The sequence below is a fragment of the Macrobrachium rosenbergii genome, chromosome 7 (assembly GCF_040412425.1).
Source record: "Macrobrachium rosenbergii isolate ZJJX-2024 chromosome 7, ASM4041242v1, whole genome shotgun sequence".
NCBI classification, from domain to species: domain Eukaryota; kingdom Metazoa; phylum Arthropoda; class Malacostraca; order Decapoda; family Palaemonidae; genus Macrobrachium; species Macrobrachium rosenbergii.
In genome coordinates this window covers 16959681-17102500 of record NC_089747.1, presented here as the reverse complement: position 1 = coordinate 17102500, position 142820 = coordinate 16959681, and the positions used below count along the sequence as shown (strand labels likewise).

General features: G+C 38.7%; 6 protein-coding genes across 8 annotated transcripts in view; 3 read left to right on the top strand and 3 right to left on the bottom strand.

Moving 5' to 3' along the window:
- LOC136840204 (uncharacterized) overlaps positions 1-8536 on the top strand; it is a 19967-nt gene extending 11431 nt beyond the window's left edge. Inside the window, exons 4-8 of the mRNA XM_067106704.1 lie at positions 680-874; positions 1515-1629; positions 6440-6509; positions 7857-7993; positions 8426-8536. Coding sequence (XP_066962805.1) covers positions 681-874; positions 1515-1629; positions 6440-6509; positions 7857-7993; positions 8426-8431 — 522 coding nt within the window. The 5' untranslated portion in view covers position 680 and the 3' untranslated portion in view covers positions 8432-8536. The remainder of the gene's footprint in view (positions 1-679; positions 875-1514; positions 1630-6439; positions 6510-7856; positions 7994-8425) is intronic.
- Positions 8537-21253: 12717 nt separating this feature from the next.
- Positions 21254-65271, bottom strand: nbs (nibrin). Of its 2 annotated transcripts, XM_067106701.1 has the most exons (14): positions 62966-65271; positions 58843-58976; positions 54394-54554; positions 51060-51219; positions 49795-49917; positions 49015-49147; positions 48751-48879; positions 39282-39427; positions 38704-38984; positions 34922-35033; positions 31374-31940; positions 30402-30695; positions 29716-29985; positions 21254-21817 (listed from the first exon to the last, which is right to left on the bottom strand). In XM_067106701.1, the coding sequence occupies exons 1-14, from the start codon at positions 63039-63041 to the stop codon at positions 21596-21598; spliced, it is 2808 nt and encodes a 935-aa protein (XP_066962802.1). In that variant the 5' UTR covers positions 63042-65271; the 3' UTR covers positions 21254-21595. The 2 variants fall into 2 exon arrangements, with proteins under 2 accessions (XP_066962802.1, XP_066962803.1); XM_067106702.1 differs by lacking the exon at positions 54394-54554.
- A 133-nt stretch (positions 65272-65404) lies between these two features.
- Positions 65405-75257, bottom strand: LOC136840202 (uncharacterized). Its single transcript, XM_067106703.1, has 4 exons — positions 74897-75257; positions 68963-69228; positions 67285-67389; positions 65405-66721 (listed from the first exon to the last, which is right to left on the bottom strand). The coding sequence occupies exons 1-4, from the start codon at positions 75092-75094 to the stop codon at positions 66553-66555; spliced, it is 738 nt and encodes a 245-aa protein (XP_066962804.1). The 5' UTR covers positions 75095-75257; the 3' UTR covers positions 65405-66552.
- Positions 75258-84515: 9258 nt separating this feature from the next.
- Positions 84516-94299, bottom strand: LOC136840200 (uncharacterized). Its single transcript, XM_067106700.1, has 4 exons — positions 93896-94299; positions 87922-88190; positions 86981-87085; positions 84516-86447 (listed from the first exon to the last, which is right to left on the bottom strand). The coding sequence occupies exons 1-4, from the start codon at positions 94091-94093 to the stop codon at positions 86279-86281; spliced, it is 741 nt and encodes a 246-aa protein (XP_066962801.1). The 5' UTR covers positions 94094-94299; the 3' UTR covers positions 84516-86278.
- A 14932-nt stretch (positions 94300-109231) lies between these two features.
- LOC136840199 (uncharacterized) lies at positions 109232-120178 on the top strand. Its single transcript, XM_067106699.1, has 5 exons — positions 109232-109375; positions 113245-113540; positions 114834-115018; positions 118678-118788; positions 119123-120178. Exons 1-5 carry the CDS (start codon positions 109360-109362, stop codon positions 119298-119300), a joined length of 786 nt encoding a protein of 261 aa, XP_066962800.1. The 5' UTR covers positions 109232-109359; the 3' UTR covers positions 119301-120178.
- Positions 120179-122603: 2425 nt separating this feature from the next.
- Positions 122604-129732, top strand: LOC136840197 (uncharacterized). Of its 2 annotated transcripts, none has more exons than XM_067106697.1 (5): positions 122604-123230; positions 123359-123463; positions 123609-123725; positions 123866-124015; positions 124132-129732. In XM_067106697.1, the coding sequence occupies exons 1-5, from the start codon at positions 123218-123220 to the stop codon at positions 124866-124868; spliced, it is 1122 nt and encodes a 373-aa protein (XP_066962798.1). In that variant the 5' UTR covers positions 122604-123217; the 3' UTR covers positions 124869-129732. The 2 variants fall into 2 exon arrangements, with proteins under 2 accessions (XP_066962798.1, XP_066962797.1); XM_067106696.1 differs by having other exon boundaries at positions 122608-123230.
- The last annotated feature ends 13088 nt before the right edge of the window (positions 129733-142820 follow it).

Here is a 142820-nt window from a genome sequence, read left to right as displayed (position 1 = left end):
AAAGCTTTTATAAAATGTTACTCGAGCCTTTAACAATTACAATATTGTAGACCCTTTAGAACATTTATGAACTCTCGTTATAGAGAGTTTTCTCCCAACATAATAAAAAAAATAATAATGACAAAATTTATGGTGATTTTGTTGTCCAGCATGAAAATATTTCGATCAAAAGGCTGCTCATGTCTTATTATCAACTTGGTATTGATTATTTAACTGATAATAAGGATTGAACAGGTTTTCGAAAACTATAAATTATTCGGCATTGAAGGACAAAATCATATGTATTTATTGCATTACTTAGGACATTATGAGACGTTAGAATATTAATATTAAAATAATAATAATGTCTTGGACTTCTTGTTCGTACGGGTTTCTATATGGATTAATGCTTGATATCAGATCATCGTTTTCCCAAGTTATGCCAAAAGGAGAAATTTTAATTGTGTGAATATCATGCAATAATGCGCCATCCAAGAATAAAATTTTACGTAAAAACGACAAATCTGAAATAACTCGGCTAGTTTAGCAGAAAAATTCCTTAAGATTATGAACCAACCACATAATATAATGAACCCTTAAATATACCAAAACAATTAAAAATTACCACGTTTAGATCCGGAAGCTTCATAAAGTAAGCAACAAACTGTAAAATCAAGCTTTCTTTTTATGCAATCAATAGGATGGACTTCCAGCTGAACCGCACTTTGGTGATGAATATGGCGCAGTTCATAATCTGTCAGTTGAATGTCACCATGGGCATCAAACAGAAGTTTGACATTGACCTCATGCTGGACAACTTCCACATTGAAGGTCTCTATGATCTTGACGGGATCGTTGCTTTCATCTTCCCAGTTTATGGTGCAGGAAATTACAGGTGAGATAAATAGCGATTTTCTCGGCTATGGACAGTTTCAGCGTCGACTCAAATTTATGTTTCCAGTAAAATAAAAATGCAATATAGATACATAAAAAAAAAAACTTGTGTATAACAGTTATTCTGAATTTGAAGCTCTAGTTAATATTTATGAAGTTAAATGATAGAATGCATGTAAAATGATAAAAATTGACTAATAATGATGTTAACCAGTGAGCTTTCAGAAAGCTCATGCAGGTGGGCAAGAAACTGATAAAGCTCCGGTAGATCAAAGATACAAAACGATTGTATTGTGTTTGAATTTTGAAAGTAAATTTGTTATGAGCTTAATTTAATTACGTAAATAGTCTACCTACTCTAATAGTACTTACTTTCATTAAATGGATAACCCGGTAATTAAAAGATACAAGTAATATTTTAGGAGCTATGTTTCCTCAGCTATCTGTTTTTAGTTCAGTTTTCTTGTTCCTCGCTGTACAATTTCTTAGCTAATTTATACCATCAACCTACTAATGGTTGCTGTCCTGTTCATTTATGCAAAAAACATATTTTGTATATATAAGTCAGCACGTTAATTCAAAAATTGCAAGTGTGATCCAGTTTGGCGTAAGAAGTTACTGTTGATATTTCCTTCTTTTAGAATTGATGTCATAAATGGCGGAATCTACGGTGGAGGGAAACTGGGTCTCAACGTCTTCACAAAACGGCTGTCTCTCAGTAACTTCGACCTCGATGTCTTCTTCGATGCGCTAGATGTAAGTTTATGCGTTCTCCACTTTTTTATTATGTTAGATTATGCTTACTTCGATCGAGCATAGGCTCTTGCTCTTTGAACAACCCGCGTGTGTGACAACAATTTCACGCAGGATTACTCAGCACAACGACAGTTCTGTTCAACAGTATCGAAAGCTGATATCGATCTGATGCCTAAAGCTTTATCGTGTCTATCTAAGACCATTCGCATTCACCACGAATGATCATTTGCAGTATTTTATTAGATTAAGGGCAAAATCACGTATGGTGGCGAAATATGTTGTCATACCACCTCGTCGATTCACAATTACCCATCCTGTAGTTAAAGGCTCTTATAGACACACTCGGATAACTCACCACTGGGTTTGGGCCATCAGCACCTGGGGCTGGTTCTGGGCGGTAGTCGTTTAGTCATTCTCTGTGTCTGCGAGTCTTACTTGGTTAGTTCCCCTACGTTATTTGCGCTCTGGTTTCCATACAAGTTTTGGTATTTTTGTTTTTCTTGAGTTTCTAGTGCGTTTTCCCATCGGCCGTTGTGTTGCTGCTCCTGCCGGCCAGTGTAAGTACAGTATACAGCATTGCGAGTAGCTATATCGTATTGGTTTGGTGGCATGCGATTAATTTTTGAGGTGTAAGCTATAAGTATTTTATAGTTCTTGGACTTCATTTTGCCGTGTAAAGCGACAAGCTTTATTGTAGTAACTTAAGATAACGAGACACTTACATGCGTAGGGTAAGGCTCAACATGTGTTACATATTCGTTGTGATAATGGGCTGCGGGCTGGTTTCCCGCTACCAGACGTCATAATTACTTCATAATCTTGCACTTGGATCCAATGCATTGTAGTAACAAGCGTATCCAAAAAGCGCGAAGAATTCGAGACAAGTTAATATGGCATTTTGGCTATTAGAATTACGTGTAAGTAAGGCTCAACGTATGTAAATTCATAGATCCGTAAGGCTCTAGAAAAAAAGATTTTAAATAAAATCGTGAAAATCGGCCAACATATGAAAATAAAAAAAAAATAAAAAACTGAACCGAGCTGGCTCTCAACTTGCTCGTCGTCAGGACATTCTCAGCAAGAGCCTACGAACTTTTAGTCAATTAACCTTTTCGTGTGCTAGTAATGTATTTCTCGCTAGGTGACCATTATTGCAGTATTTTTCACACTTTTGATCATTAAAAGTACATGTGTATTATGCCATAACATAGCGAAAATTATGTAAACTACCACATGGATAAATGTGCAAATGTTTATTGTTCGTCAGTACGGTACATTATTATTTGCCTTTTATTACTGATTTTCTTGTGCGTATATATTTTATATGGTCTTATAAAGTTTTTTTTTTTTTTATTTATGTATTAACCACCTTTGGAGTGGGGAAATGTAGCCTAACTTTAGTGTGATTAGGAGCCGGAACTCAACATTTAGACGAAGTAAATTACAAACTCTATTATTTTGGCAAGATATAGGTCGAATATTCGAGCTTATACAGTAATTTATGATGAGAAAAGGCACTGCAATTTGGTGGGGCAGAGATTCAATTTTTAGGTTAGACCCTACAAAAACCCAGCATTTTTGCCCACCCCCCTGGTATCCTACCTTACGATGTACGTTCGAACCAGGTTTCTGGCCCGCACTGTTCCTACGCCTCTTCGTCTGCCCTGTGCACTTAAATCTACAAGCATATTTTGTGAATACCCATATTTGACATCAAAATGGATTGCCATAATGTCTGACTACGTTTGGGTAATAAATGATTATGACAAGGTTCATTGCAATGTCGGTACATGTACCCCAGTGTCTGAAATGCACAAATAATTTTTTTTAACGTCCCATATTTGATTCAATTAATGTTTTTGTAAGTATTTCTTGGCATACATGTTTACTGCACTATTTCATTAATAGCATGTGTAAAAATAGTCATTTTATTATTAGAAACATGGGTGTTTCATTAGTAAAAAAAATGATAAAATCTCACTTTAAAGTGTTTCAGGCAATTCCATCGAATTGACAAGTTAGTTTCAGCCATAATATTTAAATTTATAATATACCGTTATACGGTACCAGTAGGAAAGTAAAACACATTTAACAATACCAGTATTAAAGGTTAAATAAATTTTAGAACAGATTTTGGGATGAAGCCATTGTTAGGTGAGCTAATTATTACCTATAACCCACCATTGACAATAGTCTAGGATTAGTGAAGTGCACAAGGTCAGTATTATTTGCCTTCAGTTGTATAATTAATTATATCAGTTACATACAGCACTTCTTATCGTATTTGCTGGTTTTTTTTTTTTATATAGAACGCCTTAAACAGGTTCGAAGGTGCAGCATTGACAAGGCACTACTGTGAATTTCTAAAAGCTCGCACAGCCTGTGATGGAAAATTATTCACACATAAGTATTTAAAAGAAACAGAAGAAATTGTTCACAACAGCATTGCCACGGCATAAATCAGAAATTCAAAACGGGAAATACGGATGAATTATGAAACTGTTGTTGAAGCAAGCTTAAAAATTAGCAAAATCAGGTGTAGCTTAAAAACTCACTCACGAATAAGCAGTTATAAATGGACGGGTTTGTATTAGGAAATTAATTCATTTAAAAAATCCTCACTTATTGTTTTGATAGAAAACATTCTTATGGATTAGTCAAGGCACTGCACTGATGATATCGTATTCAATTTGCTGAGAAATAATAATGGAACATGCCCATGTGCCAAAACGTTTAGGCTTCTACCATGATCTCTTAGCAGTACTTAGTAAAGTAGGCCAGGGAGAATAAAATAACAAAAGTCACCTTTACTAGTGAAAGGCCTGTTCTAATTTTGTAGTACACTTTCCAACAAACACCAAAGTACATTAGGAAAATCCACTGAGCCAGGTAGTATGAGTCACATTTCATGGAGAAAAGTGACAGTCGTTGCTTGTTGTAATGTAAAGGATGAATATATTAATAGATTTTATGAAGTATTTGCACCTTTGGAATTTATCAGCTATACAGTGTAACACTTGCCTGGTGTAATATCATCAGAGTTGGAAGAACTGACAAATCATTCTGGAAATTGAGTTAATTGGTTAGAGTACTTTAGCATCCAGAGAGATTGGTAAAAAGAATTCAAGGGTCACTTGGTCGACTCATTCAACATGTTATGAATATATGAAAATTTAGGGGTGGACAAAATTTTCCTTGCGTACAATTATCTTTGTGGTTGATTGTCTTGGCACTGAGTGAGTGTGTTCTGAGTTGCTGGTGCTGATTAGTCTTGTATGGGATTTTTTATATACTAGCCACATGATTTATTATGTGGTCCAGCTTCAAAGAAATATGTATGCATGTGAGATTAGACTACACCTTGACTTGTGACTCCCATAGAAACAGTGTTACATCATTAGCATTTCAAAAAGCATCAACATAAACAATAGTTGTAACCATTTTCTGTTATTTCCCATTCACTGTCATTGCAGTTTTAAACATCATCCACATATACTTTTACTTCCTTATGCATACTAAATAAACTTAGGATATGAAAACTGCCAGAAAATCTAGTATAACATATTTACGCTCACATAATGTGTTTTTTACTGCCCTAGAGCCTTCATTTTTTCGAAAACCATCAACCTCTCCTGTGACATTATATTTTAACGAGTGGTCTAGGTAAACAGGCAGATACTGTAATAATAAAACTGATAAAACTGCATTTGACAAAATTGTCACCATAACAGTAACTACAATCTCATCGACTGGACTGTATAGGATAGCTTGACTACACAAGTGAGTTGCATTCCATTATGAATAATCATGTCAAGTAGGTCAAATTGGTCCTAAATATGATTGTATATCCTTTATATCACATAAAGAAAAAGGATTAAGTAAATGTAGCCTATAATTCCCAATCCCTTCTTCCATTTGAGTTTTTAGAGGTTATGCATTAACACTGTCATGGCTTCATCTCAAATGAGAGCAAGATTGAGCAGTTATTTTGCTTTAACAATACTACTCACACCGTCATTCAACACTTAGCTGTCCCTTCACTTCAAGAGCTTATCTGTGCCCCTTCTGTGGTTCAACAGCCATACCACACGTGTCTACATTATCTTCACACCCCTTCAGGCACTTGCATAAAAAGACAGATACCGATTTGCTTCGAAAACCTCGGTGTAGTTGTTCAGAATGTATTTGAAGATTCATAAGACTTTCAAGTTGAATTTCTAGGGGACTGGCTCAAAGTGAGGTTGAAATACAAAAGGTTTGCCTCATGTTGATGGCTTTTACCGACTCGTAACAAGGAAACGGCCAAGCTTAGCTGCAGTAAGCCATGAATAATGTTCTGCGCAATGTTGCATTATGTTAAGTCTCACGACACATGTCTGGTTGCTGAGTGAGCATTTTTCAAAGAGTGCAATATTTAGAGATCATTCTCACGAATTTTTCTTTGCACAAAAGGCAGTAAATTTCTTAAGGGGTGAATACCTTTCAAATCATATCATACAGGTAGTGGTAAATGTACAATACTTCAGATTAAATCTCTCTCATAGCAATGTAGTAGTTCCCAGAGATGTTCTTCACATCAGTTATCAACAGAATTCTTGTATGCATGTTAATGCTTGAATTCTAAACATCTCGTTGTCTTTTACTTTTAAACATCGGTGCGTACTGTACCTCCTATAAATCTCATTTTTTAAAGTTTGTTACTTTCTTGTGTCATTCTTTAGTCTCCTTGTTATTGTATTACTGTTTAATTTTGTTTTAAGTAAATAAAAACTATAATGCTTCACATGGTGGCATTTCTTCATTTTTGCAGGTTGAACTTGATGCTGTGCTTGGAGGTGGGGACATGGCAGACCTAGTGAACAGTGTTATCAACACAATTGGTCAGTTTGTCTACTCGTATTTATTATCTACTTTCTTTTTTAATTTTATCTATTCAGTTTTGGAAGGGAAGAGAGTTTCAGTTCAGGATTACTGTATTTTAATTTGTTCTTTTGCTCTTGGTATAATTATTATGTGTATTAATTACTCACACAGTTATCCTCAGTGTACATTCCCATTATTTATAGTATTGCTCTAAACATCAGTTAAAATTATGGTGCTATATCAGAACCATCGGGAAATGCCAAAACTGTTAACAAGAAAACCAAATGAGTCAAGTTTTCGACACCAAGCACATTGTTACCATTGGTGGGCTTAATGGAGTCCATGACTGTAATTGTTCCAACGCCAATTTAAAGTACCCAAGGTAGTCACCTGGAAAAGGCTCATTAAAGAAAAATGATCCCAACTCGGGATTAAGTTGAGAAGGCTTAGTAGTAAATCAGGTCAGTTAAATGAATTTTGGACCCAACACAACTGTTAACCAACACATTTAATAGTTTGCAGTCAGCTGTCTATAAAGACAGCAAAACACATTATATATAGAGTGTCCTCAACTTAGGCGATTCAATCTCATGGCACTTTTTCAGTTCCGTTAACGGAGTTTTACAGCACCGTAACTTGATGTTGCATCAAGTTACGGCGCCGTAAGTGCCGTTGACAGCACTAACAGTAAGAATAGGCATGAAGTTAATGGTGCTTACGGCGCTGTAACTTGATGCAGCATCAAGTTTGGGCACCGTAAGTGCCATTGAAGCCCCAATAAGGGAGAAAAATTTATTTCCGGTGGAAATCAACTTACAGCACGGCGCTGGAACGGATCCCCCGCCGTAAGTCGAGGACGCACTTATACTCCTCAAATTTCTAATGACCTACACATAGATGTACAACACTTAAAAAATCTAGGAAAGCCCTAGATCCTCAGCATAAATAACTCACAACCATGATTGATTGTATACAATATCTGAAGAAAAAGTCCCGCATTTTATAAATTACCAGATGTACAGACAAAATAAATAATTTAAAAATGAACTGGTTAAGATTGAAACACGGGGGCTGAGTTGAATACAAAAAAATAAAACTGTGATTGGACTCTTAGTTATCTTTAGAGTGCACCATAAGAAGTTTACAGTCTTTATAAACAAAAAATAACCTAATGTGCAGTGCTATGTACTGTCTCTGGTTAATGTAATACACTTATTTGAAGTTATGTATTACAAAGTACATTTACATTACAGGCAAAATGTCGTCATTGAAGGCAGGCAAAAAGTTTTTTGACTGAAAATGACTTTGAAAGTTACTACCGGAAGCATCTGTTTATTCATTACTAAAGTAATTTGGTATTACAGCACCTCCCATGTTCGACGCCATCTGGGGAGTGATGAAGCCCATATTGACCAAAGCCATAGAAGATGGCATCAATGAGATCCTAAGCAAGATCCCTATTGGTGACCAATTTCTAGACGGACTTGAGTATGAATTTACAGTAAGTTAAATACGGTACTGTGTATGTTAATAAAGGGCAAAATTACTTGTAGATGTAAGATTAGTATGTGATAGCTGCATCATTTAAAACAAATTCAAAACACATGAAAATATCAAGTATACTGTATTAACAAGACTAATGAATCAAGAATAAAATCTGTAGAATCTTTCAGTAACAAATAACCAAGTATAAAATTGATGTAATCAATCCATACTTCTTGGCCAGTGAATCAAGTGAAGTTGTGAAGTTTAAAAATAATGAATACTGTCTTTAGGGGAAAAAAACTGTATATTGCTTATCTATATTGCAGAACTTCGTATTCTTGATTAGTCTTAATTTCTTCAGCAGATATTGCATTAATTGCATACCTGTATAGTATCACCTTTATTTTTCAAACCATGCCTTTTTAAGTTTATTTTTTTCTCTTCAAAGTACTGATGCTGTTAGAACCAAGACAACGAAACCAAAATTAGAACATCACCGATGGAAATGGGAATAGCAGCAGTTGGGCATTGAGTGCATAATAAACGTTCATAAAATTCAGTATTGTTTATTTTCATCAAATTGGAATCTTAGAAACTACTGAAAAAAAACAGCATGTCTTTAATTTTCATATGTTGTACACAAGCAGTACATGTATATATTTCTGTGAAGACTTGAGCATTTTATTTCATTAGACAAGGGTTTCATAATGTATACATAAGTACAGTACTATCAACTGCCATGGTAGCTGGCGGTTATTAAAGCTCAGTCAACCGGAATACACAAAAACGCTGACTTTGGCCCTTTATAACTCTGGAAATACTCAGTCGATAAGGATGAAACTTTGGCTTTAGAGGTTTCCCACTAAGGTCTCAAATTGTGCCAAATTTCATCTGTGAGGACAAAAAGGTCGAACTGGGTATTAACTGATTTATTTACCTGAGCTCATGTTGTTGTTTTAGATTTAGCTGGCCTTGTGCCAGCACGGGCTCTTGCTTCTAGAGCAGCCCGTAACTATATGTTGATGATGAATCTGTGAGATGGTAGGTTAATGAAAACTTTATTATGATACATGAAAGTGATTTTGGTGGGGGTGAAATTTTGAAATGAAAAGGTTTAACAGGCAAGGTTGCAGGTATACATGGCAGAGTGCGGACGGAAACGTAGTGCCCGACCTCCTATTGCCGTGGCCTACACTCTGAGCAATTTGTGTTTGTTGACAGTCAAACAAATGGCAGTTTTAAGAGACATAACATGCATACAATGATGAAATATGTATCGGCGGAAAGGCCAGGAAATTCTACATATGAATATTTACATGAGAATCTTGGCATGTTAATAAATGTGATGCATGAACGTGATTGATGCGAAATGAAGAGACGTCTGACTTCTTTACAAATAACCCCCCCCAGCAATAATAATTATGAAATACTGATTGGAAGACTTCTTGAAAATCAATCACGGAACCTCATTGGGAGCAGGAGCCGGCCCCGAGTCCTTGATACCTGCGGACGTGGGGTGGCTTCGACTGCTGAATCGCCTGGCGGTTTTGCCAAGCAGATGACTTCCTTAGTGTGGCCCTTGGGACGTACTCGACCACGTTTCGGGATGCCGATGAGTTCATCCGAGGCCTTGTTTTGTGGAGGAATTCTGGGACGCCTGCCGGTTTTCTCCTGAGTTCAGCTGTCCATCAGGAAAGCTGGCTTTAGTATGTCGACAGAAACCCAGTCTTCCCGCCCGTGGATGTTGACGCGGTAGGCCTTGGATGCCCTACTAGACGACACGGTATGGGCCTCTGTATGGTCTGGTCAATGGTGGGCGGTGGGTGTTGATCCTGATGAAGACTTGCGTGCAGGAATCCAGGCCTTTTGGGCTGTAGACATGGGTCCTGTCAGCGAAAGTCTTTCGGCAGGGCGCAAACCTCTTTGCTATTTCCCTCAGCCTTGGAAGGGGCGTATCTGCGACATCTGGCTCCGTGGGGAAGAACTCTCCGGTACGGCCAGTGTTTTGCCATAGACTTTCTCTGCGGGAGATTCATTGCCGTTTGCCCTTGGTGTGGTGCTGAGACCCAGCAAGACCCAGGGGAGCTGCGCCTTCCGATTGTTGTTGGTGCAACGTGCCATCAGAGCTGCCTTCAATGAACAGTGGGTCCTCTTCACCATGCTGTTGGATGCAGAGTTATATGCCGTCATACTGTGGGGCGTTGTCCCCACCAGGCGTGCCAGGGAGACCCAGAGCTCCGATAAGAATGCCAGGCCTCTGTCTGTAGTTATGTTGTTAGGCACACAGAAATGGCTTATCCAACTTGACAGGAGGGCTTCTGCGCAGGTGCTCATTGATGCTTCCGTCATCGGGGTTGCCTCCGGCCATCTTTTGGCACGGTCTTTGACCGTCAGGAGGTGTCTGGCGCCCCCTGATTGCGGCAGAGGCCCTACGACATCTACATGGATGTGCCTGAGATGCCGACGTGGTTGAGGGAAATCTTCGATGCCTGATTCCGTGTGCCGGGTGATTTTACTCGTCTGGCATGGTATGCAATTCTTCACCCACTCTCGAACATCCTTCCTGATCCTGTGCCACACGAACTTTTCTGTCATCAGGCGCATTGTTGTTCGTCCTGATGGATGGGACAGCCCGTGGATGATGTCGAACGTCTGCTTTCTCCTCGACGTGGGTATCAAGGGACGCGGGCAGCCAGTGCCGGTGTTCGCAGAGGAGTGTTCAACTGGACCCAGCTATTGGCACGTCTTCCCACCTCAGTGCGGTGAGTGCCGAGCGGTAGGCTGCTGTTTCCGGCTCCGCGGCTTGTTCCTTCGCCAGGTCCTCGTAGTCTATGCCCAGGTGGACTGAATTTATCTCAACTCTTCATAGGGTGTCGGCCACTGGGTTCTTCTTGCCAAGGACGTAGCTAATGGTGCAGCCGAACTCAGAGGTAGCGGCCAGGTGTTACTGCTGTCTCGACGACCATGCGTCTCCCGCCCTCGTGAATGCATGCACCAACAGCTTGGTAGATTGCCAGCAGCTCCCTGTCTAATGCACTGTGGCTGGTCTCTGGCGGCTTTAACTTGTGGCTGAAGAAGGCCAGAGGGTGAGGGGAACTGCCTACTACCTGCTCCAGCACGGCTCCGCTAGCGATGTTGCTGGCATTGGTGGTAAGTCTTGGGGGCGATGGGGTTGGGATGCATTAAGGTGGTGGCTCTGGCAAGGGCTGCCTTCGTCTGTTCAAACACCTGCTGCTGCGGAGCTGCCCACGTCAGAGCTTTCGGCTTCCCCTTCAGTACTCTGGTTAGGGGATACATGATGCGCGCAATGTCCAGTACGAAGCGACGGTAGTAGTTGACCATGCCAAGGAACTCCTGCAGGGACTTGATGGATTTTGGTGTTGGAAACTTCTTCACTGCATCCACTTTGGAGGCCATAGGGCGGACACCTGCCGGAGAGATCTCGCGGCCCAGGAAGTCTACCTTTTCCACTCCGAGGGATGATGGCTGTCTTTGGAACGACGTCGGGGTGCACTAGTACCTGAAAATAAGACTTGAGCAAATCCATTTTTGGAAATACTTTGGCCCCATGCAGGGCGCCTGTTAGGTCTTGCATGTTCGGTTTCCTTACCATGTGGAGGGGGGACGCTCACAGACTCGATGCCTCCCTGCAGATTCCCATCCATTCCATCTCAGCGAAGGCTCGTTTAGCGTCTTGGAGTTTTTTGAGTGGCAAGCGGCTGAATTTGGCATGTGTTGGCGGGCCTGTCGTGGTGATATGGTGATGGATGCAGTGCATGGCCTGGGCTCCCAGCAACTGACGCAGCTCTGGCTTGAAGACATCTGACAACTCCTGGAGGAGGGCGCTATATCTGTTCGAAGAGATGGAGCAGACAGCGGGCATCCCCGGCCCGGTGGAGAGAGGTCGGGAGCAGCAGGCTCCAGTGTCCAGCAGGTGTTTTCTGCCAATGTCTACCAGAAGTCCATGGTGTGTGAGGAAATCGGCACCTAGGAGAGGAAACTTGACATCCGCGATGACGAAGGGCCAATCATATTTACGGCCCAGGATGGATATTCTGCGGGTCAAAGTTCCGTAGCAGCGGATGGGGTTTCCATTTGAGGCCACCAGTGCGGTTGCAGCGCTGGACGTGCGGTCATGGTCCTCCCTTGACAGAGGAAACACCAATTGCATAGCCCAGTGTCTACCAGCATCCGTCATTTCGATATGGCGTCATGGATGAAGAATCCTACTGGCCAGGCTCTTTAAGGTTTCCGGCCACTGCTGTTATTTGTGGCCGCCTTTCTCGTTTTTTGTAAAAGAACAGAGGGCTCTGCAATTTCTGGCGGCGCTTCCGAACCTCCAATGGAAGTAACACCAGGCTGGCTTTGTCCATGTCCTCTGCTGCTACGGCAGCACCTTCTTCCTGTATGCTGTGTTTGTGTCCTCTGCCTCGGCTGCTTCTGTTACCAGGTTACAGGCTGCGGGTGTTGCGGCATGTTTGGAGGCCTTGGTGGCCTCGAGGAGTTTGTGTGCGACGTTCACTAGTTTGTCCATTGGTGAAATATTTCTCGTGACAAGCTGATCTCCTTCCTCCGACCGTCCACGTCGACCCCCGGCTGCATCAGGAGACCTTATAGTTCGTCCCAGGCGTCCCTGGGTGATGCATACCCCAGGGGCTGGGTCATCAGGTCGAGGGCACGTTGGGCTCTCTCTGGGATGGGCATGGAGTATGTGTCAATGAGCTTATCTCGCAGGTCTCTGTACTTGACTTTGCCCAGCTGCGAGTCCAACCATGGGGTGATTTTGTTGAAGACCACCTCTGGTAGTGCTGTCATGGTTACGTCCGCCTTGGTCTCCTCGTCAGTAGTTTTTGCCACTCGGAAATGAACATCTACCCACAGAAACCAGGATGTGGTGGTTTGTCGCGAGCGCAGAGGGAGTTTTATCGCCTGGCTTATTGCTGCCTTTGAAGGTGAGAGGGGGATTCAGAGGATTTGTGCATCCTCTGAATGACTTTCTACCTCAGAGTCTGATGTATTTAGTCCATTAATGGTGTTTGGGGCTCGTCAGAAGTCAAAACTATACGCTGTGTGGATCCATTAATGACCTCAGAGTACAGTCAACGTGAATCATAAATGGCGGGGCCAAACCGTTCAAGCACACCGGAACGTACCTGGAGGGATACGCCGTAATTAGTCCGTTAGTGGCGTGGGTATTCTCCGAGGAAGGAGCTTTCAGAGGCCTAGACTTTTGTCGCTGTGTGGTTCCATTAAAGGCTCTTCTGAAGGTAAAGCGTCTGTAGTGAGTCCGTTAATGGCGAAGCCAAAACCGTTGTGTTTACTGTCACTCCTTGGGTCACCAGTTGTGAGGACAAAAGGGTCAAACTGGTTATTAACGGATTTCTTTACCTGGGCTCAGGTATACATGGCAGAGTGCGGACGGAAACGTAGTGCCTGACCTCCCATTGCCGTGACCCACACTCTGAGCAATTTTTGTTTGTTGACAGTCAAACAAATGGCAATTTTAAGAGACATAACATACGTACAATGATAAAATATATATCGGTGGAAAGGCCAGGAAATTCTACATATGAATATTTACATGAGATTCTTGACATGTTAATGAGTGTGATGCATGAACATGATTAATGCGAAATGAAGAGACGTCTTACATCTTTACACATCTAAATCCGTTCAGCTGTTCGGGAGATCCAGATATCAATTTTGGGCATGCAGGGGATGTGTAGAGGTTGGGTGGGTGGGTGAGGGACCTAATAATGGAGCAATAATGGTAGAAGATACAGCTGTGATACTTAGTTTTTCTGGAAGCTCGTATTGTGAAGGGGTGTCTTTCGGGGTTTGTTTTTTAAAATAATAAAATTTTAAATTACAATATGCCATTCAAATACGCCAACAGAATTCAAATTTCCTGGTGCTCAGGTACGGACTGCTCACATTACAAGAGACATCGTTTTCTTAATGTGTGTGAATAGCTAGTTGAGTTACTGTCAATTATCGTAATTAAAAATTATTACACATTGAATTTACCTACACAGTTTTGGTTTTCGCGATTGTTGACCTACCCTTAATAAAGAGCCTTATAGTTAGAATGTTTTCACACTTGTGTATATATTGCAGAAAACAAGCCGAGTTGACCATAATCACGGAGAAGCCACATACATCTAAGAAAACTATAATGTACAGTATCTAAAACCTAAATACTGTAACCCCCATTCCTTTATTACCACTGGAATCATGGGCAAAAAAGTGATGAAATCACAAAAGGGGTGGTAAAGCCTAGCCACAAGAGACAGATATGGAGGTCAGAGGATACAAAGGAAGGGGTAGGGTGCAGGGCTTCACTACTCTGCAACCTGATAAGTTATGATGAAAGCAAAAAGTAGAAGTAGGAGTCTCTTCTCAATCAGTGTAGAAAGCAAGTGCCATTATAATACACACAATGCTAACCATACCTGAAAAGATAGACACTGGCACTTCTTCAAGCAATACAATTTGAAGAGACAGCAAATGTATCCACTCAAAAGTGCGTGATCATACCGTATAAACGGAACGCTTCTTTGTGGGTAACATTTTTTTTTTCTTCTTTTTTCTTCTTTGTCATCGAGAATGATACAGGCGAACTCATTCAGATTGTTGCTGTTGTGGAGACTAGAGTAATGTTCAACAAAAACCTGGGCTGGGTTAGTGTTGGGTAGTATTGGACTCAGGTGCTCTTGCATAATTTTCACATCAGCGGTGGTTCATCCAAACCGAAGCCTATTCAATATGTGCATTATACCGTAATGGCACTCGCTTTCTATACTGATTGAGAAAAGACTCCTATTCCTACTTTTCACTTTCATCATCATTTCTCAGGTTGTAGAGTAAAGCAAGCTCTTCCTTGGGCCAGTCGGTAGAGTTGTGGCCTTGCACTCGTTAGGCCCGAGTTCGACTCTCTGGCAGGCTAATGAAGTGTTAGAGGAATTTATTTCTGGTGATAGAAATTCATTTCTCACTATAATGTGGTTCGGATTCCACAATAAGCTGTAGGTCCTGTTGCTAAGTAACCAATTGGTTCTTAGCCATGTAAAATAAGTCTAATCCTTCGGGCCAGCCCTAGGAGAGCTGTTAATCAGCTCAGTGGTCTGGTAAAACTAAGGTATACTTAACTTTGTAGAGTAAAGCCCAATGCCTTATCCCCTCCTTTGTATCCCCTGACCTCCATGTCTATCTCCTGTGGCTGGGCCTTACTTCACCTTTTGTGATTTCATCTTGTTTTTGCCTGTGATAAACAGTATTTTGAAAAATATTCATATAACCTGACAGCTTTTTCACGTACTTTTCAAGAATGTTTGGCCCCTTGGTTGACTAAAACTGTTTTTTTATTATTCTCCTATAAATTATCCCTAACATACATTATATATACTAATTACATTACATCTTTAATACAGTAAAGCCCCTGTATTCACATTCTCACGATTCACGGACTCACCGATTCGCAGATTTCTGTATGGAACATACATATACATTATTCGCAGAAAATTCGCATATTCGCAGTGTTTTTCACTGAGAAAATATTCACTAATTACTGTATTTTCATATTTTCATGACTAAATGCACTTTTTGTGATAAAACTATTGAAATACTTGGGTATAAGTATTTTTAGAGGGTTTTTGTGTTTGAATGATCAAAATAGGCAGTTCTAAGTGTTTTTAGAGGAGTTTAAGTATTCGCAGATTTAAGCTATTCACAGTGGGGTGTGGTACGCATCCCCCGCGAATACAGGGGGTTTACTGCATCCTTTTTTTTTAAAGGATATCAAAGTTTAAACAAATCCTCATTCAACTTCTTTATTCTCTTCTACCTTTTCATAAATACTTTGCTGCAAAATTGAAGATTTAAAGCAGATTGCATTTTGACTAGATTTACAAGCCTGAAGTCTTTTATATAGGAGCATTGTACGTACTATACAGTATTAGTGACACAATCTGGTTCAGTCACTGAAGCTTGTTAACAGGTTAGTTTTGTGAAGCCAGTACAGTATATACCCTCACTTTTCCTTGACCCATAGGGACAAATGCAGAGATGGTTAGAGATTGGGTAATGATAAAAGACTTAAGGTTGTATATGAAGGGAAAATGCATGTATAGTACAGTATTCTTTTAACGGTACAATTTGCTCCTTGGAGAATGCAAACCATTTTTATATAAGAAATTGTTGGATCTAGTACTTCTTGTTCACGGATGGACAAACCAGTGCTGCTTATATGTTACTGTTCATACTCTGATAAATTGCTGTCATTGTAGGCACTAGTCTGACTTTCCAGTTGATGCTGGGTCCAAGGCAATGGCAAGTAGGGCCAAGTAATGTGTGGTCCCTGTTTCTGTTGCGACCATTACCAGCCAGTAGTCCAGGTACCTAGGAAGTCCTGATGCCATTCCAATGTGCTCATGCTGCCACTGGTTTTCAAGGCTACTTGGTGGTTATCAGGCTGAAATATAGAATTTAAACTGAAATACCTTCCAACCAAAACTAAGTGAATTTATTTTATCAAAGACCGGTGAACTGGTACATGAAATCATGCATCCATCAGGTCTAGGGGTGCTAAGAAATCTTGACAACACTATCTTAATCCTGATGAGGGATTGGTGCGCAATTTCATTCAGCAGGCTGGGGGTAATTACCACTCACCATCATCCTTTTGCCTTTGACCCCCAAAATAGGCAACTGTAGAACCTAGCCAACCCATCTAACACTTAAATATTGCAACAGTATATACATATACAGAATACTGGGGTGCTGATTTTAAGTAAGGGAAGTCAATAACCAACCCTCGAGACTTCTAAACATCCATGACTCTGCCCTTTATTATCTATTACAATCTCCAGAATTTCTCAAGACAAGCTTTAGATGCCTCGGGGGTAGAACTGTCCAGAGGTTTAAGCCAATGGACTGTAGGGGTTGGCTATTTCTTTGACAGGACTCGGGATAATTGTAGTCTTGTAATGTTCTTGGTCCTAGCAAAGCAGATTACCAAACTATTGGGCCTTCAATTATTTTGGTGCTAACAATTCAGAGCAAGGTAGAGGGTGGGCAGTGGGAGTCAGTTCTCACTGATGCAATTGGTGGAGAAATGAACTTCACAAAAGGCATACAGTGTCATTTTAAGATTGTTGGGAGTTCTATATATCATTTATTTTTGTTTGTATTTTTCATCACATGAATAAATCATATCCCCAGTTCTACTCTTGGACCATCTGACACCACAACACACATGATTGATTGCAACATTTTAGTTAAAGTGGCGATGATCCCCCCCCCCCGCCATAAGTTTCCTGAGGGCAGCAAAACTAAGGAATTACACAAATGAATTGTTACTTTAGAACCTTTTTAAACAAACTAGAAAGTATTACATCATGCATGGGGTTTTCATCCCTACCCATGTCATTACATCTGAACAGCTGGGAAGTTGATGTTTTTGAGACCAGTAGGGTAATAAAATGTGTTGGTAGACAATATAAAATAATGCAATATGGTAATCAACTTCTAGTTGAAGTGCATTCTCCTAAGGGAAGTTAGAAGTTCTTGAACATGTCAGCTCTCAGTGAAGTATAAGACGAGTGTACTTCACTTTGAAGACTGAAATTTTCAATGGGTATATCATTGCTCCCATGGTGATGACTTCTTAAAAAAAATTAAGGAAAACTTTCTGGTCAAGGAGTAGTGAAAGTAGAGAAAAGGAGACCTTAGGAAGAGCCTTTTCTCCAAGACCTGAAACAAGAATGGCCAGTAAATTCTAGCCAAAGCCCTCGGGGAAGACGTCATTGCAGCCAGAATTTTTAGAAAATAAATTTTGTCATTGTCATTGGTACTGATGTCAATGACCTTAGTTGTCTAGATGCCAGAGAACCTCAAATCATCAGTAAATCTATCCATGATGTAGAGATTAGTATATTCAAGGAGCTTTTAAATCATTTGCCAGAGATTGTGTTAGCGGATGTAGGAGAGATACCTCTGGACCTTCATTTTCAAACCATATTGCTTCATAGCTGGTTTAAGGTTCTGCCTCTCTTCCTTGTAATTGAGAGAAACAAACATATTTTTCTTAAGAGGTCACCCTAAAGTGCCATATGCTTTCTCTTAGAGTGAAATTAATTTCAAGCAATTTAAATATTCTATTCTACTTTGGAAGAATAAATTCAATAAGTTATGAAGCATTTTTGTTCATCCAAGATTACCTCAGATGAAGTACTACATTTGAAATTTATGGAGCACTTGGCACAGCAAAGCAACTGAATTCCAAGATGGCTCCATATCTGATGATGCCATCAAGTTTTGGGCCCTTTTCAGGCTATGCATCCATTTTTACTGCTGAACTAGTGGTATTTTGATGATGTGGAAGAAAACCTTGACTAGATGCAGACAGTTTTATTATTTTTAGCAAAATCAAGTATTGAACTGGATACCCTGGTTTTAGACATTTGGGATGGGTATATTTTGAGTCACAGAAGTCTGCAAGCAAAATTTTTGCTGTTGCCTGTAATTGTGGTTGCAGCAGGTAGGGGGTGGATGACTTTGCCAAGAGAGAGAATTGCTAAATAATACTCCAGGGGCAATTACTTAGCCATTTAGCATTACTTCCCTAGCATCAAGAAAACAGTTAAAGAGTACTACTAGTAGACATGGGATGGTCTGACTGGTGGTAACCAGAAAATGCTGGAAATCACCAGGCAGACTTCATCATGAAAGTATTGTTGTCACACAGGTGGATGTTAACTTTGTTGACTGAGGATTGGCTATACTCACCTGACAGTTTTTTAATGGCAGGGCAGGCCCAGCCAATTTGTGAAGACTGCTTAGTCCCTTTGACTGTGAGGCATCTGCTGGTCAAATGCCCCAGTCCTAGGGATTTAAGTGTGTGCTGCTTCTTAGTGCTTGGACAGGGATGGTGACTATCCTCTTTCTAAAAATTTTCTGGATGAAGTCATTGCAAGCCTAGTTGTATTTTTAAATGCATTGAAGAAAGTGGTCTTCAAAATTTAATGTATGTATTTCAAGCCTCATCATTCATATTACTTTCATTTTTTTTATTACACACAGTTTTACATACAGGTGTATAAGCATTTATTAAGCATGTATGGATGAATGAACGTTTTACGTCAAATTCTTATTTTTTTTTTTCCTAAATATATACTGTACTGTATTGTTTTTCTTCTTGGCACTGGTGGCCATGCTAACCTACATAAATCAATCGGTTTATTGGGTGCCGACTCTTTTGATGGAGACATTGGCCATTGAATTCTTATGCCAGGTGTGACAGCTTTCTGACAAAAATGATGCACTGCCCACACTGAGGAATGCTATTCTGGTTGCTGTAGATGTCAGCTTGTCCAAAAACTCCTTGACCACTCTCGCCTGAAACAGGAATGAATCCAGCAGATTGGATATTCTTTGGTACTTCATGACCAATTATGATTTGAGGTCTGTGAGCTAGTTAATTGCAGCTTCTTGCTTCTTCATTATCTCATTGGTCTAGATTCAAACCCTCATTGAAACATTGAACAGAAGCCTGGCCGAGTGCCATCACCACCCTTCAGCCCTCTTCAATGCCCTTCTTGACTATTTTTATTTTGCCTTTCACATAGAAATTTCTTTCTCTTGCATATCAATGCCAGTTCTATATTTGAATATCATTTTAATAACATCTGTATGTTTACTTGTATATTGATATTGAGAAATACATTTGTCCTCGAGAAAAGAAATTCCATTTTCATGGAGGTCAGCTCCATGATCTTTCTTTGATACCCAAATGTAATTTCAGTAAGTTTATGTCCTTTCCATATTATAAATTATTTCCCATTTTTTAGCCAATTGTGAAAGCTTTCTAACATTGTGTTGAGATCCCATGCTCTTGTGGTAGCAATGTACTGTATGTCCTTGGGATTATTTATTTATCTTTGAAGGAAGGCTATCACCTCCCATGCTTTGTCCAACAGATATGGAAATAATACAGGGGGCAAGGCTTGTAGTGCAAGAGTCAGTGGGTGACCAAATTATGTAATCAAGCCATTGTTGAATTTCTCCATGCCCATTGCTAGACTGCAACATCATCAAGAAAAATTAAAATTTTACAAGCACCTATATTTGCTGTAACTTCAACCTGAAACCCCATTAATCTGTCCCACCATATTCCCCTTTTACTTTTTCTAAAAACTAGAATTTCTCCAAGAAAACATGTTCTTAACTTTGTTACTATTTCATTAAATTTTTTTCCTTAATTAAAGGTAGACAATTTATCACAGTTGTCTTATCCAAGATAAGTACATAATAACTAATCTTATAAAAAGGGAAAGGTATTTGCATCCAGTCTTCCAGAATCAACTGACAGTATTGGATGAGTGTGAGAGAGGGTAAATCTCGGGGGAAGTTTCCCATTTGTTTGTTCCTTTGATACTATGAGGAAAGTTCTCATAGCCTTGTCTGAAACATAAAATGTGTGGCTTACCTGTATCAGGGGTAGTGATATTTTCTTCATAGACAAGCTTTTGGTTTGTCTTGACCAGAAATTGTAACCTGTCATGTGAAAGAAATTATTTGAGTAATTTTGTGATTGTTGGATTGGGCCAGCCCACACTCCAAAGATGTATCCATGCGACTTGTTATCTACAAGATCATTGGAAGTCAAATTGGCAAGTTGTCTCCAAGACCAGTAGGTGTACCTGCTTAGGGAGAGGGGTGGGCATTCTTATGCTCCCTCCTCCCCCACCCCCTCAGTTCCTGTTTTGGATGATAAGTCCCGGGAAGCTATTCTTGATGAAGTTTGTATGCTAAGAAAAATTAAAATTTCCTTAAATTTGTCACTTTTCTACGGCCCCCCTTCACATTATTAGACTGTATGCTGTATCGCAGTCTCTTCGTCATCTTCCTTGTCCTTTCACGAAATATTGGGTAGGCCATTGCCCTGATGAAGGGTAGGCAGCTCACCACTGGAGGGACAACTAGTCGACTTTGGTTCAGGTGTGTGCGTGTCGCTGCAGTGCGTCATAGCTTCAAGAGCTACTTCACCCCTCCCTGCATTTGACGTTGGTTGTCCAGCTTTTGCCAAAAGTTTGTACAGTATACATCTAAGAGACTTCATGTTTATACACCAAGGAAAAATTTTAATTCTCAAATTTTCAGTTTTTCATGCAAAATAAATGTGCACTGAGCCATTTTCCTGGTTTGTCCAAGAAGTGATTTGAGAGGTACAAGAACTACTGTAAACTTGTTATAATGGAGCTTTGGAAATAGTACCAGAACTAGATTATTTTTATTACTATAAATTATAAACTGTCGAACTACATGTTGCTTATGTCATTTGATTTTTCATCAGTTTCACTCCCAAGAATAAGGTATTTGAGTAGTATTTTTATTTAGATTTGTGTCTCATTCCTGTGAGGGTGTCATTGAACAATTTTTTTAATTGTAGAAAAAAAAAATTTTCAAATTAATAATGTATTTGCTGAGGTTAGGAATATAGACATGTGGTCACTATTATTTTGGCAATAAATCAAAATCATGTGTATAAAATTATCATCATAGTCAAATCAGTTCATAAAAACTGTACAATTAATTCACATGTATCTCACAGCTAAATTAATTACTTCTTCCGACGTGCGCGGCCTCTTGACCTAGGATCTTGAGCCATTTCAAAAAGGTTATCTAATTCTGCATTATTTTCCCCGTTTCGTTCAGCCAGAAGAGTTGTTACATCTGGGTTTTCCCTGAACCAGTTATCACGCGATGAAATTTCAGCTTTGTCATGAGGGACAAGACCTTTTCCACCGATGATCTTTGGAAGGGCTACAATGTCTGTTGAATTCTGCAATACATGAAATAGAGGTAAGCATTATAAAGTACTAATTCAAAACCTTTCTTTTTCAATCAAATTAAAAAAAAAAGCATACATTAGCACCAGGTAACGGTCACAATCATAAATGTCCTAATATTATTTTGTTTTCCAAATACAGTACCTTGATTATTATTACTAGTCTGGCACCCACATCAAAACCAACGTATTCTCGACAATTTCATTATGCTTAATAGTTTTGTTAAACAGTACTACATGAGAGGCTTAGGGTATGCCCAAATTGAAACTGGTTAAGTGCAGTCAACATCACTATGGCTGATTTCACTGCGAATTTGTTTTGCAGTCTGATCAACAATATACTTTTAAAGAAAAAATCATAAAAGTTACAAAAAGGACATTCAGTGCTACTGTAGCTGAAAATATCTAATCATCATCACTATGTTATTACCAGTGGTGAGTAAAGGCTCATATTTTAATTTAAATTTTCATTTCTTGAAATCTGTTACTCCTAAATGGCAAAAGTTAATTTTCAAAAACAAAGAAATTTTTCATAAACTCCTTACTGCTCTTATAATTAACCAACATTCGTGTTTTTCATTTGTCCCAAGACGTTGTAGTCTTGATAAACAACGAACATCCTTGTGCATGTACCAATGGACCCCTGGGTCCTCAACAATTAATTGCCTCTCTTTTCCTACGGTCTGGACCCATTACCTCTGTGAAATGAATGGGAAGCAGAACTCTAGGTAATGGGTTTATATGAAAAAATTAATGCCGTTCTCAAAAATTAAATTCTCATTACAAATTTGTAACCTATAATTAGCTCAGATCACATTTTAGGTGGACTGAATCAAGCTGTTATAAGGCCCCATAACTGGCTAAGCTCTTAAAGCTAGGCAACTGAACTCACACCCTAAGGAAGAAACTACTTTTAGCAGTAAAAGATATCCTCCTCAAGACTATTACTGTATTCCATTTGACTGTTTCTCAAATATAGCTGCGAATCCAACAGGAAACTTGAAAGGACTAAGCATTTTTGTGACAGGTAAAGTTGACTAACCCAAAATAAGTGTGCCTAAAGTATGCCATGAATAAGGAATGAGAGAGAGAAGGTGAAAAGGATGACATGCCTGCCCAGTCTCACACTTCAGTTTATTCATGTCCCAGCCTGATATCTACAAGAGCCTTGATCAGTAGTCTTAAAGGAATAATTTTCCACCACTCTTCAGCTTGAATAGATATTCCACTAAGGTGGTTTAAATCATCTTTCAAGGAAATTAAGCATCTTTGAGGTTTATGGAAGCTAGGAAGACCCCTTCCAAGATAGTGCTGGACAGAAGCTATGTTTTTTTAATACTTGTTCAATGGGCTGAGTTCAATATTGTGCCACCTTGCTGCCTTGGAAACCAAAAGAACTGAAGCCTAGCAAGTTCTACAACAGCTTCTTCACTGCTGTCTTAAATTCAAAATTTTTACAAGCTTTGACTATAAGATGTTGAAAACTGGGTGCGATGCCCGCAGGGGATTTTAACTTATTAACTTATCTCATCATCATGACATTTGTTACCATGGCTTTGCTCAGAATTCCTGGAAAGAAGCCCTCGTCTCAAAAATCAGAAGCCAATAACATCCTCATTAAACTGTTACCATGGCTCAGAACATCTGAAGACTCCCTCACTTGGGGAAGAGAAATCAGCAAGGGAGTAACATTTATACCTTTTCTTGGGCTGGAGAGTTGACATAACAATACCAGCTTCTTCCAGAATGAAAGGATGACTGCTATCCTCTTGAGATGTTTTTGATGGGGCAAAAAGGTAGGGTCTTCTAGTCAGCATTCCTGGTGTCTGTGATAGGGAGACTTGATCACTATCAGTCTTTTCCTCCTCATTGGCATTTGACATAATCTTGCAAGTGTAGATCAGCATCAGCATCCCTTGTTGTGGTCATCTAAAAGTTTTTTTTTTTTTTTCCTCCAATCTTTTCCAGGAACAATTGTGGCACAAGGCAAAGATCATAAAGAGTTCAGAATGTTAGACTGTGACAAAAAAGACAATGCAAGTCAAGACGCAACCAATCGCCTCACGACCTAAGAATGGGATATGGATTATAGGCTTCATGCTCATGACTTAGGGCCCCTTTGACCAATGCATGCTGAACGCATTTCAGCAATGGTAACAAACACCCAAGGAAAAGTCTGGTAATATTAGCTTTATCTGCTGTGCAGCTCACAGAATTAAAACCTTAATGCTTGAAGGTGGTTATCATATTGTGTTGAATATGATAAAACTTTCACAGCTTCTGGTCCTAAAGACAAAAATTTGCTTTGTGGTCATGGGCATGTGAAAGAGCTTCATTCTGCTGGGCCATGATGATGGGTCCGTTATCACAATTTTTTGTGTTCTTGTTTAACACCTGATTTTCTTGGCCAGGATGTCTGTTGCCTTAGTCCCTAAGGGCAGGAGTGTCATTATCAAATTTCTAACAAAAGAGAACACTGTCTCTTGGTCACTTCTGCATGATCCTGAGGACTGGCTGAGGAACAAAGCAAATATTTCCGGGAAAAGACTGCTCCTGATGCAGGTACCCCCTGTAACTGTGAGAGGCGAGGGATCCTTGGCAAAGGCAACCAAGCCTGTGAAGAACAAAACAAAAGTCCTGGGTCCTAGAATTTTCATGATTTGGCAGAAATGGTGGGTGCACCATGGGGAAATTGTAACTGGGGGTAGAAATGCGGACAACTACCGAGGACATGATCTCAAACTCAAGGTCATCATCCTTCAAGGCAGTAAATAACCATGCCCTTACTTACCCCTTACTGGACAGGCTAAAATATACATTAAGAGCACCACTAGACTGGGCAAACTGTAAAGTTGGCCCAATGAAAAAAAAAAAAAAAGTCAACAGGAGGAGGTAGATATGCAAAATGTACTAAAAAAAATTCTAAAAATGTTTCTGTACCTTCCATTTGAAGGTGAAAATGAATATTTGTAACCCTGAGCAGGGCCTCTTTTCCAAAACACTTATAAAAATTACGTTATTGTAAAATTACAATCACAGCTTACGTAATATCATAACAGATATAAACTACAATCAGTAACAATTTCCAAGTATAGTACAATAATTCTAAGATGAACTGGGATGGGGAACAGGAGTACCTTTTAGTGAACTTCACCATTTTTTTTCTCTAATACTACTTTGTATGTTAGTCAGCGAAATTACAAGTACAGTAAACCCCCGGTATTCATGGGGGATGCATACCCCACACACACACGAATAGCTAGAACCCCCAAATACTTAGAACCCTTCTAAAAATGCTTAGAGCTGCCTATTTTGATAGTTCAACCACAAAAAAAAAACACTAAAAATGCTTATACAGGTATTATCCTACTTATGATGGGGTTAGGTTCCAAAAAACCCATCGTTTGTTGGAAAAAACATATCTCGAATATAGCCTATCCTACACTATAAAGTATACTCTATACATAAATGTATAATGATTTTTAATATCAGCTAATTCTGGAGGTTCATGCAGAGTGACTTATGATAATTCAATACAAAGAGAAATTGAATAACAAACAAGAATTAGCTTAGCCTACACTACGTATATCATAGGTATGTACAGTAGCATAGCCTACATTATACTGTACTCTATATTCACATATCATATACAAATGTCAACATAAATATGCATCTTTTCCATGGATCTTTTAAAATGTCATGCCTTAATTCACTGTATCCAATAATATTGTATATATTCTTATATTGCTTTTGTATTATAAATTGCGGTCATAGTGTCGCGATCTGTTTTGGTTTGGAAATCGTTTATGCGGTGTTTATTTCGCCGCACTTAACTCAGTTCAGAACGCTTTTCTTGCTTCTAGTTAGCGTAAATGAATCTCTAGATTATTTATATAAGGCAAGGTTATTTTTCATTATACAAAGTTTTCAAGTCAAAATATAACTAAAATACGTCTCATTGTGAAATTAATTTATCCATTATTCTTGTCAATAGATGACGAATGACGATGGCTGTTTGGGGCGTTTGTTTTGTGTAAAAAAATTCAAGAGTCCGTTCGCTTTTTTCACTTGATTTCATCATAATACGAGCTTTACGTATTTATCGTTTATCGGTGTAAAAATAACAGTAATGTGTTCTTTCATGCCCAGTAGTTTTGAATAAAATAATTTCTCTCCAATTTTAATTACAATCGAGTTTCATCCATGTTGCCGATGCACGATAATTTACAGTATAGTGATTAGCAGCTTGAACATTGTTTTCTCAGCTTCAACTACAACTTGCAGCCTAAATTTAGCAGTATATTTCCTTGATGATCTTTTATCCATACGGAATATGGGTATAATGCAAAAATATATCAGTCCTCTTCAACTTAATGTCATTTGTGCTATAAGCTACGGTAATTGTTTATTACTGTATGATGGTTGAAATACAAGCAAAACGGCTCTTGCTATCCGATTTGGTCATAAGCAAAACAACAGTTTCTCGTTCGGTTGTTTATGGCTGTATGCATTTATGCAAGAGTATAACATTACTAACAATACTTTTATCATTCTCTTTTACTTTTTTAACTTGAAGATGGGATAAAGAGATGGAGGAAAAGAAGCTGGTCTATTGTAATTTGGTCTGTCTCGCTGCCTGATTGTATGCTGCTGCCTGCACCCATGCGAAATTTAGAAATATTTTATAAATATTGTCATATTGGTATTAATTGCTTACCCCACAGCAAAATCGAATTATTGTGAGCTGAGTATCATAACTCGAGCACTACCTGGATACCTGAGTATTTTAATAGTTTTATCATAAAAAGTGCACTAGTCATGAAAATTATATGAAAATACAGTAATTAGCGAATATTTCTCAGTGAAAAATACCGTGAATGGGCGAATTTTCCAAAAATAATGAGTATGCAGTAAACCTCCCGTACTTGTGTTCTCACGATTCACAGACTCACATATTCATGGATTTCTCTTTGGAACGTATCTACCAATTATTTGCGGAAAATTTGCCCATTCGCGGTATTTTTCACGAGAAATATTCACTAAATACTGTATTTTCATCTCATTTTCATGACTAAATGCACTTTTTGTGATAAAACTATTAAAATACTCAGGTAATCCTAGAGTTATGATAATTCACCTTACGATAATTTGATTTTGCAATGGGTAAGCAATTAATACCGATATGACGATATTATTTATAAATATTTTTGAATTTTGCGTGGGCGCAGGCAGCAGCGTAATCAGGCAGTGAGAGAAAACAAATTACAACAGACAACTTTTACTCCATCTCTTTATCCCATCTTCTAGTTAAAAAAGTAAAAGAAAATGATAAAAGTATTGTTAGTTAACGTTATACTCTTGCGCAAATGCGTACAGCCATAAACAACCGAACGAGAAACTGTTGTTTTGCTTTTAACCGAATCGGATCACAGCAGCCGTTTACCTGTATTTCAACCAACGTACGGTAATAAACAATTAGCGTCACCTACGCTAAGTAGAATAGGACTGATATATTTTTACATTATACCCTTTGTCGCTACAGATAAAAGATCTTCAAGGAAATATACTGCTAAATTTAAGCTGCAAGTTGTAGCTGAAGCTGAGAAAACAATGTTCAAGCTGCTAAATCACTATAATGTAAATTATTGTGCATCGGCAACATGGATGGAACTCGATCATAATCAAAATGGGAGAGAAAGTATTTTAATCAAAACTACTGGGCATGAAAGAACACATTACTATTATTTTTACGCCGATAAACGATAAATACGTAAAGCTCATATTATGATGAAATCAAGTGAAGATAGCGAACGGAATCTTGAATTTTTTTTTTACATAAAACAAACGCCCCAACGGCCATCATCAATCATCATCTGTTAACGAAAATAATGGATAAATTAATTTCACAACAAGACGTATTTTAGTTATATTTCAACTTAAAAACACTTCGTATAACGAAAAATAACCTTGCTCTTATAAATAAAGTATCTAGACTCTAGAGATTCATTTACGCTAACTAGAAGCAAGAAAAACGCTCTGAACTGAGTTAAATGTGGCGAAATAAACACAGCGTAAACATTTCCCAACCAAAACATTGATCGCTATGAACGCTATTTTTAATACAAAAGCAATATAAGAATATATGTACAATATTATTGGACACAGTGAATTAAGGCATAACATTTTAAAAGATCCATGAAAAAGATCCATATTCATTTTGTTGATGTTTGTATAATACGATATGTGAATATATAGTACAGTATAATGTAGGCTACGCTACCATGTATACGGGTATATATACAATATACCATAGTGTAGGCTAAGCTATTCTTGTTTGTTATTCATTTTCTCTTTGTACTGAATTATAAGTCACTTTGCATGAACCTCCAGAATTAGCTGATATTAATAATTGCTATACTGTGTATGTAAAGAGTATATTTAATAGTGTAGGCTAGGCTACCATATATGTATACAGTATATACATGGTACCGAATACCCTAGTGTAAGCTAGGCTATGTTCAAGATATGGTTGGGTATTTCTTAAATTTTTTTCCAACAAACGATGGTTTTTTTTGGAACCTAACCCCATCGTAAGTAGGATAATACCTGTATACGCATTTTTAGTTTGTTTTGTGTGTGTTTGAACTATCAAAATAGGCAGTTCTAAGTGTTTTTTAGAAGGTTTTTAAGTATTGAATACGGGGGGTTTACTTGGCATACTCTGGGATGGGAGGATCTTGACCAAAACTAACACTCAATGAAAGCACTTTAAGGGGAAAAGTCACACCTGACAGGGAGAATGGAGCCTCAGGCAAACTCATGGAGGCTTACATGTTGGGGACCAAGACATCCCAAGAGGCAGAGGCTATGTCCATAGATTTAACAAAGGCCATAAATTTGATCATGAAGGCAACAACTCTCTTACTCGAATACCCTACAGTAAATGCAACAGCAGGTCTCAGGAACTCAAAGGGAAGGTTGTAGGTGGGAGGCATGGGGAAATGTAGAGATGAAAGATAAGCAGGCAGGAAGACACCAGGAGAAGGTAGTGAAGAAAGAGGAAAATTCTTCCTAAAAGTGGCAGGCCTAAAACTCATGGAAAGGACTTGGGAGTTGACACATCACAACTGATGATGGTCAGACTTGACTTCTTTAATTGTGTACAGATAAGTGTAATTAAAGAAAAGTAACAAAAATTGTGATTTTGTTGTATACAGTAGATGTATAAACTTAGCCTAGCCTATTAGCTAGCCAGCATGTATGTATAATGTATGAATGTATAAACTTAGCCTAGCCTATTAGCTAGCCTGCATGTATGAACGTAAGTACTGCATGTGTTTATACGTGTGTATGTATTCTGTACCCCCTCTCTCTCTGGCTACTGCTAATTGGTGAAGAAAAGAAATGATGTACCACCCCATACCATGCTATAAGTACTAAAGTCAACTGGAAAAATGAACTGAAAAATTATGGAGAAATGATCATAAGAATAACAATGATCAGGGAGCTAAAAGAATTTTGGTGCCTGCTTGGTAGATACACTGGGAACATCTTGAAAATACACCAGAGCTGATGGTCCCAAATGCATACATTGCTACGATAGGTTTTCTTCTTAGGAGCAGGAGCATTCCTAAAAGGAAATGCTGAATGCAGCTTTGTTAATTGTAAATTGGTGGAATTGTGTTTAGTTACGCTGTGTGCATTTAGCTGTAGATGCTGAGAATGATTATTTTAACACTACTATAATTTTTTTTCTCCTCCAGGAACATGACTGAAGATAGCAACTGCTGAAGAAGGGGATGAAGCGACCCCAATATTTTGCATATATATATGCCTGCAAGGCATCGCAAAACAAACTTGAACAGGTAATCCATACATCTACAGTACTGTACCTTTCTAAATTTCTTGAAATTTTTAAGATTTCCACTTGAATGATTTTGATTACTGCTTGCAGGAGTGGTTTTGACTTCCTTCTGCCTAACAAGTGAGGCTACTTCAACAACAACAAGGGACCTTTCAAAACTGCCAGCAAGTTCTGCCACATCACCATGTCTGGGTTCATTCTTGGTCACAACATTCCCAACAACTGCCTCTGCTTTCACTGGCGATTTAGTAGCATTTGCTGCAGAATCATTGCCCTTCTTGCTAATCCAAGTATCGTTCTGTAAGCAAAGGATAAGATACAGTTTTAATAGCAGCATACAAGATGTTGGAGTAACAACAGTAAGCACAAAGGAAGAATAAATGCACAAAAATGTGAAAAATTCAGTTTTGAAATTAAAAATCACTACGTGAAATAATTGGTTGCATTTGATATCTTAAAATCATGACACAGTATACAAACAAAAATCCTAAGGGCAACAATAATGTTTTCCAAATACTGAAGAATGGGACTGTATTCATTGCAATAAACTAAATCCTGAACAAATTTAGTATAGCACTTAAAATTATCAATTGAACAATAAACCTGGTATCATCAATTTAACCTGGTATCATCAATTTAACAATTATAAACTTTGTATCAAAGTGAAAGTTCTAGCCTTAATACAAATGACATAATTCCTATTGACAAACTTACCAAAGATGTGTTAGCGGATCTGCCTCTTTCATTTACTGATGTACTGGCATTACTTGAAATAGCATGTACTGGAGGATGTTGTGAGGAGCTTGCATCTTTTACATTACTTGAAGTAGCACATACTGGAGGATATTTGGAGGAGCTTGCATCTTTTACATTAGCATCTCTATTATCTACAACCCTTAATGTTGATTCTTCTGTTTTCATAATTTTTCTTCGACGCTCAACTCGTGACGAAGTTGGTAAATCAAAAAGATCTGCCGCATCACTTGCACCTTCCTCTGGAAGCCTTTTCTGATTCACATACAATAAATAATAAATACATTTATTATGTATATTCTTGCCAAGTAAAAATGTAGTTTGTAAACCAGGATTAAACAAGTGTCTACAAAAATACATTAAGCTCATCATATTTAACTAGTTTCCATAATATAGTAATAAAGAGTCAAAAGGACAAAATATCATTATTCATTTACAACTTTCTTGCCAGTGCACACCAGGTACTTTACCTAATATATATGCATGCTGGTAAAAACTGTGCCTGAGTGATGTAAAATTGAAATTTTTTATCTGGATCCAATATGGTTTGAATAATCCCTACTGCTGGTCCAACAATGATTAAGAGTTTGGTTTGCATAATAATGGGCTTATGTGCAACTCTAATGAAATGTGAAACCTTCATAAGAAGGCATATTACAGTGTGCATATTTTTACTTCATCTTAAAATTAAAAATTATTGCTCTTACAATAGAAAATGGATGTGCAATAACCTACCATACTTAATCCCTCACAGTTTTTAAGAATTTATTTTCAAACTAAAATTTATAATTATTATTAGTTTAAGCAAAACACCTGGCCTCATGCTTGGTCACAATATCCCTGACAGCTGTTTCTTCTCTTCTTTTTTCTATTTTTAACTAAACCCAAGTGATATATAGTTACAATAGCAACACAAAAATATACAGGACTCACCTTTGCCTCTGCTCTTCGCTTGCTTCTGTCACTTGTGTTGGGAATTGCAAATAGATCATCATTACGTACTTCTTGTTTAACTGTAGGTTGCACAGAAACCCTTTCAGTTTTAACTTGTACGGTAGCGGTCTCGGCTCTACTTTTTTTCCCAAACCAATTAGATACATCTTCATCGGATAGATGTAATTCTTTTCTCTTCCTTTTCCCCATACAACAATCTGGTTCATCTTCTGGCTGGCTAGGTGGCTCTGTTTTAACCTCTCCATATGTCTGAGTTGAAATATCATCTTCAATGTGAGGTTCAGCATTTAAACTTGGGAGAGTGTAAGGTTCAAAAGGTATAGAGCGTCCAGCCAAAGGTTCTAAAGAGGAAATGCCACCCTCAAGAGTTGTGGGTAAATTCTCTTCAACATTTCCGACTGTTTTACCCTTGCTTTCCTTAGACGGACCATCGATTCCATTTATATTTGTCCTACACCCAGATTTATCATATTTCTGAGTGCTAACATGCTTTGGTTCAAACTTGGATACACCGCAGTCCTCTGAAATGAGTTCTTCCTCTTCATCCTGAAAAATAAATAAATTTTGCTTACTATCATACCTTTGGTCTCTCTTTATCTATCTGTCAAACTTCCTTAATGCTACCTTACTCCAACTTCACTTCTTATTTAAGAAAAGATCTTTAGGGCAAACCATAAGAAAGTCTACTAAATTCCTCACTTAGCACGTAATCTTAATTAACAGGGTCGCTTGAATTGTCAGCTTCATAGGTTAAAGAATCAGAGTACTGTAATTTCCTTTTTCATATTCCCAAGAACTGAAGTTTTCATAATAAAACTTTCATACAAACTCATCAGTCATAATTAGCCTTAATTTGCCATGCCAAATTCCCAAGATACATAACTTCTGAAGCCTTGCTTGCATACAAAGAACAGAAAACCACATTCTGAGTGACCCTCAGCAATGGGTCTAACCTCTGGTCATAGATGCTTCCATTAGTGTGGCACTAGCTGTGGTCCCTAGTATCTGTGCAGCCTTAATCCTGCCAAAGGTTCAAATCCTCAATCCATGCTATGCACAAGAGTTAAAAGCAAAACACATATATAGGTATTAAAACTTGCATAAATAACTGATTAACTGAGAGAAAATTTCATTACTGGACATGTTATGAACAAATGAATTTGTATAATCTACCGATTTACACCATTGTACCTATGACATTTCACAAAGGAATATTACCTTTTAAAAATGAATGCTAAGTAAGAAATCAAAGCACAAGAGGAAGGAGGAGAGAGAGAGAGAAAAAAATTTTTAATACTATATTGCTTGGTACACTAACCTAAGGATGTTATGCAAAATGAGTTTACTGACTTCAATTAACTGGTATTATCATTATTAAAACACCATTACAAACTATGGTAATTAGCATATTTATATTATCATGTTCTCTGGCCTGACTGAGCAGAGGTTATTAAAGAAGAATTTCCTTCACCTAATTACTAAATATCATTTAGCAGCATGGAAACAAGCTCAAGATTAACAAAAATAAATACTACTGTCATTAATTCACACTTCTCTGAAGGTGATTTTGAATGCCTTCAGTTGATGATGACCGGAAAAATTTCCATAATTACACTTTACCAGGAATCCTAAATTTAAAATAGAAACAAGTAAAAAATGCGCCAAAGTTTCTTCGGCACAATCGAGTTTTCTGTACAGCATACAATCAAGGCCACTGAAAATAGATCCATCTCTCAGCGGTCTCGATATAATGCAGTATGAGCCGCAGCCCATGAAACTTTAACCACATTCAGGTAGTGACCTGTCTTATGTCACTCTCAGATGCATAATCATGGAATCATGGCTAACTTTACCTTAAATAAAATGAAACCTACTGAGGCTAGAGGGCTGCAATTTGGTTTGTTTGATGATTTGAGGGTGGATGATCAACTTACCAATTTGCAGCCTTCTAGCCTCAGTAGTTTTTAAGATCTAAGGGTGGACAGAAAAAGTGGGGATGGACAGGCTAAACCATCTCAATAATTTTCTTTTCCAAAAACCTAAAAGTAAACCTAAAGTTAGAGACCATGGAAAAAAGCTAACCGAAGACAGAACTATTAGCATCACTCATTAACAGTTGTAACCTACTGCATGTGATCAACTTACCACAATTAAAGAGATGCAGCATATGCAAACCTAACCTTACACACAAGCATAACAGCATTGGCTTTTCTCAGTATGAATAAGAAGAGCAATTCTTCCAAAGTCAGGAGGACCACATGAGTCTAAAGAGAGCCAGCTAATATTTTAATAATAACTACCAGCTGTTAGAGTACGGGGTACTTAAATTTACCTCTGTACAGGAACCAAGGGAAATTCATTAATCACTTTATTACCCAACCACATAAGGAAAAACACACATTACTAGGAATAAAGCCATAAGAAAATACAAGGGAATCTTTGAACAAGACTACCAAAATACTGGGAACACGAGCAGTTAATACTGAGACAGCACAAGAAGAATGACTGTGGGCTGCATGAGACAAAAGGATCTGTCCACATATTAGTAGTGCTACTGGTTGACCACCACCGCTTTTAAAGTATAGTACTATTTTGTCTAATTTCAAGTAATGGGTTTGCTGTAAAAAAAACAACACAAGGCATCAAAGAATAATGAGCACCATTGGATGAAAAACTGACAACGCATGAAACTGTAATAAGAAAAAGAAAAATTATAAAGGAGGGAGGAGATGGAGTGGCTAGTCCAATAAATGTGTACAGTCTGTTAAGGGTCCATGAAGTCTGGACAGAATCATAGTCTTTTAAAAGAAGGAAAGAGACTCCTTCAAATATTTCAAACAGAAATTTTAATATAATTGGTGAAAAACTCTTTGACCTGAAGTGTAATACTTTCCAATAACTATTAGGTTATAAGAAAGGACTACAGTATACTGGAAGATATCAAAAGGCAAAAGTGACAGAATGACGTATACAAGAAAATATCAAAGGCAAAAGTGAAAGAATGAAGTAAAATTAAGAATGTGTACCAGCAGTGGATATGAGAAATTTGTTTAAGAGCAGCAGGAAGATAGTGATGACTCATTTTCTCTCAGTAATAAATCTCAAATACTTTTCCATCAAATGGAATTGTATCATAAGCTTGTGAAATCACAAGCTTACTCTTGGTCTGATTATGAATATTATGCATTCAGAAATCTAAATGTCACTGATTCCTATTCAAGTATTAAATGAAAGCATGAAAATACAATAATGTGATTCCCTTAATTTGTCTTTCAATCCTTAAGATTCTCTGAAAAACCTACAAAAGTACAATTTACAGAAACTAAATAAAACAAGTCAGTTTATAATGTACATCACAAATATAACTCCCTGTATATTATTACAGTCAATGGAGAGAAAAGCCAAAAATTAAGAGGACCCTTAATATGTCATTTTTGAAATTTAAAAAATAACTCCAAACCCTAAAATATAGGAATAATATAAAGAATCACTAATGTTTAAGGTAAGTAACTATCCTTAAAAATTACCAAATTTTCCAAGGGCTGAGTAGGTTCAGGTTCAGCTACAACAGGTTCTGTATTGGAAGAGCGACTGCTACGTTTAGATGGAGGTTCACACTCAGTAGTTTGGGTTCGGTTCCTTTTGAAAAAATGAAAATACAAAAATGTTAACAATAATTTTTCTAAAACAAAATTTTTTCAAACAAATCCTTCACTTAAAAGTGAATTTTTGCATACCATGTATATAATGTCCCAGATGAAGATTTTCCAAAGGTAGAAGAGCTGCTGATACTCATGCATTTAGTGCATGCACAGGCAAACACACAAAGCCTAGTTCTCAATCTGGTTCATATTTCATGTCAGAATTAAAATGTTTATATAATTTTCTAGTTTCCTTTATTCCATGAAAAATCCTTTACTTATACCCAAATGACAATTCAGAATGAACTGTGAAATATCAAATCTGCTTCGCACACTTCAGATTAATGGCACAAAGTTTTTATTCACCAGATATAGACCATGTCTGAGTGACAGAATCCTAAACAGTAGAGTAAGAAATTTAAATGTCCTAGGGAACCTGACCACCCTACTACATGGATTTGCATGGGAATAAAACTAGGAAGGGGTGTTTGTAGAACAGTACTTTATGTGGGCTAAACCTATCAATTGTCTATGACATAAAGGTTCATAACCCCAGAAGTCTATGTCGTCCAAGACACATAACTGGAGAATGAGGACAAATAAAATGATGATGAAGATGGCTCATACTGCCAGAAACACAGAAGCTTATACTGCCAGAAACAGAGACAACTTGGCCTGATGCTACCACACTGCCTTACAAATAGGCGCCTAGCCATTCATGGGTTACCTACTTTATAAAAAAAATTTGCAAGTGTCACTTGGCACCTTTAAAGACCTCTCATGACTACACTACTATCAAGGTAGGCTTAATAAAGAAAGATGTTAATATATCTCTTTCTTATTCACATAAACATTAAAAAGAGCCACTTCACCATCCATCACATTACCCTACGCTCTTAAAATTACTCTTCCTAGCCAAAATTTTCTTGTAAATGACTTCCCGTTCCTTTTCACCATGGAAAAGCAGATCATTGCTGCTTTGGACATGACTGTCTCCCAACATCATTTGCAAGGAGAAAATCTGTTGTCAATGTAAAACTCAGAGAAAGATCCCCATTGGGAATTTTCACATTCTGTTTAGGGCTTCCTCTTCAGCATGTTGATGTAGCTGATCTATTTCTGCTGAATAAAATACAGCTATGCCTTAGGATTGAAAGATGTGGATAATGCAGACCTATAGTCCTTAACATCTGACATTTAAAAATCATTTTGATGCCGAACAAACAAAAGAGTCCAACTTCTGGGGATCAGAGACACCACCTACATCAATACCTCTCTTACTGCATTTCGCTCAGCCTGGTACAGTTAGAACTTAAGACTGCCTACTTTGCCTATAAACTGCCTCTGCAACCTCCTCCAAAAATGTCATCTCCAGAATTTTTTTTATAAAATCTATGGACAAGAAGCTGCTGTAGGAGGGTAAATCTAATAGCCAGAAAAGCATTTCCTAGTGCAATTCCTGATAGGTCAATGAGGAGCCATCAGTTACATGTTGAGGTTCCTGAACAATAAAATCTAGTTGAGCACATTCTGAATATAGTAAACTAAGGAAATGCTTACACCTCCTTGTTGTCTCACAGGTTCATGAAGGTATTACCTATTACCTTCCATATGGCTGGATCTAGCAAGGCTGAGAAATGAACTGAGAACTTTTGTTGAGAGCAGGACAAACAAGAGGTTCGCTTAACCCTTTCGATGCAAGCCTGTTATCGCCACTAGTGACACGATCAGTGTCCTGCTAATCGTGTAACTGACTAATTTTTTCCACTTTATATATGTAATTCCATTCTTTATCTTCATTGCTATTACAATATTATTCTGTACTACTATCATGTTGTTATAATTTTTATTATAGTAGAGTGATAAATATAAAAATCTACATAATTCAAATACTGAATTAAGTAGATTTTACTGGGGATTCATTTCAGTGTGATACCTCTCAAAGCATGAAGTAAAGTAATGCCATATTTGTTATTCATTTTGAAAATCTTTATTACAAACCTTGAACGCTTGCTCTTGGCCAAAAATTTCACCTGGAAAAACCTCACAAAAAGAAAATAAAATAAAAAATAGACTTGCATTCTGTAGAAAATGTGTATTTTTTTTTTTCTCCAATAAAAGTTTCAGAGTAACGATTTTTTACAAACTGAAGCTTCAATGGTCTTCTATTTGCAAATTATATCACTTTTTCTTTGTTAACACACCACCTCTGGTGCTTGACAAATCTGCTTCCTCCTCTGTCATTTCCTCTAATCCTTGATCATCTCTGATAAAACCCAAAGTCAAAAAATTGTCTGACGTAGTTTGTCTATAACTACGATATAATAAACATAATCATATTCACTGGTGTCACTGTCAGAACTATCTGATAGTTCAGGTCTACTACTATCATTGCCATTTCCAAATAAAAGCCTCTGTACTACTACATCATCGAGAAAAACTTCCTCCACATATAGCATTTTGATGGTTACTGAAGTATCGAGGTCTAGCCTTTGTCATGAGATTATCCTGTAAGTTGGAAATCAAATGCTGCCATTTGTAACTAGAATATAGACAAGAGCTCCTTAAAATGATGAGGGAAACACATTATCAATTACGAGCTGCCTAACTTGAACCAAAAGAATGATGACTAAGGAGATCAGTCCCACGTCATGGACAAAACCTTCGGACTAATGAGGAGAGCAGTCTGGATTAGTAACCCATCTAGATGGAAGAAATTAGTCTCTTCAGCTTAGGCTATTAACATTGTGCTTCCCTGGAACAAATTACAACACAATCTCTACTCTGTGGATATGAAGATTTCTAATCATTATATGGCCCAAGGTTTCCAAGTTTGTACCTTCTTAATGTTTCAGGTACACCACTCTCATCATTTTTTGGACGTCTCGGCATCTTATAAGCCAATGTATGAGTTTGGACATCATGAAACACGAGTGGTTAAGTCCATGGAAGACCAATAAAGCTTTGTTTTTGCTAGCTACAGGAACCCAGATTTGGGTGACTTATTTATGGCTGCTTGCTGACCAAAATGACGGCAGTTCAGGAAGCTGACTCCAATGTTTGTTTTATTTTTTTTTTGGTGATTTCAATGCTCATCACAATGAGTGGTTTAGCTAAGTACCTGCCACAGATAATAATGGTGTTGCTGCTTTTCATAAATAAGAGAGATAAAATACTGAAAGCTACAGGAAACTACTATATAGCAACATGTTTAACCAACCAAATATAAAATTGTGAAAAATCAGCCTTTTCTCTAACCATTGTTCTTCAGCAATACCAGTTACCACAATTGCTAGTTTCCAAGCAGTTCAGATTTTCTTTCATAAAAAAAACATCAGAAACTGCAGAGTGACAAATAACTCCTATAGTCTGTACTGGTGAAAACCAACCCCGCTGATACTCTGAACTCGATACAGCTTAAGCTCTTGCTCACACCTCAAGGGTGAAAGTTTAAGGAATGATAGGCTTTTTAGCTGCAAGAAAGATACAAAACAGAGAAAAGTAGCAAATAACACCATAAAGTGTAAAGGACAACATGGTCCTTCAAGATGCATTACATTACTATACACAATAAAACTGTTAAAAGCATAGAGTTTATTCTTTATTTTCAAACCACAAACCTAAACAGAATTAGAAAAGTACTCCTCAATGCAATGACATTTTCTTACCTTTTAGTTGATTTAAATCTAAAATTTTCTTTGTCATCTGAACAGTTTTTGCCTGGACTAATACTATCAAGGGTCATCAGTGTTGAAGCATTGGTACTTGAGAATGAATTCAGGGACGTGGTAGTGAGACCAGCATTTGTTGGAGGTGCTGCTGTTGTCTGCAATGTTGCGGGTGTTTTCCGAGAAGAGGACATGCCACTTTCTGGTACAATACGAGTACCTGTCAAACTCATAGAGTTCTGGGTTGCATCCTGTGTCTCAGTTGCATAAATATGAGCGCCCTAAGAAAGATTAAATTTTTTTTAGTATTTTCAACTTTACATATAAATCTAATATAAAACATGTTTACATGCTCCCACCTAAACACCACCTCGAAGTTCAGTGAACATTTGAAAGCTCACACATGAAGTCAATCAAAATATTCACTGACTTTAAAAATGCTTCTTTTTAAAGCTCACTTCATATACTGGTCTCAAAAAAGCACATCAATAATGTAAGTCCAACTAAGATCAACAGCAATGTCCACATGAATTCAATTAATGCCAAACAGATCTCCTACAGTAATCTGTGACACTTACTTGTGACAAGGAGGAGGATCCATTTCTTTTCAAGATGTCAGCCACATCAAATGATGGATTGCAATGTGCTTCAGTGCTTCTGTACAGAATAGCCAGTCCAATATCAGACTCGGGTATCACACGTAATCCTTTCCCTTTGAGAATTTCTGTAAAATATAATGAATCGATAATTATGAGCTACTACTACAGTAGTGATAAACAGTCCACTTTCATTTCCATTCTCAAGTTAAATCTGAGCAAATTCTGTCTACACCATTATTATTATAAAGTACTTGAGACCACAAAGTAACACTTCTAGACTTCCACAGTTCCTCGTTGGGCGAGTCGGTAGAGTTGTCGACTAGCACTCTGCTAGGCCAAATTCACGTCTCTAGCGGGCCAATGAAGAATTAGAGGAATTTATTTCTGGTGATAGAAATTCATTTCTCCCTATATATAATGTGGTTAGGATTCCACAATAAGCTGTGGGTCCCATTACATGGTTCTTAGCCATGTAAAATAAATCTAATCCTTTGGGCCAGCCCTAGGAGAGCTGTTAATCAGCTCAGTGGTCTGGTTAAACTAAGGTATACTTATCTTTTTCTACACTTTCACGGGGCTTGCTTGATGGATTTGTTCTTGAATAAGAACTGAAATCTGAAACAATGTTAGGTTAAATAAGTTGGACAGCCAGTGGGAAGAGGCCACAAGCAATACATAAAAATTAGAAGGCAGAGAGCAATGTAGTTGGCAGTTACAAGAATGTTGCAAATAAAACCTATGATGTGGAGTAGAAAGCACACTGTAAGCTGTAAAGCCCTTTAGGTCTGCATCCACCCAAGTAGCATTATTTATATGTAGGGGATCCATGAAGGTTAAAAGCTACCTTAATCTGATTCAGACCCAAAGGAGACTCAAAGTGTTCAGGTGCTTGTCCTATTACACAACTTCCTTTTCTTCAAGAGATGAAAGTAAATAAATCTGATATTTAATAATGGATAAAAGCTCCAATAAGTAATCAAATTGACACTTTCCTCTCTAAAATTTACAGTGTACAGTATTTCTGATGTTCCTTACAGCTGGGGTATATGTGGCATAAAACAAAAACTGCATCACAAATTATTATTAATCCGTCAACTTATCAAATCCTTAAGGGTTCTTTGAACATCAAAGCTAACCCACAGCTAACAGCAATGCCATGTAATTTCTGGCCTTAGCTACAGATTTATCTGCACAATGCATCACTTCTAAAAAACAATAGCTATGACATGTTTATAAATTTGCTAAGTTAAGGGAGTGCTGTATTATCATAAAGTGGCTTAACAAGACCAGTGAGTCACACAGCTAGATTCCAATGATTTGTTCTTATAAAAGAAATAAAGATGGTAAAGGGTCAAGTTATAGGGGCATCTGATATACAAAGAAAATTAAATTTTGCTAAAAACACAATTATATTTTAATACTAACCCATCAATTTGCAATAGCTTAAATCTGTATTTCAGTGATTCTCAGATTCTAAGAAGAGGAAAAACAAGAAAACAAAAATAAGAACACTTCCACCTGATCAGGTATGCATTTAGGACACACAGAGCCCTTGGTGGTATTTAAGCCATTCCCTGTTGTCTGGACTTGCTACAAAATATGAACAATTGGGAGGTGGGTATTTCCTGTAAATTGATGTGTTTGTACTATGAAATTTTTATCTTTATTTTACTCCTTATTGCAAACCCATCAATTTACAACAACCTGAGTAGTTATTTAGGCAAGGCTTCTTCTAATGCTGAAGTTGGACTAAACAAAAGCACTGAACAACCTACTGACAGTAAGTGAACAGGAAGTAGAATCTTCATACTACAAGGGGTAATGATCATGACAAATATACCCAATCAGCAAGTGCTTATGTTCTTGAAGAAATGGGATATGAGATTGAGAAGGAGGCTATTTTGTATGTTAAATCCAAGATATAAATGATCAAATGATGATGGAGATCTCAGATGCAAAATAAATAATAGAATTAGCAGCATCCATAGATCATTAAAAAAGACAGAGAAGCGGTTACAGCCCGAATTTCATGACCTCCAAGTTTAACCTTGAATGTTTGAAACCCTAAAGTGTCTTCAAATATTTGTAAGATTACCTCTCTTATCAAGAGGGAACAACTACAAGTGCCAGGTCAATTAGTTAGTTATAAATGATTTGTTTAACCAGACCTCTGAGTGCCAGGTCAAAAAGGAGCCACCAACCATTATGATGTTCTTCAAGTGTTGAACCTTGTCCAGTACTGGCCTTATAAGGTTGTCCAAGAAAACCACTTCCCCATGGAACCCAGCCCAGAACCGAGGAATAAAAGTCTGATAACCTTGAGTCAAGAGAAAACAGGTCTACCAGGGAAGTGCCTCACAACCTCAACAATCTTCTGTACACCTCTACATGGTCTTCTTCTTCTTCTTTTAACGTGCTTTTTTCCCATTTTTACATGGTAGAGATCATTAAAACAGTACAACTTAGTCCTGCCTGCAGAAGGTATCAGCCACTAAAGTGAATGTCACACTTCACTCCTTATAGTTTACAACATAATCTCCACAGCCAAAAAAATAACAAACTGACAATGAAAAACGAGAATAAAAAATCATAAGGGAAGTGAAAAAAGTTAATGAGCTTTGACACTTAACAAGAAATATAATAAAAATGCACAAAAACCTGAACTAATACTACACCAAAAAGAATATAAGCTTTAAAAATAATTATAACACAAATACCTATATCTAGCAAAACCAATGAGATCAATAAATAGCAGTTGTTACAAGGCAACAGGTGTACTTACAGTAACCAGGAACTGCACCAGCAAGGCACTTGTAGTACTTTTGGATAGTGAAAAAACTCTTTAACAACAAAATATTTAAAGTAAACTGTGTACAAGTCAATATCAAAGCATGAATAAGGAAAGCTAACTGGGAAAAATGGATGAATCAAAGATTAGCTATAAAAGAAGGGAACATTTGAATGATAAATTCTAGCAAGGAAAAAGGATGTGAGTTTTAGATAAAAGAGACACAAAGGGATTGAATCATTGCCATCAGAGCCACCGAGAATTCCAGATGCATACTTGACCAGGTATAAGTGTTATTTCTCTTGGAGTATGGTTGACAAGTGCTGACACAGATAAGACTATTGTAAATTAATGGTTTTGTGATAAAAAAAACATCAACCTTACATTAAAGGTAAGCTAATGATGGAAAACATTTTTGTGAACAGTTATCAAATAAGGAACCTGGAAATAAAGAGACCAATGAAAAAATAGAAAAAAGTCTAGCTACTTCACCTCTCACTAAAAACACATACCAGGTAGCTGTAATTAACTGATCTTTCTAGATTTGATGCACTGAAAAATGACAATTTTATAATAAAATAAATTTTTATATATACTTACCCAGTAATTACATAGCTATTAGTTTCTTTTAACCGGCAGCTCAAAATTTTGAAATTGCGGCTCCATTAGTTTGTTATGGTTATGGCGACATGCCCCACCCACTTTCGGGTATAAGAGAAGGTACAACATAGCAAAGAGCTTCAATTTGTTTATGCCCTTATGTCCAACTGAGGGGAGGCGGGTGGGCTCCGATTATGTAATTACTGGGTAAGTATATATAAAACTTTATTTTATTATAAAAATGTCATTTTTATATAAGTAACTTACCCAGTAATTACATAGTTGATTCCCACATTGAATGGAGGTGGGAATGTTGGACATATCTACCCCAAAACATTATTAATAATAAGGAGTTTGAGAATAGAAATTTGCTAACATTGAATCAATGTTGTTAAACCTTACTTGATAACAGAGCTGCTACAGGTAGATACTGCCTCTGGTTGGCGTTCATCTTATCCAGTAGAGGCGAGGCGGTAAAGCCTTGAGGGCCTACTACTACAGTGGGTGCTTTGTAGCGATGGACTAAATTCCAAGGGCCAGCAAAGTACAACAAGATGCCCCTGCCCAGGGCGCACTACCACACAAAATAGCCAGAGTAAATAGTCACCATAACCACTTAAAAACACCAATACCCAACCATAACCAAAAGACTGGAGGGTACTCCAAGTACATAGTACCCCAAGGCTCTCCAAAACTCAGCACCCTAAGCAAGGCGAAGAGCTTAAAGCAAGGACATCGCTGTCCACGTTTCCTTCCCCAACACCACTCCAGTTGCGTAAAACGGACCCAAGGTACTGCACTGATTGTAAGTCATCTCGATATCCCTTAAATAATGTGATGCAAACACCGACTAACACTTCCAAGATGTCACTTGTACAATTGACGTAAGGGATAGATTGCACTTAAATGCCAAAGACGTGGCGACTGCTCTTATCTCATGGGATTTTACCTTTAAAGATGAGGGTGAGTCTTCGTTCACCATGGACTGTGTTTCAGAAATCAGATCCCTCAGAAAAAATGCCAGGACATTCTTAGACACGGGTCTAGAGGGATATTTCACAGAACACCTAAGATTTCTTGAAGTACCACGAATGTCCTTCGTTCAGTGAAGATAAAACTTAAGGGTCCTTACTGGACAGAGAGTTCTTTCTTCTTCAGACGGACCCACTATCTCGGATAAGTTCTTGATCGTAAAAGAACGAGGCCATGGATTCGATGGCGATTCGTTCTTAGCTAGAAAGTCTATTGAACGGGAGCAAGCTGCATTCCCCTGAGAAAATCCTATATTTCTGTCTAAAGCATGGATTTCACTGGACCTCTCAGCAGTGGCCAAGGTGACCAAAAAAAAATTTTCCTGGTTAGATCCCTTAAAGAGATAGATTGCATGGGCTCAAAACATGAACTGGAAAGCCACTTAAGGACCATGTCTAAGTTCCAGGACAGCACAGGTTTTCCTTTAGATTTTGAGGTGTCAAAGGACTTAATAAGGTCAGACAAATCCTGGTTTGACGATAAGTCCACTCCTTAATGGCGAAAAACTGAGCTAAGCATTGCTCTCTATCCTTTAATGGTAGAGATGGAAAATCCTTTAGCGGAGCGTAGGAGCAGAAGAAAGTCTGCTATCTCTGCTGCAGAGGTTTCAGAAGAGGACATGTTATTTTGTCTTCACCAGGACCTGAAGATGGACCATTTTGCCTGGTAGACATTATCTGAAGACTGTCTTCTACACTTTGCAATTGCATCTGCAGCCTCTTGGAAAGCCCTACTTTCGGGCAGTCGCCTAACAGTTTGAACCCTGTTAGGGCCAGAGAAGACAGGTTTTGGTGGAACTGATGGAAGTGAGGTTGCCTGAGAAGTTGCTGCTCCTGTGGCAGCAGCCTCGGGAAGTCCACAAGAAGTTCCAGAAGATCCGGGAACCACTCTTTTGTAGGCCAGAAGGGGGCTATCAAGATCATGGATAGGTTTTGATGAGACCACAATTTGTTGATGACTTGCCTCACTAACCCAAATGGGGGAAAGGGATACAGATCTTTGTTAGACCAATCCTAAAACATTGCATCACCCATGCCAAGGGATCTGGAACTGGTGAGCAGAAGAGAGGAATTCGGTGATGGTCCCTTGCTGCTTCGTACAGGGAGAAAGAGTGGGTTCCTCCTTGTTTCCTGATGTATACCAGTGCTGTCGTGTTGTCTGAATGCACTGCTACTGTCCTCCCCTGTATTTCTGAAGCGACGCACTGTAGGCCCAGAAATATCACCTGTAGTTCCTTCACGTTAATGTGCCAGGGATACATATCTTTGTTGGACCAATCCTAAAACATTGCATCGGTCGCCCATGCCAAGGGATCTGGAACTGGTGAGCAGAGGAGAGGAATTCGGTGATGGTCCCTTGCTGCTTCGTACAGGGAGAAAGAGTGGGTTCCTCCTTGTTTCCTGATGTATACCAGTGCCGTAGTGTTGTCTGAATGCACTGCTACTGTCCTCCCCTGTATTTCTAAAGCGAAGCACTGTAGGCCCAGAAATATCACCTGTAGTTCCTTCACATTAATGTGCCAGTTTTGCTATTCCTGGGACCACGTTCCTGACACTTCTTTTAATCCCAAAAGAGCTCCCCAACCTAGAAAAGAACTCTAGGCTGGGGTTCAGAGGATGAAGAGATTTCCCTTCTGATAGCCTCTTCCTGGAATTCCACCAAGGAAGATCCTCCTTGATCTCCATCATTATTGTGAATACAAACGAGTCCAGAAACTATTTCCTGTTCCAGCTGACCTCCCTTGGGCTACCAGTATGCCTCCTCACAGGTAGTGGGGTGTATGGCAGGGACTGGAGCCTAGGAGAATCAGCGGGATGAGCAGCCGCCTCCTCCATTGACACTGATACCTGTAACTGGGCCACTGTACTCACTATCAGATTTAAACGTTGCTCAAACTTATTCTCAAGGATGGCGCCAGACGCATGAGAGGTGGTGCTGTGAGCTCTATATGAAGAGGAGCTCTGGCATTATAGGACACTTGGACACTACTGAAGGTTTGGGCTCTATTAGGCGCTCAGGCACTTAACGGGAGCTATGGAAGCAGACAAAAAGAATGCTCATACACTGATACTCCGCCTGGCACCAAAACTGGCGATCCACCACTAGAAGTTCAGGAGACACCCAAGAGACAAAAGCACGAGGCTGTTCCATTAGAAATAAAGTGTGAGCTATACGCCTGCTCCCCAAGAAGTTCACAGGCCGCTATTTATTGGAAAAAACACCATCTGCGTTTTTCTACACTGGACTATCACTAGACAAAGGACATCTCTATGGACGTCTTTCCCACGGCTGTCCGTCGACACCTGCGGACAGTAGGTTTGACTGAGGGGCAGCTATCCGGGGGCATCAGACTCCCATGGACTGACAGTATGCCTCCTCCCAGGTGTAGGGGAGTCTGGCAGGGACTGGTTTAGGAGAGCTGATAGGGCCGGATAGCCACCACCTCCACTGCACATCCAGAAAGACGCCTTTCCAGGCTTTCTATCGATACCTGGGACTGGCAACAGGCTCGACTGAGGGGGCGAATACCCGTGTGTAACCCCCTGACCTCCCTTGGACTTCCAGTATGTCTCCTCCCCGGTTATATGGAAGTATGACAGGGATTTTGTCTAGGAGAATCAAGGGACGAGTAGACACCTCCTCCGCTGCATAACACTTCACTATCACAAGGTTAACATCTGTTAACCTAAAACAAGACTGGCAATGGCATGAGAAGGAAGTGAGGGAGCCAGGCATGGGAGCTAGTGGATAAAATGGGCAGGAAGGTTAGCAGTAGGAGAGAGATGGCTCAGATGGCGCCAGGATCCCAGTAACTGGCGCTGAGCGCCCGAGAGCGGACGCTGAGGTGCCAGAAAGTGAGCCCCAAGTGCCCGAAGCAGGCGCCTAGTGCCCAATAGCGGGTGCCTAGCACCCGACAGCGGCCGCCAAGTGCGCGAAGGCTTGCGCCGCCGAGCGTTCTGCAGTTGGCAGCCGTCAAGCCAGTAGAAAAAGATACGTCTTGTCCAAGGAGGAGAATAGGAGGGCCGATCTCCGAGACGTAGTGACGCCTTTTGAAGTAAAGGAGCATCAAAGGTCCCTCTTCTTAAGAATACCCATGGCATACAGACTGGCTAACTCCTGTGTACTATCGCGAATGCCTCTGTCAATACAGGAAAATACCCAAGTGATCCGATAAGATCTCTTGAGGTAACAAAGAACACTCTCTAAGTTTGCGTGCCAGAGCACCCACCGCCAAGTCAAGGAGCTCATCACTTCGAACACCTTAAAAATATTTTTAAGAGGGTGTGCATGTTCCGAGGCCGAGAACATAATTTTGGCTGATGAGAAAGCTGATCTCCTAGTTGAGTCGATAAGGCCGGAGAAGTCTCTTCGAGAGGAGGCAGAGACTCCCAGGGAAGGAGCTTCTCCAGTCGCATAAAACCTGTAGCTCGACCTGGACAATTTGGAAGGAGGGAAATAAAAACTGCTTTGCCTTGTTCCTTCTACTTCCTCTAGTGCTTTCCTTGCTGAAGAGGAAAGAACTAACTTCGGTAATTTCAAAATTGGTGAACAGGCGGCAATGGGCGCTCGGGAGGCACTGTAGAGACGGGAGCCAGTGACAAAACCTGTTGGTGAACAGGTGCCAGTGGGTGCTCAATCACAAACGGGGGTTTGGGCACTTCAATGCTAGTTGCTGGCCGCTCGGGCGCTGATTGTAGAGACGAAGGTGCTGGGTGCGCAACTCCTGATGCAGTATCTCCTTTATACAACGAAGAACATCTCTGTGCCACAAGGCGGCTCGGTGCCAATTTACGATCGTCGTTAGAAGCAGAAGAGAATTGTTCAGGGCTATCCCAATGACTACACAATGGGCGCACTGAATCCTTGCCCTTCTTGCAAGGAACAGGGGAAGAAACTTCAAACTCCACTGCACGCCGCTTCAGCAGGCGCGACTTGTCTGCATAGCACCACGTGCAGCTGGGACTCAAATCCTCAGAGCTGGAGGATATACAATGACCGGTCTGGGATTCATCAGCAGACTGAACCGAGGGGGCGACTGCTCGGGGGCAGACCCCACCGACCTCCCCTAGGTTGCCAGTTTGACTCTTCCCAGGTGCTGGGGAGTATGTCAGGAACCTTGGCCTAGGAGAATCGGCAGGCCGAACAGCCACCTCCTCCACTACCACTGCACTTGCACTGGGCGCCTACTAACTCGAAGCGAGTGTCGATTTTTGACTCCAGACTGACAGTGGTGTTGGGGTTGGAAGCGTGCGAGCCAGGTAAAGGAGAGGGTTGCACAGGTGGAGGAGATGGAATGGGATCGGAAGAAATTACAGGAGCAATTGCATCTGACTTAGTGGCTGAATCCTGACTAGCTAAAGCTTTACTAGATTCCCTACCCATATCTCTCTTCCTATCTCTAGCTAGTTTCTTGATATGTGCATCTAAAGTCTTCCACTTCTTAATATCCCAGTCATTACACCCCCCACAATGTAAATTTACTGACCATGTTTGTCCCCTACATGGAATACAAACAGTGTGCAAAGTCGTAAGATTCTTTAGTTAGTCTAGTATTGCAGCCTTTGCTGCAATACCTAATGCTAGTACTACTAGTGTCAGACATCCTGGAAAAGTCTAATACAAGTCCAAAAAACAGGCAAAGGGTTGTCAAACAATGATCAAAATTTGCCTAACACTATGTTAATTATGCCGAGAGGCTACGAAATTAAATACTTCACCAATTGAAGATAAGTCAAACAACCAGCAAAGTATAAATTAACAAAATTCGAGCTGCTGCTAACCACAGTCCTTCAACCACAGCCAGCAGAAACAAATTGAAGCTCTTTGTTATGTTGTACCTTCTCTTACACCCAAAAGTGGGCAGGGCATGTTGCCATAACCATAACAAACTAGCAGACCAGCAATTTCGAAATTTTCAGCTGCTGGTTAAAAGAAACTAATAGCTATGTAATTACTGAGTAAGTTACTTATATAAAATTATGATGTATATTTATTCAAGAATACTACATCTAAACTGTTATGACTTACCTTTGGACTTCCAGAATAATTTTGTTCTCGCTGGTTCTTGATTCTTTTCAGCAGGGAGCTGAACCAGAAGGTAATGTATAGAAGAGACTAACTTATAATTCTCTTCAGATAATAACACTGAGACTCCACCTGAAGGCAAGAAGATATTGTACTTTAACAAACACCAGTCTAAGATCGTGGAAAATATATAATCACAAGTGTAACATCAACCAAACAGTACTCTGTTGAGTATGGAATAGAAAATTCTCCAACACTTCCACATACCAGCTAGTTCAATTGCTGGACCCATACGTTTTAACTGCTTTGAAGAAGGAAACAAAATGTGCTTTCCCTTGAACAATTTCATTCTTTCTTCGTTGGGGGAGAAGCTTGCTAGGCTTTGGTTAATGCTCATTTCCTGCAAAACAAACAAACTCTGAATGTATCATACATAATCATGTGCCGAAGCATAATAGTTTTTTATCTTTCTTACTTTAAATATTTAAATTATTTTTTATTTATCTTACTTTAAATATTTTAAATTATTTTTTATTTATCTTTCTTACTTTAAACATTTAAAATTATTTTTTATACATAATGTTCAAAATATAAAAATAAACTTCTATGATTCTTTGAGAGTTACAGAAGATTTCCTTGACTCTGATAAGGCTCTACCAAAGAGTTTGTTTTCACATGAGACGTGAAAATTTGAACTAGATAAAGTTAAGGAAACTGAACAGTTAAGTAATAAGATTAAGTAGTAAGACCAAAGGGACCCGATGAAAAATGAAAGGCAAAGAGCAACACATGAGCAGTCAAAGAAATACTGTAAAACCTTTAGTACAGTGTACCTTGCCATAAATATGGAGATGCAGGACACCTTTTTTCAAAAATAATAGTAAAATACTAAAAAAATTACATTAACAGTACAAAGACAGAATGCATATGGTAGCATTAAAAATAAATTTTACTCAAAAATTAATCCAATTTTCCAATATTAACTACACCAAAACTGAGATAACATTTAATAAATGCAGTAGTTTAAACACATCATTTTCTGATTACCTGAAGTGGGGGCAAAAAATCAGATGCATCAGGATGTGGAGCCTTTTTCATTATAGCATCTGCCCATTTAGTGAAAAAATCAGGTGTTACTATATGAGCAGCAGCTGCCAAAGCGCACACAACCTGTAAAGTAAGTGATTCACAACTGTAGCTTTTATGTGAAATGGGAGAAAAAACCACAAGATGAAATTCATTTAGTGATATAGACCTAAGCATGAAAAATATGCTATTTGGTAACATGAAAATCATCTCAGCTAAAGTCAATTTGGTAACATGAAAATCATTTCAACTAAAGTCATTCACATTAATTACAAAGGAGACATTTAAGGAATAAAACTGATCCTATTAATATACTCTGAACAATGAGGCAGCATTTGGAAATCAAACAAAGAATAACCAAAATGAGAAAGAGAAAGCATGCGTCCTACAGGTTAGAGCATCTTTGATGCTGGGAAATGTTAATTTCTTATATTTAGCCTATAATTTTGTTTGTTGTTTTCATTTTGTTTGCAAACTTAAGCAATTATAAATTCATCGTCACCATCTGAGTTATCCATTTGAGGCAGGGCAAATGGAGAGAAGTGAGAGGTTTAGTGAGAGAACAAAAGTTCTACGAGGAAGTCATGACATAACTCTATCAGCTACTCAAAGGTGATAAACAAAACAACACTGTATATGACTCTTGCTTTTGACACAACAACAGTCACAAACTTATCCCCCTTCCCCCAATGATTACCTCAATCTATCTCCCTACAATGTAATATTTAAACTGTTAACAGCATTAACATCACTTTCCTCTGTCCTCACAGCACTGCAAACCAAACAGAAAGCTTTTTATTCAATGTATATACACATGTACTGTATATATTTGGGTAGGCTTTGGTTGAATAAGGATAATGCAAAGTATAGACTGTGGAAATGGGGACAACTGATACAGTAATGTAAGGATAATGCAAAGTATAGATTGTGGAAATGGGGACAACTGATACAGTAATGTAATATACTTCAGAAAAATACAGTTTTGTAAACAGCAGATCACTTAACATGTCTCATGGTAGGGGATACTTGAATACCAGCCTCAAAGTAACCTAAAGTGGGAAAGACCATGAAGTCTAGGGAAAAGGGTGATACAGTATTTTTAATTTTTCTAGATTATGCTTCCCAAAACTGGGACATGTCTTATATGCCATAATATAAGGTACAATTAAATAAGTGTAATAAAAAGGTATACAAGAAGTTTTCATAAACATCACAAGCAATTGTACCTTTATAGTCAGTGTGATATTGTTCATCACTAGATAAGAACAATTTTGCATCCATTCTCCAACTAAATGACCTCCTAATTTAAGTAAAGCTGTTTGAAGTTCCCCTTTACTTTCAGGCTGAAGAGCAGATGTTGTTACAATTAAATCTTGATGCTTTAGTCTGAAATGAAAACCACAGTATCAAATATAACCTGCAATATTTTTTCCTGAAAGAGGAATAAAATAGCAACTTTCAATAGCATTAAAAAATATTTACTTAATATAAAGTTATTAAAGCAAAATTAGAATTTTCCTTTCCTCCAAGAAAATAGGTCATGAATTTGTAACTAGAAAACATAAAGCAGTGCCTCTACACTGAATATGAATAAAGGACTGAACTGGTAACTCCAATATGCATTACTGCTCATGGTAGGCATACAACTTGATTGCCTCAGTAGGAATGAATGGCTGATGCAGTCCCTCTCCAAAACCACTGATTATCATATGGAGGCCTTGGTAGGCACATCCAGGAAAGATATACAGTGACTGGTAGCTGCATTAGGTTATAAGGTCCCCATTTAAGTGGAACCCCCTCCTACAGCGACAAGATAAGTCAGGAAAACTAAAGAGTGGGAACAGGGCAGATTCCACCAGAACAGATCCTAGAGCTAGAGGAAAAATCCATTCTCATCTTTAAAAATCTTCCTTCCCACACCTAATGCCAATGCAGTCAAGTCTTCCTGGTCCAGATAAGCAATACTGTCTCCCCTTGCAAAAGTTGTCACGAAAAGGAAGAAGTCCCAACTGGTGGAGAATTGAGAGTTCTTGTCACTGCCTGTTCCTGGGGTAGAAGGAACTGAGACAGCCCCTGACGGTTTCTTAGCTTTTAAGATCTGGTGCAAGCTCTTGAAAATCATGGACAGATGTTAAACATTACTTCTTAGTGCAAGTATTCTACTCATCCCTATGCTGTTTGACCACATCTTTCAGATATACAGTACAAATCCCTTAATTATCTGTTGCAGTTCTCAAGGATTGCACCAGAGACCAAGTATGAGATCCTTAATAAAAGGATTTCATGAAAACAATGACCAAGGCACAATCATGAGAACCCATCACTCATGCCTTGAGGAGACCCTAAAGAAAGTAAACACCTTTTGTAGGCTGGAGGAGAGGCAAACTGAGACCCATTTACATCCCTGATATGCCCACAAACTTCATCTGGAACGACTGGAGTGCATGTCCCCAAAACATGAATATACCATGAATAAGGAGTAGGAGAGAATGGCAGTAGTCCATTCTTTCTCATGAATCTCATGCTACGGGTGTAAGTTCATGGGTGTTCAATTTTGTTTATGCTACTCTCATGGACCTTCTTGATAGTGCTATCTTACCTGTGGTTGATCCTATTAGTTCACAGATATCTGTTAGTACTGAGGTAAGTTCCTCCCGCTACAATGATCCCAGGTAGTGGTGTGACTACCGAAGTGAGCTTCAAATCCTTTTAAAGCCCTAAGCCATCATGGCATGAGATCCCACTCAAGACTTTCTCTTCTGCTGGTTGCCTCTATTAAACACAACTATTAAAACATGTTTAGCTGTTTCTGTCACTCATTCAGCTCTGAAATGAAATAACCATCTGTGCCTGTTCATGTGTTTCTGTGGTGACAGGGCAAAAGCTTGGGAGAAAGTGAATCTTGCAGCCCAAGATGGAGATCACAAGGTGAAGTCAGTGGACTTTGTGAATAGTGTTAAGAGATATGAACTTAACCTTGCTTCATAGACAACACCTGATGGTGTGCCCATCCTCATCTGAATGGAGCAGCAAAGTGGTCTCAGAAATGTCACTAGAAATAAATATTGTGAAGAGAAAGCCTAACAAGATTGACAGCCAAAAAGTCAAACACAACATGTAAGGTTAGGTGAGCAAACAAAGACCCTACGCAAATACTACAAAAATGAAGCTCTCTGAACAACTTGTGTAATAAAAAATTTGCAATATGTAAATGTGTGATAATATAGTACAGTATATAATTTACCTGGAAACATTCACTTCCAAATCATCAAGGTTAAAACCTGTTTGTTTCACCACAACCCATCACTTACATACAGTCCACAATCATATCTTCAATGCTCCAAACACTGCTGTCTTTTTTCTACATGGTAAAGCTGGTCCTACCTTGACTTAGGTAACTAGGACTAGTTTTATAGTTGGTGTTGTTTCTTAAATGCCATAAGAAGTTTTAAGTCTCAGCCCTAAAGGGCTACATTGCTGACTTTCTTTTAGGTCTGTGAGCTTCACGGACTTGATCTAAGTTCTCTATTGGAACTTGTAAGACTTGTCTATTGTTTTGAGGAGGGACCTCAAAGTTTTTGAAACCTCCCAACTTGGACCTTTCTCTGGCACTGAAAAGCCCAGTCAAGCTCAAATATGAGCCTATGCAAGAGGTCTCACTACTAATCTCACACTGAGCACAGCATTTCTCGTCTTTTGAGTCTCTGAGCCAGGTCAATAACATTTACGCTTCCATAACCTTTCCAATGTACACGTTGCCATTCCTTATCTTGCTTTCTACACCAAAAACAACAAGAATGTGTGTCCAATAAAAGTAGCTAACCTTTACCTTAAGAGAACCACAGATTCCAAAAGCAATTCCCCAGGGAAAGCAGTTAACCTTTACCTTAAGAGAACCACAGATTAGAGAAGCAATTCTCCAACTGTTTCAAAATGACTGAACTAGTCTTTGTCACAACCTAGTTCTTTTTCAGTTACCTAATAAAATTATGCCATACCAGAGACTTTACAATGATGACTTCTCATCTACCTCGTGACAACTGCATTTTCACAACCCTCTGATAATGTCTGACATCCCATTAGAATAAGTTGATTCAATAAAAGTGAAGCTCAAATTATCATTCACATTCATTATTCAATGAACATTCTTGAATTCAGCAATGCAACTATCTATTCCTAATTGCATTCAGCAATTACTACTTAAGAAAGACAGCCAATTCTTAAAAGTAATTGTGGCAAGTGGCAGAAGGTGAATGACAGGTATTCTTCCACTAACCCCACATATTCACCACTTGAATAACTTGTTACCAAGTTCAACGACTGTTCCAACCCGTGCGAAGGATCCTCCTTCATAAAAGGTGTTGGTTTGTATTCCATCAGAACAAACAAATTTTATAGGAATCTGTGTACAAACATAGTACAATTACTCACTCAGCTTACTAGTTTTTAGGATGATGATAAGATCAAAGGGAAAGGAGGATCAAATTTTCCTCAAATCAACAATTCATTACATTTTCGATCAGTAAATACTTGATTACCTCGTGAAGATACAATTCTTACCTCCATACATTATCAATCAAACCAAATCTAACTCTGTCACCACTGACAAGAACTCTCTCATCCAATAATTTCTGGTTATGTTCAATACCATCATTAACATAGGTTCCATACTTTGCTCCTAAATCTTTCAACTTCACTTCTGGTAGAACATTTGGGTTTTTCTGAAATGAAACAATACAATTACTGTAGTTTAAAATTTTGTGACCTATCAATTGGAAATTTTTTTAATATTAACATTTTCATATACAAACCCCTTACTTTAAGATAGCCTACCCTGCAGTAGCACAATCTCCAGGCAAGTCCCAGAAGAAGAGTTCTGGCTTCCACCTATCTGAGCTAGTAAAAAAAAATCACATGTATTTCAAAGCACACCCATTACTTTTAGACAACCTGAGAAGCCATTGGGATGGCCTTGGTGACCAGATTTCCATGTGAAAATACTTGTATGGAGGTGCTGCTAGACCAGACCCACATGACAAAGAAACAGTGATAATACATCCCACAGAGGTTCACTTTCCCTTGATGGGTGTGTGGGCCACAAGGAGTCTTACTGGGAGACTGCCAAGAGCCAGCAGAATGGGGAAAACCAACTCAGCATAGGATCACATGGAGCTACCAAGGTATCTGAGCCCCTGAGTGAGCAATTTGCAGTTGATCATTCCGTAAGACCGTGAGAGTTGTGGGAAACATGTATAGAGGTCCAGAAAATCCCACAAGTGCTAGGAGACTTCCTCCAAGGCCAAACAGGGATATGGCCATGGAGAACAGAACACAGAGTTCCCTGTTAGTCATGTGGTGGCCAGGTTGACCCCTGGAAATTCTGGGATCTCGAATCTATCTCCACAAAGGCATAAAGAGTACTAGGATAGTCCACATGTTATTCATAGCTGAACTGGTCCATGGAAAACATTCCCCCATCAAGTTAATATCAGGATAATGGCTCAGTGGTGTGGCAATCCTTCCATTTGTATTTCTACTTTACTACTGACAAAGGTGAAGGGAAAACTGTCATTTCCCCTAGCTTGTTAAGTTGATACACTATAGATGTGTTGTCAATCAAGAACAGTGCAAAGTCATATGTCAGTCTTGGAACTGCAGGGCTAGCAGTGCTGCTTACCTTCAAAAAGTTTATGTGCAGATGAGGCTTGTCCTTACCACACACTTGAGATGAACAAGGCTCTCAGGTGTGAGCCTTGAACCCCCATCAATGCAGCTGTGAGTAGATGCATTTTGGGAGATGGAGAGTTCAGGAAAATTCCCACATGGAGGTTCCTATCATCCAGCAATCATGCATGAGCCTCCCTGATCTTCCTACTCAAGGTGAAAGCTGGATGGGTGGATCACTTGGAGCTCATCAATACTGTTTCACCTGTCACTGAACCCAGCAAGGAGGTAGTCATTTATATGGGAAAAATTTTCCCCATATACCAAGAGACTCTCAAGACCCATCAACCTAGGCATTGGGCAGAAAAGAGTACCTAGGTGCTTTGTCTGCAGATTCGGGATGAGATCCAACTCTCCCAGTTATCATGATCCCCACCTTGTGAAAAAAGGCAAGTAGGTGATATCTGCTTTGAAGAAACTACACCTCTGAGGGTGTCAGAACAAATCAATTGACCAGGCAATGCAAAACACATATACCACTCAAATGGTCCAAACTGAGAGGAAGGTGGATGCTTGGCCAACACCTATGAGGTCATTTGCCAGCCTAACACATAGAGTTTTGAACTGATAGACAGTCTCGCTTGACTGCTGGATGGCAAGGAACCCTTTGGGGTGCAAATCAGACTGTTATCCAGAGTACCACAGCAGTTAAAACAATTGCAGTGCCTATTGTGTGAACCCTAAAGAAAGCTCCTGACAACAGTGTTCAACAAAGGGGTTGAGGCTACCTCCTGTTAGCTTACTAAGAGCTAAACAATCTCCCTACCAACACTGCTGATGAGGTTTCCAGAAGAAGCCATCGCTATGATTAAACAGACTCCTTAAAACTGCAGTTGGAATCATCCAAGAAGAAAGCTGGCAAACCATTACACTTGAGTTTTCCCTCAGATTGTGGACATGGAACAATCAAACTAAATAGTGCTGATCCCCGAAAAAAATATTTTGCAGAACTGCTCAAAACTATGGTCCGCAAACCCGTTAACTTTTGCACAATAACAATTTTATACTAACTCACAACCTCTTGGAATCATGGTTGAAAACCCAAAACATCTATAAGACTGGTCACAACCAAAAATACTATTGCAAACATGTAGCATGCTTGAAGAGTCACTCAAACTAACATTAAACCTAATACGTACTTGAGACTAACACATTCCAAACAATTTAAGACCAACACTAACAAAAAAACCAAGAACCAGGCAGTTACTGGCAAACACTCAAAACGTAACTACCTGACAACTGGTTAGCCAGTCAGTGCTAATGGCAAAAAACCCCCAACCATGGAAGAACTTGAACCTACACTCAACTCTAAATAAAAAAGCATAGGGTGAAATTCCTAACAATATACTTAAGCAAAAAGCAACAAAAACAAAAACAGGAGGGCATACAAGGAATCACGGGCCAGTGTCAAAAAATTACCAGTGAGAAAACACAAACTTCTTGGATATTTACTCATAACTGACTGACCAGGTATTATAGTCAATTTGCACTGGATGAAAAACAAACATAGGTAATGAATAAATATCAAATGGAAGATGGGTTAAAACAGCAATACTTAACATATCTCAAAACTCTGGGAGAAGCCTGTGACCTGCGAACAACTTTAGTGACACACGTGATAATTAGCTACTAGGACCCGGGAAAACCATGTGTGCATGCGCTAGCCTACCTTTCAAGGGGAGTGGATTTTTTCTATCATATGTGTCTCGGTTTTGCACATAACACATGAAAAGATGTCAAAATTGCTAATCGGTTTATGACTGAAAAACATGTTCTAAAACACTGTGTATCATGTAAACCATTGCCTTACACAACCAAAATCTACTACTGTACAGTGTTTATAAAAACAAGTAAACTATATAAACTTTTGCTCCAAGATTGGATATCATTAAGCAAAATCTTAGTGTACATCAATCAGTCATGTATACAACACATACTGTATATAAAGATAAATTAAGCCAACCAATCTACGATAAGCTGAACCTACCACTTATGGGGTCTGTACAAAACCGAATGATATGTAGTATTATGTATAGGGGAATGCCTTATTATATATCAAATGAAATACATGGTGTCAAAGAAGTTCAGGTTTGAATATACAGGAATTAGTGTTTTCACTGCCCAAATTGTATAAGAAAACTGTGGAGTGATGGAGGAGAACCAGGCAGTAGTAAAACATTAACCTTGAAAGAACCAAAACAATTCTTTTACTATGGTGGGATATTGAATTGTAAAGAAGGTATTCAAAAGACAATAAGGAGGATAAAGTAAAAAGATTGCTAGTTTACTGGTAAATTAGAGTGCTCATTGGTAAACAGAATAAAAATTCTTAACATGTATGATGGCTGTAATTATCTTGGCATAAAGGAAATGGTTACTTACAAAAGAAATGGAAATTCTGAAGAGGTGCGCTTCCCATGCACTTCAGTTATGTAAATCTTAGCATTTTGTATTACAAAATGCTAAGATTTACATAACTGAAGTGCACTGGGATGATTTTAATAAACATGAAATAAATGCAAGATGTGGGGACCAGAGGCTGGAAAACAGAAAAAGAACTTAGTAACTGAATGGTTTGAAAATGTGGAAGGATAGGAAGAAGGTATGGAAATAGCAGGACAAAGACCAATAGGGAGACACAGAAGACCATGGGAAAGGGCACTTATGAAGATTTGGACCAGATATGAATTCAGGCAGAAAAGTGCAAAAGACAAATGTGAGTAAAGAGAACTCAATTCACATCTAACCCTTTAAATAAAAAACCTTTCGTAACAATAATAATAATGATTCCTAGTAAGATGACAGAGAATATGAGCTCACATGATACACCTTCACTTACCAAGCAGAGGGTAAAAAGGTGTACAGTAAACACCCGGTATCCACTTTCTCAAGATTCGCAGACTCACATATTTGCAGATTTCTCTGTGGAACGTATCTACCCATTATTCGCGGAAAATTCGCCCGTTCGCGGTATTTTTCACTAAGAAATATTCACTAATTACTGTACTTTCATATTTTCATGACTAAATGCACTTTTTGTGATAATACTATTAAAATACTCAGGTATAAGCATTTTTAGAGGGTTTTTCTTGTGTTTAAACTATCAAAATAGGCAGTTCTAAGAGTTTTTAGTGGGGTTTTAAGTATTCGCGGATTTTAGCTATTCGCAGGGGGTGCAGTACACATCCCCCGCAAATACAGGGGGTTTACTGTAAAACATGGTTTGGTATTTCAAAATACTAAAGAAGAATACAGTTTCAAGACAAAATAATTTTCTCTACTTACAAGGTTATTGACATTTTGTATTATGGTGATGCTTGCATGCTGCCGGCTGATGGAATTGTCACCCGGAAGCAAAATGTGACTAGCTTTCCGGCCTACTACCAGTGAGGGGCCACAAATCAAGTAGTGAATTTTCACTGAAAAGAAACATAAAATTTAAATCTAACCTGTCAAGTAAACAATAGTATACATAACACTGTACACAGTACACACAAAGCATTTACGCTTGCATCAACAATCTCAGACAAATGTAATGTACATTAGTAATAACATAGGTCAAGTTCGGTCGTTACTTTGTTGGATCAATCTTGTTAAGGTAGTTTCCCGTTTCTCCTACCCTCAAGTGTTTTCGTCAGGATGGCGAGTTTACATCTGTCACAGTGTGAGTGACAGCGGCAGTCAGGTTTCGGGTGCCAGACAGACTGGTTCCTTGGCGACATTCTGGCAAGAAAGCAGCAGTGTGTTTTGACGGAGCAGCGGGAAGTCACTTTGTTGGGTAACAGGTGTGATGGACCTGTTTACTTCAGCAGAGGATGAGGACCTCTACGTCTGTGTGTTTTAACTTCTTCAGTAGCAGCAAGAGGATATTTCGACAGTACAAGACTGTCTCGACAAGTCAGCGAATTCATCTGTGTTGAGGATGTGTTCCTGCCTTGACAGCTAACTGCTGCTTTCAATCGTTCAACCGATTACATCTGCTTATCTTTATTCTGGTTGGCAGTAAAGACTGCCTCGACAATTCTTCGGAATTCGTCAGTGTTTTTGTTTTATGCTGCTTTTGTGATATGTGTCACTGTTATTGGTATGCTGTCTATTTTTGAGTTTCTTATTGATTTAATTGAACATGTGTTATTGTGGTTATTGACTGCTTATTTCATTATATTATTATTTAATGGTGTACAGCAAGTGTATGGCGCTGGAAATGATTTGCTGTTTGCATTTATATTTTGAATTTGATGTTCACTGATTCTTGACGGCTGCTGTTAAGCATTTATTTTCATTTATAAATATTTATTGTTCTGTCTGTTGACTATGTAAATTGTTTATGATTCATTTACTTGGTTTAGATGTGGTTATTTATGTTAATGATCATTTAGTGCCTTTTCGCCACCTAAAACCTGTACTCAGTTGTATATATGTACAATTATATACTGTATAATACATTAGATTTAATGTAATTTTGGCATTTGTTTTGCACCCTCCCTTGTGGTTTGTCCCTGTCCCTCCAGCCATTCCAGTCCCATCTCTTTAATTTTGAGTTTTGGAACCTGTGGAACCGTGGATGGTTCGTGACATACAAAACAAAACTTAATAACATCCCAGCACTGCACTTTAAAATAGCAAGTGTGAATGCCCGTAAAACTAGTATCATTTGAGTTACAAAGTTACATGGAGTTATAATAACACAAATGCCTCAAAAGATGTTCTAGTCCATCTAAGGAGGCACCTTAAAAGAAGAGGAAGAAAGTGTCAATCACTTTACCTAACCTATTCTTGACTGAACTGGTGGTGGGACTACTCAAAACCTCAGCTAATAGTCTGTTCCAAAATGCAGTTACCTTGTAAGTGAAGACGTTCCCAAAGTGGTTGGTGTGTAATCTTTAAATTCCAGTTTTCATACGATGGATCTAATGTGGTTAACACTGTACTTTTAGCACACAGGTACCATAGTCTATGTTACGCTTACCTTTATGAATCTGCCATGTATCAGTCAACTCACCTCTCAACTGATTCCTTTCCACAGAGTAGAGGTTAACGTGTGCATGTTGATATTCAGTTTGTCTGACTGTGGCAAGAGTGTGGTTGTTCTCACTTTTAGTGCTTATTATCTTTCTGTAATTTCTCTCAGTGAGTCTTATTTGAACACTGTATAAAGCTAGTACAGTCTCCTTTTCTTGGTGGTAACCCTAGTGTATCCTAGTATTTTTTGAGCTTTCTTTTCAACTTCTGAACACTGCTTAGCAAGGCATAAGTCACTAATGATGATGACATAGATCTTTCTCTTTAAAACAACTCTCTATATTCTTACCAAGTAGGTCATACCGTACTGGCATTCTTATCTTTATGACCTATGAACATGAAATCATATTTTTAAGTTGAAAGGCATTCAGCTTTTTTCTCTAAATCTTCTTGTAACTGGTCTACTTCAGTATCATTGTCAGCATTGATACTAATTCTTATCCATCAGCAAACTTGCTTATTTTGCAGACCACCGTATAAAGAAAAGCAAAGAACCCAGTTCTGAACCTTCAAGAACACCACTTGCAACTTTTATATAGCTACCCATGTCACACTGATGACACTGTTTTCTGTTAATAAGCCAGTTTTCCATCCAGCCTCCTACCTCATCAATGATAACCTGACTCCCAACTTCTGTTATTAACCCACTGAGACCTGGAAGGGGGGGGGGGTCACCCCAGAAATTCACGAGGTAAAACACAATCAATTCTGGCTTACCTCAAAGCTTTGATATAATTTTCTCTTACTGCTTGCTGTAAATTTATACTTCATGATATTGTGCAAGCCAAATCTGAAAGCCATATAATTTTACCATATGGTAATATCTTTAAAAATTAAAAACATACTGTATAGTCAGAATGATGCAGTGACCTTGGCTGAGAACAGAAATTTCTATTATTTGTTAATAATTATTTAAAAAAAAAAAAACAGCTTTATACCTGTATACATATATTTTATTAATGCCTGTTTTTACACATAAAAAAGAAGGGAAAACTAGTGAAAAATGATGAATATTCTTTCAACATCCTTTCTTCCACCAAAATATTTTTGATTAATTGTCTCACTTATACAGATGAGATCATTAGAATCTCAAAGGATGAACTTTGCATGTCATTTGACATCATCTGAACCTCAAAGGGTAAATATTCTATGGCAACGCCATGTCAAATGCTCCTGGAAACCCAGATCAGAGTAGTACATACTTCTATAGCCTTATTTTTATCATACATGCTAAATATGACATGAAATAAATCTAAAAGGTCAGCTAAACATGATCTTCCATTATGAAATCAATGCTGGCTATCTAAACAAATGCAATTCGATCTTAATCATCTGATTATGTCGTCTTCTATGACAGATTCCAATATCTTTCTAAGAATTTAACCCCTGGACCCCCAGTCTCATTGTGCACAACTATTCAGCAATAGCACCAAGTCTACCAGTTCTGCATTACAAAAAATTTGAGTAACATACACCAACTTCTTGCTGGTGTAATGGCTTGTGTCTTCGTAGTCTACTCGGAGATTGGGAGTTTGTGCCTCCCCGAGGCAATGAAGAATCAATAGCTCTGTATCACGGCCAGTATCTGCTGCAGAGTAAGATCTATGATGGGGAGTTGGGGGAACCTCACTGTCATTTACCAAAAAATTATTATTATTTAGAAGACCAACCCTATTCATACGGGACGAGCCCACAGGGGACACTGACCTGAAATTCATGCTTCCAAAGAATATGATATTCATTTTAAAGATGTAAGAGAAGGTAACATGAAATACAAAAAGAGATCAGTTACTAAAAAAAAAATCAAACCAATCAATTTTAACTGTAACCTTATCTCAATTCTCGAAGAAAACTCAGTAATAATGCAAGTTAGTGTACCAAACATTGTTGTCCTTTGAACAATATCTCATTGGGGGACTCCAGTGGAAGCTTGGTGAAGTACCCCTAGGATAGACTAGGTTAAGTTAGGATGTATCTCATTTGCTTTAGAAAAGGAGTGCAACCCTACTGCACTTTTACTAAAACCTCATTTTATTAGTCTAGGGTCATTGTCATAGCCTAGGCCCTACGTTAGGTTAGGTAGATAAGATACGGTTAGGTCAGGACCTGGCATTTTATAAGAAAGGTTGTTTATGTATGTATGAGCTACCCTTCGACAGGCGAACTTTCATTCAGCCTACGTCTAGGTTTATAATTTACATTTATCTACATGCCTACAGTCCTCACAATCGTGTACTAGACTCTAGATAAGAGTAAAGCAAGCCTATCAGGACGAGCCTAGAGTCTCGGTGTCGGAAACATAGGGTCTCTAATAGAGCCTCGGTGTCGGTAACAAATTGTCGAGCCAAATATGGTGGCTGGCTTAGGCCTATATTATTTTTCTTACCAGATGATTCTGCTTCTTTTTTGGGCTCAGATTGCTGGGTATCGGTTTTAGAGTCTTCCTTTACGAGCACCCACATTGTGTCCTTGAGCTGCTCTTCATCAGTCACTGGGAAGCGATCCCGTTCCTCACTGCCTTCACCGAAAGTGCAAGATAAGCGGAAGATATTTGGCGCAGAAGGAAACTCATTTCTTTGAGTCTCCCTCCCTTTCACGTGTGATACCAACACCCATTTCGCATGTTGTTTACATTGTATGTCTTGTTATCAGCGGATTAGTTGTAAAAGTAAATTCTGAGATGGAAAACTTTCCATCAAATTATTTACGAAAACATAAAATTAATCACCACAACCTTCAATTACAACAGCTGGTGCACTAAAAATAAACAAGACAAATGCCATTATAATAATGCACAGCTGGTAACACTGAAAGCATAATAGTCGACGAATGTAAACATTTTGCTTCTTCTACCTTTGTTCAAACCTGTCGCGGTTCACAGAGGCATTAATTTGGGAAAGGAGCTTATTACATTCATGTAGCTGCAAAATCCTATTGAAAAATGCAAATTATTATGCCGGTAATAGCAAACTCAGATTTACTGCAATCTTGAGAAACTGTCAGTTTCACAGAGATAAAAACAAGCGGCTTTTGATTTCGGCCATAAGGTGTCTACGTGACCGTGTCCAGTCTCCACGCGACGGCATACCTTGCGTTCAATAATCTATCGTCTAGATTAAGCTGATCATATACCAGTCCTCGTTCTTGCTCATTACTCTCCATCGCTCGAAACTTTAGAAACACAGCAGTTTCACTATGCAATAAACTCTAAGTCTGGGAGGAAACAATTGGAAGGGAAGTACACACACACAATATATATATATAACATCCATTTGCACGTCCCAACCCTATGCATACAACTGGGTTGTCAAACGTACTACAGAGACAAAGTAGAGTTAAAGCTATTAACAGATAACAACCAATATATTTTTTTTAAATAAACATCAAGGATACAAATAAAGCTAAACTGTTCTTATCAGCTGAAGGAACTGATGAAATTCAGGCAACCAAACTAAAAGAATTTGTGTTGGCGGGGAAGAAAAAATAACTTGCAAATTAAACGTTTTCTAACTTGATAAGAGAAAAGGTCTTTAAATGTGAGAATCTCGACCACTTCATGAGACCTTATGATGAGTTAGTGATTTCGGCCGAATACAAATAGTAAGCCAGTTCTGATTGCTGATAAAATTCGTGATTCGTGGATGCAGCTGGACAGTAGTTTGTCTGTCAGAACTCAAACAATAATACTGGAAGGTTACAGGACGTCTTCGCAGGAAAAACACCCTACGGTTTACAATAAAAATATCTTAATGAGTGTTCAGTTTAAAAACTTGTGATTAATTAGTCATATTCTATCTAAAATACAACTTAAGGGCGGTGGCAATGGAAGGTACGTAGGAGTCAAGTGTGTAGAAAAAAAAATTTTTTTAAAGCTTCAATATGTTGTGATTACTTCAAAGTGAGAAATGTCTTTACTTGCCCATTTATAGCAAGTGACATAAAGGGACAAGCTATCAAGAGATATTTCATGAATACAAGCATGTGTGTAATATTTTCAGCGTTAACCGGAGGAGTTAGTCTTTATTGTTACAAAGATACTGTGTAATGTTCCACTGGTGTGCAAGGAATTTCAGTAAACCGGCCAATTTTGGCTGAAAGTGCCATTTTTATGGCTGTCTTATCAGAGTATGTTGGCTATATTCATGAACAGCAATAGTGCAACTGGAGCAGTAATGAAAAATAGGAATAATGCAGCTTACAATATCGTGTAATGCATTGTTGGAGTCTTGACAGTGTCAAAAAGAGTTTACGGTGTACCTTGTACACGTTACTTTGGAAGTAGGGAGGGAGATGGGTTTGCAATGCAGAGGCTTAATCATAAAAAAATCATAGACCCAACTAAAAGATGGAGCTTGGATAATGCATACTTGGTATGCCTGTAGCATAATCCATTAGATACAAAACTGTTATTATATAGTGGAAAAATCATTTCATTTCTGACAGGAATGATAATTTTTTCAGAGAAATTCAAGTTTTACTATGAACAGTTCTTTACCATTTATGGCAATTTTCCAGCTTGGGTAAAGCCTGGCACTCTTCTGGCAATTCGAAAATGTGACATAAGAGGAAAAGCTGCTGTAGAAACTCTAAGATTTTCACACGGAAATCTAGGCCTATCTTAATGAGGGGTAAATGATAAAATTATGGATGCTTGACAAAGACATCACTAAACCAAAGTTACGACACAGTGTGATTAATCTGTCGCCTGTCAGTGGCACATAATATTCCGTACTACAGTAACAGCTGGATAAAATATTAAAAAAGGTACACTATTGCAATAATACACATACAATGTGAGTTTCAGGTCCTTAAAAAGAAACGTCCATCATCACAAAGTCTTTAATTTAGTCTTAGGTAGTCTGTGCTAGCACCAGAGATCATCAGTAAATTTTCTTTAAATATACTGTTGACATTTCAGAGGAAAACTGGTTGAAGCCAACTGATTTCTATATAAAAACATATAAACTACATATGATGATGTTCTTGAATACACGTAACCTGAGGTGAAGATAGGACAAAAATGCACAAGCTCATCAAAGAGGAGACATAAATATTACACAAAATAAACTGACAATACATGTCAACGAGTTGGAAAGAACAATCACAGTGTATGTATGCACGACAGTCTACAAATAGCAATTACAGACGATTCTTGAGACAAAAGATTTATCATAAAGAACTCAGAGAGAGAGAGAGAGAGAGAGAGAGAGAGAGAGAGAGAGAGAGAGAGAGAGAGAGAGCGTCTCATGCCTCTCAGAACGCTCTGCTAATTAGCATCCGGTCTCTCTTTGCCTCACGCACGCACTGCTAAATAGCACCTATATTTACTCCTGGCCGTCTCATCCAGGTCACACAAATTAGGGAAGCATCTTGCCATATCACAGCTCGCCTGACAACCGGGATTGTCCGATGTCTAGTGAAAACCAGTAAACGGGGTCCGTTATTGTAAGGTTCTACCGATTATGAAATGTGGTTTGGGTTTTATGATTGTGATGATGAGGACAACAGCTATAATAACGATGGCATTCAAAATAACAAGTGTTTAGTTCCATAACAAAAATGAACACTGATTAACCTACTTTGCTTTTTTTTAACATACCGTGAATCAGACTACAGCATAACTTAACATTGCAAAAATAAATTAATAAATAAATAAATAAATTATGACGAAGAGAAATTTCTCCATTCAGTTAACGGAATAACTTAATCTAATAACCCACTCTCTTTCCTCTCACATCCCTCTCTTATTTACACCGTATCCATTTATCCGCACATTCATCCTGCATTTTCACATAAATAAATATAAAACCAAAGCCATTCACACACAAAACATAAAGCAAACATGCTGACGCCAGGAACAGAACTAAGTTGTGGGACTGGAATGGATCCTCGGAATCCTTCCAGAGGAGGAACAACATTTTCAAGGAACGACAGAACAGACGTGAAAATAACACAGCGTAGCTTTTGTGTTCTCTATGCCAACAATTCCAAAAACTTGGGGATGAGGTCGAAGGGCGAGACTAAACATTTGTAGTACCGCTGTTCGCATTTTCCATTCAGCTTTCCATGAAGTTCGGCTTCGATGTACGTGTCGTATTCGGGGCCTTCATCCGGGTCCACTGGACGACCGGCAATTGAAGCCCTAGGATTAAAAGGAGAAGAAGAAAAAAAGGAGAAATTTATCATCTGAATTGAGATTCATTATACTGTATATATCGCTATTAACTAGGTATGTATTCACCTACGCGTCACCTCCGAGGTGCTAGTACTAAACATGGCGGAAGCTCAATGTTTAGCACTAGCCCCTGGGGAATCAAAGATATCGTTTATTAATATGTAGAAATATATATAAATGGGTGCATATAATACTTTGATCCCCGAGGGGCTAGCGCTAAACACGGCGTCCCATTGAGCTTCCGCCATATTTAGTACTAGCACCTCGGAGGTGACGCGTAGGTGGATACATACCGGGTATGTACGTATCTGTGCTAATTTCTGAGTTCAGTAACTAAAAATGTGATAAGCAAGTGAGTTACACTTAGCAATAGTGAAATCAGAGGATTCGGTGCGATAAAATCGTAAGAAACAAATTCACAATTTAGTTTTGATAATCAGAAATTTAATAACAGACAAATTCCATAGGCAAATCAAAGACAGTATTGAGACAGCAAATAAAACAAATGGTATACAGTGACATATGCTTACGTCAAAAGGGCATTGATAATATCCCCTAAAATACCCTGGTCAAAAGGTGCTTCCGCCACGTCACAAATTGCCCTCAACATGCAATGACGTCCATGGCTTCCGATCCTGGAAAATAGATATTGTTTAGGATATTGAATCTTTGGGCATCTGGAAAAATGTAAGTTATTGAACATAATTATTATCGTACAGATCCAATATAAGTAATTAATGTGATTATATATATAATATATACATATATAATCACATTAATTACTTATAATTAACTTTTATATATATATATATATATATATATATATATATATATATATATATATATATATATATATATATATATATATATATATATATATATATATACATGTATATGTATGTGTGTGCGTAAACTCAAGATAATTTCCCTTCCTATGAGGAGACTTTGATTAATGATTTATATGAAGAAAAATTATCCAGAAAAATTATTTAATTAGTTGTTATTTTCTCCAAATCGTTGCTGTGTCAATCCTTGGTGTATTATCTAAGTTCCTATTTCTCTGCTTTACTTCGGGCCAGGATAGATGAGAGCACTGGGTTTCAACTGACACTAAAAAAATGACTATATAACAACAACACCGTTCCCCTTCATTCCTAAGCATTCGACCACACACGAAAAGGATTTGAGAAACTTTTACCCTTCCATGTTTTCTTTTCAACAGCAAGGTCTGTATGACACATACCATACTATTGTAAATCTGTGGGATATGACAAGGGATTTCAATAGAACGGTATTTTTAATCATTCTTCCAGAAAGCACTGTTGACTGGCGATGGTGAGAGAAAACTGCAGGCCGGTGAAAGAGTTTGAAAGTAAAAGAAGTAATCTGAAAGAGATTGTTAGCAGGAGCAAGGAGAATGGGGCGAGGAATGGTAATATGGATGGTGAAGAATGGAAGTGGTTGAATCACACGGAATATGGTAACAAAAATGATGGGAGAAGGTAGGGTGAAAGGAGGCAATTCACAGAATATGACGGTAGTAGGGTCTCTGCAAAAGCTTTGTAGGAGACGAAGAGTGTCTATGGAAGCAAAACTCAAGATGCGCGAAAGGATTATTGACCTAACTTCTTCACGGAACTAAGGAGTGGTTGTTGAATGTGAATGAGATAGATTAGATGGAGACTATAGGGTAAAAATGTTTGTGTAGGACACATGGAGTATGTTATTGCTTATGATTAAGCTGGCGTTATGCCAGTACAGGCTCTTTTTCATGGAGGAATGTATAAATACAGAGGATGAGGTGAAAAAAATTAAATTAGGCGAGGCAAAGGGTGGTTGTGTTTGGTGTGGTTTGGTAACATATATCAAGGAAAGAGCAGTGGGTTAGGGAAAAGCGTGTATGGTTTGGGAAAGTTGCTATTTTAACGTTTTTCTAAAAATTATTTCCAGTTTTCTTTCTATAGTCAGGTAGCTATATCATTCAATAAAAAGTGGTAGTTCATTGCTTTTATGGCAATTCACTGGCACCTACAGCTTAAGTGATCGTTTCAAGAGTACAAACAAATAGCGCTTAGGCAGACTGCTTCATTAATCATTTTCCCCTACTGAAAATTCCAGAAATGTACTTTAAAATCGAGAGAGAGAGAGAGAGAGAGAGAGAGAGAGAGAGAGAGAGAGAGAGAGAGAGAGAGAGAGAGAGAGACTTACTGTTCAATAGCTCCTTCTATGGTATTATAGATGACAGTTCTTTCCATCCGAGCTGCCCTTCGTTGCTTGTTGTGAAGTGTGATGTCATTGCTGTAGTCGTATACCTGATGGTTGAAGTCTTCCGAGAACACGTAATCCGGACTGCCTTCCAGGCTCCTGGAGGCCACGAGGGCCGCTGGGAAGGGAATCTTGATGGGCAATGCCAACTGAAATTTTGATTTGTAATCGGAGTAGGTGTCGAAGGGCAAGTTAAGCGACCATTTGATCTGCTCAGGGAAGACAAAGAAAAGGGAGAACGTTAGAAAGACTGGGACCTAGGAGGTCATTCAGCGCTGAAAGGGAAATCGAATGTAAAAAGCTTTGAAAGGTGTACCAGAAGGAAAGCCTCGTAGTTGCACTATAAGTTAAGTATACCTTAGTTTTACCAGACCACTGAGCTGATTAACAGCTCTCCTAGGCTGGCCCGAAGGATTAGACTTATTTTACGTGGCTAAGAACCAATTGGTTACCTAGCAAAGGGACCTACAGCTTATTGTTGAATCCAAACCACATTATAGCGAGAAATGAATTTCTATCACCAGAAATAAATTCCTCTAACTCTTCATCAGCCGGCCGGGGGAATTGAACTCCGGCCCATCGAGTGACAGTCCGAACACTATAAAATAATTGTTAGGACAGAGTGGAAAGTAAGATGAAAGAAAGAGAATATCAACGGAGGCACAGTAAAAGGAATAAAAGGGATCGCAGTTGGGGGCCGAAGGGACACTGCAAAGACCCTTAGGTAATGCGTACACTGCAACGCGTGAGGTGCACTGATGGCACTAGCACCCTACGTGGAGGTGTCGCGGGGGAAACTGATGGATTATTTTATCCGTTATAAAAAAGTACAGGAGGAGGAGGAGGAGGAGGAGGAGGAGGACGCATGAAGTAGGTAGCAGGGGGAGAGCCTTGTTGTATATGTGTTGAAATATTGCCCTCACTGATTCCTGGAATATTTTAGGAGCTCATTACTCGGTTCTAGCTCTTTAAATTTAAAATACCCAACCCAAGGTACTTCGGTGGCGCAAGTAGTTCTTTGTAAGTTTTGCACCACGTCATGACCCTGTTGTGTTGTAACTCAAAGATTTACCTTCGAAAATGGCAAGTTATTCCAGAAAGCCCAGGGATGAGATGAATTAAAACATGTGTCAGATGGTGTATTAAAAGCCAACTTGAGGTATATCGACAAGAAAATTTCAAAGGAATCAAACCGTTCATCGACAGCAAAGTTCGAAGCCCTGTTTTTAAAATCGTCCAAGTTTTTCATGTCCCAGTCCCGGATGAGAACGAGAGCAATATGAGCAATTACTAAGTAGCTCCATATTGAAACTATGGAATAACAAGAGTAACTGGAATGCCGTCATACTGTGATTATCGCCCGAGTGAAAATGAGGGCACAATATTCCAGTTTATAATGTCCGATATCAATGCAGGTCGAGAGTTCTTGGAAAGAGGCCATCGTTCTTTTCTAATAACGCTGTTGTCCTGTGAAAATAGGATCTGTATGTAAAAGGTGAGGAGAAAATTATGCATCTAGTGATGTTCAATAAGTCATGAATATTTCATTTGTTTTGCTCGACTTGATTGCTGATTTCCAGACAGCCCAGTACCGTTTGTTGCTCTCATGCCCTCCGAACAGACACTTTCTCTGATGACTAAGATTTGCTCATTAAGTCGAGCGTGAAACTATTTCACGTTACACAATTCTGAGCTCACCTGAAGGCTGTAACTGCTGTAACTACATCTGAAATGTAATTCCTTTAGAAAGGATATTTCATCGAGCCTCTGGATCGGATTGGTCAAAGATTATGAGCGAGAGAATTATTGTCACTGGGGCACAACCTGTCTCAGTTGTGAATTAGAAATTCCGAATTAAGAATCTGACGCTTTCAAACAATGGGACAAACGCACGCAATCTAAGTCACGCTGTTGCATACCGAAATGATGATCGGTGTATGGGTACGTTCTCGATGCTCCACTGACCGACTTTTCCTTCTTAGTAAATAAGATTGACGTCCCTGAGAATGTTCCTCACGTCACATGCGATCTAGTTATGGAAACGATTATCATGATCAGTGACGTTCGCATCAGGGTTACTGTGTTCTGGGGAGAAAACTCCAGCCTGAAATTTTAAGCAGAAAACTGAAATTGCACAAAAAAACACGTAATGCGAATGTTAGCACAAGAGCTTTTACATTTCTCCTATAAAGTGCTTCATCAGTCTTTGCATTCTGAATGTGCATGCTTGTCATATGTAACAATTGCTGATCTACTGTCACATAACGAAATTTATTATCCCTATTATAAATTCTGTGGTAACGTCACACTCAGTTAATATTATTATCTTTACTAAAATCAAAACAACACAATTGAAGGACGTTAAAAAAAAGGTTACTTAACCAAATTATTGTTTATTAAAATGTTAGTGGTTACCTCATTCACACCTGCAGACAAAACTCATAGCCATCCTATAAAAGCTTTTGCTAGCTGAAACCCCGTTCTCAGGACCTACAGACAGTTCAGTCATTTTCCCCGTGTGGCATAGACGTCGAGTGAGTTCATGTTTGTAATATAAAACGCACTACAACGAAACACATCCTCTGCGCTCTTCTTTACCTGACCTGGTTGTTTTCGCTCTCAACATTAGGTAGGCTGCTGCTGCAGTGTGTCGTTTTCTGGCATCAGGTTTAACACTAGCCAGTTTACCAGGAGTTTTATCTAGGCTACAATCAAAATGTAGAATAGTTTGGCTAGTGCAGTTGTGGAATCTTCTGATCTCCAAATATTTAAGCGAGGAGCAAATTCACTCCTGCTCTCTGCTGACGTCTCCTGAGTTTCAGGTGTACCGGTTTTATTTTGCGTTCTCTCATGTGTATTCATTTATTTGTCTCTCTCTAGGCTGATTTCCCTTTGGAGCCCTCTTGGGCCTGTAGTCTGTTGACTCCGTCCATAAGGGTTTTCAGTTGAAGATTTAAAGAAAGAAAGAAACTGCTTAACCCTAGATCCAATTCCCATCCCAACTGGATTCTATAGAAGTTCCTTATTTGTTTCGAAATCGGGTCCTTCGGAAGTCAGTCACACCCCCTCGACTGGATCTTCGGGGGGACTGGTTTCTCTCCGTTATGCAGCAGTGATTTCATTACTGCGCCTGATAGTGTCACCCGGTGCGTCCTCCGGCACTGCTTAGAGTTCTCGCTCCATTTACCGAAGTACTTTTTGGAATCCAATGAAGGCTAGTGTCCATAAACAGCACTGTACTGGCATTCATACACAAACACAGACCAGTGGTCATGATACTCTCCTCACCACCGAGAGGACTATGGTACGATTCCCGGGAGAAACGGAGCGATTGAGTCGCGCTCTGTTAAATTTCTTAGTGCCTTTGTAGGCTTACGCAGTATATTGTACACCTGATCGTTAGTTGACTGTAGTTGGTTACAGGCAACCTCAGCCCAAAATGCTTGAAGAAACTAGAATATAAAGCTGTGGTGCCGCCACTAAAGTGTACAGTCGTATACATGCATACATCATACACACACACACACACACACAAAGTGTCTTGAGCGAACTCTGGCATAAACAATTTGCTCCACCAACGTTATCCTAAGAGCGGCACGGGTCATTCATATTAGTGACACAAGAACGGTACAGTAATTCACGAGCTCTCAATTAGAATACTAATGCGCGTTCCCAAACACGGTCCTGACTTAATCTAGAGGAGATGCCCAAAATCATCACCAATATTATCGTGGGTGTCTCCGTCTTGTAGGCCTTTCTGACCGCTCCCGCCTCCATCACGAATTGTTTTTGGAGTGGAGCTTTTTCGAAAGTGGTGAAGAAAGCGCTGGACTCGGAATGAGAAGGGAAAATGCTTCACAATATTCCCTGCTAGCAATTTTAAACATTTCTGTTGAAAACGTATTTAGTGTAATAGCATTTTTACATAAACCTGGTAGCTGTGAGCTGCAGAAATATATATAATATATATATATATATATATATATATATATATATATATATATATATATATATATATATATATATATATATATGTAGTATACATATACATGCGTATATCTGTTTGGATACTTTCTTAGTCCTGTGGCAACATACATACAAATGTTGTATAAATATAAACAAACTGATTAAAATCATCATTCGTTGTCTTATTTTCTGTACCAGGCCAGATGAAATCAAGAAAAATGCTAAGGATGAATTCAAGAAGGGGAAGGGAAGGGGGTTCCCTAAACACGAGGGAAGGGGAACCCATCGGCCTCCTAAATGACACAAGAGTATAAGAGTAAGATAAGGAAAAAAACAAGTAAAAAATGCGTCGAAGTTTCTTCGGCGCAGTCGAATTTTCTGTACAGCGTATAGTGCTGTATGAAACTCTCAGCCACTGCCCGGTGGTGGCCTGTGTTGTTGGCACCTATGGCGGTGCCAGATGCGCGATCATGGTTAACTTTAACCTTATATAAAATAAAAACTAATGAGGTTAGATGGCTGCAATTTGGTATGTTTGATGACTGGGGTGTGGATGATCAACATACCAATTTGCAGCCCTCTAGCCTTAGTAGTTTATAAGATCTGAGGGCGGACAGAAAAAGTGCTGACGGGGACAGACAATTAGCGTTTCAATAGTTTCCTTTTACAGAAAAGTAAAAAAAAAAAGGAAGCAACGAGAAATTTCCAAGCACGGAAGTAGGAGGAAAGAAGCCAGCGCCATAATCCAGCTGCGACTCGAACCTATGAGCAATCGAACAACCGCGTAGTCACTTCGCGTTGCAGTGAAGTGTCTGTCTGGACTTGATTTTCTCTCTTTCCCTTTTTCTTGATTTCCTCCGGCCAGGTATGTAAAACAGGACAAAGAATGTTGTTTTCAATTAGCTTGTTTATATTTATCCGGCATTTCTATGTGTATGAATATCCGGAGGGATACGCTACCACATGACTAAGCAAGTAAGTCTTGCATTCACGTATTCACACATTTCTCTGGCATTTGCGTCCGAACAGATATAGGCTACATATGTATGTGTACTCATATATGTGCATATTGCCTGTGACTGACTGGTTGTAAGTAAGTTGTGTGGCATCACAAACGCCAGGATCGCTGACGCCAAATACTGCCATCACGTACACAATCGTTCAGTTATAAGGAATACAGTAAGTATATAAGCGATCACATATACATACGTATTTTTTCAGATACAGATGCCACGGAAATTTATGAATACTTTAATTCAAGACTGCTTTCTTAGTTCATGTTAAAGCGAAGTGCAACCCCCCCCCCAATACACGTAGGCACAAAACACAATGTGCATCAAATTCTGGGCGCAGAAATCCTGTGACTATTCTTGGGAACCATAGCGCATTTTACAAAGATGATAAGTTTCTACAAAGAAAGACATAGCAAAAAACGGAAAGCTAAATAAACTTTCTGTTACAGTCTGACAAACTTGAGTATTTGCCTTCATCCAATAAATTTATTTCATGACCTTTAGCAGGATCAGTTATTTTTTTTATTACTGTACCCATTAAGGCAACTCACTGAGTGAGGCTCTTTCAGTGAGAGTATAGTTTTGATTGTAATTAAAACTGCTCGGAAATTAGATGAGGAGAGATAGGTTAAGAAAGATCAAGGCAAAGGATAATAAATACCTGCGGTTGACAATCGCATAATAATAATGACCACTTTGTGCATCACTTCAGTTCTTGCATGACCAAAAAATCAAAGAGTTTTCTTTTTTTTTTACTGGACGTCCAGTCCATTGAGATACTTTTCCATTCCAGTATCTCGTCAATTCCTCCTCATTTCTCTCCGATTCTCACAGCTATACTGATTCCTCATTTGCTCTTGATTTTCTAAGTATGTCTATAAAATCCTCAATTTCCTACCTCCATACTGGAACCTTTTGGTAACTGGACGAATCTTTTCTTCCTGGAGTGCACTTCATTGCTGGTCCCTGACGCTAATTCCTGCAGCCAACTCATGCCTGGAAGCGTATTGGCCGACGTCTGGAAGTCTTCCGCTTGGGTCTGAAGAAAGAGAACGGTAGACACAGCCAGGCCTAATTGTGCGGCTGACAGTTTCATTGCTGGAAGATTATGCGCTTGACTTTGTTACTTCATTCAAGATCGGCGGTGGAGGTTCGACACCAGAGAATATTTTTCAACGGGTTGTGAGCCGTTTCAGAGACAACGGGAGACTGGTTCAAAGAATCAGTGCGGGGTGTATACGACGGTGCAAGTTAATTAGGCCTTTTTTGGGTCATTCGTATCCTTTCGTTATCTGGAGCAATCATACATACCCAGTACAGCATACATCTCTCTTGGCCCCGCCCAGTCGATCATTCGGAGCAGCGCCCACTCAACCTTGGCTCCGCCTCTTTTTTGGAAAGTTGTAAGATCACAATATAAATGCAGAGAGAAGTTGCTCTTTCATTTTTGAGAAACGTCTTCGTCCTAATTCTTCGATCTGGGACATTTTAGGTTTTAGTCAAACATGGATGGAAACGTTGACTAAAGTATAAACCTTTAGCATGGAAGAAGAAATGACTATTCACGGATGTGTATCAGGAAAAAGGGGAAGAGAGAGAGAGAGAGAGAGAGAGAGAGAGAGAGAGAGAGAGAGAGAGAGAGAGAGAAATATTGCCCATAAAACACTGCGCTGCATCCATATGAATATACCATCTTAACGCCTCTGAAGACTACCAGAGCAGGTTAATGGCAAAGAGAGTGCAATAATGAGATCCCTCGTCGTCATAACAAAACCATTCATCATTGGGAGTGCTGAAATACCGTTATATATGAAAGGAATGTAACAATAATAATGAATACCAAAGTCCGTCCGTTAACAAATCTAATGAAGTCTGAGCCAGCTTTCCACAAGCTGTTTAAAAATGGGACAGTGAGTCCTGAAACAGAATCTTAGGGAGAGGGGACTGTGGGGGAACTGTTAACCCTTTAAATTAGTCCTGAAACAGAATTTTATGGATTTTAGCCCTGGAACAGAATTTTAGGGAGAGGGAACTGTAGGGGAACTATTTACCCTTTAAATTAGTCCTGTAACAGAATTTTAGGAGAGAGGACTGTAAGGGAACTGTTAACCTTTTAAGTTAGTCCTGAAACAGAATCTTAGGGAGATCAGTCCCGAAACAGAATTTCAGGGAGAGGGGACTGAAGGGGAACTATTTACCCTTTAAATTAGTCCTGAAACAGAATTTTAGGGAGAGGGGACTGCAGGGGAACTATTAATCCTTTAACTTAGTCCTGAAAATAATTTTAGGGAGAGGGGACCGTAGGGGAACTGTTAACCCTTTAAATTAGTCCTGAAACAGAATTTTAGGGAGAGGGAACTGCAGGGGAATTATTAATCTTTTAACTTAGTCCTGAAACAGAATTTTAGGGAGAGGGGACCGTAGGGGAACTGTTAACCCTTTAAATTAGTCCTGAAAAAGAATTTTAGGGAGATTAGTCCTGAAACAGAATTTTAGGGAGGAGACTTTAGGGGAACTATTAATTATTTAACTATAAGAGGTCGCGTATGCTATCTTCGTTATTGTCTTCGTCAGGAAGATAACTTGAAACAAGGTCATTTTTTCTTGTGGCTAACTAGAAGCGAGTCGCCTAAAACTGATGTTCTTTGACAGATAGAATTGTTCCGAAATATATAATCTTTACACTTTGTATTCCTGTTCCCCGAAATTTTCAAGGAACCGGAGACGTGGTAACTTCTCATCCTCAGCGGAAGAATAGGCAGTGATTGACTATCGAGTCAAAAGAGTTTACATATATACACATACATATATGGTATATTATATGTGTGTACTGTATATGTATAAACTCTTTGGACTCGATAGTCAATCATTGCCTATTCTTCCACTGAGGGTGAGAAGTTACCATGTCTCCGGTTCCTTATGAAACGTTAGGAATATATATGTAATCGAGAACCATTCAAGAGTATATATATATATATATATATATATATATATATATATATATATATATATATATATATATATATATATATATATCAAAGGGGCAGGTATGCTCGAGTACAGACATCTGACAGGAAGGCGGACAGGAATACTCTTGAATGGTTTTCGATTGCAAATTTATCCCAAACGTTTTGTAGTCCGCTGCTGCTAGCCAGTTGCAAATGAGTCGAGGTACGCAACTTTTCACGAAGAATTGTTTGCGATGCATTGCACTGTGGTTAAGATCGAGGTCACCGTCATTGGCATACCTAAGAGGTTAAAGTACCAATGACAATGAAACTTCAGCCATAACTTTTGACCTTTACAAGAGAGAGACTTTACATGCGGCAAGAATAATCTACTAATTATGATGTGTAAAGAAAGGTCACTGGTCAAGGTCATACTTTGAGGTCATGTGTCAAATAGACTTTAACCTTTGTCAAAATTTTTGATTTGTACTGTACTAGATAGACTTTATATGTGACCTGCTTAATCCACTAATGATTTGGATGTGTAATCAAGGTCACATTTAGAGGTCAAGTGCCAGACAGGAATTTAACCTTGGCCATGACTTTTGAACTAGGTAAGGCAAAGACTTCATTTATAGCACAACTAATTTCTTAATGACGTTGATGAACAGTGAGGTGATGAAGCTCAAGGCCATACTTTAAGACCAAACTTTAAACATGAATTTAATTCTGGCCACAAAGTTTGATCCATATGTGATAGATTTATATAAAGTATGCATAATCGATAATGATGGCTGACAACATGTAATCAAGTGTTGATGTAAAATTTAATTTTTCTGATAGTTTTTTATATGATCTGGACGAATTTGACGCTCATTTTCGTCGGAAATGGGTGGTTAACCTATCACTCCCCCAGCAATCTATGATATTAAAATCCGAGAGGATCTGATCTTGTTTATCCTCCCCTGGGTGACTGTAGGGGAGACATGACACAGCCACTCACCCCCTGCAAACTGGTTTGTCCGCCCCAGGTGGGGGCAGGGTAGGAAGGGGAACATGAGGGTAGGAGAGACATCTTCCCTCCTTCCGCGAACCTGTTTGTCTGCCACGGGTGGGGGCGGGGTAGCTAGGGGATCGAGAGGGTAAGGTAGACAGCAGCCCCGGGTTCCAGCGCGCCCCAACAAGCTTGTATCACAATAATGGGCGACCATGGTGGGAAAACCTGGGTTTCTGGGTGGGAGAATGCATTCATCCTTCGTTGTATCTTCATAAACCTTTTCAAATCCGCTTTTCCCTTCAAGAGGTTAGAGGTCAAGTAAGTTCTCTCAGTTCCTCTCTTTCAGTCGTTCTTTTTGCCTGAACTCCCATCATGTCCAGGTCTTCATCACTCTCCTTTCTCCATGATTTCCTGTCCTTCCTACAGGTTTATGTCCGGCTACTTTCATATCTACTGCCTTTCTGATCAATTTTTCTTCTTTTTTTCATCACATGTCCAAGTCATCTCAATCTGTGAGGTCTTAGTTTTTTTTTCTTGATACCATATCTATCCACCGTACTCCTGCAGTGGATCTTGATGTCCCGTGGGTGAACTATTTTAAGTCTGCATTTTCCTGGTCAGTGCCCATGTTCCTGCTCGATAGTATAGGCCTCATGTACCCAACATAAGTCTTTGCTCTCCGAATCTAATAGGACTTTAATATTCTAGTTATCTCTCTCTATTTCATCCATGCTCCAGTTAATCACTTTCTTACTGCTTCACAGTCCAGTGGGTCCCATAGGTAACAAAACTGCGCAACTTCTAAGACATGCCTTTCACCACACGGTTCTTGATTCTCGTCTCTTCCTGGTAACCAGCCTCGAGGGATCCAAGGAATCAAAGGCCTTTGTGGTTTACAAATTTGAGTGTTTGGAAGAGGCATGTAAGGCTCTTGATATACTCTGCACCGAGCACACTGACAACCTTAAGGACAAGACTTCAAGCCTATCACAACAGTGGAATCAACCGCCAAGATGTCGTGGATGTACATATTAAGAAAGCGCTTCTTAATAATTTAATAGAGACACATTTTGTTCACTAAGTGGCTAGCGAAGGGCAGCTTTGTTCTTGAATGCCCAGGTGTCTTAAGACTGTTCTCCCTTCCAGCAGTAGAAAGTTCCACTGCAAACCATTAGGAACTAGTCTCAAAATTTCTTTGCTGATTTTCCTTTTACTTGGGATTCTATCTAAATCTTTAATTTTTACTGAACTCAACTATATACTGAAGTGTGGTTCTATTGCAGATAGGCCTATATTGTAACCCTGCAGAGGGTAATGTGTTAATAGCTAAAATGGTCTTCGGCAAAGGAGAATAAAATGGAACAACACATCAGTGATATTTGTCTTTTCCCTCAGTTTTAGCCTTGAGAAGTGCATACTCAGAAATTTAAAGAAGTGCTTTTTTAAAATTGTGGATGCCACATGAGCATCAGCATTCAATAGGAATATCTATCTATCCACCTACCTACTTGTCTATCTAGCTACCTATATATATGTATATATGTGTTAAAAGTCAATTCTATACTACTGAACAGTGCTAGGGAACTGCTTATGGAAAGGAGTCCATACTAGGCTGCAGGAATGTGCCTGTCTCCCAGATAAGTGCCAGTGACCATTTACAACCATTCTGCATTCCATTTATAACCAATGTTCTTATCCCACAACTTTGAACCTACGTCTTACGGTCATTCTCTGACTTCTTGCATCACTTCATCTACTGTATATATATGTCAAACAACCATGGGGACATGACACACCCTTCTCACAGGCCGATATTTGCACCAAACCTTTCACTCACATATGCATCCTGCATAAAAAATCTTTAATTGCTCTAGACATCTTATTTTCTATGCCTTACATTCTTAACACCCACCATACACTTCACCTGTTAGGCTAAGTGATGTTATGCCCCCATAATTCTTAGTTTCCTCTATTCTCTTTTCCTTTATATCTTGAAACAAATATTCCTCTCATTAATTCCATCAAAAATTTTCCTTATCAAGATATAAATTACACAGCCAGGTCAGCCAATCAGTTACACTTTCAACACCATACCACAACATCTCACTTTCAGTCCCACCCAATCCTTCAGCTCACATCCACATCCTTAGTAGTCGCTCCCACAAGCATTCTCAAACTTACACTAACCCTTGACACACACGAGTTATTCAGCTCTGCCTCTTTTCTATTCTCCGCATTCAACAAATCTTCAAGGTACTCACTCCACAGACCCAAGACTACATTCACTTCATACAGCATTTCTCTGTTAATCTCGTTCATCTTGATATCTCTTTTCGTTAACCTCTCTCTTCTGTTTTTACTTCTCTGCGGAACAAATTCTTATTCTCCCTTCTATTTTCATTACTTGCCTTCTTATTTTTTCACTTTCTTTCTTACTACCCCATCCATCCTGTTGTAACCTTTACAGGATCTTTTCTTTTGTCTAGCAATTCCGCCTCAAAATAACATCTTTTTCCAGTAACGAAACTTCTCATCCCCCCACCCCACCTCCTGTATAGCAAAGAACTCATTCCCTCACCCCCACCTCCTATATAGCAAAGAACTTGTCCCCTCACCCCCACCTCCTGTATAGCAATTCCTCTTCTTAACTCCCTACATCCACAAATACTCCTTGCTTTCACTTTGACCCCAGCTTGGAATTTTACAAATTCCTCATACAGTCCTTCCATCTCTGGGTCCTTTTTTGTAACTTCTATTTTCTCTTTATTCACTTCTCGTTTCATTTTTGTCTGTCTACCGACCTTTCTCCCTCTCCTCTCCAACTTAACGGTCATAAATATCATCGTCCACCTCACAATTAATTACATTTATCAACTTATTCCTCCATTTACTCTTTAACACCGAATCTGACAAACTCTGTTCATTACCATACAATCATCTTCATAAACAATCTACGACCAACAATCAAACTTCTTTCCAAATATATTTCAAAAAAGCTATCTTCATTCTCATTTGCTTGAGGAACTCCATGCGTATCACCTTCTCTTTTTCTGCTACCTAGCTGAGTATTCAAATCTTCCAGCACCACCGTCCTTTGATGCTCTCCAAACATGGTCAGGCACAGATTTACTCCAAAAATAATTTTTCCACTCCCCACTAAAACTTTTTTCCATATACCATACTCAGTCTTACCTATACAATTCTCAAACAGTCACACTCTGTCTTTCATTTTCGAACACACTGCCTTTTCACCTTTGCATCACTAATTTCCAAAAGTGCAACTTTCTTACCTTTAGCAAATCAACTGCTATATGTTTATTTTCTTATAGAATATATGCAGGTACATTCAAAGCCCAAGAACTTGATGTTTTACGTTTTCTCCGTTTTTTTGTAATATCTATATAAATGTGGCATTGCAAACTCCATGCACCGGCCATCTGAAAACTTTTACACAATGCAGAGTGGTGATTATAAGGGCACTATGTATGGGTGAATTACACTCAGTATTTGTAAAAAAAAAAAAAAAAAAAAAAAAAAAAAAAGTACAAATAAAAACCCGTTCTTAAGGCATCCTTTAATCTACAGGAATCACTAAAGCTTTGAGCCACAATGGGCTTCTCCTCAGACAAAAGTATAAGTATATACAGGAGTCTAACTAAGAAAGTCAACCAAGGTAAATATAAAGATCACTTAAGTCACGCCAAACTGGCCAGTCAATTTCTCTTCAACATCTGAAGGGTTTATTACTCTCAAAACGCATGTTATGAGAGTGCCAAGTTTATATTAGCCACCATTCAAATTCATAAGACCATTTTATTACATAATATACCATGGCAGTATTTGATTAAAGAAGTAAAACAGGTAACAGAAGGAACAGCGTGGGTTTAGACCACAGAATGCATGAATCAGTTGCTTGTTAAGGCACAGTTAGGTGATATGTGTGAAAAGAAAAAGTTCATGATAGAGAGAAAATGCATGGAATTGAAGATAAGTGGTTAAGAGCAATTACACAGTTTTGTGATGGAAGTGTCAGAATATGTAGACAGAGGAGTGACTGGTTTGGTGTAAAAAGTACGTTATATAGCTGTGGCTACTATGGCTACTAATGTAGATAGAGGAGTGACTGGTTTGGTGTAAAAAGTATGTTATATCTATGGCTACTTAATATCTTTACGGCTGAAGCAATGCAGGAGGTCAATGAAAGATCAGTACATACAGATACAAAGTTGTGGGACAACAGAGTATGGAATAGGTGATGTATGTAAATGACAGAGCACTGCAAAACCTAATAAAAGTTTGAAAATGTTGTCAGTGGGAGAAAGTAGAAAGGAATTGTGAGAAAGGTTAAGGTTATGAGGGTATGAATACAGATATGGAGGGTAGAAGAATGCAAGTGGTTGATTACTGCAAGTATGTAGGAATAAGAACAATGCCACAAGATAGAACGAAAGTCATATAGGTAAAACAAGGCAAGAAAGGTAGTATGGCATGTGCGAAAAGATTATGGAGGACTTGGAGTGTACAGTATATGGAAACTTGGTTGGGAAGTATGAAGGTGTTGATGAGCCAACTCTCCTTTATGAAAATGAAGTGCGGTGTTGTACTTGATCAAAAGTAAAAGGTTGAAACTGTAGTGAAGGGCTGTTGTGGAATATGTGACATAAGAAGGGCTGAAAGAGTAAGAAATGTGGAATTATGAAAAAAAAAACAAGAAATAACGTATACTAAAGGGAAATTCGTAAAAAAAAATGTAATAAGGATTCAGTGAAAATTAAAAAAAATATAGCTACAACTTTATTTTAATTTATATACAAAAAAATTAACAAAAGAAAACATACACATACATATAACGTTTATAAACATAAAATATCATTAACAAACAATTTATCAACACTTATGAGGAAAAGCCTGCAACCGACAAAGAGTATCATATCTGAAAGAACCTATTTGGAGCATCTACTTAGGAGGCAGGTTAAAATCAAAATCCGTTCTTATCACAGAAACCAAGAAGACACAATGATCATGAGAATGCTAAAGATAATAATAATAAAAAAAAAACAATAAGGAGACTCCTCAAACCAGAAAAGATTTTTTTCTGTTACCAAGAATAAGTTATAAAATTTTGAACGAGCTTGACAACAACAAAAACACACACACATACATATATATATATATATATATATATATATATATATATATATATATATATATATAGTATACATTGTATATATATATGTGTATATATATAATATATATAGATATATATTCTTTGAATTATATATATATATATATATATATATATATATATATATATATATAGTATACATTATATATATATATGTGTGTGTATATATATAATATATATATAGATATATATTCTTTGGAAGCTTGAATTTCAAGTCAGTGGCCTATTAAATCTTGTTCCATATGAATAGGGTTCATCTTCTTAGTGTTATATATATATATATATATATATATATATATATATATATATATATATATATATATATATATATATATATATATATATATATAACACTAAGAAGATGAACCCTACTCATGGAACAAACCCTGAGGGCCACTGGACAATCAACTTCCAAAGAATATGGTGTTCATATATATTCTCAGCAATTCTTTTGGGATGAAGGTCTCAGGCCCATGTCCAGCTCCACCATGACTGTGACTCCCCATAAGCGACTGAACACTCTTACGCCTACAGTAAAGAGGCAACGTTAGATCCAAAGGCGCGTGCCAAAAGGATTCTGGCTCATTTGGGATTCGAATCCGGGACATTTTTCTGATAAAGCGTAAGTTCTAAATACTACATACATACATACAGCATGCATATAAACATATAAATTTATATATATATATATATGTATGTATATATATATATATATATATATATATATATATATATATATATATATATATATATATATATATATATATATGAGGTTGCAATGAAGATGCAAATGAAAAGATGTTGTCCAAAATAAATGCATTGCAAGACTGATGGAGTGAGTATTTTGAAGATTTGGTGATGGAGTGGACAGAAGAGAGGCAGAAGTTAAAGACACTGGAGCGAAGGGGTAAGTGCACCTTTGTGGAAATTTCTGGGCATAAGTGAAATTATGATCTTGAAGAGTGAAAAAACACAAGGAGTTTATGGGTTGAGAAGTGAGATATTGCGGTACAAAGGTCAAAGTTAGATTGTCTGGCTGACCAGGGTGTGTAAGGTATGTCAAGAGAAGCACAATATTACTTCATATAGCAGAAAAGGTATGAGGTGGGATTTTGATATGAGTAAGACATTTGACAAAAGGATTAGTAATGGAAGAACAGTGTGGCTTTCGACAAAAAAGGATGTGTGGTTCAAGTGTTTGCTATGAAATACTCGTAATTATGTAACGTTTGAAAGATAAGGGAAAAACAGCTCTACATGGATGGCATCCAAAAACCTTATGATGAAATTGAGAGAATGACTGAATCTGAAGCAACGATGTTATGTATCCGAGTCTGTTTTTAACATCTTTATGGATAGGATGATGCAATTAACCAAATTATAAAAAAATTTATGTAGTTGCAAACTTGGCGGATAAAAGACTAGTCATGAATGGAATGTAGAATGGCTCATGTTTACAGATGATACAGTATTGATTGGTAAGGAACTGCAGAAGTAGCGAGTTTGAAAATGTTCGCAAGAAGTGAGTAAATTTGGGCAAGAGCAAAGTTATGAAGGTAAACAGAAACGATGAAGATGGAGCAAGGAATGTTTAATATGGATGGTGGAAGATTAAAATAGGTTGATTTGTACAGGTACTTGAGAGTATGAAAGAAGAGGTGAATCGCAAAAGACGTTACGCAATAAAGGTAGCAGAGTACGTGCAAAAACCTGGAAGATACCAGGAATGCAAATGAAAGAAAATAGTTGAAGCTGTTAACTGTAACTATTTGTATAACATATATAGCACAAAAATAGAATATGGAATAATGTAGAAGTGTTAAAGAGATTAGTGTAGGTGAAAGAATGGATCAAAAATTTTGTGTATGTTTTGTTTGTGTGGAAAGAATGGAAGAGGATAGGCTACGGACAAGTAGAATTCAGCAGTTTTAGAGATGAAGAAAACTTGAAAGTCCAAGACGGGTGGCACGAAAGAAGTATTAAAATTGAAAAGGACTTGCCTTAAATTCTTCTGGCAAGCATGACTTACTGATGATGACCCATCTGTGTAAATGGATGAAGTGGGTAATATTGCGGAAGTTTTCATGAACAGGGTGGGAGACGACAGTATTCACTATTCGGCAGTTTACAAATAAATGTTGTAATGATCATTGTTTCGTTTTTTCTCTACTGCCACTTACTGTTGAGGGTAACAGTATAATATGTATATATACATGTATATATCCTGTATATATGTGTGTGTGTGTGTGTTGTGGAAAGAAGTTCGGAAGTAAAGGACTATGGATCTTGTGGATCTTGAAATAGCCGAGGCAAATGTTTATCAGACTTCAAACTGGGTCTGTGTAAAACACAGTAATCTACATTTTGTGATCCACTTGAATACACGTGATCTGAAGTAAAAAATAAATTACATCCAGATTAGGATGCTCAAGCTGATAACAAAGAAGACAAAAATACGCTAGACAGATTTGAAAAGATCAATCACAAAGGAGGAACGATATAAATAGCGATCACAGATTACGTTTGAGATAAAACGCTCCATCATAAAGTACTCAGGAGTGACGGACACAGCACTAGCCAAACCTCCTCATGTCCATTAGAACGCTCTGCTAATTAGCATCCGGACCCTCTCTGCCTCACGCACGCACCGCTAAATAGCACCTACATTTACTCCTGGCTGTCTCATCCAGGTCACACAAACTGGGGAAGCATCTTGCTATATCACAGCTCGCCTGACAGCCGGGAATGTCCTGTATCTAGTGGAAACCGGTAAATGGGGTCCGTTATTTGTGAGATTCCACTGATTATGAAATGGCACTGGCGGGAGGGGGACGCTTTTTTTTACCCTGGCGTCATCAACAACGGTGATTAATGCAACAATTACAAGCATTTAAGGCCACAATGAAAATAAGATTGATTAACCTACTTTATATTCTGACAAAATATATATAGTAGTTACTATAGGTATAGTATTTCGATGAAGAGAAATTCTCTTTCAATCAACGCAATGCCCGAAGTTACTACCCGTCTCTCTACCATCTAAATTTCTCTCAATCATTTACAAAGTTTCCATTAACTTACACACCAAAAAACAAAAGCAATGCCATTCAAAGGTAGGTCATAACAAAACCGAGTATTTTCCCATGCTGCTTACACCAAGAATTTCAAAAGCTTCGGGACGACATCGAAAGGGGAAACTTTGCACTTGACGTATCGCCCGGCGCAGTCTCCGTTCAGCTTGCCATGCAGTTCGGCCTGAAGGTACGACTTGTAATCTTCGCTCTCTTCCGGGTCCTCTGGATGGCCGACGATCGAAGCTCTGGAGTGAAGAAGTGAAGAAAATGTTTCTCAAGCGAGCTAACCCAAGTTTTTAGGTGATCTGAAGCGAGCTAACCTAAGTTTTTAGGTGTTGGTATCATTTTCAATGTTCAGCGGCCGTAAAAGGGTTTCTTTTGACAGGAGTAGTTTGAATTGGCCCTATTCAATTCTGCGGAAGTATGCTTTGATTGTCGTTAATGACCTCTTACGTTTGTTTCTAACGAATGTCGGCCCTTCGTGAATAATAATAATAATAATAATAATAATAATAATAATAATAATAATAATAATAATAATAATAATAATAAAATAATAATAATGGTGAACAACCAGGCATACATGTACAAGTTTTCTATGGCAAGTAATTCAAGTGTCCGCATTTCGGAAAAACGTGACAAATTTACATCTTAGCACATAAAAAACGAGTCTTGATGCTAAAGAATATTACAAAAAAAAAAAAAAAAAATTCTGTGCGATGCACACAGACGGAAGTAGAAAATAAAAACCAAGAGTTATTTGATGAGACGTGCTTACGTCAAAATGGAATTGATCATCTCCCCGACGAAGCCCTGGTCAAAGGGCGCCTCCGCGATGTCGCAAATGGCTCGCAACAGACAGTGCCGCCCGTGGCCGCCGACCCTGAAACAGATCTTCCTTAGCGTCTATGTATAGAGCATATATAGACTATATATAGAGCATGTATAGACTAAAGTGAGATGTAAATGTAAGAACAGTTGAAACTAAACACAGATTAAAGACAAAAGAAAAATATGTCAAGGGATGATTTGTTCTACACATTAACTCGTAAATAGATTAAATGGACATACAGTCACCAGGATTCTTCACTGTGGGCGCCAAATGTGATGCTATTGCTCATATGTCAGCTAACTAGTTTATATATATATATATATATATATATATATATATATATATATATATATATATATATATATATATATATATATACACATAATATACTGTATTATATAATATACTGTATATATATATATATATATATATATATATATATATATATATATATATGTATATATAATATAAATATACATATATACATACAAATATATGTGTGTGCGTGTGTGTAAAATTTAGTTAAACTCCCAAAAGCACGAAAATTACATTTATATAGCTTTCGAAGAGGCCATCTCCCTTCCTTCCCAGAATAATAAATCTGTATACACAGCGTGTTTGTGTGAGTGTATGTGTGTCTGTTTGTGTTTTTGAGTATGTGTATGGTTTTGCGTGATATTAAAGATGTCTTTAATTCTTTACTCCCCTATTTTCCTGTCTCAACACTTCCCGTGGATGGCTGCAGATAGATAACACTTTCACTATTCTTCTCTCGTCGAGAATATGAAACTGTAATTAAATTCATAGTTTCAGGAATACTCAAACACTATTAATACTGATGAGAGAGAGAGAGAGAGAGAGAGAGAGAGAGAGAGAGAGAGACTTACTTTTCAAAAGCTCCTTCGAGACCTTTATAAATGGCAGTCTTTTCCCTCCGGGCTGCACTCCGGGGGCCGTCGGGAATCCTGGCGGTGCCATTGCTGTTGTCGAGGGAATTCTGGTTGAAGTCTTCGGAAAACACGTAATCGGGACTGCCTTCGAGACGCCTGCCGACCAAAAAGGGTGCCGGAAAGGGAAGCCTGGAAGTAAACGCCACCTGCCACTTCGCTTTGTATTCGGAGTAGGTGTCGTAAGGGAAGTTGATGGACCACTTCAGCTGTTTATGGACAACGAGGAAAAAGAAGAAGAATAAGAAGAGGAAGAATAAGAAGAAGACGAGGGAAAGCATTTTAATGATACGGTCTCAAGATGGGGAGAGTTGTTAATGTTGTTGCGTAGGTTCCTTTAACATGCATTAATCATGTGAACGCCTTTTTTTTTTAACAGTTTATTTCGTAAGTTGCACAGGTCCTTCATGTCTTCTCAATCTAAACTCATTGTTCTTGTTAAAGAGTACAGGTATATAACTGGTTTATTTAAATACAGGTATATAACATTTATTTAATTAATGCATATTGTAAACAGATACATGCATACATACATACATTATATATATATATATATATATATATATATATATATATGCGTGTGTTGCAATACGACTTACAGCAGGGTTTCTATAAAAGTTTAATAATTGCAAAACATTTCCGAAGAACTATAAAGATTCAGCACCTTAAGGTTAACGGCCTGTTAATCAAAGCTTATTTATCGTAGTCTAGTCGAAGTTATTCGAAGTCAAAGTCTGGAGACGAATAAAAGAATAATGTGGACGTCAGCAGTATAGAGACTGTAAGCCAACACCGAGTGTAGTTATAATAATAAGAACTAAAAGATCCTGATAGGGTAGTTGTGGCTGGAATGATATGTGTAAATGGTGGTAGAATGATATGTGTAAATGATAGCAGAATGTGTAAATGATGGTAGAACGATATGTGTAAATGATAGCAGAATGTGGGTAAATAATAATAAAATGATATGTGTGGATGATAGCAGAATATGTGTACATGATAGCAGAATATGTGTAAATGAGGGCAGAATGTGTAAATGATTGCAGAATGTATGTACATGATAGCAGAATGATATGTGCAAATAATAGCAGAATGCGTAAATAATATCAAAGTGATTAATATGTGTACAAGATAGCAAAATATGTGTATATACATGATAGCAGAATGATATGTGTAAATGCTAGCAGAATGTGTGTACATGATAGCAGAATGATACGTGCAAATGATAGCAGAATATGTGTAAATGATAGTAGAATGATATGTGTAAATGATAGCAAAATGATATGTGTAAATGATAGCAAAATGATATGTGTAAATGATAGCAGAATATGTGTACGTGATAGCAGAATGATATGTGTAAATGATAGCAGAATATGTGTAAATGATAGCAAAATGTGTAAATGATAGCAGAATATGTGTACGTGATAGCAAAATGATATGTGTAAATGATAGCAGAATATGTGTAAATGATAGCATAATGTGTAAATGATAGTAGAATATGTGAACATAATAGCAGAATATGTGTAAATGACAGCAGAATATGTGTGCATGATAGCAGAATGATATGTGTAAATGACAGCAGAATGTGTGCATGACAGCAGAATGATATGTGTAAATGATAGCAGAATATATGTACATGATAGCAGAATGATATGTGTAAATGATAGCAGAATATATGTACATGATAGCAGAATGATATGTGTAAATGATAGCAGAATATGCCGGATCACAATGCGGGGAAGGGACTGAGGTCGAGGTTATCGGTAAACGAAGTTATTCAGTTAGTGGGTATTGGCAGCAACCCTAATGAGCTGCGTGCTTGCTTTAACACAGTTCGTCAAAACTACAGCTTTGTTCTAGATATTCTAGGAGCGTTTTGAACATTATCTCACCATTCTCTTTTTAAATGAGCTTAAGAACCGGTGGTCGCAAAAGGGAGTTAGAAAAGTTCAGATCTCGTTAAGGTGTCGACAAGTAATATGTAATATAGAGTCCAGGCCAAAGGCCAAGCACTGGGACTTACGAGGTCATTCAGCGCTGGAAAGGAAATTGAGAGTAGGTAGGTCTGAAAGGTGTAGCAGGAGGAAAACCTCGCAGTTGCACTATGAAATAATTGTTAGGAGAGGGTGGGCAACAAGATGGAATAAAGATAATATGAATGGAGGCACAGTAAAAGGAATGAAAGGGGTTGCAGCTAGGGGCCGAAGGGACGCTGCGGAGAACCTTTAGTAATGCCTACAGTGCACCACGTGAGGTACACTGACGACACTACCCCCCTACGGGGAAGGTGCCGATAAGGTCAAGGCAAATGAGGCGACATCTTCTAGACCGCATCTGATGACGCAGTAGACTATATTGTACCATAGCAGTTATTGTGCTGACTTGGCTGGAATGTGAAAATAAGACCCAGAAGTAAAAGACGAAGAGATGTGTATCAATAACAATCATGAATATTTCATCTGTCAGGTCCGAACTGACTGCCCTCCTAACATCTGAAAAGACGTTTTCCTCAATGAATAATTTTAAATGATCAAGCAGTGTAATGAAACTGTCCTCGCTTATTCCGTTCCGAAGGCCCTCGACGGCTGAAAATTCTGAAACTGGAATCGAGTTAGACTGAGTATCTCATTAAACTCGTGTACTCTAGCATATGCTTATCCTTCTAACGGCGACCTTTAGACGCGTATTCCGTACACCATCGCCTGACTTGCATTATCAGAAACAGGGTATGGCATTAAAGAGGTATTCATCACGTCATCACATGGATCTGATCAGGAACATGATTTTCCGGTGACACTTACAATTGTTAATCGTTGTGTTCACGATCGTCCTGATCATTTCCGTCCTTGCCCTGACAATAGATTAGGACTGTAAACCTCCAGATAAACAAGTTTTATACCTAAGAATTCTGCAGAGGTAAATTTAACATATTTTCACAAAGAGCTGAATCGCAGAAGGCGCAACTTCAGCCACCCAGCCTAATATACTTACACATGCCCATCCACACTCACCTCTATCTTGCACGCAACTGCACTTCATGAACTCCACGACCTTTCATTCTAACATCTCTGCCATCCGGTGAATCTATCTCCCTCTCTTTCTCCCTCACAAAAACTACCTAATTATACACAAGTTTTTGTACCCAATCGTCCCCCATTCTCTCCCTGTGACCAGACCATCTCAGAACACTCTGATCTATCTTTTGTCATACCTCACTTTGGGAAGACTTCGAAGAATCAGCGAGAAAACTAATTAAAACTTGACTCATTTCGTAAATTAAAACCTAACTATATTGTGATATAGAAAAACTATGGAAATTAATGTTTAAAAGTTCTATAGTAATAAAAATAAATTTCCTCGAAGGCCCTAGAATATTTTGGTGGGGTAGAGAATAAACGGAAGGTCAGGGAAAGTTACTAAATTGAGTGCCATTTAATAATGCGTAATGGGCGGTATACTGCTCTTTGAATTCCATCTTAGCCTACTTTACCTTTTTATCAATATTCATAACGTTACAAAAAATAAATAAACTAGGTCAGGTCTCAGACTAAGCTAATAATTTTCTAGCGTCTTTTTTGTAATTTTGATTATATCACTCTATTTGGTCTCCCTACTTTACATTTTTCCATGCAAATATTTTTTTAATACCTTTTATTTTTATTCTCATTCCTCTTCATTTCACTAACATAAAAGGACAGCTGACTTAATCCTTCCATGCATTTTAACATTTATTTCAATAGATACAAATATTTTCTTTGGAGCTTTTTTTTAGATATCCTGTTCTGTGATTAAAAATTATCCAACCTTCAGAAATTATAATTACGACCACATGTATTTTCGAATCATCCACTGTCTTCCTTAATGCATCCGAACTGACATTAGTATTTTATTATTCCTGCCTTTAATTTACCCTCATTTTCAATTTTTTCCTTACATAACCAATTTAAAAATCGTTTTAAGTTCTCTGCAGCTTCCCTCCAATTTCATCAATTAACACTACATCATCAGGCGAAATCACTCAACACTTTTTCCTCTTTTTTTTCGTGAAATCAGTCCTTTCTCTAAGTCCTCTCATGACTCCCCATCTATAAGAATTATAACAAACAATGTTTTGTGCCCGCTTTTGCACCCACGACAGCAATTCAGGATATGAAGAGATGAAGAGCTCTAGGAATTGATGGAATTGCAAGGAGGATACTGTAATAAAAAGGTAAATCTGATTATGCGGCTGACCATGGTGTCTAATGTAAATATGGAGGAGGTAAAGGTTCCAAAGGAATAGGTGAGAGGCATAATCGAACCTATGTATAAGGGCAAATATAACACAACAGGAAAGGAGTGCGGTAGGATTAGACTGAGGAAGTAAGGCTAATATGTGAAAAATCAAAAAGGGAAGAACATTACCGGTTTAGACAAGGCAAGGGGTTGTGTGATGAGTCTGAGAGTCAATGAACTTTAAGAGTCAGAGTCGAGTCTCTTGACATACCGTTGGTGTTATAGCGATACATCATTCGTGTTCTTCCCTTTTTGAGCTTTCACCTATTAGTCTTACTTACTCAGTCTAATCCTACCGTACTCCTTTCCTGGAATTCCAGGTTGAGTTATATTTACCCTTTTACATAGGTAAGATTATGCCTCTCACCTATTCCTTTAGAACCTTTACCTCCTCCAAATATACAATACATTAGACACCCACATCAGCCTCATAATCAGATTTACCTTTTCATTACAGTACCCTTCTTGCAATTCCATCAATTCCTAGAGCATTTCATCTCTTCAAAGCCTGAGTGTAAAAGCGGGCACAAGACATTGTTTGTTATAATTCTTATAGATGGAGTTATGAGAGGACTTAGAGAAAGGACTGATTTCATGAAAAAAAGAGGAAAAAGTGTTGAGAGATTTGGCGTGATGACGTAGTGTTAGTTGGTGAAATTGGAGAGAAGCTGAAGAGACTGTAAAACGATTTGTAAATTGTTTGTGTAAGGAAAAAATTGAAAGTTAATGTTAGCAACAGTAATATAGTGAGGGTGAATTGAAGCCAGAAATATTCAAATATTAATGTCAGTTCGGATGCCGTAAGGAAGACATCAGATGATTCGAAGAGATGAATCACAGAATAAGGAAAGCAAAGAAAGTAGCAAGATATCTGAAAACAATAAAAAATATATATATATACAGTACATGTGTGTGTTTTTACGGTATGCACGAACTTACTGTAGTTAAATAAATCTGTTATTTTCCTGTATTATTAAACAAAAATATAGAGTTTATAAATGATAGATACAACTTCAGTTTACATAAATCATATGCAGATGCAATGTGGAGGGTATGCAAAATTTATGACGTACATAGATAGCATTTTTCTTTTTATAATATATGTGAAGCAAGTGTTGGAATATGTAGACATGAGTGGCTAGTATGGTGTAAGAATAAATGGACAAATATATAAAGCTAACCATAAAGTCTTCGACTTCATTCAGTACATTCATTTAAAAAACACGATTTTTTTGCCAAAAATGCTTTCAATGGTTTGGGTCAAATTTATGCAATATTATTCAAGTAGGTTTTAGATTCTTTACAATTAAACTATTTTCCACATCACTGCATGCCTTGCATTGCCACAAGAAAAATAGAAAAAAACTGACGATTTATTACTGAAAGTTAAATTAATTTTGATATATTTCCTTTCTCATACTTTCCTAATTTTTTATGCATTATGCTTAAAATGTCCTGGCTTTGTCACGTACTGGTGCCTCATGTCTTCGTACTTTGCTACTTTAATAGATAAATAAATATATATATATATATATATATATATATATATATATATATATATATATATATATATATATATATATATATATATATATATATATACTGTATATATATATAATTTATATGAGTTGAATCCTACCTCCATGATGCTACTCGCTGGCAACTGAATAAACCTCCTCTTTCGGGAATGCACGTTATTGCTGGTCCCGGACACTAATTCCTGCAGCCAACTCCTGCCTACTGACGTACTGGCCGTCGTCTGGAAGTCTCCCGCCTGCGTTTGACGGAAGCGGACGATAGACGCAATCACGGCTAAGAGTACTGCCGGCAGGTTCATTGCTGGAAGAGTAGGCGCTGCGACTTCTTCGCTAACTCATTCAAAACTGATCGGGGTTGGCGACAGAGCTTGTCAGTGTGCCGTGTACAGTATCGTAGGCCACGGGAGACTGGTTCGACGGACCAGTGCCAAGTATATACGGCGACGCCACTTAATAAGCATTCTTGATGTCACTCACACTGGGAGAGGGATGTTTTGTCCCTTCCGTATCTGGAGCAGTCATACCCAGCACCATGCTCTTGACTCCGCCTCCTCAATATTGGCCCCGCCTATTTCTGGATACTGTTACCTTAGTTAACAAAAGCATAGAAATTTCTCGCTCCTGCATATCTTGAGGTTTTCTTTAAAATTTTTCAGGATTATGAAAATGATAGTTTTTCCACGGTAAATCACACAGACCAGGATGGGATAATGGACTGACATATTTATTTTTAATGGGGAATTCTTAATCAGAGAAAAATAAATTACCATGAATTTACAGACGAGCAAGCAGTCTTGTGTGTGTGTGTGTGTGTGTGTGTGTGTGTGTGTGTGTGTGTGTGTGTGTGTGAGAGAGAGAGAGAGAGAGAGAGAGAGAGAGAGAGAGAGAGAGAGAGAAATATTGCCCGTCCAATACTGCACTACATCCATATGAATATACCATCCTGACGCCTCTGAAGACTACCGAAGCAGGATAATGGTTAGGAAAGTGTAATAACGAGATTCTCCGTCGCCATAAAAACGCCATGCAGCTCTGGGAGTGTTGAAACGCCGTTATGTATGGGAGAAAAGCTGGAATAATAAATAATATCAAAGGCTGCCCGATCGCAAACCTAATAATTTACGAGTCAACTTTCGGAAGGCTGCCCTGGGAATATCTATCATGAGGAAACAGCTGGAGTTCTATTTCTTAACCTCTGGAGGCCATGAAGCTGCCATTGCCTCTTTTGCGTGAGACAGAATAGAACAGTATATAGAATTTAGGCCAAAGGCCAACCGCTAGGACCTATGAGGTCATTCAGTCCTGAAAGGGAAATTGAGAGTAAAAAGATTTTAAAGGTGTAACAGGAGGAAAGCCTCGCAGTTGCACTATGAAACAATTGTTAGGAGAGGGTTGAAAGTAAGATGGAAGAATGAGAATATGAACGGAGGTAGAGTAAAAGGAATGAAAGGGGTTGCAGCTAGGGGCCTGTGGGACGCTGCAAAGAACCTTAAGTAATGCCTACAGTACAGTGCACTCTTTTGCGTGAGGATTTCAGGAAGGTCACTCGAAACTGGAGCAATTTCCATGCGGCTAGCTAGAAACAAATCGCAAGAAATTCCCATCTTGTAACTCACAATCCTGCTTTTCGGCTCCGAAATTGTCATGAAATTGACGACCTGATAAGCTCAATGATATTCCCGACCCTTAATGCAAGTTGGCGTTGAAACCCGAAATTCCAGTATTGATAATGGTAATTTCGATTGCTGATTGAAAACTTTAATAATTTAGATTAAATTCTTTTTATTCCCATTTACGTTTACTCTGCTGAAGCCATTATCATACTTATACACACACATACATATATACATATATATAAAAAATTATATATATATATATATATATATATATATATATATATATGTGTGTGTGTGTGTGTGTGTGTGTGTGTATGTGTGTATAAGTATGATAATGGCTTCAGCAGAATGGACGTAAATGGAAAAAAAAGAATTTAATCTAAATTAAAGTTTTCAATCAGTAATCAAAATATATATATATATATATATATCTATATATATCCGTGGTGTATCACACGGTGCGTATGTTTACCTTAAATTAGATGTTCCTGCTTAAAGATTAGAAATCGCCCACTGAAACTGGACAGAAAAAAAATAAATAAAAAAACCAAAAATAACTCTGTGGTTACCCCGTGACTGATGCTAGGTTAAGATGTTCGAAGTCCAGCAGGATGTCTTCCAAAGTGGACATCACGGAACTCTGCTGAATACGTGACCCGCCTGCCACATCCCATCGTGGTTATCCAGAACTGCGTCTCGTTTCATGCCATAAACACTATTTATGAATTAAGCTAAGTTGTTGGCCACTGGATCAATCGATTTGAACGCCCTCTCTCTCTCTCTCTCTCTCTCTCTCTCTCTCTCTCTCTCTCTCTCTCTCTCTCTCTCTCTCTCTCTCGTCTTTTCATATTATTCCAAATTAATCCTTACTTCTATTGCTTTAATTTCATTAGGGGAGAGAGAGAGAGAGAGAGAGAGAGAGAGAGAGAGAGAGAGAGAGAGAGAGAGAGAGAGAGAGAGAGAGAGAGAGAGAGAGAGATTTCGTAACACTCGCCAATTAGATTTGCCGGAACTGTTTTCGATGGATAACAACAAAACACAATAACCATTTGTGGGACAAGGACAGGGGGTTAGTAATCTTACCCCAAAATTCAATGACCCACCACCTCCAACGGACAGAAGTATCAGCGAAAGTAAACTTTGTCTAAATACCTGTCAATGATACCCTGAGTTTTCATTCAATAAAAAGTAGCTTCAGTTGAAGCCACAACAGACATTCACAAGCACGCGCACACACACACACACATACATACATACATACATACATACATACATACATACATACATACATACATACATATATATATATATATATATATATATATATATATATATATATATATATATATATATATATATATATATCGCCCCTCCACAGAACAAATGGAAAGTTATGAAGTTTTCTGCTATAGCCTATCTCCAAGTACATTATTTTAAGTTTCTAATAAGCTATTTTTCATTTTACATTTCTTGTATTTTCAGACTGAGAGACGGAGTTAGATACAGCCATGGCTAACGACTCGGAGGAAATCAGATGGATTGACCGAATCCGGGCTATAACCTTCAGAGAGGCCAGGGATGCTGGCGCATCCTTCATTTCACGTTCCTGGATAGCTAAATACATTAAAAGAGATGAATCCTTTGTTAAAAGAAACTGAAACAAAAATCCATATGACTGTCATCGCGAAAAGAGTGAGAATCTTGGAAGGCCTGAAGTCCTTTCTTTGCGATTTGCTGAAATCATACCCCCTCAAGAATGCAGGCTGTGGTACAGGCAGATGGAGGCCACACAAAATATTAAATACTCAGAGAGAAACTTGAATAAATACCTGTTCTGAATTACTTTTGTTTTTGTCCATATCATTTTAGTTTATGCTGTAAAGGGGGCTCTAATTTCGAAACACCCTGTATATATAAATATATATATATATATATATATATATATATATATATATATATATATATATATATATATATATATATATATATATATATATTTAAAGGACACATATATGCATTTCATAGCTTCAATGCTTTAAGATGTGATGAAAGAATTTTGAGCGAGATGGTACTGACCGAGCCGTCAGTTGCAAAATCTTTGTATTCAGCAAATAGTTTGATTCTCAGCAATATTAAGTCAGGTGATCTTCCAAGCGTTATGTATATTCGTGAGTACGTGCGTTACTTTGATCTAGATTATGCCAAAATCTGCCCTAAAAGTGAGTTTGATCGTTCATTAACGTGATAGAACTGCAGTTGTCCAGCCATAGCTTTGGAGTCGTTCCAGGCTTTGAAAATCGGCAGATAAGGTAGAGTTTCAAATCTCTGTTTTTATGGGAGGAAATTGAACTTGTGATTTTTACCATGATTTTCTGATCATTATGAACTTTTGAACTGGTGTGAGAAATTTAATATGAATATTCATACCTCTTTTATATTATTATTTTGTTATGTTACGTTTGCCATATCTTGGCTATGCATTTTACACTTTCCATTATTGTGTTTTGCATTTCATATATTTTTGGGAGTTTTCTATCATGTTTAATTCTTTCGACAGATGTCTGTGGACTTGGGAGTTTGAGAAAAAGGACATGCAAGTCATTTGCAATGTCAATCTCTTTATGTGGTAGACTGTTTTTTTGACATGACTTTTAGTTATTGATTTGTGGATGTGTGATTTTGGGGATTTCATTATTAGCCATAATGAGACTTCTTTAATCAGAAGTGTTTTGCAGTGCAGTTTAGAGTTTAGTTATCTGACTCGATAATTCATTTATTATGCATTTTAATCTTTGCTTTGTTTTATTCATTTCTTGTTGGGTTATTCGAATAATAAAACCTATTTTTTGTAAGAAAACGATTGTGTTTCTTTAAATAGTCCATTTAATTGCTTTGAGAGAATGAGTGAGGTTAGGTGGATGGATGAGCTTTGGAAAACGAAGAGAGAGAGAGAGAGAGAGAGAGAGAGAGAGAGAGAGAGAGAGAGAGAGAGAGAGAGATACACGGAGAGAGAGAGAGCGTTGAGAGAGAGGGAAAAAATGTGAGTGTTATCATGGGTCGAATCTTCATACGTCTTTTTCCTGAAGAAGATCGTTAGGATTACGCTACGTACACTTTCAAAAAAAGTGTTGAATCTGTTCTTGTAATATATATATATATATATATATATATATATATATATATATATATATATATATATATATATATATATATATATATATATATATATTGCATATGCCTGAGACTTTCACATTCTCTCTCCTATTAACTGAGGGGAAAAAGAGACACAGCGCTATGTTACAACAACAACAACAAAAAATTGCTATCACATGGACTTCAAACAATGAGCAAGATGTAGTAACGAGATATCAATAAAAAAAGCTAAATATGGCGACACCTGGCCATCAATATCCTACACAAATAACGAATATTTTCTCCCTATATTCTGTGAGGTATGTTTCACCCAACGTCTAAAGAACCAGACCTTGGTTTCACCCACATGGCAGGTAGATAATAAAATTCGCCGTCCACAGCGTACCCAACCGTCCATTTCTGTAGCGAACGGATCTTGTACTATGATAATCACCTGCGTCAGATCTCCTATTTTCTACAGCTTATAACGAAATGATGCTGATCAGTAATCCATCTTTATATAGCATGAAATTTTGAGCAATTTCCATAAAGGACAAGTTTTGGATTGTGAGAACAAACAGATTATGTAAGAAAATTCTATAAAATGGGAGACGTTAACATTCATCAAATTTACCTTGAAAATTATATTTCCTACCTCTGGAATTACACGCACTTGGTATGGCGCCTTAAAACTAGAACTGCCAACAGGGCGAGGGTTTTGCAAACAACGAGTAATTAGAAATCTCACCTACAGCTACTATAAGGTCACGTAGCCAAGAAAAACATTGCCTTATATCATTCTTATTAGCCTGAAGCTTTCATCTACGAGTCTACACTTTAAGTATGAGTGTGGCAGTGACTATTGTCATGTTCTTTCTCTGAAGCCACTTCCCGTTAGAGGAAACGGATTAATGTTGATATATATATGTGTGCACACACACACACACACACACACACACACACACACACACACATATATATATATATATATATATATATATATATATATATTTCATTAATAAATAAATACACTGTACAATGTAGACATATAAACACACACATATATATACATATATAAGTAAATATATATATATATATATATATATATATATATATATATATATATGTAAATATATATACATATCTATATATACATGTGTATATATATGTATAGATATATATGTGTGTGCGTGTAAAATGTGTGCTTGTATGTGTATGTATGTATGTAAGTACGAGTATGCATATGTTTATCTGTCTCGCAATTAATTCACTGACCCGTTGGGTGTCTGAGAGAGCTACAAAGAGGACACACAAGCAATGGAACAGACCAGCATACAGTTGATGCGAAAAAGGTCGATCTGAACGAAAACAGAATCTTCTCATATACTAGAGTTAAAACCACATGTACAGAATTATGAATCAACATTTTTTGTAATAAAACAAAAAGAGAAACAACAAGAAAAGTTTGTGAGATAATCATGTGGGACCATCTCATTCGGTTCTGTCAATGTCACCATAGCAGATTAGATTCTCTGTCCTTCTCTGAAGGAGTCTTTCACGAAAAATGTAACAACCGGTTCAAGTAGCGTTTTTTATTCCAAGTATTGATAATCGCAGATCTCGAAAACAGGCCGGTTAAATAATTTAGAATAGAGAGGAAAGATAAAAATTCCACTTTCTGGACCTCAACGGTATTAAGGGGAAATGAGATTGGCTAAACCTCGAGTTTGTGATATTTAGATCCCAAAAGCAACATCAACGGCGCAAGCAAAAGGAGAGGACCTTACGACTGGGTTAGTGAACCTAAGCTGCAAGTAAGAGTCCAGTCATTTATTAAGCAATAAGAACAGTTAGCCGAAAACATCCACAGATATGAACTTAATACGAAATTCAAAAACGAACAGGGTCTAAATAAATCGTATATAATCGCTAAGAGAGTCAGTGAATGCGGCAATTAGGTCATTAAAGTTGTGTCTAAATAATACTCAGTAGATGGTGAATTAAACGACACTATTTTTTGCAGAAAACACCAAAGGTTGGAAAAGAATTACTTTTGGTTTTATATCTATTTCTTCGTTGAGAAATAAGAAAAGTATATCTGAAGCACCATACTATACAAATGATATATTTTTATAGGAAATTAATCCAAAATTAGGATTATCATACTGAAAAGCAACCACGTTAATTTTCTGGAAATCCATTCGAAGTCTTCGTTTTTTTCCATGATTGCTGTGAAGCCAGTGTTATGTAAAAAATCAATCGCTCAAACGATTCAGATATTACGAAAAATGAAAAACTCTCTCAAAGGATGTGTGCTGGTGATATATAACTTAATTTTAACGTGTACAAAGACCGCAAGAGTCGTTAATGTTTCTCTCAGCATTACTACTGTTTTGAAACTATCATTATAATTGGTAGTGTGCCAATACTGTCAAAAATTACGGTAATAGAAAGGAGAGTTAAGTTCGGACCAAGATACCTTCATACTGTGTCCTTGTAGGCCAGTTGCATGAGAGGGTTGGCGGGGTAATTTAGAACAATGGAGTTTATTGCCCTTAAGCTATCGTTAATGCACAAAAAAGATAATCATATGGATATCCATTACGCTTCTTTATATGAAGGTTGTCTTATAAAATCTCATGAGTCACTAAAATGGTGAAGAAAACTACAATGATGTCAGTGTGTAAATATATATACTGTATATATATATATATATATATATATATATATATATATATATATATATATATATATATATATATATATATATATATATATATATATACTATATATATATATACTGTATATATATATATATAGTTACTGTATATATATATATATATATATATATATATATATATATATATATATATATATATATATATATATATATATATATATATAACGAGAGTCAGCAGGTTCTTTAAAGCTCTCTTTATATACATATTTTTAATATATATGTACACTAACATCATTTTGGATTTCTTAAACACGAAGTTTATAACTGTCATTACTATATTAAACACACAAAAGGCCACAGGACAGAACCCAGGAAATACCTCCATTTAAATTCCTTGACCCCAAAGCACAAGAAGAAGAAGAAGAAGAATAAGGAAGCAATAATCCCGAGGTGGAGTAAATCTTAACATGTGAGTGAGATGTAATAAGCCTCCGTCGTTGTAATTCTTTGACACTAATCGAGGAGGTGACCCCAATATTATACAGTGTTTAGACAGCGTTAAGCCTCTCGTCCTTCCTTCACTGTAAGGCGTGAACGTGATAGCGATACAGTTTCCCGTTTTCATTATCATTTCTGTCTGTCTGTCGCTTCAAAAAAAAAAATACATCTCGTTGGAGATTAAAAACGATCATTCAAAGCCGAATTAATCATGACGGGTCCGCTCTCTCCTGACCTTAGTTGAATCTCATATGCAACATTCATCATTCTAGGCAGAGAAAATCTGCTTTTTATGCAAAAAAAAAAACAACTACAATGCTCAGAAATTGCATCTCGGATGGATTCGAAACTTGGCAAAAAAAAAGTTGGCTAGAAAACGAGATATTTTGCATCTGGATCCATGCCAAAATGTCATAAACTTTTCCTTAGCTCAGTCCCCAACTTACACAAAATAACATCGAAATCCGTCGATAGCTTCTTGAGATACCTTGTAGACTGAAGCAGGAAGCAGTGAGACGCGTTTGCGGAGGTAAAAAAAATGTAAACTGAAAGCTTGATGAAAGAGATAAAATGCTTTCTAATAGACTGTATTTTCTCTTTTTATCTATTTACCTTTTTTCTTGGGTCGATGAGTTTTCTGTTCTATGTGGCAGTGAAGTGATAAGTTAGTTCAGTAGCATTAGAGCAATTACTGATTATCATTAGTGCACTTGAAAGTTTGATCTGGCTAACGAGACGGTAGCCATCAAACTATTTAACTGGTGGTCATTTGCTTGGGTGAATATCATTTATGTACATCAGTTTGATGGCCATCTATTTAAATGGTTGTCATTTGCTTGGTTGGATATCAATTATGTACATCAGTCAGATGGCTATCTGAAACCAAGTCAGTTGGTTGTGATTAATCTAGCTAACTGGTTATCACCACTTCACTGGGAATAAATGATCTAGATAACTGTTTATCATCAGCCCAGTTAATGGTCCCTACCCTTCTGTTCACCAGCCTTCAGCTCCCAAGAATGGAATGCTATATGAAATTTAGGTCAAAGGCCATGTGCTTGGACCTATGAGGTCATTCAGCGCTGAAAAGAAAATTGGGAGTAAAGATGGTTTGAAAGGTGCAACAGGTGGAAAACCTCGCAGTTGCACCATGAAACAATTGTTAGGAGAGGGTTGAAAGTAAGATGGAAGAGAGAGTATATGGACGGAGATTCAATGAAAGGAGTTGCAGCTAGGGGTCGAAGGGACTCTGCAAAGAACCTCAAGTAATGCCTACGGTGCACCGCGTTCGGTGCACTGACGGCACTAACCCTCTATGTGGGACGTTGTTAAAGCTTCTTCATACGTCAGTTTCAAGAAGCTGCTAGCAAAAAAGTCCGTACGTGATAGGACACTTTGGAACAGCTTAAGCAAGTAATTGGTTTAATGCAAAAAAAATATATATATATTGTCTCACTCGAGTCAATCTTTTAACACTGATGCAAAAACAGAAACGACTGCGGCCCATTTCGTGAAAAGTGAATTATATCTCTGCTGTTCTAGACAGTGAGTTAAATTAGGTAGCTCGTAGTAAGTCAAATATGGTGGGATGCAGCAAAGGTAGAGAATGGCATGGGGTCGGCATCTTCATCTCAGAAGACTTTCTTAGAACCAGGAGGTGAACTTCTATCGAAGCCACCCCCTCAAATGGGAATACGTGAAAAGTTTAAAACACATCATACACACACGCACACACACCTACATACACATACATACATGTATATATTGTTATTATATATATGCATATAAAATATATACATATACATACATACATATATATATATATATATATATATATATATATATATATATATATATATATATATATATATATATATATATATGAGTTCATTTGAATTCAGAGGCCGATGCATCCGTAGGTGCAACAGCAGCGGGAAATAAGTGTAACCCAGATAATAAGTGAGTATTAATCAGGCTCAACTGATGAGAATGCAGGAGGCCTACCAAAGATACGTGATGTTATCACGGAAGTACGGGCACATACGGTGTTCTTGATCTTGGAGAACAGCAGAATAATCGAGACCGTCCGCCTTTTTCAGCATTATGTTATTCAATGTTGACACCCATATGGCGGGATATGCTGGGTCCCCTCTGTGACTAGAAAGATGGAACGGTATATGACATGGGCGCGTAGTACATTATTCCAAAGGAAGATAATGTGGAGGCTTGGGCACCCTTCAGCCTGAGTTATATATCGGTTTTCCTTTGAGAAGAAAAGCCAGTTTACGATAGTTTTATACATTTCTCGAAATACTGGTACTTCTGTCTGTTAGCCCTTCGGGAAACGAATGTCTCCAGTCCACCACAAATTGAATAACTCCCCAATCCCTGTGCGTCGTTCTTCAACCCGGACTTATAATGTCTAACTTGGTTTTGGAAATGGTCATTGAAAGCTGCATGTATTTTTTTTTATTCAGTGTTGCTGAAGGTGGCTTTACTGAGAGGATGTGATCATCAGTGTTGTGATTTGCAGCTCGAGGGAGGGTTAGATTTTTCTTAAGTGTACTTCAGACTTTGCTTGTTTCTTCAAAGTACTTTTCACTCTTCAGAATGAACTGATATTTCTCTTGCAAATGTTTTACTATTATTGACTTCGTTGAAGATCAGATCCTGGTTATTTAGAGAGAGAGAGAGAGAGAGAGAGAGAGAGAGAGAGAGAGAGAGAGAGAGAGAGAGAGAGAGATTAGCGACTTTTGCTTCCTACATGATTTTAAATGAGAAACAACACAACTAAACTGCTACTCCATTTGCAACTTTTGGGATTCTTAGTATTCAGGCTATTTCCATAACTATGAGCCTACAGTACGCTACTGCTGTCATACTCACTGAAAATGACCCCCTTATAAATATCTGTTCTGTCACAAATGAGATATATTACAGGCATGTTCTGGAGTTGTTTTAAATCAAAAGTGATCAAGGGGCTTTTCCTGGTCATTTCCATATGCTAAAAGATCATGAAAAGGGTGACGGCAACAGGAAATTATCCACTCATTAAAATTACTGATGGAGATAGAAAATTTCCGACATAAAAACTTACATGATGCTGTTTATTTTACATATTTAAGTAAGAGTTACAGTCATGTAACAGCAAACTCATTACAGTGCGAAATAAGAACCAATTGTAGATCTTGCAGCAGTGAAATATAGGTAATATTCAAGTTGCCATTCGTGTAATTTCCTTATTCATTCTTATTCTCCGTCAGTAGAAGGGAGCCCTTGGGAAATTGGGGCTTTCGGGCGTCTCCTCGCCGAATGTTAAGAGGCTAAACCAGGTTAGGTATGCCAAGGGATTTAGGAATGAATGTATTTATAATGCGTGTGTACGTGCATACAAATGTATATAAATTTGCACACGTACATGTTTGTGTGTGTCTATGTCTGCATGTACTTACATACATATTAACATGTAAATGCACCATTTATAACATTTGTGCATCTAAGAAATGTTCGAAATAAGTACTGAGATTTTATTCTTAAAGAAACGTAATATACATTTGAACAATTATGTGCGCGAGTCTGTGTGTTTATGGCCACCCTACTCTCCCAAATGGCTGCAACCAAGCCAGTTGCAAATTGATCCAAACTTGCAGTTTTTCACTAATAATTTGGTGCGATGCATTACAATTTGCAAGACCGTCGCTTGCTGGGATAAAATTTCAATTTAAAGACTTTCCCTCTTTCGGAAGGACCTACTATAACAGCGGAGTAACTTTGCATAAAATAAGCTTAAAAGCAGATTGAGTCCAAGGTCAAAAGTGTTTGATCTTGTTATCTGGATTACATCCGTATTTAATGTTTTCGAAACCAGTTTTTGAAATGTGAACTGTGAAAAATTCGTCAAATAGACCCCTTTCAATTAGAGGGTGATTATACATCTTTAATGGGAATCGACTCAGAACATTTATCATTTCTCTATTTATTATAAAATTATTATTCTTAAAGATCACAAGAATTAATAGAATGGAATGGAATATAGAGTTTAGGCCAAAGGCCAGGCACTGGGACCTATGAGGTCATTCAGCGCTGAAAATGAAATTGAGAGTAGGTAGGTTTGAAAGGTGTAACAGGAGGAAAACCTCGCAGTTGCACTTTGAAATAATTGTTAGGAGAGGGTCGCTAGCAAGATGGAAGAAAGATATGAATGGAGGTACGGTAAAAGGAATGAAAGGAGTTGCAGCTAGGGGCTGAAGGGACGCTGCAAAGAACATTCAGTAATGCCTACAGTGTACCCCGTGAGGTGCACTGACGGCACTACACCCCTACGGGGAATAATTCATAGGAAAAATATTTTCCAAACTTTAACAGAAAAACGATGTTTCGCTTTCATTTCATCCTGACCTCGTATTAAATATACACGAAACAACTATACATCACTTACACAATTACATTAGCAAAGATATTCATATTAAGGGGGCTCAATGATGGTGAGTTATCTCGCAATCAATTGGTCATATTGAGAGAAACGCCAATCCTTTAAGTGTAGTGAAAAATCTTTTTATTTCTGACATGAGATATAACTATTTCACAGAGAACTAATTTTTCAGCCTGGACAATGTCGAGCAGTCTACAGAATATATATATATATATATATATATATATATATATATATATATATATATATATATATATATATATATATATATATATATGTGTGTGTGTGTGTGTGTGTGTGTGTGTGTATGTATGTATATGTATGTATGTATGTATGTATGTATGTATGTATGTATGTGTATATATATATATATATATATATTATGTATATATATATATATATATATATATATATATATATTATATTGGGTAGAGAATCTGAAAAAATCAAATCTTATTTTTTTAACAGGATATATATTTTTAATCACTGCTTTGCAACACTTTAGAATCTTACGTAAAGATTGGAGTGAAGTAAACGTGGCAACTACAGCTTCTAGAATTATTTCCAATATGTAATATTTAGTCTCGACAAAGGCGCCATAAAATGTCTTTTATCTCTTGATTGGCGGAAAAAAAACCTAATCACCATTTTTGTGGTCAATACTGGATGTGGTAGTGTCATAACACATGGCTTTTTATTCGGTAAGAAAGTTCCCATTTTAATATTCTCCCATTTCCATGAAACAGTAGATTTCAATAAATCTCCTTTTTTATTTTTCTGTAAAAGAAAACTATTGTCTGTCCGTCCGCACATTATTCTGTCCGCGTTGTTCTGTCCGCCCCTCAGATCTTAAACACTACTGAGGCTAGAGGGCTACAAATTGGTATGTTGATCATCCACCCTCCAATCATCAAACATACGAAATTGCAGCCCGGTACCTTCAGTAGTTTTGATTTTATTAAGGTTAAAGTTTGCCATAGTCGTGCTTCTCACAACGATATAGGACAGGCCATCACCGTGAAGTGTTTAAAGTTTCATGGGCCGCGGCTCATACAGCATTATACCAAGACCACCGAAAGATAGATCTATTTTCGGCGGCCTTGATTGTACGCTGTAGCGGCTGTACAGAGAACTCGATTGCGCCGAAGAAACTTCGGCGCGTTTTTTACTTGTTGTAAATTTCATTCGGTCAGTGGAGTACTACCGAAAGATAACAACGAAAATACTGAAGTATGTTCCTAATTGTACGCGAAAGTGTTTTTGGAGCCAATTGTCTTTTGTTTTTCATCCTCAATGCTGATGAAGTACATTAAACCTTGAAACTGTACCAATAAATCAGTTGACAGTGAGAGAGAACAGAACACTGTCTAGCATATTCATTCAGAAGTCAATTGCATGCAAAAATGTAAATAAGAACAAATTATGTTACTTGCTTTCATTGTTGATAACGAGACTGGACACAATCCTTCTCCCATCCCCCTCCCGCCCAAAAAAGTAACATAAAAAATACTCCATGCAAGTACTGCAATGCAATCTTTTTATTTTAGAACGACTAATAGCCGTAAGTAGGTCTTCTGTGTATGCCTAACTGTATGCCTTCTTCGTAACCTCTGTTAAGCGTCACTGACCTATGCACAGGTCAGATTTGAAGGTAAGCTCACCAATATCATATTTTGCAGTGCCCAAAGCCCCTCTCCTTCACACCCAAGAGAAGAGAGAGAGAGAGAGAGAGAGAGAGAGAGAGAGAGAGAGAGAGAGAGAGAGAGAGAGAGACTAAGGAATCCTGCCTTCAGTTCAGTAAACCAAGTCTCATCTCTGTACTCATCATGAAGGTTACTAGAGATGGAAAAAAAAAAAAAAAGGTGCTCTGGGGTCAAGCCAATGTGCAAAGCCCTTTTATTCTGCAGGCAATCAAATACCGGGGCATTACAAGCTGGTTTGCCAAAGACTAAATTAAAATATATTATGACTGCTAAAAGCAGAAACTTTAAATTTGCAATATCAAATTTCACGGCAGTGGCATTCGCAGTTCTTCCGTTTCGGGTGGTTGCTCCGAGTCCAGAGACCCACACCACTACTCAGATCAGGCAAGTAGGGTTTTTAGTCTAAATGTTTATGCAGTGCACAATAATAATATAAGTAACAGCAAAACAAAACGCAATTGATGCCACAAGATGAAAAATATATAAAATAACAAATTGAACAAGTTAGAAACAAACAAAATATATGAAGGATTTAACACCGATATCAGACCCATTCCATATCTGATCTCCAGGGGATTGATTGATTGATTTATAGATTTTAGGATTACATGCCAAGCACTGGGGCAACCAAGGCCATTCAGCTCTGAAACGGAAATTAACAGTAAAAGTTTGAAAGGTGTAACAGGAACAAAACCTCGCAATTGCACTATGAATCAATTGATAGGAGAGGTTGGACAGCAAGATGGAAGAAAGAGAATATGAACGGAGGTACAGTAAAAGGAATGAAAGCAGTTGCAGCTAGGGGCCGAAGGGACGCTGCAAAGACCCTCAAGTAATGCCTACATTGTGCCGCATGAGTTGCACTGACGGCCCTACCCCCTACCCCCCTCCGGGGAGCTGTACACATCATGACAGAAATAAATGGCCATCTGCAAATTAGAGTTCCTATGATCATTTGAAGTTCGAAGGTGGAAAAATGAGCAGATTGGGTCCTATAAGGTGTCCCCACTAGAGAGAGAGAGAGAGAGAGAGAGAGAGAGAGAGAGAGAGAGAGAGAGATTATGATTACTAGATGATTCGGTCATGTGAGTGGCCCCGCCCCTCTGCGAAAATCTGGTTCCTCCAGGGAGCTTTATTAAGTCTTGCCCTCTGTCATCAGATCAGCTGCCCTAGTTATAACTGTCATAACTAGGTCATCACGTGATTTATGCTGTCAAGATTCCTAGGTCTAGCCATTGCCTGTTCATAATTTATTATGTATATAAAAATGACATTTTTAATATAAAGATGCATTTTCACGGCGACTGATCTCCGACTTGAAATCACAAAACGAACGATAAACTGTCAGACGGAGGTCTAATATGCGTGAATAACTGTCCCGGCGCATGAAGGCACATCGCTGCCAGATGTACCCGGCCTAACTGTAGCCGATGTGATCGATGTTCATAAACAATCTATCCCATTTCCCTCAGGATCGGCGGAAGGACAACGTGAGGCCGGCGACATGGAACAAACTTTAGGTAAGTCTCTTCGAACCTTGTTTGACTTGAAGAAATATTTGTAATGACAACTACAATGCGAGTACGTCTTGGAAATCCATTAATTTTGGCCTGAAATCAGATAGTTTGGTTTATCTTCCGATTTTAAAGAATCACCGCACGTCATGGGGACACGCTTCGACTGTTGTTACGGGAAATTCGCCAGTCAGTTTTTCCAAATATTACAGTGAGAGTTTAACCGCGTTCATACCAGTCACTTTGTATTTTTCTTTGTTTTATCATATTACTCTGTCGCTTTACTGAGATCATTAGGGCTTCAAGGAATTTAATTTGCGCAGTCCACGGGATACCCAGGTGAAATTATAACCCAAGTTTTCCTCATAACTGACGCCGTCTTCTTAAAAACCAAACTCGCATGTATGAACCGCGTTAAGAACGTGGAAAATGGACGTGGAAAATAAAAATTAAATTATCTGGAAAAAAGAAACCAAGGTAAAAACGCCAGTGTGCCCAGACGAAGATAAACGCATGATTCAATCTTGCATGTTATAATGTTACTATGCTGTTCCTTGTAACTAACCGCACCTCGCCTGCGATAATCATTATTAAACTGGCTAACTGCAGTTGTTTTTGTCTCCGTTAAGGATTTTAATGTTATAGGTTTGTGTGGTTATTTGTTGTTAAAATTGCACTAATCACTATGCTGGAATTTCACGCAAATTTTATTACAAGTGGGTATCGTGACTGACAACAGTTGGTCTGGTTTAATGTAACTTGTGGGGAGAAGGAACTTTTTGGAGAGGTGGGGGTGTGGTCAGTTTGTTTCGAGTTTTCCACTTCAGTTGTTCCGGCCTAAGGCTTGTGAAAATGACAGCTAGAGAGATAGGTGAACAGTGTGCTTAATTTGTCAATCCAGGATAAATGAAGAACACAGATGTTCTGTCAGCTGAGAGAGAGAGAGAGAGAGAGAGAGAGAGAGAGAATGAACGTGCCGTAAGATAACACAGAAGGTAATTATAACTTAGATATATGTACCATCACGAACACATTCAACTGAAAAATGCACACGCGTCAACAGACGCAAACAAACGTTAAGGGGGCTTAGGAAAACTCCTGTTAACGAAAGAACTCTCCTGTACTCGTCATTACTCTTGCATAACGGTGATGACATACGTTGAGTAACCACAACATACTAAATAACATGGGTACATCTTGCGTGTTTACTTTTCGTCCCGTATGTCTTCTGCTAACTCCATATAATACGCGGGGGACACATTTACTCATGTACTTCATTCCAGCTGAAATTTCTGCCTTCTTCTGTGCGTCTCTCATCACTAACCCTACCTTCTTTAAACGGGCGAGTTGGCTATGCCCGGTCCTTATTCATGTATCCATTCATTCATTATCCCTACATACCAATTCATGTCATCCCCATTTATTAACATGCGTTTCTTATGGCCTTCTTCCTCAATGATTATTCAAAGCCAGATCCATCACGCATGCACTCTAATACAAGCAACAGCAAAGAATATTTATTTCTTTTCGTTTACTCTCGACTGTGTTCCCCAACGAGGACCTCATGTAATAAGCACGACCTCTCTCAGTTCATCTCTCTCTTTAAAAATATTTGTCTTCCGGTCAAATAAAGTGAAACAAGCTTTGGCCTACTATTGTGTGACATCGGTTGCTCTAACTGCAATATAACAGTTAAAAGTTAAAGTTGTTGGTTACAGTCTTCCCACGGGCTGTTGCCTCTTGGGCGGACGTCAGCCGGGTAACCCCAACCCCCCACAATGTCGTCACTCGTGGCAGTAACCATCCGGCAGACAGTCTCACTATCCGATCCTTGACGGGGAGCGAACGCTGGTCCCCGAGATTACGAGGCCAACACGTTACCATGCTTATTCAAATGCTTTGAATAAGCATTCCTATGAAGCATTATGTGCTTGAAAATAACCTTGAATATTCATCAAGATGTGTTCAAGTGTTACTCGCTCAAGTTTATTGTTGAATAATGTAACTAATAATAATTAGCCTAAGGCCGAGTGTGATTCGAATCGACCAACCATATTAATTTGTTTACATAAAGGAATACGATATCATATTGATAATCCGCTCTACTGTGTACTCCACCGTAAAGATGTTTTAGTCACATTTTTATATTTATTTTTCAAGAGAGAGAGAGAGAGAAACTTAATTGCTTAATTTAATTTAAGACATAGGAAAAACAAATGCACCATATCAGCTGACTGAGAGAGAGAGAGAGAGAGAGAGAGAGAGAGAGAGAGAGAGAGAGAGAGAGAGAGAGAATTGCTTAATTTGTGAATTTAGGACATAGGAAAAACAACTGCAACATATCAGCTAAGAGAGAGAGAGAGAAACTTAATTGCTTAATTTAATTTAGGACATAGGAAAAACAAATGCAACATATCAACTGACTAAGAGAGAGAGAGAGAGAGAGAGAGAGAGAGAGAGAGAAGAAACTTAACTGCTTAATTTAATTTAGGACATAGGACAAACAAATGCAACGTATCAACTGACTACGAGAGAGTGAGAGAGAGAGAGAGAAACTTAACTGCTTAATTTAATTTAGGACATAGGAAAAACAAATGCAACATATCAACTGACTAAGAGAGAGACAGAGAGAGGTAATTGCTTAATTTGTGAATTTAGGACATAGGAAAAAGAAATGTAACATATCAACTGACTAAGAGAGAGAGAGAGAGATAACTGCTTAATTTGTTACTTTAGGACATAGGAAAAACAAATGCAACATATCAACTGACTGAATTTAATTTGTGAATTTAGGACATAGGAAAAACAAATGCAACATATCAACTGACTAAGAAAGAGAGAGAGATAACTGCTAAATTTGAAAAAAATGCAACGTATGAACTGACTAAGAGAGGGAGAGAGGGGGTGCTTAACCTGTCACTCTAGAATACAGGTATAAACAAAATCTAATCAGTCAGCCGAACCCTAACTAGAACTACACATTACCCAATCCTCCCAGTTTCTGACCCCAACCACGTGCCTCGTTTTTGCAACATGACCCAGAAGCTCCAGTTCTTCACTGAGTATCACACGTGGACCCTCATGAAAGCTGACTCAGTGGGCCTGCGAAGCTGCTATTGCTTATATTTGAATAATTTCTACCCTTCTGTTTTTCGTCCACATTCTAGACACGTTTCCTAAGAGTAGTGAGCTGTTGCTAGTAAGAGGTGATGCTTCAGTTATACCAGCTATAAGTGACGCTCTGACGACATTTTTTTTCATTTAATTGTAAAACTCAATTTAAAAAAAAAATTTTTTTTTTTAATAAGTCTACTGTGGGTCTCTTTTCTTTCTTGAGAGGTTTCGATTTTTCTTTCTTGAAAGGAATTTACTTTCCAGGTCTCAGGATGTTTTTCCTGTCATGGAGCTGAAGTGGTGAGATCGTCAATTACAAATGGCGAAAACTTCAGCCATAACCTAATCGAGTCTCCACAATATAAAAGCAAGGATAACATCCACTTAGTTTACCAGAAGTTTATCAAATTACTAGCTTTCTGTGATGTACTTTATCTGAAATGGTTTTCTTTTCTAAAAATCATAACGAAACTGATATCACGGGACGAACAGGCATTTAGCTTTATCCCATTATCGATTTGATTTCTCTCCTTTTGCTTACTGGAGACTGCGTGCATGGAAACTACTTAAATATATATATATATATATATATATATATATATATATATATATATATATATATATATATATATATATATATACATATATGTATGTGTGTATGTATGTATAATACAGCCATCATCAACTCCAAACACAAGAACCTCGATACTTCGTCGTCACAGATACTGCCATTTACTGTTCCTATTTCTTTCCCCTTTTAGGTGTAGTACTTCTGTTGTGCGTAGTCAGGATGTCTGGCAGTACGCACGACGACGTCCACTTCATATCCACCAACAACGAGATTCTGACAGCCTTCACTTGGGCCACCCTCAACAAGCCTCAGGAGTACTGGCTCTCGTCTCTCGATGAGCTCAACAACACGCGCGCGGATTACCTGGACCACGGTAATGATACGTGGGGGGACCACCCAGACTTTGACAACATGCTGCAGAGGGATTTCGCACCGCAGAAAACAAGAGCTCTCCAGCTGAATTTGGATGGTGATATAGCCACAGAGGTTTGTAAATAGATGACTCTATGGATTATGCCTTATGATCTCTCTCTCTCTCTCTCTCTCTCTCTCTCTCTCTCTCTCTCTCTCTCTCTCTCTCTTGCATATATATAATGTATATAATATATATGCATACATACATATATACACATATGTATGTATGTATGTATGTATGTATGTATGTATGTATGTATGTATGTTTGCGTGCGCGTATGTGAATGATTTCTACCTTCGTGACTTCTATAAAAAAAATAATGACTATTTTGCATCCCCCTCTATTTATAAAATTTGCCACTACGTTAGAAACATCTTTAATAAGATGACGGAATGTCATAACTTACTCCTTCGCCTCTCCAGTGAGTTCACCTACAAAGCCTCTTGTTTCTTGTCTCTTATATAAAAGAGAAAAACCTGTACTATGAGCAAACATGGACGACGCCAATTCATTATCTGCCGTAACCGTAAATGAAATTCCATTGATTATCAGTTCCTGTCATTTAAATCAAAGATACCGAGACGGGCACAGAGGTCTACAAAAAAAGTAAGATTCCGGATAAATGATCTGAACATGGGGGAAGCACGCACAAATCTGTCGGGTTCTAGAAATGAATGGCGGAAAAAGTTACTTGATCGGTCGACGCTCGTGTTTGCAATATCCACTCGCGATCTTTGGGAGCAGGAAGTCGGGCGTACGTCGTAAGTTTTGCTAGCTATCGAGTAGACGAAAAACCACCCAGTGCGTTGAATTCCCATTGCTGAAATATACGCTGCCATCTTAGTGTACTGGTTTATCTCCTTCATCTCACATAGAAAGTGCAAGTCGAACTTAGGACCAATCGGCCATATATCGGCAAATCGTCTGTCCGCCTGTCTACAGAAATTTGAGTAATACCACAGCTATTTGGCTTCAGCTTCAACTGACTACTTTTTTTTTTAATGATACAAATAATTTTGCTGGCCATCTTTTTATCTTGAGGAGGTGCAGGTTACTTTTGCTGATTACTGACCTCCTTATCGAGAGCTTCACACATCACTGTTATGAGCTAATAAGAATGAGCTTTGGGTAATTTAATTCACTACAGAGGATTCTTTTGTTTAGTGACATTTGAATTTTTCGCCCACAGGACTTCATTTTAAGCAACGTGATTAACGGACAGATGAATATACATAGCATCTATACTGATTTTGATTTATGGCCGGGAATAGCCAGAGATAGTTGAATTGCGAAAGGGACAGAACCACAGATATCTATAAACGGATATTCCAGGCAGACATAAAACATATTTTTTTCCTTTGCAGATCGAACTGAAGTTCTTCATTCCTTTGCTCCAAGTGTACGAGAGTACATTCTTCAGGTTCGAGTTCCCAGTAACTTACAGTATCCCCTTAAAGTTCATCATGCTGAAGCTAGCAGCCAAAGGGCGATCGAACGAGAAACCGATATACTCTCCAGCAATGGAACGCATCGAAGAGTTGGTTTCCATGTAAGTTGGCATATCTCTCTCTCTCTCTCTCTCTCTCTCTCTCTCTCTCTCTCTTGATAGCAATGTTTTTCGGGTCATTGCTCTGTACGGCTCAATGAATGGCATCCCTCTCTTCTCGGGTGACCTCTAAAACACTTAAATGAATTCCTTCTCTTCTCGGGTGACCTCCAAACACCTGAATGAATTCCTTCTCTTCTCGGGTGACCTCCAAATACCTGAATGAATTCCTTCTCTCCTTGGGTGACCTCCAAACACCTGAATGACTTCCTTCTCTTCTCGACTGACCTCCAAACACCTGAATGAATTCCTTCTCTTCTTGGCTGACCTTCAAACACCTGAAAGAATTCCTTCTAATCTCGGCTGACCTCCAAACGCCTGAATGAATTCCTTCTCTTCTTAGGTGACCTCCAAACACCCGAATGACTTCCTTCTCTTCTCGGGTGACCTCCAAACACCTGAATGACTTCCTTCTCTTCTCGGGTGACCTCCAAACACTTCCTTCTCTTCTCGGGTGACCTCCAAACACCTGAATGACTTCCTTCTCTTCTCGGCTGACCTCCAAGCACCCGAATGACATCCTTCTCTTCTTGGGTGACCTTCAAACCTGGATGACTTCCTTCTCTTCTCGGGTGACCTCCAAACACCCGAATGACTTCCTTCTCTTCTCGGGTGATTCCAAACACCTGAATGACTTCCTTCTCTTCTCGGGTGACCTCCAAACACCCGAATGACTTCCTTCTCTTCTCAGATGACCTCCAAACACCTGAATGACTTCCTTCTCTTCTCGACTAACTTCTTCCAAACACCTGAATGAATTCCTTCTCTTCTCGGCTAACCTCCAAACACCTGAATGGCTTCCTTCTCTTCTCGGGTGACCTCCAAACACCTGAATCACCTCCTCCTCTTCCCGGGTGACCTCCAAACACCTGAATGACTTCCTTCTCCTCTCAGGTGACTTCCAAACATCTGAATGATTTCCTCCTCTTCCCAGGTGACCTCCAAACACCTGAATGACTTCCTTCTCTTCTCGGGTGACCTCCAAACACCTGAATGACTTCCTTCTCTTCTCAGGTGACTTCCAAACATCTGAATGACTAACTTCTCTTCTTTGGCGACCTCCAAATGCCTGAATGAATTCCTTCTCTTCTCGGCTGACCTCCAAACACCTGAATGACTTCCTTCTCTTCTTGGCTGACCTCCAAACACCTGAGTGACTTCCTTCTCTTCTCGGGTGATTCCAAACACCTGAATGACTTCCTTCTCTTCTCGGCTGACCTCCAAACACCTGAATGAATTCCTTCTCTTCTCGGCTGACCTCCAAACAACTAAATGACTTCCTTCTCTTCTAGGCTGACCTCCAAACACCTGAATGAATTCCTTCTCTTCTTGGCTGACCTCCAAACAACTAAATGACTTCCTTCTCTTCTCAGGTGACCTCCAAACACCTGAATGACTTCCTTCTCTTCCCGGGTGACCTCCAAACACCTTAATGACTTCCTTCTCTTCTCGGCTGACCTCCAAACAACTGAATGACTTCCTTCGCTTCTCAGGTGACCTCCAAACACCTGAATGACTTCCTTCTCTTCTTGGCTGGCCTCCAAACGCCTGAATGAATTCCTTCTCTTCTTGGGTGACCTCCAAACACCTGAATGACTTCCTTCTCTTCCCTGGCGACCTCCAAACACCTGAATGATTTCCTTCTCTTCTGAGGTGACCTCCAAACACCTGAATGAATTCCTTCTCTTCACGGGTGACCTCCAAACACCTGAATGACTTCCTTCTCTTCTCGGCTGACCTCCAAACACTTGAATGAATTCCTTATCTTCTCGGCTGACCTCCAAACACCTGAATGACTTCCTTCTCTTCTCTTCTGACCTCCCAGCACCTGAATGAATTCCTTCTCTTCTCGGCTGACCTCCAAACACCTGAATGAATTTCTTCTCTTCTTGGATAACCTCCAAACACCTGAATGAATTCCTTCTCTTCTCGGCTGACCTCCAAACACCTGAATGACTTCCTTCCCTTCTCGGGTGACCTCCAAACACCTGAATGAATTCCTTCTCTTCCCGGGTGACCTTCAAACACCTGAATGACTTTTTTCTCTTCTCAGCTGACCTCTAAACACCAGAATGAATTCCTTCTCTTCTCGACTAACTTCCAAACACCTGAATGAATTCCTTCTCTTCTCGACTAACTTCCAAACACCTGAATGAATTCCTTCTCTTCTTGGCTAACCTCCAAACACCTGAATGGCTTCCTTCTCTTCTCGGGTGACCTCCAAACACCTGAATCACTTCTTTCTATTCTCGGGTGACCTCCAAACACCTGAATCACCTCCTTCACTTCTTGGGTGACCTTCAAGCACCTGAATCACCTCCTTCTCTTCTTGGGTGACCTCCAAACACCTGAATGACTTCCTGCTCTTCACAAGTGACTTCCAAACATCTGAATGACTTCTTTCTCTTCTTGGTTGACCTCCAAACACTTGAGTTACTTCCTTCTCTTTTTGGCTGACCTCCAAACACCTGAATAAATTCCTTCTCTTCTTGGCTGACCTCCAAACACCTGAATGACTTCCTTCTCTTCTTGTGTGACCTCCAAACACCTGAATGACCGCCTTCTCTTCTCGGGTGACCTCCAAACACCTGAGTGACTTCCTTCTCTTCTTGGCTGACCTCCAAGCACCTGAATAAATTCCTTCTCTTCTTGGCTGACCTTCAAACACCTGAGTGACTTTCTTCTCTTCTCAGATGACTTCCAAACATCTGAATGACTGCCTTCTCTTCTCGGGTGACCTCCTAACACCTGAGTGACTTCCTTCTCTTCTTGGCTGACCTCCAAACACCTGAATGACTTCCTTCTCTTCTTGGCTGACCTCCAAACACCTGAATGACTTCCTTCTCTTCTCGGGTGACCTCCAAACACCTGAATGACTTCCTTCTCTTCTCAGGTGACCTCCAAACACCTGAATGACTTCCTTCTCTTCTTGGCTGACCTCTAAACACCTGAGTGACTTTCTTCTCTTCTCAGGTGACTTCCAAACATCTGAATGACTGCCTTCTCTTCTCGGGTGACCTCCTAACACCTGAGTGACTTCCTTTTCTTCTTGGCTGACCTCCAAACACCTGAATGACTTCCTTCTCTTCTTGGCTGAGCTCCAAACACCTGAATGACTTCCTTCTCTTCTCGGGTGACCTCCAAACACCTGAATGACTTCCTTCTCTTCTCAGGTGACTTCCAAACACCTGAATGACTTCCTTCTCTTCTCGGGTGAACTCCAAACAACTGAATGACTTCCTTCGCTTCTCGGATGACCTCCAAACACCTGAATGACCTCCTTCTCTTCTTGGCTGACCTCCGAACACTGAATGACTTCCTTTTCTTCTCGGGTGACCTCCAAACACCTGAATGACTTCCTTTTCTTCTCGGGTGACCTCCAATCACCTGAATGACTTCCTTCTCTTCTCGGGTGACCTCCAAACACTTTTCAAGTTACCTCTTCTCATATTTAAGTCTGACTCCTACAACCTTTCTTTCTTTAGAAGACCAACAACACACTCCCTTCTCTCCCAGAAAAGGAGTATTAGGCCACCCGACCCATTGGCCTTTGTTCTTAAGTAAACAAAAATAAATGTAATGTTTTCTCTTTTCTTTCCAAGGCTCGGAGTGGATGGGAAAGAGTGTGTGAAGAGAGCAGTGTGTGAAATGGCCGCTGCACCATCCCCGATTTTACGCGGTTTTGTGGGCGAGGTAGTACAGATTGTAATGAGGTAAAAGAAAGTGTCATTTGCACGTAAAGCATTCTAGTTTTACATTTGATAAACTATTTTTTTTCCACAATTTTAACCTATTCCTATCTCCAGTTAATCGTGGGGGGTGGGGTTTGATTAATTAGGTATTATGTTGACTGACTGGCTTCCATAGAAGAAAAGGGTTAAGTGCCCTTAGCTTTAAACCAAGTCCAATCTCCACTTGGCCTGCCAAAGATGATCACATGTAAAGAATGATTTTGATATTTTCGAGATAAAGGAGATCCTGGTGAATGAGCTATTATCCCATGAAATATGACTTTTTATGTCCTTAATAACTGTTGAATATTTACAGACGAATCACCATCGACAGCCTTGCGGTCGAAGACAACGAAGCTGAAGACCCTGAGCAACCCTCTGTGTCGAAGGGGGAGTATACAAGAGCTGGGGAATACGGGAAAAGGCACGGAGATTGCTGGAATGCTTTTCCAGAGTGCCCAGTTTCCATTTTCAATCTGGTGAACAGTTTATGAGGTAGTATTTCAAGGGGGAAGGGAGTCCAAAATATTTATTTATTCGTCACTGATTATTTAGAAATAATGCAGGATACAGACTTGTCAGTATGCATGATAGATGCAAATGCTCCAGATTCTGACTTGAAACAGTCGGTATTGGATATATCTCGGTCACTGAAGAGAGCTGTGCATGACTTTCCCTGTTACGCGGGTTTGGTTCCTGACGTGTGGCGGCCTTTAGCCAATATTTACACCAATATCGGCAAAAAGAAGTTGCAGTCATATATGGCAGTGCCCGTGTTACACCGCCATAACAGGTCCATCGGTCACTTCTTTGCCATCACTTTACTGTTTCCTGCAAACTTCAAAGGGGTCTCACCTAAATAAGGAACTAGAAAATTTGGTTAATGGCCTTAACTTCGGTGTTACAAGTGTTTTTAATCTTTTATCAAAATACGAACATGAAAGTCTTCGTTCTTTAGTTAACAAATTTGCGTAAGTGAAATACCAATAATAATGTCATACTTCGTAAGTTGCGGAAAATCAGTGAATATCAACGATTCCCTTTCTCTACTCAGTAAGTCAGATCTATTGTATTAACTATAAATATCTTACTCTCCTATCTCTCCTAAGGGCATGTATAACGTGTATTTATTATGTGTGAATGTGTGTATTTATTTATTTTTGCGTGAGTGAACATGTATCAAGAAAAATGTCAGTGGGCATTACCAGGCATTGTTTAACTTATTGTCTCTAATTTATTACATTTGCCATTGAATAAAACAGATCACAAGAAATGTTCATCTTATCATAATAAACGCTGTTCCTCATGTTTATGTTATGTGAGGCAGTGTCTTTTTTTTTTTAATGCATTGCAAATAAAGACGATAGAAATATGCGTAGTTTGATTTTGAAGCACACCCTGATCATCTGATTTGATTCGAGCTCGAATGATTCGTTGGTACTGTACATACTGCCAACAAGTGGCAATGCTCTCCAACCCCCTTGCCTTTTACAGCACTTTTAATTCTTTCAGAGTTAGAAGCAAACGTAAGATTACAAAACTCAGTACTTGAAGGTCCAGAAGAAATAAGAAAAATATAACCAATTTTATATTGTCTTCGTCAAGTACGTGACCAGTACATATGCTTTTTAGCTTGTATTAATTGCATATCACAGCTTCTAGCAGTGAATATTGTATCCAATGATTTTTGTCATCGCCACCAAAGGTTTGTTTCTATATTAATTAATACTCTAGAAGATTGATCAATTTTCTCTCCAATGAACATCTGGTCCTTTTCCTTTCGTCACTGGAAGTATAAAACTTATAAATCCACAGAAGTCATACTTTGTTCGTACAGTTGGGAAATCTTTGTGATTATGTGATCCAGGTGCTATAAAATGCATTTGCACTTACAGACAGATATCCTCTATAACAGTGGAAGTACGCAGCTTGCAATGAAGGCTATATCACTGAGGGTATTCCACTCAGATCCGATGGATTATACATACCAGATGAGCCTGGAACATTAGGGAGGACTTTAAGGTATAATAATGTGATTTAACGCGGAACTCACTCTGTGAGCTGACAATCTCGGCACTCACTGTGACCCCGCTCACAGGAGACTGCTAAGGTCTGATACAATTTTTTGAAGAAAATGTTATCGCTGTCTAAGGCTCACAGGTGACCGAGGGTCTAACGTGTTAGACTTCCGACATTCATTTGTGGTAACCTATTCAAGTACTGACCAGACATAAAATTGTTGAACATCATTGATCACGTAACGAGCGATGCAATTCTGTTATTTATATATACAACGAACGTATATACAAAATACTGCTTCTGCTTACACACAACAACCTACGGGTAATAAACTCCACGATTAGACATACAACCAGCCAGGCCCAGATCAACCTTCTCTCAACATTGCCCTTACAAAGCATGCATCATGAAGGCATGTTGGTCCGAACTCCGGCACGGTACGTAACGCCGTTTAGATCGGGACATGCCGTCCCGACAGGCCACCACCCCCTCTTATGTTACCTTTATTTTTGACAGTACGGGTTCACTGTGTGATATTACGTTATCATGGCTACAAACAAGATCCTTCATTTTCAATTAGCGTAAAAAAAACAAGATCATTCATTGACGAGAATCGAATAAAAACTGTACATAAACGGATGTCCCAGGCAAACGCGGACGGAAATAAAGCCTCGACATGCATCACATTCGGGACATGTGGAAGTACAGTATTCGTACAACAACAAAAATAACCAAATTTTTCTGAACATTACTGCAGAGTTTTAGTTGTGGATACCCTTCCTTGACATTTAGGCATTTAGTGTGTTTCAAAATATGGAGCATTAGAGAGAGAGAGAGAGAGAGAGAGAGAGAGAGAGAGAGAGAGAGAGAGAGAGAGAGAGAGAGAGAGAAATAATATAATGAAAGTTAGTGTCTCCAAGTGCCAACAGCTTAGCATCTCTACAATTTACTCATAGGTCAAAGGCAGAGTCACGATATAAATCGCTGAAGGAAAAAAAGACGGGACAAAGTAATCTAGAAATCGTTTAATCTGGGAAACAAGTTAACTACTGGGAAATAACTAACTTGTCAGATATGAGAAAGGGTCACTTCCTAATAATCTACTTTGCATATACATGGATCTGTACACAGGTATTCGCAAGGACTCAAACATACCAGATATACCTTCAGCCACTTTTTCGTTCTTAAATATAAATTTTCATCCAAGCCCTATACATCCCTTAGGGGCCACAGAAATTAACTGCTTCTTTTTCTGGACATGTACCACCCACGATCGGTGTTCTCCCAGAACACATTTCTGCTGGGCTTCCTCCTTCCCTGTCACAAAAGGTTCCCCACACTCACCAATAACAATCTCTTTCTATATCACCTTCCACTGCATTTAAATCAACAAGCACATCAATCCTTTCTTCTTCGCAAAATTAAACCAGACATGTACATACTATCTCTTAACCAACCATGGTAGTGCAACCACACAACACACACACAAGTAGGGGAAAAACGCCCAAATCCCCTCATTTCCAAATCGCCTCATTTTTAGAAACGCCTCAAATTCCTTTCGCCTGTCACCCCATCCCATCTCTGTACCTGAGATGTTATCAAGGGTGACCTGGCCGAGATAAGAGTTCGTCTCCTTACCTGGGGTATAATTAGATTTATTACAGTATATGAGGCATTTTATGATTTATTCCATACACGTACATGAGGTTTTTTTTATTTACAAATTCCAATTATATCAAGTACGTACATGAGATATTTCATCTGCCGTATCATTTATTTTGTGTACGTGCGCGAGGTGTTGTAAAACCGTTCATTAAATCAGACCTTCCTTATCTTCATCGAGGAATTTCTAACGGTTCATAAACACAGCTTGACTTATCGGCTGTTGACAGAGATTTTGGTGAGGGATATGGGGAAATCAGTACAGTTTCTTAATGGTGTTTCCATACACGTACACGAGACCTCCACCTGGCAAATTGACTCCCGCGGTGAGGTACCCTGCGATAGGACCGCAAGTCTGGGGCAAACACGACACGCCCTGTTTGTTTTCGCTTACAAGTTTAGGAGGGATGGGAGAGGAGCAATTCTCCGCTTCATTAGTGACCTGCGACCAGATGCCCTATGATAAGATAAGACCGGGGAAAACATGACCAACCTTGTTTGTTTTCGCTTACAAGTTTAGGAGGGATGGGAGAGGAGCAAATGCATATAAGCCAGTGACCGAATTCGCCCTGAACCTGTCTACCTGTATACGCCACCGAGCAAGGAACAAAATGAAAAAGGAGGACCGTGACACACCGGACTTACATACTGTACTCCTTCATTGAGGTCTCAAGGCACCGAGGAAGCGTATGGTAACAGTCTTGAAGAAACTGTCGCACTCAACGAGTTTATGAACCCCCACCGTAAGTATTTAAATAATTCCTCTTTGACAATACCGGTGATGACAATAGCAATAATAATAACCATAACTGCCGTTACAACACGTGCCTGAGAGTTACGACTCGAATTAAATGGTGCTTTTCTTTTTCAGACACATCAACACCCGAACCTATCCGTGGTGAAGAAAACGATGATAACATATATGATGAAAGTACCAGCAGAATCATGAGTATTATCCAACCACCGCACTATCAATGTAAGGACATATACAGTGATTCCCTCATGTGATAGCATTACCATTGATAAAAACACTCACATAAAGTTAACACCCGCCTGTTATTTATTTCTGTGTTTAATTATATGACAACTTTTTTATTAGCTTTATTCCACCTCATTTTTAGACGTGCCTGTACCTGAACCACAGGACGGCGAACACAACAACGGTGATGAATACAAAGACAAGTTTAACAAAAGCTTTGATGTGATCGTGGCAGCTGTCCAGCCCCCGCACTACCTATGTAAGTATCTATATATGACAAAGTATTATCAGCGATGTTAATAAAGTATTAAGAACTTCGATAGCAGTGTCAATACCTGCCTGATGTACAACCTATAGACGAATCATTCTGTTTAATTTTCCTTTTTCCACACGCATAAGTACCGGAGCCGCCCAGTGAACACTTTAACGCCTGTCCCAAAACGGATACAGCGAGCAGCCCAGCCCCGCGAGATGATGGGAATCCCTATGAGGAATTTTTCCATGCGCTGGAAAATCTGGACCTGCCTGATGAAGGAGCATTGAATTCCGGTACGTTTCAGCAGTAAACATAACTTTATATGTGAAAAAAAAAAATGCACATTTACACATCACATGTCCTTTTCAGCCGGTTCCATTGCCTTAATTATTTTTTACTTACTTTACAGACGTCCGCGAGGAGGGGGATCCTTTCGAAGAAATATTCAATGATGTATCGACGCCACACAACGCCAGCAATCAAGCTCCCGCGGGCGAACCGTCACACCAGGAATGCACCGGAAACCAGGAAGCAGCAAGAAACAGTCCCGGAGGACTAGAAACGGGGAGACGACAAGGGGGAGGTGGAACCGGACCTACACTGAGTCTACAAAGACGTAGAGGTAACAGAACAGTACACATTTTAGATTATTCTATACTGGTAGGGTCCCATGTCGACGTGATGACTGTATTACAACAAAGTGAGAATAGGATCACGCGGGATGTGTACACAACACTTTGCGATTTAGGTGCGTACTCAGGCAACATTTACTTGTCTCTGACTATCACCCTTGAAAAACTAACAGCCAACAGTTCCGAAACCAACCGCTTTTACATAAATACCCCGGTGGTTCTTACAAAAAGGGATAAGATTCACGAGTTATTCGATACAGCCCTCAATTACCTCCCCAGTGTTTTAGAAGAACGCCTCGGGGCGTGTGAAGGTTCAGGATGGCGCATACATGCTCTGGAAAAATTAGCAGTAATTTATGCACGGCGCAGATTATCCAATATCCAGAATTATGTTGAGTACCCTAAAGGATTACGCGGTAGTCACCAGATTGTGAATATACGCTCGGGCTATAACTGTCTGATAACCTGTCTCCTGGCGTATAAAAGCCTGACAAAGAAACAGCAACATCTGTAAGGATAACCTCACTCGAGCAGTGATAACCGCTATTAGGAATGGAAATATTAACGTAAAGTACGATCCCGAGACAGAAATAAATCTAGTTACTCTAAAAAAAATTGAGAAGATGAATGACCTAAACATTTACCTTTATAAATTATCTATATTCTGCACAAAGCCACGTAGCGGAGATAAGTGGGAAATTCACCTCGCTAGAAGAGGAGGGAATCCAACCAGTGAACGCCTATTCACTCTACTCCTCATTAGTGAAGAACACAGTGTCCTAGTCAGGGACATGACAGCGTTCGTGAATTCATTCTGTCATAAATTAAGGAGCTCAGAGAAAAACATTCATAGCATCTGTTATAACTGTCTGACATTATTCACCAGCCCCGAAATTAGACAGTCACACACACTAACGTGCAGGGCCAAAACTATGGTAAAATACCCTGCTCCCGGGCAGTTCAAATACTTTAAGAAAGTTCAAGCATTTCATAAGACATCTCACGTAGCATTCCTCGATCTTGAAGCGTACAATGTCAACCCTGACGCTGATGAGGATCAGAGAATCATCACTAAGCAGAAGGCATATGCATACTGTTACACCATCGTAGATGGTAGAAGTGGGGAATATAACAGGCATAGGATAGGGCACGGAAAGAAGTCCATTAACACAATGTTGCAGCAATTAAAGAAGGACTGGGCTGAGATCCGTAATAATATTCCTGCATACGAGATAAAGATGACTGAGCGCTCAAGGCAGAAATATCAAGAAACCTCCCGCTGCCAAATATGCAATTTAAAATTTGGAGGACAGGTTGTAAAAGTCAGACATCACGCTCATCACATCCCCGAAGATAATTACGTACCTGCTTTGTGCAGAGAGTGCAACTTCAAAATAGTCAACAGGCCAAAGACTTTAACAGTTCTCGTTCATAACCTCTCATATAACATACGTCTCATCCTCAAAGAGTCCTGCCCGAAAATAAAGTTCGAAATAGTGAAGAGGGATGGAGGGAAATATTACTCAGCCTGGACGGGAAGCATCAAATTCGTTGACAGTGGGAATATGATTAGAGGGAGTCTAGCCAGTTTATCCACAGCCCACATCGCTCAAAACGGTTCGCTGGAAATCACCCGCTCGCTATTATCCTGCTACCCTGACGAAGGTAAAAACCTGGTATTAAATTCAGGTAAACAATATTACCCATATGACTATATCAAGGGTTACGAAATTTTAAACGACTCGAGAATCCCCCCAATGCATGCCTTCAATTCTAAGCTTTCGGGTGAGGAAATGACTGTCGAAGGTTACGAACATGTAAAGAATGTATGGAAAAAATTCCAATGTAAGAACCTGCTGGATTACAGTCTCTTCTAGTTCCTCGCTGGGTGAGCGGGTTCCATTCTCAGCTACCACTCTGTTGGTCGCGAGTTTGAATCTCCGACTGGCCAGTGAAGAACAAGAGGAATTTGTTTCTGGTGATAAAAATTCATTACTCGCTATAATGTGGTTCGGATTCCACAGTGGAATAAGCTGTAGGTCCCGTTGCTAGGTAACCGATTGGTTCTTAGCCACGTAAAAATAAATCTAATCCTTCAGGCCAGCCCTAGGAGAGCTGTTAATCAGCTCAGTGGCCTGGTTAAACTAAGATATACTTAACTTTTACAGTCTCCTCTACTTGCTCATGGACGTAGGCTTACTCGCAGATGTTTACATGTCCTGGAGAAATGCTACGTATGAACAGTTTGGATTAGATCCTGTGCATTACCTGACTTCCACTTCCCTCTCTTTGGATGCTTTTTTTGTATTCTTCGAAAGTGCGACACCCACTCATCAGCGATGGGGAGTTATATCAGTTAATCACTTCCAACATCAGAGGAGGGTTTTGCAGTTTAGTAAATAGACACACTACTGCCTCGAATCCGTATGTTAACCCGCACTTCAAAGATCATGATAAACAGACATATATACTTTATGTGGATTTCACATCACTGTACCCGACAACGATGGCTGAATATAAGATGCCGGTGGACGTGATAACGGAACTCACGCCTCCCGAATTAGAAGAGTTTACTAAAAGTGAAATCGAAAGCATAAACCCGCAGGGGGAATATGGGTACTTCATACTCTTAGATACCAAACAAGTGCGGGATGATGTAGCGAGAGATACGGATGCTTTCCCGCTCGCATTACATCATATGAATATACAAAAAGAGCATGTATCCCAATATATTAGAAACCTATTAAAAAAATTGAATACCAAAATCCCCAAAAAGAATGTTAAACTCGTAGGTACGCACCTGCCTATGAAAAACCATTTAATATGCCTCCCACTATTGCAGACTCTCATGAAGCTAAGCCTCGAAATAGAAAGTATAAAAAAAGTTTATAAGTTTAGGCAGGACACTTACTTAAGAGATTACATAATGCAGAATGCAGCGCAAAGAGCCAGGGAAAGTGACCCTGATAAACGCAATACAATTAAAATCCTTATGAACGGACTTTTTGGTGTCACCATAAAAAATTCTCTGAATTACGCTAATAGAAACATTGTAGTAGCGAGTGAAGACAGCCTGTTTAGAAATGTGTCCAAACATATGTATAAATCACTCGATATGATTAACGAGGAGCGGTTTATTATTAACCACCACCTCGAGACTGTACTGGCAGACTCCCCCATTTATATTGGATTCAGTGTATTAGGTTTTGCTAAAGACAAAATGTATAAATTTTACTATAACGTACTGCGAGCGCACTACAAGAGCCTCGATGGCTCACTTGGTAGAGCAGCAGCCTAGGGCTTCGTAGAGGTCCGTGGTGCGGGTTCAAATCCGCAGCCGACTGGTAAGAGAAGGCGGACACTTTGCTATCCGTGTAGACACCCCAGGATTACATATGTAATCAACGGATAGGTTTGCTGAGAGCAAAGGGGTGTTACAACTAATACACACATAAACAAAGCCACACCAACATCTTCTAAAAACATAACAGACACCTCACACGTCTCGAACTCTCGACCTAACCGCCCAGTTCTCCTCGCTGCTGGGAGAAAGGGAGCTGGGGATTGGTACGATACATGTACACATCGTTACCGGGGTCTAAGCGATGTCAGGCAGGGCAGCCGATCGAGGCTACGGCCTACCCCAATGCCAAATCAAAGTCCTTCGAAAAGAAGGCATCGTGCTTACCCCATATAAAAATGGGAAAAAGCACGTTAAAACGAAGAAAAAACTGCGAGCGCACTACAGGGACAGGATACAGCTGCTATATATGGACACTGATAGCTTCTTTTTCACTCTAGAAACCGAAGATCTGATGAGCGAGTTGAAGGGACCATTACATCCACACATGGATTTCAGTAACTTCCCTAAATCTCACCCGTTACATGACTCCTCCAGGAAAGGAGATCTCGGTCTATTGAAAATAGAAACAGGGTCAGAATACATCAGGGAGTTCATCAGGGTAAAACCTAAAGTATACTCATACCTGACTGAGACAAAGCGCTGTAATACTTTGAAAGGTGTGCAAAGGTCGAGACAAAAAGCCATAAGTCACGACCAGTATATAGATGTAGTTAGCAAGAATGAGATCACCTTAATTGAACTATACAATTTACAGAATGTTACAGGGACAATGTGCCTAACAAAACAGAAAAAAACCGCACTGTGCCCGCTTGAGGATAAACGTTTCTACCTCGACGCGTATAACTCATACGCATATGGTCATCCCGAAATAGAAACAGCTACAGCTCAAAGCGTGCGAAACAAAGCCAAAACCCCTGATAAGGCTGATGAGAGAGAATCTCCTGAGATAGAAGAGGAGGAGGAGGAGGAGGGGATGAGTAATCCGGTTAACAGAAATACAACATGTTTGGGCCCCGCCATCTGTTTACGCAGAGGTGAAGTCGAAAAGATAGCTCAGCAATTGATGAAGAAGAGAGACCCTCCATTACCTGGTTCACCCTCTCCCTCTCCTCTTACTACTACTACTACTACTACTACTACCCGGCCACCTCCCCAACCCGTCCTGGGTTCGTCCTTCTACTTGACCCTCAGGTTCCACCTTCCGGACGACTGTCCATTAGAAAGGGGTGTTCCAGAAAAAACGTAATGCCTTAATCAGTCCACCTCCCCAACCGGTCCCGGGACCATCACGTCTCCCAACACCCCAGGTTCCACCTTTCCCTCGACTGCCTGCAATAAAGGCATGTTCCAGAAAACGTAAGACCGACAGGAAAATGGGGCCTATCAGGAAAAAACGTAATCCTTTCATCGCGTTCGAAGCGAGAGAGGATGGTGCCGGCAGCGAGGATGATAGCGGAACTGATACCAGTCTTGAAGATTTCATAGATGACAGTTTCAATTGGTAGTTAATTTCCTATGTAAATAAGAAATTTATTACTTGGTGTTGATTTACTGAATATAAAAATTTACTTTGTATTGTCTATTCTAAGTGAACAAAACATTTACTAACTTTATTTACACATTTTTTCTCGTTGTACCTATGTGTTCTATGTAAATAATAAATTTATTATGTGACGAGTACTCAGTGTACCGATTTTGAAGATTTCATGGTTGACACTTTCATCTGGTAGATAAATGTATCCTCCTACCGCGACCGTTCTATGTAAATAAAGTATTCATTAACATTGTTCTATGTAAATAAGAAATTTATTACATAGCATTTATTTACTGTATATATAAATTTATTTTGTAATGTATATCCTAAGTGAACAAAATATTTACTAACTTATTTACACATTCTTTCTCTTTGTACCTATGTGTTCTGTGTAAATAATAAATGTATTATGTAACGAATATTCAGCGCCTATGAAACTTACACTTTTGTAATGTCTATACGAAGTGAATAAAATATTTGATAACGTTATTTTACGTGTCCTTTCTCTTCATACCTTTGTGTGTGTGTGTGTGTGTGTGCGTACATGCATGCGTGTGTTATAATACACGTGCGAATAGCATTTATGATGTAGTGTCATTGGAACCTCACAGATGCAAGCAACTCCTTTCTCTGCAGAAGCAGTGGATCTATTTGCAAATCCGTCCCGAATTATCATAGCGGGATACAGCAACTCCAGAAAAAGCGTAATTTGCCAGGAAATAATTGAAAAGTATGAAGAGAAGTTCCATACTATACTCTACTGCGGGGTAAATGAACATCCATTACAGACTCATCCAGCTATAGGGAACAAAATCAGGGTCAGTAAAGAAATATTAAACCCTTTTGAATATACCGATCAAGAGACGGTTGACAAGGGTTCTCGACGACTGTTTTCTAGAAGCGAGTGATAACAAACACGTCACGGAGGCGTTTACCGCTGGACGGCATGCGTCAATCTCTGTCGCGTTCATAACGCAGAATATATTCCATTCGGGTAAACTCAGTAGAAGTATCAGTCTCAATTGTTCCCACTACATTTTAATGAAAAATAGAGACATAGGCCAAATTGAAACTTTGGGACGTCAGTTATCCGGACGTCAGAAGGGCGGTGAATTTTCGGAGATATATAAGAAGGCATTATCCCGTAACCAGTACGGTTACCTGCTGGTTGACCTGGCAGCCAGCACACCTGACAATTTACAGCTCAGGACTAATCTAATGGGTAAAACCGAATATCAAGTCATCTACCAATGGTGACTAAAAAGCAACTGCGGGTATTGAAGAAGTTATATGGAAATGTTAAGTACCCTAGCTGTTTTAGCGGTGTAAATACACTAGTCAGGGATGTGAGACAGGTCGAGAAGAATATAACTAGAGATGATGTTAAAGACTTCCTACAGAGCCAACCCTCTTATACTTTACATAAAGGCATCCTCAAGAAATTCCCTAGAAGAAAGGTCTTATCTCCGAAACCTCGAGTCATCGTCAGCAGCGATCTGGCTGACATGTGTAAACTCGCTCCTTATAACGAGGGTTATAAATATCTGTTAATAGTCATCGATCAGTTTTCAAGATATTTACAAGTTGTTCCTTTAAAGAAAAAGGATGGAAATACTATGCAGAGTGCGTTAAAGGTTTTCGAATCAGAAGCTTTTTCGGGGGTATCACGTTTAAATACGGATGAAGGCAGGGAATTCTACAACAAGCAGGTGAAGGAATACCTGAACGGTAGGAATATAAAATTATACAGTGTACATTCGAGAGAAATTAAAGTGGCGATAGCCGAAAGAGTTATCAGAACACTTAAAAGTAAAATATATAGATACTTAACTCACAACAATACAAATAAATATGTTGATGTACTGCAGGACATTGTTAACGGTTATAACAGCACACCGCATAGAGGATTAGGGGACGGGCAGACGCCGAAACAAGTTCACGCGTTATAGTAGACAGAGAAGATGTAAACCGACAGTTTTCCAGAATGTATACAAACGGATTACCGCGGAAAGAACCCAGCAGTTCCCTCCTGAAGGTCGGTAATGTAGTACGTATAGCGGATGAGAACAGGAATGCATTGTTCAGAAAGGGATATACCTACCGTACAGAACACTTACGAATTATTTATAATAAGGGAAGTTGACAAGAAACAGTACCTACAGTATATTAGTTAGAGGATTTGCAAGGCGAGCCTATTAAAGGGGTGTTTTACAGAGAAGAATTAATCCCAGCCAAGCTCCCGGAGCTCTACGACATCGTTATTTTAAAAAAGAGGAAGAGAGGTAATAGGATGCAATTCGTTGAGTGAAGGGGCTACCCGAAACATTTTAATTCCTGGTTGGACGAGTCTCAGCTTGATCGGGTATGAGCCATCCTGGTAAAAGACCCTTATTATATAAAAATAAGGAATTCATTCTATTTATATCGCACCTTACACCTACGGATAGGAATAGAGTAATATCCGCATTAGGAAAAGAATTTATTACTACTATTTCAGAAGTTTTTAGAAACTTCCTTCAGGGGAATTTAACGCGGGATAAGATTCAGGTGAAAAAACTCAGAAGGTGCAGGAAGGAGATCCGCGAAGTCTCCTTGAAAAAGACTCCATTACTGAAGAAGAAGGAGATACTTAAGAGTAGAAAAGGTAGCACGATTTTATCTGTATTGCTCCCCATAGCTGCAGGATTAATAACGAGTCTCTTTGAATAATAACATGAAGGAATTCTATCTGCTCCCGAGAATAACTTACGAAAGGTTAATGAAAGAAAGAGGTGGGAGATCAGCAGAGATTGGTAGTAAAGGTGGCGATAATGATAATAGTAATAACGGTGATATGAGTGAATTTCATGAACCGTTTCCTCTCAACATTTACAAAGCGAAGGGTGTACGTAAAGTTCCGCCGGCGGTTAAATCTGTTACACCTCCTCCTCTTCTAGATGTTAAAACGAAGAGATCTGTTGTACCGTTAAGCGCGATTAAGCAACGCGTCACTCAAGATCGCGGAAGTCCGTCCCTAAGTAACATCATTCCTATATCGTTTAATGAGAGTCAAATCCCTTACGCCACTGGCTTCATCGAATATCTACGAAACTCGGGAACTGTCAAGTGGGACGCTGAAAGTAATTTATTACCTCCCTTTAACGGATCAAACATTCTTAGAATGGTAAAAGAGTTTTTAGGAACTAGAGGAACTAACACGTTAAACATACAGGATTATCAATACTTGATTAACATGGCAGGTATCAAGGAGTGAATGATAAGAAATAATGCGTTAAAAAAACAGTTGAATATCCGACAGGAACATAAACGTGGCGCGGGAAAAATAGGGAATGTAACGAGGAGGAAGAGAGCAGAAAATGTTTCATGGACCGCTTATTAGGAGCTTTTGCGAGGTAAACGAGTTATAACAGGAGGTTGGTCAACACCTGTCCGGACATGTACAGTACAGTACATCGGGCGGTGCGGGGTGTGACTGGTACGCGCCGGAAGCAAGAGGTTATCACGCGTTCGCCAGGTACGCCGTACGTATAAGTGAACGGATGAGTCAGAATGTGAGTGAGGAGGGGGAGAGGAGGAGGAGACTAATGACGTGACATCGCATGCTACCTTGAACATGCTTCAGCATGGTCAGGTGCAGGCGTGCGGGAACCGTATATATACAGCAGTCGAGTGGACGGGAGAGACGTATACCATCCAACTTTGAGAGGAAGAACTCATAGCAGTGATCAGAGATGTAGAAAGGTTCATCATGTAAACTCATCTTCGGTTCCTTATCCGAACTCGATTCAAGTCGAGGACGGTTTGCCTAGTAACCGCTACAAATTCTGCAACGTGTCGAAATTACGGCCTGGCGAAGGATATTGCTGAATTATATCCCTATGGAGATGTCGCAGGGCTTAGATATTCTAAGCCTGGGCGAACTACGCCGCTGGCAGGGACCGGAGTGAGAAGGCACCGCTATATTAAATCAGCCGCCGACGACCGTTGCAGAGGGGAGAATGCAGGAAGCTGACCTGCCGCTCATCGTTACTTTGGTAACGCAGTACGGCATCGGTAAGCCGGTGGAAGTGAACGAATACGCGCAATGTAGTATCAAACATTGCCGAGAGAAGGAGCAAGTCGAAAAGCTTCGCAAGGATACGGAATATCAGAGAATCGTTAACTTCTTTACGTCAGTGAAGAACTTGCAAGAAGAGTTATGCAAGGAGGAGTATAAACATATACGATACGTCCTCTTTCCTGCAGGAATTGCGAGGAGCGGGAGAGTGGATGGGGTGTGGCTGGATTATTACATGTTGACGCTGTTATAGCTTAGTGAAGAGATGAAGTCATGTGGAGAAAACAGTTTGTATTTTAATCAGGAAAGAGGTCTTGACTGAACTCGCGAATAGGAGTGTGAATGATGTATATATGAAGAAGTTGATCACTCAGTTGAAGCAGCTGGATTTGCTGGTAGACTCTTCCTTCTCGGGAAATGTAGAAGTGAGTAGGGACGTTTGCGGTGCTAATAGAGAATGGGTGCCGCCGTTATTAACATTTATTGTTATTATAATTAATACCTATCTGTAATCATGCTGCCATAATGATATAACAAATAAAGAGTTGCCAGAATAATAATATTTCAATACCCTTAAGAAATAAAGTGTACACATGCATATATAACAGGTGAAGTGTGTAATGACCGTAGTCTGCAACAGACATGGCTAGTGATCACACATTATATGTGAGCAGTATAGGGTGTTTGGACACTTATCCAAAAAACTCCCCGTGTAGATTTATAAACAGGTTGCCTTCGCCTATAATTCTGAAAAATGGAGTAGAATATGAAATGGGACTGGTCTCCATCATGTTCCCCAGTCTTTGTTATGCTATATTATCGAGAGATGCCGATTTCGCTATACATTTTACCACAGTGTATCGCGGAATTCTAACACCTCGTAGACACAGCTTCACTTATAGACCATTGACAGGGATTTGGCAGGGGATATGGGGAAATTAGTACAGGTTCTTAATGACGATATTGCAGGCCAGTTGAAAGTGTATTACGATAAAAGGTTTAAAACTGTTATTAAGGATGGCGAGATATTCGAGTGGAATGACAGTCGGAAGAGGATAATCATTACTCAAGTGAAAGGTGCGGATGCGAAGGTGGGAGATATTCTTTCCGTACACATTACATTCAGCAGCAAGGCAGGCCGGGTGCTAGGTTTTGAAAGTACGGTTGAATATAATATTTACGGGTCGAGAAAAATCAGAGGACATGAGTCGCACGTCACCTCACTCGACAACTGCGGGGTGGATTATATGTACGTTTATTCAAATGTCAATCAACCGAGTCCCTTCGCAAGTAATCTAGTAAATATATTGGACTGTTTCAGTTTAGAGAATGGCAGGGGAAAGGGTACACATAACACGATATATAAACCCTTGAATACAAATTTTCTAGACCAGATTTCAATTGTCAATACAGGTCAGAACGGTCGGGAGATCCACTTCAGTGACGGGACGAGTGTCACGTGCATGCTTCATGTGAGGCCCAGATGAGTATATGCGTGTATATAATTATAACTTCCCTTCTGATCCTTTTATTCGCATTCACGCAGTTGTACGGAGAGGTACTTACATATATACACACCTCTTTACTATAGCTTTAACATCATCTCTCCTCTCCAAAACAAATAAAAAAGAAAAAAAAAGACAGTCTGGGAAGTATCTGCAATAGCATGAGAGTGGCTTTTATCCCGCCTTCCGAGGCTGATTTTAAAAAATTATTTCTAGCAGACCCGTTAAGAAAGGGCGGAGGTTTGGAAGATATATCTATATTTTATCCCGGGTATAGAAAAGGAGCAGGTATATTTTCGGCAGTCTCGGGTACTGCCCGGAGAGTGCTGCCCTTCCTTTTCAACGCTGTTAAGCCTGCAGCTAAAGAATTTGGGAGGTCAGTCCTCTCTGATGTGTTAAATGAAAGGACACCATTAAAGGAGTCTCTAAAGAGGAATGGTGTTCGGGCTGTTAAGGCTGCGGGTCTTCGATTATTGAATGGAGCTGGCAGGAAGAGGTATAGAGCTTCAAGGAGGAATGATAAAAGGAAGAAGAGGAAGTCACGTGAGCGGGGTATTAAAAAGGATGTCTACGACTTCGTTTAATTCATTCGTATAGCAGTAGCAGCCTCGTACGTGCACGCATCCGTAACCTCCCACCCTCAGGTACTATAATATATATATACAGCGGAGAATGGCAGGTATCAACCCGAATGTGCCGGGAACAGGCAATAAGATTCCCGTACCCTCATACGTTGCCGGAATATCTGAATTATATCCGAATGTGAACAGACGGAGAATTATCGAAAGTTCGATTAACTCGACGGAGAGAATTGATTTCATGCCGAGAAATGTATCCGTAAACCAGGTTCTATCAGACAGGATATCGAGTTTCGTACCAACGGCGTTGTAGGTTCTTTCTTGGACTTGTCTGGCATAGTGCTAGAATTATGTCTTAGAGTGTCTAGACAGGGTGCGAATTTAGCAGCTGGTCAAAATATAGCGTTTGCCAACGGAATAAGTAATACTCTTTTTAAATCCGTATCCGTATTTTTGAATGAGAAGTTGGTGAAATCATGTCCAATATTTCACTATCAATCGTATATCAAACTGTTAAAAAAATATAAAACCCGCTTCGATGGCTACGTTAGGGCGGAGTGGATTTTTTTATGACGATTATAATGAGGCTTTTGGCATAACTAGAACGTTCTCAGCTATTTCTGGACGCTGCCAGGTGGGAAACGAGTGTCATGGACACTCTTAAATCGTGGAAGGTATACTACATACCTACTTCCGCTGCTCCTTGATCTGGCGAGTATTGACATGTATTTGCTAGATTCGGTGGACTTGAGAATTAGGGTTGGAAATGGCTAATATCAACTGGATTATGAGCACGGATGGAAATAGAGGTTGAACCAGCTGGATGAAAGCGAAATTATGGATTGATAAGGGTTACCCGCACTATAACGCCATGTCCGCTTTAAATGAGGCTTTATCAGTTAAACCGTTACACTATGTATTCGATAAAACATTGTATAAAACGTACATTATCGGGACAAATGAATCATCTATATTAATCGATCAAGCATTCGGGACGTGTATTCCGAGAAGTTAACAATTGCCCTGGTTGACATGAGAATTTTTCGGGAGAATATGCCAGGAACGGGTTATATTTCGAACACTGAGTTAAGTAATGTGCATATCACCATCAACGGTAACAATTATATAATATTCAGAGTACTTTTCCGGGAGGGTAACGCAATTATTTTACGAATCACAGAAGGCAATTGGGGCCGGACATGAAAACATGATTTCTTATAATGCTTTTAAGAGGGAGATCTATTTTGTGTTTAGTTTCACAACCGAGGATATGGAGGATTCACTACCCGTCGAAATTTCCGCTAGTATGAGAATAACCATAAGGTTGGCCGGACCTGTAGCAACGCCTCACGTAGTGATGCTTTTCGGAGACACGAAAGGTATTTTATCGGTTGATTCTGATAGGATAATCCAGTGCGACGTTAGGGGGTGAGAAAGATGGATACTAGTGAATTAGAAATATCTTTAAAAGATACTTTAGGACCGTTAATTAGTTATCTAGGTATATTCGCTTCGGATGATGTAGGGGGGTTTATTGTACCGTTGAATAGAGATAAACCTCTAGTCTTTATATCTAACACTTTAGAGTCATCTTCGGATATTAATAATATAGGTCAGTGGGTATGTTTCTACGTGGAAAGGTCGCCCAGGAGCGTGATTATATTTTTTGACAGTTACGCTATCAAACCCGAGTTTTATTCACGTGGATCTTCTAGATTTCTGCGTAATCATTCTGAATACAGCGTTTACGAACTTAAAAGGCAAATACAGCCGGATCTTTCGTATAAGTGCGGACTTTACGCCCTGTTTTTCGTACATTACGTCAGTCACCATGGGGTGGGGAATATGCTGTCGAGGTTGAAAGAGGTTTTTTCTGTACACCATTTACACACGAACGATCGCTGGGTAACGAGATACTATTTCAAATATTTCAAAAAAGCGAAGTGCTCGGATTGGAGGTGGGGCAGTAAGAGAGCTATAACTTATAACGAATGTTTAAAGCTGCGGAATCGGACGTTCTGAGGTCAGCTGTTACGTTCTGTATCCTGTTCAGGCTTCGTTCAGGTTAACTGCCTGTTCTGACACGGAAGGTAACGTACAGTTGGACACAGGTTTCCCTGGTACACCTTCATGAGAGAGTTAAAAAAATTATATGGTAACAGTGTTTACTGAGGGGATGGGGAGGACCACTTCTCCGTTAGCGAGTTCCATAATTAGCTCTGGAGTTCGTTTAGTGGGAGGAGTCACAGGCTTGGTTGAAGAAAGACACACACACACACACACACACACACACACACACACACACACACACACACACACACACACACACACAAGGAATGAAAAAAAAAAATCTGAGTAGGTTACATCACTGTATAGAAGATTACTGTCTCACTTTTAATATAAGTTTATTAAGATTCCATTTAACTTTCGGCCAAGACGTTATTTTACCACTGTGTCTGTTATTATATATGTCATATTCATTACACAATACTTAAAATTTATCAAAATTTAAAAATTATATTGGTATTGGTGAAAATCACGAACATCATAACAGGATATTTTAACCTTATCACGCAAGCCAAGTATACAGTATCAGTTGCAGTGTGTTTCCTACAGATACTATAATAGGCAGCTATAAAGGGAAGTGCAGCAGCACTTGATTGAATATACCCAAAAACTCAGTAGTGTTGTTGAAAGTTTCTGACACAGTGGCTTCTCTCTCTCTCTCTCATATTAGCTAACGCAAAGTGACATGATGTCTTCTAGAAATACCGCTGCGCTAAATGCAGTTCTGATTTGCCATTAAGACCATCTAATCTTGACTAAACTAATATATATATATATATATATATATATATATATATATATATATATATATATATATATATATATATATATATATATATATATATATATATGTTAATTTTGGGCAGAGCGTGGGGTTGGGGATTAGTTGCTGTTGTTAGCAGTCTTACAGGTTTTGGATTATAAAACGTAGTTCAAACTGAAAACCTTTTCTTTTGCTGTACTGATGACCCCAGTCTAGACGGCTTTGCTACGACTGAAACTGGTAGGGATAAGGTGGGCCAGCTGAGACTCCCATGAATGGACGAGAGGTAGTAGAGCAAGACGGAATAACATAATGTTATTCCGCCTTGAGGTAGATAATGATCGTGGATAGAATGTATGGCTGACGAAAAGTTCCACCTAAAATATTTTCTTGTTTATCTTTAATGCCTGTGTGTTTTTATGGTATTTCTCCTGGTACTATTATAGTAGTGTAGATTTACTGAATACAACAACATTTAAGAGAAGAAAGATGGATTAAACTCACTCTTTCTTGTAAATATATAGAAGGAAAAGGAGAGGGAGAGAGAGGGGGAGAGAAAGTAGACATTACTGATGAGTCAAAATGAAACAACTAGGGAAAGAGAAAATTCCACAACGAGCAATGGAAAGTGAAGAAGGACTCCCAAACTTGGTGCAAACTTTTAATCATTCCCATATGGTAAAGTTAATTCGTTTGCCAATGATGACAATTATTTACATTCAGAGGTTTCATGTATTCATGGTTGGGGTTGTATTCCCTCTTGAATATACTGTAGAGGTTATTCCCTACACGCCGTTCATTAAAATAATTATTACATGATATGAGTAAACACATCATCTTCTACTTGGCTCATATTTTTTAATATATTGATTGTGATACAAGTTTTAATGTTATACGGACAGAAATTCCTTTCGCTCTTATCATCATTCGTGTGAGGATAAGAGAGAGACGCCCCTATTGTTAAACACCCCCTTCAATCATTTTCCTGTCCTTTGTGGAAAGGGCTATTTGGAGAAATGTAGATTAATGATATTATCTTGAGGATTTATTTTTAGAGAATGTATAAGGGGATCAGGATAGCGAAATTCCCTTTAGATTTTTAACTCCGTTTAGGTATCAAATTCACCTTTCTAATAAATAAATTGTAATAATCATGACCTGGAGCTAAACCATATGCATACGTTTGTTTGCAGCTTTTTTACATTGCTTGGATCGGTGAAAAATCATATTACATGGAAGTTCAGAGGACGCCATGGGGTAATCCAAATATACGCACGCAATTTTTACACTTATTTTTAATATTAGTGAGAAGTTCAGCCACCTTCCTTCTAGATCACCTCTTGCAATCTGTTTAGCATAGAAGATTCATGGTTTCTGACTATCTACGGTCAGTTGTGGAGGAGCTCCCACTGTGTTCGCCAGTGGTCCATAAGTTGATCTGGTATCCTCTCCCTCTCAGGCTCCAACAATTTACCAAATTACCCCAAATATTCTCTATGGGGTCCATGACTGCACCCTTACTTGGCCAGTCAAGCAATTGCAGAAGCTCTCGACCTTGAAACTATTCCTGGACTATTCTGGCGGTATGGATGGGGCAGCGGTCGTGAATGAAAATGACAGGAGCAGGTGGGAAGGAATAATTCCGCTGTTGAAGTGAAGGGAGGAAGAAATCCTGACGAATTTCAGTGTATTTTTCACCAGTGAACCTCCCTTCAATTCTGGTGATATCACCCAATGTGAGAAGATCCAGCCCCACATGTTTACGGTGACATGCCCACTCTTGGTCACCTCATAAATGTTTCTTTGGTAGTATCTGAAGGGGAAAAATTTAATTTTTAAAAAATTTACGCTTTGCTTTTCATCGATGACACCTCTAATCCAAGGTCTTAACTAATGACCATGGCGTTGGTTAAGTGCTGCTCTCGAGCCGCCCTGACAATGGCGTCATCCTCAGCTGGGGTGGGTTTCCGTGGACCCCCTAGCCTAGCTAAGAAGAGCATAATATCTTAAATGTAACTTAAAATTTATATAACATCGTAATCAAATTTAGATTCTTGGAATTTTGACCTCTATGGATTGATCATAATTTAATAAATATATGGCTGTATATTTTTGGTTTTAAAAGTATATCAAAATAGAATGCGATTGCATATTCCATAATATTCTAAAAAAATTGGTTGGTGATTATTAAAATTGTAAATCATTCTTGAGCCATCACTGAAATGACATTTAACATATAAACTATAGCTATCATAAGACACAATCACTGTGAGGGGGTGGGCACAAATAAAATGCTCTTATAGGCTTAATTATGCCGAGACAACTCAATCGACTATCTAACTTTGTTCGTGGTTGAGTCGGTAAGGGCCAACCACCCACCAGTGTGGAATTATGGAAGTGCACCTAAAATATTACTGTGGTGTTAGAATGGCTGTGGATATCTGTGGTCTAACCAAAATTATAATAGCGAGACGAATTACATCCAAGAAAGAAACTTTCACGCTAAATAAGCAAGATTAAATAACCATGAACAATGTAACAGAATATAATTCTTCATATTCACGAATCATTCAGTATTAACAACTTACGCAAGTCGTTCAAGTTGCCACTCTCCTCCCACCTTCTTATCCACAACTGTACTGTGGTGTGGTGGGGGACACACCAACATCACGGGCAATGGCTCGTATCGAGACAGGCCATTGTTGCGTAAAGTGACAATTCGTCCTTGTAGCTCCAGATTTGCGTCCCTTCGATTCCTTACGAGTGCTTATGAAGTCTGACCCATTTAAGAATCCTGCTGACGACCTCACCTTCGTTGGGATTCAGACTCTGTTTCGAGTCGAGTAAGACAATACAACTTACTTCATATATCTTTATATCGTTCCTTGATTGTAGGATTAGCCAACAGGGAACATAATCACTATGGTATGAAATAAAAGATACTACTGTTAAATTTAATATGCTCACGTAATTACTGTTCCTGTTAATAACATTACATTGAGAACTGAATACTCGCTGAGCACTGCTTCATAAAATGTGCTCGGTAACAGTGTTCGCGAATTCTATAACCTATTTTTCTGTAACTAAGATTCGTATCAGTACGAGATTTTGCTATAGCGTACTACACGCAGTGCCGTAATTTATAAGAGTATCATGAATCACTAATTATAAAGAATCGTCACTTGTCCCTATACGAAGAGACTAAAACTCGATTAGCCAGAAATTAATACGAACACCATTGTTTTTGTTTTTGTGCAAAATGTTTTATAGAAATTTTGTTTCAATATCTGAGTTTTGTATTTCAGTTTTATTTTCTTATAAGCATAATAATTTTCAACACAAACATGCTAACAGTTTACTTAGGCAAACTACAGGATGTTAACGATCATTTGTGGAGGAGGTCTAAAATATTTTAGATAGGTTTGTGTTATATTTGTAGTTAAGGTATTATAATTTACAACTTACAATTGTTGCATACATTGCTTGTATTAGGAGACCAAACTCAAGTATAAAGTCTTCTTTGCAATTATCTGTATTTGCATTTTTTAAGGAAATATGTGTACAAAATGTAACTGAGTAATAAATTTTATATAAGTATTTATAGCTGTGATTACAATTTTTAAATATTAAAATTGTGAAATTATACTAGTGATTGTATTTGATATTGTTCCCCATCTTGTTAGTGAAGTTATAATTGTAATTTGATAACAGGTCAGATAATTACGATCCTAATTGTAATAGACATAAAGCAAATGTAATTACCCATAACCTGCTTATATTATATAATATATGCTACAGTGGCTACTTCATACGAAATGGATGAGCGTGAAAATAATGGGAACAAAAATATAACAATTGTTTCTGTATACATGGGAGAAAAACTGATTAGAAATTCAGTGTTTTTTCCACTGCACCTCGGCTTCTCTCAGAGGCACCTGTGAACTGTTCAGTCTTCAATAAATCGTCTTTACCTTTCTGGGATCTATGGGTGGGGTTCATGTCTGCACCCTTCTTTGCCAGTCAAGCAATTCCAGGTCCTCGGCTTCAAAACCATTCCTGGACTATTATGGCCGTATGGATGGGGCAGTGGTCGTTAATGATAATGACAGAACTAGGTGGGAAAGGATACTTCAGCTGGTGAAGTGAAGGGAGGAAGAAATCCTGAAGAATTTCAATGTATTTTTCACTAGTGAAACTCCCTTCAGTCCTGGTGATATCACATATACCATGTAAAAATCCAGCCTCACACGTTCACATTACGTGCCACTTCCGGCCACCTCGTAAATGTTTTTCTCGGTGGTATCGGAAGGGAAAAAATCTGAATTTTTAACAATTTACGCGTTGCTTTCCGTAACAGGGAAAATAATGATATATCGTTTGGGGAAATATAATGCTAAGTAACATCCCTTGCAATAAATTAATGTTTATTCATCTATGAGAATTAATACTTACAATACCATCAAGTTTGCCTCTTCAAACCTCTTATTCACTAAAACAGCTCGAGAGCTGATTGGTGAAATTCACGTTAACAATATATCATTATGAAGACATACAGAATTTTAAACGTTATCAATGACAGTAACGGCCTCAGATGTTGC

Excerpts from the sequence above, each read along its gene's own strand:
- LOC136840200 (XM_067106700.1), bottom strand. The coding sequence starts at position 94,093 with ATGAACCTGCCGGCAGTACTCTTAGCCGTGATTGCGTCTATCGTCCGC. Across the intron at positions 88,191-93,895 it reads CAGCGAGTAGCATCATGGAG|CTGAAGTGGTCCATCAACTT; the intron begins GTAGGATTCAAC and ends GTCCATAAACAG. Across the intron at positions 87,086-87,921 it reads CTCGAAGGAGCTTTTGAAAA|GGTCGGCGGCCACGGGCGGC; the intron begins GTAAGTCTCTCT and ends GATCTGTTTCAG.
- LOC136840199 (XM_067106699.1), top strand. Across the intron at positions 113,541-114,833 it reads ATGGTGATATAGCCACAGAG|ATCGAACTGAAGTTCTTCAT; the intron begins GTTTGTAAATAG and ends TTTCCTTTGCAG. Across the intron at positions 115,019-118,677 it reads ATCGAAGAGTTGGTTTCCAT|GCTCGGAGTGGATGGGAAAG; the intron begins GTAAGTTGGCAT and ends TTTCTTTCCAAG.
- nbs (XM_067106701.1), bottom strand. The coding sequence starts at position 63,041 with ATGTGGGTGCTCGTAAAGGAAGACTCTAAAACCGATACCCAGCAATCT. Across the intron at positions 48,880-49,014 it reads TCCAGCAATTGAACTAGCTG|GTGGAGTCTCAGTGTTATTA; the intron begins GTATGTGGAAGT and ends TCTTGCCTTCAG. Across the intron at positions 38,985-39,281 it reads GATCCTCCTCCTTGTCACAA|GGCGCTCATATTTATGCAAC; the intron begins GTAAGTGTCACA and ends AATCTTTCTTAG.
- LOC136840202 (XM_067106703.1), bottom strand. The coding sequence starts at position 75,094 with ATGAAACTGTCAGCCGCACAATTAGGCCTGGCTGTGTCTACCGTTCTC. Across the intron at positions 69,229-74,896 it reads CAAAAGGTTCCAGTATGGAG|ATCAAATGGTCGCTTAACTT; the intron begins GTAGGAAATTGA and ends TTCCCTGAGCAG. Across the intron at positions 67,390-68,962 it reads ATAGAAGGAGCTATTGAACA|GATCGGAAGCCATGGACGTC; the intron begins GTAAGTCTCTCT and ends TCTATTTTCCAG.
- LOC136840197 (XM_067106696.1), top strand. The coding sequence starts at position 124,978 with ATGAATGACCTAAACATTTACCTTTATAAATTATCTATATTCTGCACA.